This window comes from Gavia stellata, chromosome 14 (assembly GCF_030936135.1).
Source record: "Gavia stellata isolate bGavSte3 chromosome 14, bGavSte3.hap2, whole genome shotgun sequence".
In the NCBI taxonomy this organism is placed as follows: domain Eukaryota; kingdom Metazoa; phylum Chordata; class Aves; order Gaviiformes; family Gaviidae; genus Gavia; species Gavia stellata.
In genome coordinates, this window is record NC_082607.1 from 23,026,899 (window position 1) to 23,148,794 (window position 121,896).

Genomic DNA, 121,896 nt, shown 5'->3' on the forward strand with positions numbered 1-121,896 from the left:
CCTCGCCATGGGAAGTAAGGGGTGGAACTGGGTGCCCCAGCCTCCAAAAGACCGACAGCTGACCAGCTTTCTATGGCTTGTGGTTGCCAGAAGCCAGGACATCAGGGACCTGTCTTGCGGACAACCTGGCCATGGTCGACCTCCATGATCCAGCACTCGTGGGCCAGAATAAGATGCGGCATCCAGGAGAGGGCAGCAGAATCCCAGCATGCTCCATGCCTATTGCCACCATCGTGAACTGTGGCTTCTGAGAAACTATTCCTGACCCTTTCCTAAGCTGTAAACATGGCCTTCTACTTCCCACAGCAATAATCTTCACCGAGAGACTCTGGCAAAGTCTTTGTGGTCACCATCTGTCAGCGCGTCCGTAAAGGTTTCTAATTTATGCCCCAGAGTAGCTATTTTTGCACCCAGTCAAGCGGAGGGACTGTCTGCAGTCCCAAATTGAGATCTGGAGGAAGAATTCTGTACCAAATTCAATGCCACGGGGGCTCTTGCAAAGCCTTTTGGGAGCTGCGTGGGATGAAGAGGGCAGAGCTCAGCCACCCAGCAGTCGTGGTGAGGGATCTCCGTTGTTAGCAGTCCTGTCCCCTCTCTCCTGCGGTTACAGATGCCCTCGATCACAGGGCACAGGGAACAGCAGCCAGCCCCTCCATGTGCGACAAGGGAATGTGGTTTTGAATCGAGGTCCTGGCACACAAGTGGAGGAGGACAGAGTTTTTGATGGAGTAAGAACTGCAGCGCTGAGGCTCCATCACCGCATTTTAATGGCTGAGGTTCCCCAGGGACCTTCCAAACACCCGCCCAGCATCCAGCAGACCTTCAGCAAGGGCCAGGCCACTGGGTTTCTGCTTCCACATGCTGTCATGCAGCAGATGAGAGCGACTGTGCGAGCCAGTGCTTATTAAAGATTTAAAAGGCAAGCTGTCAGCACTGCTGCTAAAGATGGGCTTTTCCTCTTATAGCTCTATCCCTCTCTAATACTAATAGGATTGGAAGGAGAAGGAGAAACGGCAGCATGCCGACCGGCTGAGGGTGAGTGTTTTTCCCTTGCAGAGGCTTTGCACACCTTGGGGGATCTTTCTAGCACTTTGCTCATCTTCCAGCACCCCTCCTTGGTTCTCTGGGATTTTGGGTTAATCCCTCAGCTCTGCAAGGGGAGGCGGTGCAGCCTGGGAGCAGAGGCGCGGAGGAGAAACCGCTGTCTCCCTCCTGCCCCTCTTCCCGACACCTCCTCCGAGGGGAAATGAAATGCCCCCCCTCCCCACCTCCTCTGCGAGCTGGCAGAGGGGTCTGTGCTCTGCTCTGCAGCCTCCGCCAGAAGAACTGCATTAATCCCCATTTTGTTTAAAATTACAGCTGGGCAATGGCTGGAGTTTCCATTTTTGCAAGGGCTTTTTGGGATCGGAAGCCTGGATTTGGACCAGACTGGAACAAACATGGAGAGCTTCATCCTTCTCTGTAAAGGAAGATGCTAAAATCAAAATCCATGCCAGCATCACTTCTTGAGCTATTAAGCTTTCTTCTTTAGTGATGCATCTTATAAAAAAATTTTCAAAAAGCGTTTTGACATGATGTAAACTGCTTGAATGAGTGATTTCCTTCTAAATTTGAGCAAAATCAGACCAATTTCAGGATATAGTTAAGGTTAAATCCATGGCAATAGAGTCCTGTTCATCCCAGTTTTTCTTTCCAGTTCTACTTAATATTTCACTCTTTCGTTCTCCCCTTCAGTTAAAGTAATTAAGTTTGTGAATCACTCAGATCAATTGATGTTGAAAGATGTAGTATAAATAGTTTGCTTAATTGCCTGGAGCCAAAGGTGAGGTAGCAAACTCCACATCTTCTTCACAAATAGGATTGTTTGTTTTTTTTTTTTTTTTTGCAAGGAGTCAGCAGGGAGGATAACTGGCAAACCCTCCACCCCGTGTCCCTGGAATCAGCCTCTGTGTTCTTCAGGGGATTCCTCTGCTCTCCACATCCTCCTCCTGACTTGCAGGATTTCTCCCATTTCCACGGTGGCTCTGTACACCGCACGCACCTGGACCTGCTACAGCTGCCCATCAAGAGCCACCGAGATCACCCATGGTATCAGCTCAGCGGGGTGAAATTCCCTGCTGCGTTGGCCTGGATGAGGAATTACTGCTGAGAGCGCTGCCCAATTTTCAGCATCCAGGTTTTCACCCACTGATGGGAGGGGAGAACCAAATACCTGTAGTGCCCGTGGTCACACAGGGGTGCAGAAGCAGAGTCAGGGCTGAACTCAGATCTCATGATAGAAAAAAAAACCCCCAACCTCATAATGACACCATATAACACAGTGTCTTGGGAGTTTTTGTGCTGCAGAATGCTCCAGGCATACGAGGGATTGCATGTGTTCATAGCAATGACTTCAGCACCATTAGCTCATCTTGCTCTTTAATCGGTGCCATATGTGCAACGTATAGGCAGGCTGTATATCACACCCAGTTTATGGTTCAATTGGAAGTGACAGCCTTAAAACCATAAAATGTTGGTTAAAGTCATCGTAATTCTTTTTTCTCCTGAACTCAGGACATTGCAATTGGCTGGCACTCTTGGTTTTAGCCCTGGGTTAAATCCTTCTTTGGTGATGGGCAAAGCAAGACTGGAGAGGAGAGGAGAGGAGAGGAGAGGAGAGGAGAGGAGAGGAGAGGAGAGGAGAGGAGAGGAAAGGAGAGGAGAGGAGAGGAGAGGAGAGGAGAGGAGAGGAGAGGAGAGGAGAGGAGAGGAGAGGAGAGGAGAGGAGAGGAGAGGAGAGGAGAGGAGAGGAGAGGAGAGGAGAGGAGAGGAGAGGAGAGGAGAGGAGAAGGGATGGGGAGGAAAGCCAGGAAATGAACTCTCCATTGCAGTCAGCCAGAGCAGAGCTTGAGGAAATCCAGATCCTGGCTTGTTCATCTGGCAGGGCTGAATCATGAGGAGGCAGTTATTAAAGAAATACAGATTTTTGTTGGTCACCTGCCAATCTCTTTCCACAAGGAGGCAAACGACTCTAGCAAATGAAAGAGAAGCCCCCCCTGGTTTCACTGACACCATGTGAGGAGTGAGGCCACCAGAGCAGGGTCACCTGTACCTGCTGGTGCCAAAAGCCTTGGGTCTGTCCATCCCGCAGTGAGAGGGTCAATGCTTCCCCCACCTCACAAGCAGGGAACAGAGGTCAGGAGGCACCAAGACCTGTCCAGGTTTGAGAGGGATCCCCCTCTCCTGAGCTAAAACTTTATATCCTACCCTTCTGGGACCATACAGGCCCCTTCCCTGAGCTGTTTTCCCTCATCAGGGCACAGCTTCAGCCGTAATACCTGGAAAGTCTTTTTTGGCAATGAGGAGATGGCAGAAAGGACATCTTGGCTCAACATTTCCGCCTATCCAAGCTCCTTGCTATCTCTAGGGAAAACTGTTCAGCTTCTCTGACCTTGCTGTTTTCTGCTACAACTCAGCCATACTTTGCCCTTTTGTATGGAAGACAGCTCCCCACCCAAGGGCTTCTTGTTCTTTGGGCTCACCAGTTTACAAGAAACCAACTAATTCCTGCCCACAACCCCAGCGTGCAAAGTGGAAGGTTCCTTCAAGAGCATCAAGGCGGCACTTGTATGGGAGTCAATGAGGAAAGGTGGGGAAGGTGTTCCCCAGGTCACAATTTCCAGGAGGACTCTACATATGAACATGCTGTTCCCAGCGATCGCTCCTTGGCAGTGTCTGCTGCACAAAAATGGCTCCAGCTGTCTTTCTTTACAGAAGAATCTGCTTTTCTCTGAGTTTTCCAGGAGTCACTTTCAGAAAGCAGCCCCATCGGCCGTTTCCACATGGATGTAACTGCGCTCGCTTCCTATCTAGCTATTTGTGCCAAGCTGAAAATCCAAAAACTAATGGCCTCGCGGGGAGATCCCAGGCGGGGTTGGGACATTGCTCAGTTCGCTAGCCAAGCTGGGAGTGTCAGCGGCAGGAAGGCAAAAGGGAAAGGTGGGAATCATTGCAACTCTTAATATATTGGGGGAGAGAGCAAACTGGAATCCTTTTTTCATGCCAAACCAAATTTTTTGCTCAACACTAAACGGAAGAGTTGCATTTTGCATTTGGTTAAGAAAAGCAAAGGGCTCATATTCCCCAAAGCAAGAAGACTGCCCAGGAAGGGCAATGCTTGGCCATACAGAGCAGGGGGTGTCTGTACATGTAGTATGGACCCGCATTTCCTTCATCCAAGCAGAGTCTTAGCTTCTGGGTGAGAAGAAAGGGGGATACGCCCTCTCCTCTTTCTCCTCCTTCCAGAAATTCTTGTCCTATTTTGCAGTAACTCCATCCAGTTTGACCCAGATCTGTGAGTACTTTGGGGTAGACGAGACAGCAACGTGGCCTGACGTGCTCTGTGTGTTGGTGCTCCTGGTGAGCCTCTTCCTCTTGGAGACTCACACCAGACTTCATGGCTTTCCCTTCTCTTTGGGTGTCAGTTTGGGGAGCTAAAATCTGCTAAAATCGCTGCAGCTGCATCAATTGCATGAGCTGAAGCCTGTCCCAATACATAGAGATGCACTAGGTGGACCCTTGGGTCCAGCTGAGCCCCCCATCCTTATGGGGTCCAGCCCATATGTGCAAACAAATACTCCTTCTTCAGCCAGAGTAGACAGCAGAAGCGTCATTATCTCTTTCCAGCAGTGAGCCACAGAGAGATGAAGCAATTTGCAGAGAACTAAACCCACCTCACCCCAAAAAAGAGGCAAAACCTGCAGCCTGCAAAGCCTTCCTCCCACTTCACCTTTCTCCCACTCTTTGTGCCTTTTCCTGCTCAAAGAGAGTTTGAGGCCAAGATATCACTCATTGGAAAGTCTGCCAGACTCTAATCCAACCCTGGGACACCTCCCTTCCACGTTACAGCTGCAGTTTTCCCCTTTTCATTTCCTTTTTGGAGCGTTAAGTCCTTTGGGCAATGACTATTTGTGGTTCTGGACTATGGCCTTTCCCAAAAGCTGAGGAATGTGCAGAATAAAACCTCCCTCTGCAGCGCCGGGAGCCAAGCACAAGCTGAGCAGTGCAAGAGGGAGACTGTGCTTTCAAGTGAGATTTGGCGTCCTTCAAACCACCCTGTTGGCCAGCACCTCCATGCATGCAGATGCTCATGGAATGTCTTATTAAATGCTCAAACGTTAAAGGCTGGTATGAGAGGTGGCTGTCTGTCCTTCATGCCTCCTCTCCAGCTAACCCAGCTCTGATCACCTTTTGAAGAGATTAAAACCCAGGATTTGGGAAGATTTAAAAGTCCCCGCTGAAATGTGTTGGCTCAGCTCCACTTCTGATCTCCAACCCAGTTTGTCCAACAAACACAACAGCTTAGGCGATACCCTACAAGTGGGGTGAAGGGACTGAAGCCACCGAGGAGGCTCTCACGGCCAGTGAGACCAAGCACTGGGCCACCAGGGAATCACGAGTAGCACAAAGCCACTACCGAATCTCAAATCCTCTAGAGGCTCCTTGCCCAGACAGACCTGAACCCCCATCTTCACCGGCACCCTCACCCACTCCCAGGCTTGCCCTGGGACATCCCTTGCGGTGCTTTTACCTGGAAGGCTGCAGTGCCTGGACAGCTGCCGGGAGAGTTGGCCTCGCACAACAGGACCTAGAAACAAAGGAGAAGGTGTGGGTCTGGCTCTCCTCTCCGCCTTGACGGCTTTCTGGTGACCTCTCTTCACACAAGCACACCCGTTTGGGAGGGATACAAGGAAAGAAAAAGAGTGCCGCGGTCCCATCCCATGAAAAAATTATTTCCGGGGAATTTCCCTTGGATGTGCACCATGAACCCAGCCAGGTTTTACAGTGCATGACACATGACCTTCTTTTGAAATGTCTCTGGTAGGTACCCTGCCGCACCCCTCCGGAGCATTTCGTGCCTTTTTGAAGTAGAGAGCAAGCTGACACCCCCCTTAATCCAGGAAAAAGTTCACCAGCTCAAACCCATCTCACCGTTTCAGTTAAAGAGATGCCCTCGCACTAGCAGAAACCAGCAGTTTTTTGAAGGGACCGTTTTTTGCAGAGACGTCCTGTATCTGCAGGGACGAGGCAATGGGCTAGTGCAGCCCTTCCCCTGAGATGAGGGAGACTTCTCAGCAGACCAACCGAGTCCCCTTGGGCTTGAAGGTCTGCCGTGGTACTCTTGAGGGGGGTCACAAGCCTGGGCATCACAACAACCATGGCCCTACTCACGCCTTTTCCACCCGGAGGAGCGAAGGAGCTGCCCTCGTGCTCCTTGGAGGCCTGGAGGACAGCCCCTGCTTTTCATCCCTGAAAGCCTGAGCTGTAGGAAGGTATAAATAACCTGTTTTCGGCTTGCTGGGGAGGAGGGGAAGGTCTGGAGGACAGCCCCAAATGGTTTATTAGTTCATTTGGTTTCACTGGGGAAGAATAGCGGGCTGAAACAAGAGAGCTCTCCCTCTCTGGTTTTAGCCGGTTGCTATTGAAAAGAAATTTTCCCTAGAAACCCATTTAATACAATGCAGAGAGGCAGGTTAAAGTTACACTTAATCTTGAAATATTGTTTGAAAAGCAGAAATTTGAATATTTTGTTTAAAAGCTGCAGAAGGAAACACATTTTTCACATGCCAAAAAAGGGGTTTTCAGCACTATTTCCTGTACTTTTTGATGAATTTGCAACTCGTCTTAATTAACCCCAAACCTGCATTTTGCAGCAAATAAATGGTTCACCTGAGCATGTTTGCAAAGATTCATTTAGGAATTGTAACTGCTTCTGTACATAGCAAGCAAATGAAATAATAATTAAAGGCAGATTTAAAACCCGCCGGTGTGCTTCTAGTACACAGGGAAAAAAAATCCCTTCGTCTTATGTTAAGTCAACAAAATAGTGGATAATGGAGAAAGGTTAATACATTTTCCTGAGTGCTTTTTGATAAAGGCCATCAAAGAGGCTTTTAAGGAAACTGAATAGCCAAAGGGGGATTGTCTAACTTCCACAGTGTATTAAAAGCTTATTAAGGCAGAGAAAAGAAGAAATGGAATCAAGAGTTCATACTCAACATATAAATAATATAATAATAGGACATCCCCGAGAGTCCATCTTAGGATGAAAGTCTTTTATTAACGATGCAAGGGGAAAAGGTCAAACAGTCAAGTGGAAAAATTTTGCAGGGAATAGAAAATAATACCGGCTGGCCGAGGCTAGCATAAGCAGCAAGGGGACCTCGTGAAGGTACGCTAATGAAGAGCCTGCCAGCGGGTTAAATGAAATGTCAAGCAGTGAAAAGCAATGCCCATTAGAAAACGCCACCTGAACTTTTCACACACCTTGGTGGGTTTTAAATCAGCCTTAGTGACTCAGCAGAGAGAACAAAAAGAGAAGACCCCGGTGTAATGATGAGCAGATGAAGAAATGCTGGCTCAGCAGTCAGAGGCGACACAGACAGTAGGCTGCGTTGGGCAGGGGGATAAGAAACCGCAGAATATATAAAAAATACCTTTAGGGAATAGAGTAATGGTCTAAGTTGAGTCCTGGCCACTTGTCCTCAGGACAGGCAGACAGGATTAAAGTCTGTCCAAAGCCCTTCAGTAAAACTGTGAAAGGCATAAAGGGAGTTTTACAATGAAGAGGGTGAGATCAGGACAGTCAAGGCTGAAGAGGAAAGAAATAAGGTGAAAGCTGACAGGAGCATTGCCATCATCATAAAAACACATGTTTTTTTGTGGAAAGCTCCCTTGAAAGAAGTCCGCCTTCCAAAACTATTTTAGGTAAGATTGAACAGGGTAAGAGGCAGAAGCCATGATGCTGCAGGGTATTGGGCATCGCCCGCCAGCTGAGGTTGGGGAGAAATTCTCCTAGAGTGGGGGAGCAAACGAGACCAGGGGTTTCTTCCACCTTGGTCTGAAACCTCTCTGCCAGGCACTGTCAAAGGCAAGACACAGAGCCGGACATGCGCTCTGCCCGCTCCTGCCTGATAAATCCTCTCCTCCTGATCTTGTTTTCTAATGTCATAGTTTGCATTTTCAGTCTGCCCATGTATCATTTCTAGATGGGCCAGGGCACTTAATCCCCGTTGGTTTATTCATTATTAGAAAGCTTTTCAGTCTTCCTTTAACATCATTCAGGTCTGATTTGATTACAGAATACGTCCAGTGCTGAGTTCATATTTCTGAGAAAGGAGTGATAATTAGATGACGGTCATGCAGCCTGGAGGGAGACAGGCAGGAGGAGACGCTGGGGGAAGAGAAAGGGCAGGTGATGGGTGGAAAGGCTCCGGTGTCAGCATAACCGCGAGCAACCGAACCCCGCGGTCCTCCAGCCTCTCCTGCCTCTGCCCATCCTCAGAGGCGCACTCTCTGCAACATGTCTGTACCAGGAGCAGGGTCAAGGCCGGGATGTTTTTTACCCCTGTCGTTTGTGGAAGAATTAATCAGAAAATTGCAGCCCACCAGGCTTTAAGGTTGGAGCTAAATCCCTTTAAATCGGTGTCACTGAGCTCCCATCCACCGATTATTTAAATAATGGCTTGATTTTTTTTTATTTGGCTTGATTTTTTTTAATTTTATTTGATTCTAGTCTTCAGAAGAAAAAAAAAAAGCCCTGGATTTTGTTTCAGATCAGATGTAAAATGGCATGAAACAGAAAACAGAGTTTTTCTGGATTACATCTCCTTGCCGGCTATGCAGGTGGGTGAGGGCAGGCATTGCCCTGCACACTGGGAAAAGCCAGCCTGGCAAACACATGCGGGATCACCAGGAGGGAAGACAAGGGAGGGGGACAAGCCTCTCACTGTCTCTTCCCTGTTAAAATTCACATCAAGGCTGATTTCAGTCTTGTTGGGGTGGGTGAAGGGCAAAAAGATACTGCTGGCCGTAGAGGGGTACCTTCAGATGGTCCGTTTTTGGTGGCCCTATGGTGAGCCATAGCTTCTCCTTAGAAACAAGGGTCTAGGCAGGGAGAACCAGCAGTATGCTGTGAAGACATGAAGGAGAAAGCGCCTGGCTCAGAAGCGGGACTCCTCCTTAGCTGCTCTCCCCCCTGCATCCCATGGGCAGGAAAGGCTGTGGCTGCCCGGCAGCTGGGCATTGCAGAAGATGCTACATGGAGGGGACACCACCACTGTCACACGCGGTTGAGCGCTGGGACTCCTTGGAGAGCTCATGAGCAGAGACAACCCCGCAAGCTGAGTTGCATGAGTTCACTGACAGACACCAAGAGACTCATTTGGGCTCTTCCAGTTGCCTGCTGCTGGAGTCCTCCGCCCTCTGTTTATTATATGGCAAGGTGTTTAAACTTAGGTGCTGTGCATATGCCCCCCCCAGCTAATTTCCTGCAGGAAGCCAAAAGAGATGCCAGTTCAGATAGGGCTGTGGGCGGAGGTGCGGGCTAATGAGAAGACCTCCTAGGCGGCAGCAGCAGCGGGGTGTGCAGGTAGGCACTGGCAGAGAAGAGGAAGAGAAGGTGACGTAAAATGGCAAGACCAGAGATCAGGCTGAGGCGGAAATGAGAGCGCAGCATCCTCTCCTCGGTCACGCTCGCGGGGCTCCAAGGTGGTCTAACCCAGCAGGGTGGCGGATGCAGGCAAAGAGCATCCCTGTGTACACCCGTCAGCGCTGGGTTTGGTGAGAAAGCATTTGCATTTAAACTGCTGGACCTATTGCTTCTCCTCTGTCAGGGCTTACTCGTGGCAGGGTACTTATTCCAGGCTATGGCTGGATTCAGTGGCACTGTTTGTTAAAATATTGGTGATGCTTCTTGCCTTGGGACACAAAGATCTGGCCCTTAGTTTTGTAGCCGATAATTTCAGGGGCCTGCCTGGGCAAAGGGTGTGGATTCATGTATTAATCCTCCCTTTAGCAGCTCATAGGCACAGGATCCTAGGGGATCATCTCCGATGGATGTTTGTCTAACCTTAAATCTTCCAGGAAGGAGATACCAGTCCTCCCCCTGAGACATGCCTCACTGGTGCTGCACATGACTACTGTAGCTGATGGAAAGCTTTTAGTGATGTCCAACCCAAACCTTTGCCACAGTGAATTAAGTGGTTTTATTCTCATCCTTTCTCCAGTGACTTTACAGGGCAACTTATTGCCATCCGTTTTATAATTAAACTTTGCCTGATGATGGCTTGTTTGCACATCTTCTACTTCCCAGACTAAACAAACCCCACTTCTTTAACATTTCCTAATAAGCTATGGTTACTGAACCTCATCTTATTATTCGTGCTTCTCCTCTGGACTTCCTCCAGTTCATCAACATCTTTCTTAACGCGTCGGCCCAAAGCGGGCAGGGCGTTCCAGTCCCGGCATCAGGCTGAGAAGAACAACATACCCCGTGCCTCCCACGGCTCAGGCTCCTGCGAACACATCACTGTCTGACACCCATCTTTTAGCAAAGGCCCCCACCCTTTTGAACTCATGCCCTTAAGCGCTGGCAAGCCTTCCCCGTGTTTTACACGGGTGCTGCCTCTTCTATCAGCAGGGTTGTCAACGAAAATACCGACTACAGCCACTCTGCAGAGAGACTCCTGCAGCACCCGCTCACTGTGTTTTCCTGCTCCGATAGCGAACTGGTGATAACCGCTCCGAGAGTAATTTAAGAGCCGGCTGTGCGTTTGCTTTCTGCTGAATTCATCTAACCAATGTTCCTCAGCGTACCGCTGCAAAATCTTGCTTAGGAGAAGATCAGCGTGTTGTTCCTGTCCCGTTGCGGGAACTTCTTGCTGCCTGCCCAGCCCCGTTAGCTATAGCAGGGACTATTTTGGGCAGGAAACCTCAGAAGGGCAGCGAGACTGCTGGGGAGAAGTGGTGAAAAGTGAGCCGTCAGGGAATATTTGTGTGAATAAGGCTGCAGAGCTGGGGTCACGTTCTTGGGCTCGTGGGTTATCAGTTTGGGTTTTTATCCAGCTGTTTGCTGCGTGTGCTGCCGAGCTCAGCAGGTTCTCAGCTGGATGCTGGGATGCCTTGGCTGAAATGCCACCTGCGGGGCTGAAAACGATGTGTTTTCAGCTGGCACGCTTGGGAGGCTGATAAGCGTGGTGAGGAGGAGTATGGAGCAGCGCAGCGACAAGGCAAAACCCGTACCCCAGACGGAGAGAGAGCACAGCCTGCTCCAGAGCTGGACACGGCTTTTGGTAGCATCCTGGCACAGCCACGGGGGTTCTGGGAATTAAAAATCCCACCCAACACCAGGGAGAGGCTGAGGATGCTCTTACTTGCAGGGTGTTGCTCTTACCCGAGTTAAACCAGAGTCCCACAGGTCTCTGGTGAACAGAGAGTGAGGGGGTATTAACAAACACTTTTATTTTGCAGGAGCTGTATGTCAAGTCTCCTGTATCCGCTGCAGCTTGGGATGGCTGGACAAAGAGCCACTGGCTCTATTTTTACTAATAAAAGCTGCCCAAACCGGACGGCATGTCATGCACTTAGCTAGTGGCCGCAAGTTCTAAAATATCTCTGCCAAATAGTTTTGCGGGCATCTGCACAGCTCCAAGCCAACAGTTTTTAATTTGTATGTGCGGTTCAGGATGGCTCCAGGCTGCAGGGGCAGCGACGGGGAGGGGGTGGCGGCGACTCCTGGCAGATCATCCTGGGGAGACGGCCCCCTCTCCATGCGATTTTGTGTTTCGTGTATAAATTTAGCTCTGCTTTGCCTCTTGTGTAATTCAGTTTGGCTGGCAGCAGGCTGGCAGGCTGCCCAGGCGTTGCGAACCACGCATGTCGTGCGATGAGAAACACCTTGGGCAGATGGCAGGTCTGGAGCAGCCATTGTATCCCATCCCGTCCCGTCCCGTCCCGTTCCGTCCCGTCCCGTCCCATCCCATCCCGTCCTGGCCTCCTTGTTGATGGGCAGGAAAGAACTGGCAACGCTACGGCTCTGCGAGCTTGTTTCCTGAGGTGAGCACTGTGGGCTTCGGAAGGGCAGGCAAGGAAGCTCATGTGCTGGGGACATGGGGAAGCAAGACCCTGCTCCAGATGGGGTGGAGTGTCCGGGGGAGACCTCCTGCTCCCGTTCCTGCTTGCAACATGGCTGTGCCTCTCTGCTTTCCCCCCCTGTCCTGCTGCCCAAGCCCTTGGACATGTGAAAGGACATGGGGCAGTAGCACGTGGCAGAGGGACAGGATGGGGAGGTGGCCCTCTGCTCACCCTGCCCATGGAGGGAGAACAGGAAAGCATCTTCCCCAAGAGAAAAAGGGCTTCTGAGAGGCTCCAGGTCAGGAGAGGGCTGACCTTGAGTTGTGCAGGGGTTTGGGCTGCTTCCCACCCCCCCCAAGTGCTTGACACCCCATAGGGTATTGCCAGTCCCAAGTCTACAAGGGGCCATGGGGACTGACCTTCCCATGTGAGTAGCAGGGTTGGTGATGGGCACGGAGGAAACCCAGGGTGCTTCTGCTGTCCTCACAACAAAAAGAACTTAAGAAATCCATGAGGATGCACGAATCGCAGATACTTGTGTTTACAAACCAGATCTGAACCCCAGTACCCAAATCCTCGTAGCATCCAGCACAGCTGACCGGAGCCCATCGAGGGTCCAGCCCCTGGATGCTGCACGGGGCTACGTCAGGTGGACCCAGACCTGCCCACCCAGACCTCAGCTCAAAAGCATTAGTGCCAGCCCCAGCCATACAGAGATTAGAGCTGCAGGCCCAGACTGAAATCTAAAATCATTTATTCTGGATTATTTTTTGTTTTTCCTTCGTCCCTGTGTTTTCAAGGTTTGCTCCCCCACCAGCAAGGCTCAGATTCAGTCAGATGCAAGGTCCCTGCATCCTCCGCGGTGGGGATGGGCCCCACAAACTCATTTCACAAGTGGCTCACCCGCTGATCCGGAGTCTCCAGATTACCAAGGGCTGAGCTAATGCCGAAAGCTCCCAGACAAGCGGCTTTCTCAGGAAGTGCCGTCCTGGAAAACACAGCCCGAGAGAAAATAAACTCCCCCGAGCCACAGAAGAAGACCCAAGCCTGCAATTTCTTCCTTGCTGTCTGGAACGGGCTGGGGTGATGTTTTCCAAAAGGTTAAAACACAGGGTAGGGATGTTATTTTAGTGAACGGCTGAGCCCCTTCAAACCTCCCAACGAACGGATACGTCCCCGAGTCCTGTTTGTCCAGATGCAGTGCTGGGCTGGGCTCCAGGCCACGTCCTCCCCCCGCGGGGATGGCTTGGGGCTTTGGAAAAATTACGCACAGGGGGAGTGGAAAAGAAGCTGTTTTGCAGGTGGTGCTGAGTTATTCCAGACATGCGGTGCAAATATAATTGCAAATGAATGAAATTCCCTCCTCCTCCCCCCCCCAAAAAAAAAAAGCTGGTCTGCGCTGGTAATTAAGGCTGGGGATTACTGGTGGGGGGCAGCACAGCAGGAGGCTGTGGATTTTGGCTGTCTGCTCTGTGGAGGATGGGACCCTCCATCACAGTGGGCACCTTCACAGTGATGGAGCTGGGCTGTCTTCTGAAGCTCCACAGAGCCCCAGGAGCTGATTCAGGGCAACAACCCTGCCTGAGGCTGTGCTTCGTCCTTCGCTTGGCTTCCCACAGCTCAGCCTCCCCTTGCTCCAAGCCCCAGTCTTGGTCAGCATCAGCCTTTCCCCCCGCAGTCCATCCCCAGCTGCACCCCAGGGTCCCGGCATTCACCTATTTTTGACAAACTCCCTTTAAAAAAGATGTCCTCGGTGGCTGTGGCTGGACTTGCCCCATCAGCCACAGACCTGAGGGTACAACTGGTGGGTGCCAGCCCGGGCTGCCAAAAAAGGGAGGAAAGTCAAACGTGGGGTTTCTCTAGAAATGTACAGTGAGTAATTGCTAATGGCTCAGCCTTGTGAGAAACAGTTTTAAAAGTAAATAATTGCCTGCTCCGGGTACTAAGGCAGGATGAGACCTCACTGTTTGACACCGTCATTCAGCAACCGTATGCACGATGCATCAGGGCTCTGCTCGCTGCCTTGTCTTGTTCAGCGGCTGACAAAGGCATCCATCGGATCATTAACTCGAATTTCCCGATCAGTTTTGCTACCAGAAGGACCATCTATTATTATTATACAGAAAACCTTGCACACAGGTCCCTCCAGCACACCATTATTTTATTGTGTGTAATCAGCCCTCCCACGAGAGAGCTTCGCTCTCTTGGTTTGGTGCCTGGAGTGTGTGTTTGCTCAATGGCCCTCTTTCAATGCCAGGTCACTTTTCTGTTGTGTCTTCCCTGGCACAGGACTAACGATAATGGCTTTGTACGGTGTTACGTGAGAGCCACAACCTTTCTGGGTAACCCGGTGCTCGCTGGGGAGGTGTTGTCATTGCTGAGCACAAGTGGAGAACCTGAGATACACCCCAAAGAGCTTCCCCAACCCCACAGAGGGTCTTGGCACGGCATCTCAAAGGGGACCTTGACTCCAAGCTGGACTGTCGTCCTGGGTTGGCAGGTCCCTCCTGGGTCAGAGGAAGGTTTGTCAATGGTCTGTCACCCATCCTGACCCCTTCAATCTCTTTGTGGTCAATGCACAACGTGCTCATGGCTGATGCACCTCCCCAAGTCTATATTAAAATGCACACTGATAAAGAGAGGTCCCTTAGGCAAAGGAGGAGTTTAGGTGTCTCTGGGGGGTCTTGTTGGAGTCCACAGAGAGACATCTGCATCTCTAACGCCTGCGAATCCCTCCTGTGTTAGAGGTCTAGGTGTCACCTCCAGACGAGTGTCTGACCCTCCAGCGCTGCTCACTTCTCTTGCTGGACTATCAAAGGTGCTGGGGACAACCAGACTTTGACATCCAAATTGAAGATACTGAAGTTAGAGCAGATCACTCTACCCGATTACATGAACTGCCAGCTTCGGGCAAGTAAATAATCACTGTTGGCAACGGGTCCATTTTGAAGCTGCAACCTCAGCTGTAACCAGCCTCCCTACTGATGCTGCCCTCGCATCGACAGTCCCCTTCCCGCTGGAGCATTGATGTGAGGAGAAGGGGGTGACCGAGCTCCTGGGGGACACTGTCTCCTGCTGCTTTCCCACCTCTCCAGACCAGCTGCCGACTTCCAAGGATGTGGTCCATGCTTTGGCATCGCAGGACCAGAGCTCGACCTGAGCACGTGTGTTACGCTAAGCTGTTCTCAGCCCCCTCCAAGTTTTTCATCCAAGATCTTGATAATTATCTGAGAGTACACAGAGCTGCTGATCTTATCGTTGGTGGGACGTACATCTGTGCAGAAGGTCGCAGTGACCACTGCTAGCTGGGGGATGTCTGTAATTTTGGCCATGAGCACACGGGGAAGCCTCCTTTGCCCTGGGTGGGCTGGGCAGCCCATCTGCACATCTCTCCTCTAGGAAACCTGCAGCCCCTTCTCGGTGCCTTGCGCAAAAATCCTCCTTTCTTCATGCTGTAACGCTCCCTCCTGCCTTTTTATCAAAAGATAATTTGGGGGGAAATAATTGCTTTCGGTAGAATTTTTAGTGGATTTTTAAAACACAAAGAAACCCAAAGTTTCTGGAATAAAAAAGTGGGTAGGTTTGAAGATAGGGAAGGGAAGGGAAGGGAAGGGAAGGGAAGGGAAGGGAAGGGAAGGGAAGGGAAGGGAAGGGAAGGGAAGGGAAGGGAAGGGAAGGGAAGGGAAGGGAAGGGAAGGGAAGGGAAGGGAAGGGAAGGGAAGGGAAGGGAAGGGAAGGGAAGGGAAGGGAAGGGAAGGGAAGGGAAGGGAAGGGAAGGGAAGGGAAGGGAAGGGAAGGGAAGGGAAGGGAAGGGAAGGGAAGGGAAGGGAAGGGAAGGGAAGGGAAGGGAAGGGACAATCCTGGCTAGAGCTGCTGGCAAGTAGATCAAAGCTTTTTAGTTCATGGAGACTTCCAGTGTTCCTGCATCTCCTGCAAGCTCTACCTGTTTCCTTAGGTCTCCTGAAGCCTCCTTATAGCCCTGCTTCCAGCAAGACCCAGCATACAGGGGGGCAGGGCTGGGATTTCTGGACCCCAGTACTGACTGATTAACCTGTGAAACAGGACAGCAGATGTTGGTTAGAAATTGCACGTGCCCACACACCGCAGGAGCCTTCTGGGAACTTCTGGAGCAGCTTCAAAGGAGAAGAAGATGCTGCTGCAGGATTCAGCGACGGTGGGGAGCACGGCCAGAGGAGCAGGGGAGGTGCAGGTCAGCCCTCCCGGGCAGCGGCAGATCCCCGTGCGGGGAGGAGGGGATGCCCAGCCAGAAAACGGTGCTCCCCCAGGAGGAACCAGCACCACTGGGGTGTCTGCCAGTAAACCTAAGAGCAAGGGAAGGTTTCCTGACTCCTGCCAACCCTCTGCTTGACAGGAGACGGGACAGTTTGTCCTTCATGTCTGTGACACTGATGGATGACCTCAGCTCCCGCAGAGGGAGGGAGGAGAGCTGCCTGCGGGGAGGGTCCCTGGTGCCAAGACCTCACCACTCCTGGCAAATTCAAATATATCCCGTCACAGGGAAACATCTTTGCTTTCCACAGTCTGCAACAGCATGGTTTGCTGGGAGGTGGAGTTAGCAACAATGCTAAATTGGGCGGGGGGGACGGGACATGAGCATGGAGGTATTTGGCGTAAGGCAACAAGCCCTTATCGTAACCCCGATGTGCTTGGTACGCGTTCAGCTTTCCGGCGTGCTGAGAAGTACTTTCCTGATCTGTTTTGCTGGTGTGACTTCTAGAAGACTGGGAATCCTTCCAAACTAGGACCTGGGGACTTCAGTTCCCCTGGAGCAAAACGACAGTTAAAAGGCTGCAGCGTGGGGCGTCTTCTTGATTTTTTTGCTCCCCTGGGGTTTTGTGTTAAATCCTCTCCAGGCGTGCAAAGAACAATAATATTTTGGGAACGCCCACAGGGAAACATTGGCTGGACCCTCAGTTTCTGCAGGTTTGGAGTCGCTCCATTAAAATGACTGAAGTCAAAAGAGACGTTTCCACTTACACAGATGTACGTGTTGTACGTGAATTCAAAAAATGCAAGTTCTACAGAAAAAAAAGAAGTTACGAATGTCAGGGTGGCTCTGACTTTCTGCCTGCTCCAAAATCACTGGTAAACGCAGGAGCTCTTGGATCGCATGGGAAGACCTGGGCAGCTCCTCTTCCCATGCAAAGCCTGCTGTGAAATATCGGGGAGCAAGCTGGCTCCCACTCTGCAGAGTGCGGCCAGCCAAGGTATGGCCCTGATTTTTAGGGTGCCAGTCTCGCTGCCGCAAGGTCTGCATGAACAGCACATGCAAAACAGATCCCCGGTGACCGGAGGCAGCCCGGGAGCCAGGGGAGACACCCCATCCCTGGGATGGGGAGACTTTGGGACAGGCAGCGAGCTGGCAGAGGGCTGCGGAGCTGAGCCGAGAGCAGGGGGGAAGCTTTGGTGATGGGAGGGTTGCGAAACAGTTTCCTGTTTACTTGTCTCTTACTTTTTTCTCCTTTAACTGCGGACTCTACCTACTTAACTGTTGCTTTTACCAGCAGTGCAGGGGAAACCCCTCTCCCCTGCCACCCCGTTACCCCCATTCCTCCTTCCTCGACCAGCCCAGCCCCGAGAGGACACGGCTGCATGCACGTGCCCATCCTCAGCATCCCTGCACCCTCTGCTTGCAGCTGGAAAAGACTGTCCTCCTGGGTCCTTAATGGCATTTAATCTTTTGAGTTGATTAAAATAGTATATTAACCAGAAGACTCGGGCGTAATGGGAATAATAGATATATACAGGGCGTAATTGCATGGCGAGTGGGACTTCACTAAATGAGCTGTAATCCGTTGTTCTGCTGTAGAGGGGAAGGATTAGAGCATTATTCTTTTTTTTGTTTTGTTTGAAAGCCTCAGCTCTAAGGAAGTGATCCCCAGCTGGGGCAAAACAGTGTAACTCGGTGGGTTTCTTATTTATACTGCGGGGACTGGAGGCTATTTTAAAACAGGTTGGCTTACAAGCGTGAAGTGGCCCCTCCGTGCTTGCTAGCTTCAGATTGCTAAGTGGAGAGCAGACATGGCCAGGCTGTGCCCTGTGTTGCACTGGACCAGGCGTTTCGTGACGGCTCAGAGGGGAGGGAAGTGCTGGGTTATCCATTTCATCACCTCCAGCAGAGCTTGGCTCTGCAGAGCCTCCCCATAAGGACCAAAAAGGACCGGTTTGCTTTATGCAGGTTGGGGAAACTGAGGCAGGGTGAGCTGGGTGAGGCTGCAGCAGTGCAGGGTAGAGCTGAACCCAGGGCCAGTGCCCACCCCTGCAGCGTCCCTGTTCCACATCAGGATGAGACCCCAGCGCTCGCCATGCTGCTGCTCCCGGCACTGGAAGGGAACCATTGCCACCTCAGTGGGGTCCCTAAACCACAGGAGAAGCAGAGCCTGGTGTATCCAGCAAAGCACAGACCCACCTGGCTGCGCAGAGACGTGCAAAGAGGATCCTTGCTCTTTTGCCTTGCTCCTGTTGTTTTTTCCTCTGCAATATGCCCCATGGATCAGTGAAGAGCTGGCAGAAGCCCTGCCTTGGGTTTGCTAGACCTTGTCTCTTTGAGCCATGAAAGCCATCAGCTTCTCTGGCCACAAGTATCTGCTAATCTGGTACTGATAAACACTGTCTGTCTGGCCAACCCCAAAGCACAAGACCGGGTTAAAGAAAACTTGAGATTTTTTTTTTTTTACAGTTTCCTTTATTTACTTTTTTTTGCCTTTGAGCCTTAAACATTTATGCCTTTGTTTGGTTTTTGGTTCTGAGCCCTGCCTGTCATAGAAAAGGGCCCCGAACCAAAACCCAAACAAACTCAAAAACTGAACATCTAAGTGCAATCGCAGCTTCCAGCAAAGCCAGGAGGGCTGAGGCAGCCACGCAGCAGCTAGCAGAGGTCCACGAGCGTGGCCTCAAGGGTGGGCAGCACTCCGGCTCTAGCAGAGCAGCACATAGGTGCGTGCATTTTGGGGTCTGCTTGTACCAGTGCAGAGGAGTCCCGAGCTGGGGCACAGCAGCAGCGTTGTCTTTGCAGATGCACCCCAGGAGGCTGAGCTGCACCCCTGGGCACTGTCCCCTGTTTAAGGAGTCTCTGTCTTTTGGGACACTGGCAGGGAAAGAGGATCCCTAGTTTTGAGTGGGGATGGGGAAATTTTAAAATGCTGGGGAGGAAAGAGTGGTATGGCAGAGATGCCCACCAGCCCCTCCGGAGGAGGGCACCAGCCGTACCCCAGCCATGCTGAGCCCCCCGGGGTCCTGCTCCGGGGCATGGGCTGTAGCCAGGAGCTGATGCTGGGGAGTGCGGAGGGGGAATAGCAAAGCCTCAAGCCAGTTGTTTTTATTGCTTCTTTATATGGCAATGTTTCCTCGTCCTCTGCTGGGAGCTCCCAGGGCAGTTCCTGCCCATCCCTCCTTGTTGTCCTGCTCTGCTAGGAGCACCGGGATTTTACAGCCTCCTCTGCGGAGCAGGGAGGACGAGGGCCCCTCTGAAAGCCCTGGCTGGAGGGCAATCCCCGCTCCCAGGCTCTGGTGGCCCTCGTGGCCGGGCTGCCTGGTGGCTCCGCGGCTGCATGCCCTGGAGCTGACTCTTGGGATGGCTCCGCGGCAATAGGACGTGCAGAAATCCCCAAGGTTGCTCGCGAGACTCCCATGCACTCCCACTGAGCTTTACTCTGGACTTTATGTTCCCTTTCCTTAAATAAAGAAAAAGTTCTTGTTTTTAGAAACCCACTCATCTGTCCCAGTAATTCTCCTGCTGCCTCTCCATTAGGGACTTCTCCTGCCAAAGGTACCACTGCCTCCCTCCAGATCCAAGGGAAAGGCAGAGACTTGCTGCAGAGCTTTGTGGATGAAGCCACTCTTTTGCAGGTCTCTGGCTGGTTATCCTCCATTAGCAACACCGTGCGCTCACGTCTGCCAGACTTCTGCCTGTCTCAGGGTGCACCTCTGGCTCGGGTGCCTTGCCAAGCTCTGGGGATTGCCCTTAACCTCTCTAATCTCGGGGGCTGTTTGGCCACACGGCTTGGTCAAGCTATGCTGGGGTGAAGGGAGAGCTGGTACAGGCAAGCTGCCACCCAAGGCAGAGGTGCAATGAATGCTCTACAGGCTCAAAGCATAAGCCTTAAGCATCTGAGCATCCTTGATCTTCCAGCTCTGCTTGGTACCTCCATCTGACTCCATAAGGGACCTGTAAATTAAACACGAACATGACTCTAGTGCTCTCCAGGGCTCACCAGCTCGTGCACAGGTTCAGCAGGCTGCTTGCCTGTGGAGCTTGCAGAGGGCAGGGAGCCCACAAAGTCTGTTTTCTTGTGTGATTTTGTTTCTTAAAGGTTGAGCTCATGCTCTGGGCAGGGGGAGGGGGATTTGGGGAGGTCTGCTATACCCCAAAACATATTTTCACAAGACTGGCAGTCTCCTAAAAGTTGAAACACTGCCAGGTTGGAGTGAAACTAGCCCACAGATTCAGATCCTTTGAAAAAAGGGAAGGAACACACTGTGTGAGGTTACACAAACCTTTCTCCTTAAGAAATGGAGCTAAAACCATCTAGGCATTGGGGGGCAGCTTCCTTAACGTTGAAGGGACCTGCACTTCTAGAAAGGACTGAGCAGCCTCCAAACTGGGCTCACTGAAGGCTGGGAAACAGAGGATGTGCATCCCCAGTCGCATCTGAAACTCGGCTTCCACTTGTGAAATAGCCCCAAAATCTACAGCACCCTTCTGCGTGCTTGTGGTGGGAGGGGGCTGCTCTTCCCAGCCATGGTCCCTGGGGTGGGCACCAAGGTGTCCATCATCAAGCTCCCCAAAAGGCACAGGGGAGGGGATTGAGCTGAGCTGCCGTGGCCTGGGCAGGCTGCACCAGTCTCTATCCTCTGCTGTGGTGGCTTTGATATGGTTCCTCCCACCAGGCACTGGACTCAGCTGTGGCATCAACTGGGGAGAACGTGCCGAGGACCTGAGGTCTAGAGAAAGAGGATGCAATGTGCTCCTCTTCCCTGCCTTCCCACAGAGGTCCTCTAAACGGCGATGGGAGAGGACCACGACAAAGCCAGGCTCCATCTCACTCGCTCCAACAACCAGGAACATCAGATCATCCCTGCCTGCTAGCCCTGATCAGCCTTTGCCAGAGTTCCTAAATTAATCCAGGAAGGGTGGGCTTGTACAGCTCCTCCGGTAACACCAGCCAGGTGATTTGTGCTTTCCATACAAATGCTCTTCTTCAGGCTGCTCTCAGGAGAGGCTTTTTGTGTCCCTGGTTAGAATTGCAAGAGAGGATGGCACTTGACAGTATGCAGTAAAGAGCTGTGTTTATCCTCTATAATTGCTGCATGCTCCTCTGCCTCCTCCTGAACCACATCATCCAATTTCAGGCTGAGTCTAGGAAACCACGGGGCTGAGTTAAGTCTTCTACGCTCTAGAGTAGTCCATGAACAGGAAGAAAATTTATTTCTGATGGCAGATTTGTCCTGCTGCCCTGGGGTCTTGGGGCCTAACGTGCCCTTTAGGATCACTTTAAGGATGCTGTTGGCAAGGATGCAGACTCTGCATCACAGTGTATCTAGCCTGGAGGAGGGTAAGGAGGGAGAGGGAACAGACATCTGGGATGCAGGGGTTGTGCTGTGGACTCAAATGTGATTTAGATGTAATCTGGTTTAGTCTATTTGCAAGGACATATTTCAGTTAGATACTGTACAGCTCTCCCAGAGGAGGAGGGGTGATAATTCCCAGCCACCCGCCACCTAGAACTAAGCAAAACTTCTTTTAACTGCAAGAACCTTTTAAGAAAACCATCTGCACGTCACGAAGTCACAAAGTCTAACCTGCTTTAGCTCAGAACAAGCTGTCGGCACAGGTTGAACAAGCTTCATTTGGCAAAGTGCTCCCGCAGCTCTCCGCCAGCTGCCGGAACAGCTTACCTGACCCAAAGTGTCTTCTGGCTCTCATGACTTCCAGCAAACGCAAACATTGACTGCTCGGCTGCATTTCCTCTCCTGCTTCTTCCGTGGCCCCAGGAAGGAGTCCCAGAGGTCTCTCCATGGCTGGCCAGAGCAGAGCAATGCTCTGCATATTGTCTCACCTCCTGCACATTGCAGCCAACTGGCATCAGCTGCTAAACTGAGCCTAAAAGATATGTTTTGTTAAACGCCTTCCTACAGAAGAGCATCCAGGCTGCAGTTTCTGCACCAAGAACTGGAGAATCCCCCATCTCTCCAACAGTTTTTCTCAGTGGCGAATACCCATGCTGTTGAAGGTAGTTTTTTGGGGTTTATTTTTCAGATTAGAAGATGTTGGTTGCCGCTTCCAGCTACTGCTGCTTCTACCCTTTCTGTGCTTCCTGATCAACAAGTCCTTCGCTATTTCAACTCTGCAATCGAGTCAGTCTCGATCTTTGTGGTGTGCTGAGCAGCCCGGGCTTCTCAGGTCGGGATTTCTAGCCTGGGGACAGGGTTTTCTGCATCTCCCCTCCAGCCCCTCTAAACTTCTGGACCCCACAGGACCCTCTTTGTCCTCTTCCCAGTCCCCCAGTTTTGATCTGCTCCATCCTCATTGCCTCCCAGCTGCTAGCGGGATGGGGAGAGCTCAGCTTCTGGGCAGGGCAGGACTTCTCTGCCACCAAAGGGGGTCCCCTTGGAGAGAGGCTGAAGACAGACCTCGGAGATAAAACATTTTCAGATGTACTCTCGGGGTGGCAGAAGTGTCTGACGGAGGCAGATGGGATTTGGCTTTTCCTTATGGGGAAAGCTCAGTTTCTGCAGTTTTTGTGCAGAACGAGACGCCAAGTGAGTAACCAGCAATTTGCGGGCAGGGTGCTCGCCTGGGAACGCAGACCCAGCCCGAGTTCATGTTCTGCCTCGTTTGAATGAGGGGTATTATTTTGGGATGGATGGTTTTCTGGGGATCTCTAAATGAAAGGGTGAGTTACATTATGCCTCAGAGGGAAAACAAGCTTTGAAAGCTTAAACCCCTTTATGAAAACATTCCTTGGTTTCTGGTGAGCTCAGCAGCTGCTGACCTTTGCAGCGGGACCAGATGCCTTCCCGAAGGACACTCTCCCCCACTGCGGTCCATGCTCTTCCACAAGGGACCTGCTCCACATGGAGACCCCCTTGGGAGGCTGTGGGCTTCTTGTGCTACCCTAAAAACCATCCTCAAGGCCAAGGTGGTAGGTGGTCTGGCATCTGGGGATGGACCAGCTCTAGCTTAGACACAGTCCCCACCTCTCATTCACAGCAGGACTTCCTTCAGAAAAGCTGATGACTGCTCAGTGCAGGCCAGATTAAAATAATCACAAGGATCCCTCCTGGCCCTGGGCTTCCGCAGACAACATGACTAATCCCTCAACGCACATGCAACCCATTCGTACTACGGGTGTGCGCTGCAGTCCGCCTGCACACGCACAGCCCACGTGCCCTTCCTCAGAGGTGCCAGCCGGAGCAAAGATACCCACGGCCGAGCTGGGGGCAGCCGGCTCCTCTCCAAAGCCCTGGACCTGCCGTGCACATGGAGGATCTTCACTTACAGCTCCTAGATAGGAGCAGGCTGCTGCTGCCAGTGCCTCTAACAGGACCTGGTGCTATGCTTCAGTGCTAGCTGGGGGGAATTGACTTAATCCAGTTGTGCACTGGCAGAAATCAGTGGCTGAAGAGCAGGGTCATGCCACCTTCTTGGGAAGAAGAAGATCACCTCCGGGTCCAACAGCCAGGAAGGAAGGAAACTGGACGAGACTTGATTTTTCCCTTGAGTCCCTATGGACATCCTGGGTGGTAGGAGATGCTGAGGGGAGATCACAAGCTCAAGGACAGCTAAATAGGTCTGGGCGCTTTGAACAAGCCCAACCCAGAGACAGAGCACCGTGGTCCAGCAGGCAGCTCGAGATCTGGAAACACACAGAAATGCAGGCACGTTCCCAGGAAAAGCCAGCAAAACAGGCATCATCAGGAAAGTGCCTTCTGCACTGTCTCCTTGAAGCCCTGGAGACTGGGAGAGCTTCCCAACTCACTTCAGCCATCCCCTGATTTTTTTTTTTTGGCCAGCTCAAGTGACTTTCCATGATTGTTCAGAGGATGAGAACCTCAAGTAGATGTTTTTCCATGCCACCATTTCTCTGCAAATGGTCTCTCCTAAGGTTCAAATGAACCAGGTTCTCCTCCCAGCCATGGGCAGCAGAAAAAGGACACTCCTTCTATTACTAGATACATGCAAAGAAAAGAAAAAACCCAAATTTGTTGTATTTTTGTTGAGATAGATCTCAACAAAAGTATTTTTTCACAAAGTATCGGTTTTCATGAAAACCGTTAGACTCTAAAATGACTCAGAAGTAAACTCTTCTGCTCCGACTGTATTTCACTCGGGGTATTGGGTTTAACAGCCCAGATCACATAACCTGGCAGATCAAAACCTCCTAAATGTTGACTTTGCCCTTATGGTCTCTCCCTCAGGAAAAATGCTTCCTCCCGTGAGATCAATTTTTCAGTCCAGTTCCAGAGGGGAAAAGCAAACTTCAAAACACCAGCGTTTCTCACAAGGCAGCAATTTCTTTTGCCAATCAGTCCTAATTAATAATGATCAGAAAAATCTTCAGTTAAAAAAAAAAATACAAGCAAACAAGGAGTGCGTGTCCCCTCCCCCTTTACTTAAAAGGTTTTAATTCTGTCCTTCAGCCTCTCTCTCTCTCCACACAGAGCTCAAGTTCCTTTTTCTTTTCTTTTTTTAAAGCTGGTTGCCATTTCCTCTTCAAAACGCTGTTGCAATGAGGAACGGGCCCTTATAAAAATACCATTTTCGCCTTCCCCTTCTTCAGGAGAGAGGGACTGCCTCGCTGTAAAGTTTTTGCTCGCCCTGCGTGCCAGAAGATCGCAGCCCTCCCGCCTCTTCGGAAACCAGCTGCAAACCTTCCTCCCAAACGAACCCCAAAAAAGAAACGCCCCTTTGGCCGGCATCCAGCCGGCGAGGCGATCCTTTAGCTCCCTGCACCAAGAGCTTCACAGGGGCTGCTCGAGAAGCAGCCAGAGGTGGAGGACCAGGGATGGATGGTGGGTGTAAGGGAGCCGAGACCCGGCGGAGCAAGAGAGGGAGCAGGCAGGCACAGCCGGCGGTCGGGGACATCGGGGTAGCGGGACCACCTGCGACGGCTCCGGCAGGCTTTGGCACCGAGATCTGCGGGCTGACCTCGTGCCAGAGCTTGCAAGGCCCTGCTTGAGTGATGGGGATGAATGCATCACCCAGGGCTGGTCTGCAGACAGGCGGGTAGCTCTGGACCCGACCGCCTGCATCAGCATCCCTGCAGGGATGCGCTGCTCTGCAACTCAGCCCAGCTGGGATGGGAGTGAGGGTTCAGAGAGGAGGAGGGGGGTCAGAGCAGGGCAAGAGGCCTCCAGTAAGTTTGTCCTCCTTCCTTCTCCTCTTCATTTGAATCCATATACTAAAGCACATTGCTCCCTGCACATGTGCCAGCGCTGTTGTCCTGCTTGAGCAACACCCCTGGGTGCGCACAGCACGCGACCATCACTACCTCCTCTGCACCTCAGCACACGAAGACGGAGGCAAGTCGGTTTTGTTCCTTTATTACACATTGCCCAGGCGTAGTAAAGCAGCAGCAGCCAGCCCCAGGCCCGCAAGCAGGCTGTGGAGAGCTGTGATTGGAGACACCTTCGCAAGAGATTGTCAAAATGGCAAGGATTTTCATGGTGGGCAAAGATTCCCTTTAATCTGTGAAGCTCTGGCTGCGGCGGAGCCAGACTGCCGCTCACCGGAGCAACCCAACCCCATCCCTCTGAAGCACACGTCGCTATCGTACTCCGAAGCAAAGATGAAGGTACTTTTTTCTGACAGACCTCCAACTAGTTTGAGAGATGTATAAACATTTTACACCCTACAGCATGTAAAGCCTTCCCCGCTCCCCCCCACCTCCCTCCATGTATGCACGAACAGAGCATCTGTCTATCCGCCCCCTCCCACCCCCCCAAAAAAAGAAACCCAAGGCATCCCAGAGCAGCAGTGATGCTTCGAATCAGAACTGCGAACACAGGGTGCGTCTTTATCTAACCTTCCCAAGCACTGACAGTCTAAACGCTAAGCTGCTTACATGGGCTAATGGCAACATATCCGTGCTGCGAGGCTTCATCTTTCCACCCCCTCCACCCGCCCACCCTCCTCTCCGCTTCCCACCTTTCTCCATGTCCTTAAACCAACGCTTTCTCGCTCAAACCCCTTGGCAGATCTAATACAGCGTATGCAGCACGTTCCCGGGGAGCTGCACGGCGTACAGCGCGCGACAGCAGAGTTCAGTGTCCAACAGGGACAAGTTCATCCAGCTGCAGGAATTCCAGCCCAAAGCACAGTCCAGCGTTATCCCCCCCCAAAAAAACCCCAAAAAACATGTACACGACAGTGTCCAAGTCCACACATCCAGGGAGGGCTGGGAGCTACAGGCGGCTACTGCGGAAGTCAGAGAGAGGGAAGAAGGTTGGTGGTCAGCAGCTGCTACAAGGAAGAGACGAACAGGTTCAACGTGGAGGAAGGAGGGGGGAAAAAAAGCCCAAGAACAAACTCAAAAGGAGGCAAAGGGGAGATGCTGGGATTCGGGGGTCGGATGTCTACTTTCTAGGCAACAGCCAGCACAGGAAAGGAAAGGGAGAGTTGGTGTTTGGTGTCTGGTTTGTGGGGTTTTTTTTTTGGTGTCACTCACGATAGAAAACATATTCGGTGTAAGAGGTCCAGATCCTGTCATCTGTCTGGTCATGGGCGAAGGCACAGGTGCCTGTGGAGTTGCAAGCCACCATGTGGAAGCCAGCATCAGCCAGTTTATCAAAGGCTTGCTCCAGGAAGGTGAATTTGAGGTAGTACCTGGAGGTGTACCTCTCCGGGGGCCTGTCTGGGTCCCTGCTCTCATTCAAGGTATCCCCAAAGACCTCCTTGGCCAGTGATGTCTTGCCACACACCATGATCCGTGCCACCCTGCGGAACTTGGCATCCGTCTGGCTGTCCCTGCCCAGGGTGTAGGAGCCCCGGTAGCCGATGGTGATGAAACCTGCCCTGCGGATGTCGGTGCCAGCAGCACCCGTGCCGGTGGTGACGGCACCCCCGGGGCCACCAGCCGCGGCGCTGGGGAGCGTGGCACTGGCAGAGGTCAGGTTGCGGGTGGCATCCGCGTTGGGGGAGAGCTCCTCTGGGTCGCTTTGGCATGGATCGTCTCCCAGCGAGTTCTGCTTGCTGAGCTTGGGGGCCAGCATCTTCACAAGCTCCGGCAGCATGAAGTACTCGGCCTCTCGCTGCAGCCGACTCCTCTCCGGGAAGTGGTCGGGCAGCACCAGCTGCTGGTCCCTCATGTAATCCAAGATGTAGCGGAAGAGGAAGCCGTCCCGATCCACAAAGAATCGTCCCTTGCTGTCGCGGGCCAGGGAGCGGACGTTCTTCTGGGTGAACATCTCCCAGAGGAGCGAGCCAGGCACACTGACCAGGGTGGGGTGGCGGGTGATGTAGACTTGTCCACCCACATTGAGTTCAATGATCTCAGGGAAAGGGAAGTCCTCGCTGGGTTTGGCACAGCCTGCGTTGTCTGCCAGGGCCATAGTGAGCTACCGCTGCCTTCCCACCTGCAACAAAAAGCAGCAATGTGCCAATGTTAAGCCTGCCAGCCAGCGCAGCTCATCATCCCACCGGTCCCAAGCCAGATCGCGCTTGCTTTGGGTCAGCAAGCAGTGCAGGATCAGGCCCCTGTCTCTCCCAGAGTCTGGAAGTCAGCTCTGTTCCCTAATCCCTGGCTCTTGGAATAAGCAGCATTAGCTAACGCCGCCTTCCCTTCCATGCCACAAGAAGAAAAGAGCATTGCCCGTGGTCTGAACACTCCGTCTCCACCTGCAGCCCTCCCGACAGTCAGCCCCCGTGCGTGGGGCTCAGCACCTTTGCCGAGGAAGGTGCACCGATGCCGTACTGATGTTCACAACAGGAAAGCCAGGACCGTCACACCCTGGGTCTGACCGGCGACCCGCCTGGCCCAGCATCCTGCCAGTCAGGAGGAGCTGCTGAGCGTGCTGAGGGATGCCCGCATTACGGTGCGGCGTCTCCTGCCGAGCCGGTGAGCTGGAGGGGAGTTTATGGTCCCATGCAAGGAGCACCCACGGGTCTGCCAGAAAAGCAACGCTAGCTACCACTATAAAGGACAGAGTGACAGTGCCTTTTGGCACTCCTGCTCGGTCCTTGCTCCTGGAAAGTACTCGATAGAGACTGGAGGCCAAGCTGAGAGCAGGTGAGAGATGGCAGAATCTCTCCAAGGGTCTGGGACCAAGACAAGTACTGGGCTGCTGGTACAGTCTCGGGCCAGATGCCATGTATTCATACACTTTCCAAAGGCAAGCTGATTCTTAGGCATCGCTCGACACTGCAAATCAGCGCTTACATAAACCTGGCTCAGCAGACGGACTCCGGATCCAGCCTGGCCAAGCTGTGCTCTGTGCAGGGATTTGGGAGACCACGGAGAGAAGGGGTTTCCCTGCGCCGTCCCTAACTCCTGGCAGGGTTGGCTTGAAGCTCTGCCCGCTCCCCTGCGTGATGTTAGTGCAGCCCTGGGACTGCTTTGAAGTTGGCAGTAGCTGCCTGCACCCCCCCTCCCCTCCCCGGGGACTGGTCCCGCAGCCAAGGAACAGCACTAAAGGATCAGCAGCAGAAAAGGATCCTAAGGCAAATTTCAGAGAAACCAAAGGGCAAAGGTAAAAAAAAAACCTCTGTGGGCACTTTTGGGGGGTGGGGAGAGCTGAGCCTGCCTTTCTTGGCCGGACGCCTCCTCCCAGCTCGTAGGGATGTTCAGGGAGAATCAGTTTTGGACAAGGAGCGACTCGGGCAAGCCTCTGCCAGGGAAGAGGCTGCGAAGATCGGAAAGAGGATCAGCGCGGTCCACCTCGGCTTCCAGCCTCCCCGATCCTCTCCCGCCGCGGGCTTTCGGTCCCCCTCTCCCGCGACATGCCCACGCCGCCGTGCCCCTGCCACAGCAGCCCGGGCCGGAGCCCGCCCCTGCCTGCAGCCCGATCCCTTTGTCCCGGCTGGCCGAGGCTGCGGGCTGCAGCGGCGCTGCCCACCGCAGGGCTCGGACCCGGCGGGGGTTCGCGCCAGGAGCAGCCGCCCCCCGCCTGCCCCCTGCCCCGAGCGCGTTTGCCGGCGGGCTGCAACCCCCCCCCCGCCCCGCGGCCGGCTGAAAGCCAGCGGGGCACCGGCGGGGACACGCCGGCTCCGGAGCCCGCCCCGGCCCCCCCGCACTGCGCCGGTCAGGGCGCCCTCCTCCCCGGCAGCTGCCCCATCCCAGCGGGGCTGGGACCCCGCCGCCCCCGTTACCTCCGCAGGGCGGCCCGGCCGGTGAGTGCCGCTCCGCTCCGTGCCGCTCCGTGCCGCTCCGTGCCGCTCCGCGCCGCTCCGTGCCGCCGCTCCCCGCTGCCCGCCCGGCCCCGGCCCTGCCGTTTTATGGTGGGGAAGGCGGCGAGCGCCATCCCCCGCCGGCCCCGGGCCCGCCTCGCCCCCGCCCTCCCTCCCCGCCTCCCCCGCCGCCGACTCGGTCCCCCCCATCCCTGCACCCCCCCATGGGGAAGCTCCGTGCCGGGGCCAGGCGAGGCCAGGGGATCCCGGGGGGGGGGCCTTTCCATCCCCCGGCAAAGCAGGATTTGGCTGTGATGCCGTTACCCAGCCGGGAGAAAGCGTTACAGCACCCCGGCAGGTCCCGGGGGGTTCCGGGGGGGCTGCCTGCACCGCACCCCCAGCCCCAGGCTGGGCATGGGAAGGGGGTGGTAGCCCTGAAGGTGCTGCGCTGCGGTGCACGAAGTGCTTTGCAGGCGGGTGGTGCGGAGCTGGGAGAAGGCGCTGGCCCGCTTTGCCCCGGCTGCAGGCAGGAGCGGGTGTTTGGCAGGGGAGCGTGGCCAGCCGGCAACCCCAGCACGGCCAAACTGGCCCAGCCGGGCCCATCGCCCAGGGCCTGGCACCAATTCAGTCGGGGGAGCAGCTGTGGGGCTCAGCACGACCCGCAGACCCGAGGGGCTCGGTGTGCTCGGGGAACCAGGGGCAGAGAAAAGACCCTGGGAGAGAGGTGGAAGCTGTCCCCCAAACCAGCCGGTTGCTGGGGTATCCCTCATCCCTCTAGCCTGGCCTGGCTGTAGCCATCCTCCCGCTGTCCCAGCTCATGCCCCAAACCCCATGTCTCCATTGCCATGGGGAGGTGCACCTCCACGGTGCTCGGAGGGGAGAGTGCAGCTCCGATGAGCACGTATCATCTCTCACTTGGCCGGCTCAGGTACCCAGGGTGGTAATGACGCAGGGCAGGATGCTCAAGGACGCAGATCCTCGTCCAAAGGGCCCCTGCTTATTGGAGTCCTTTCTCCTCTATCTACACCGGTATTAGCATCTATGTCAGGGCTGGCTCAGGGACACCTCGAGATCCACGTGGCAATGTGTAGCCACAGAACCCCACATCTGGCCACAGCTGTGCAGAGACAGGGAATTCGGGATGGAAACAAGGTCACTTTTCTGCCCCAGACAACTTGTTCAGGGTCTGTTGAAAACTTCTGCTTGTTTGGTCCACATCGCTGTTCCTGGGATAATTTTATGTTCTTGAGCCGTAGGGACTGAAGTCCCCTTTCCCAAGGTACGAATAACACCCGGTGGGATCGTAAAGAGCTTCGCCGTTTGTGATAGCCTGTTTGTTGGTGCTAGTAAAGCCAGGCATGAGAAGGCATTGCAAAGAGAGAATTAATCTCTTCTTGTTTGTTTAAAAAGGCCAGTTCTCTGTAAAGATGGGAAAATACAATGACTCCAAACAACATCTCAATATTTGCTCGTTTCCTAAAAGTCTGATGAAGGCAGCCTAAAGTCCAACTTTCTGTGCCAGCGCAGCTGACCTGAGTTTATCTGTGAGCTAATTTACACGTACCTGTCAAATTCTGTACAGGCAGAAGATGTAATTTTTACCCTACCTAAAGATCCGATCCCACACTGAGTCTGGGAACTCAAGTCCAAGGAATTTTTCTATTTGGGTTTCTCATTGCTGTGTTCTTGTATCCCAGCTGTATCATTGCACAGATGTGTGATACGGTCACCAAAAGTACAGTGAGAGATGGGATGTCTCTCTGAATAAACAAGCCAGGATGCTGTTCCCTGGGTCTGTCAGTATTTTGAAAGAATAAAGCCGTAGGTATCAGCCTTGCTATGGCGAGTCAAAGGTTACCTGAAGAATGCCCGGACATGGAAAAGCAAACACGGCATGGCTGTGCAAAGAGCAACCGGTGGAGGGGACAGCCTCGGCATTAAAATGAGCTCATGGATCAGCTTTTGCATATGTCCCGTCAGAGCCGTTTGCTTATTTTTCTATAAATCGCAGGGCTACCCGCCAGCAGCTCTCTTTGCAGGTAAGCAGGTGAGAGCAGACCGTGAAAAATCCCACGTTAGTGGAGGTGTCTCGAATTCAGCAGCAGCCTGTGAATTCAGGGTTTGTGATTATTAGCGATGTGGATCAGGGCTGCGAAGGCTAGCTTTTCACACATTAAAACAGGAACTTTCCCGTGTCCATATTTTGTGGAATATCTTTATAGATGGGGAAAAGTTAAAAATGGGATAAAGTGTTTTGAGATTATAGAAATGAACAACAAAAAATGCCCCAAACTAAAAAACAGGAAAAAAAAAAAGGAAGGGGAAATAGGGAATGTTTTTAACATCGTAACTGTTTTTACATCAAGATTTTGTTTCACCTGCAAATGGTATAACTTTAAAAGAAAAAGGCATTGAAAACTTGGAGAGCCAAATTCCTCCTCACCAGACTGTTGGGTAAAATGGTTACAGCTGGGTATTGGACCTAACCAAAATTCTGGCTGGGAAGGATGGATGGATGGATGGATGGATGGATGGATGGATGGATGGAGATTGCTTTGGTCACAGGTAGGTGAAGCATCTTCTTTGGAAATGGCCTGTGGGCAAATTTAGTCACCGTGAGCTTGTTTGGTAGGGTTGGGTCAGGATGAAATCCAGTGTATTTCTGTCTCACTCTTCTGGAGGCCTGATCCAGCATGACTGCAAGTTCATTGAAAAATTCTCAGTGAATTTTCAGCTCTGTTGGGCTGCAGTGCTCTACCTCTGGAAGGTGCCGTGACCCCATCCATAATCAAAGCTAATGGTTCAGCACGTCAGACCATCCTCCCTCTCTCCCATCCTGGCCCACTGGGGACTTGCAGAGGAGCAGAGGACACAGAAAAAACTCTCTCTACCAATTTCTGTGCTTTTCCCTGGCCAAAATCCTGTTGGCAATCTTACAAAACCTTACCTGACGCCAGCACAGGCAGATTTGGAATACAGATGCCCATTAAAAAGGGTTTTGTCATAAGCAAATGTGAGCAGCCAGATGCAAATACCAGGCAGGCTGTGTGCAGGCAGTTGTACTTTGCATTAAAAGCTCCACCGTGGGCTGTAAGGCCATAAAACCCCCTGGTGAGCCTAGTGGGAGGGGTTGCCCACTCAACATCCCTCAAGCCACAAGAGCTGCAGGGCTGTGGGTTTTGTCTGAAGGAGTCCCTGTGGCTTGCGTTTCCCTCCCAGCACCGGTGCGACAAGGGCAAAGGCTGTGAATGTGCGGGAAGGGCAGGCTGGAGGGGGACGGTCTGGTGAGTGTATTAGCCTTTTTTTGCTGGAAGTACTTACATTAAGTTTCTCCTCTGTCCAGTCCACTATTTTCCCCAACTCGGTCAGAAAGTGATCTCTTTGAGACCTTATAGTGCTCCATCAAACTTAGTTGAAATTGCCCAAAGAATTCAAAATATATGGGGGAGGGCAGACGCAGAGCCGCACTGTCTCACACGCAGCACTCACGCATGCGTGCCTGCGCTGCGATCGTATTAATCTTGTTTCCTTAGGAAACGAGCCTAAAAATAACCTGAATTTGATAATGCATTTGGAAGGCTACAAAAGCAAGGCTGCCCCGGGGGAATTAGTTGGAGGCTCCTCACAGAGAATGCTCTGCCCGGTGCCCTTGGTAAGGTGGCATCCTTGCCTGGAGCAGGAGCTGTGAGGATGGAGGGATGGGGACCTTATTTTGGGGTCAGTGGAGTTATCCTGGAGGCTGTGCACCATCGTGCTGAGAGGGTCGGGGTGGCAGCCCAGGAGAGGCATGGTGAAAGGAGGACAGCAGGGAGGATGCTGGTGCTGAGGTCTTGGGAAGCTGGGGAGAAAACGTCGTTTGCCCCAGCTGCTCAGTGCGCAGTGCTCCAGGCACATAGCAAATACGTCACGGTGTATATTTACTCCATGTCTCTGCCACTACGTCCTGGAAGACCAAGTTCAGTTGCTCTTCTCCATCCTCCCTTTGGACTGGAGCGATGAATATTAGACAGCACTTTCCTCTCCTGTTGGTGTTCAGATGGATTAGACTCATTCTTCCTGCAAATTCCTGTCCACCATCATCTGAGGAAGAGTTCAGCTCTCTGCAATTCTCACGCCAATCCCCGCGCTTGTCCTGTGCGACCCAACATTGTTGCCTTCAACAGACCTTCCCAAGTGAAAATGCACTGTGCTGCTTTAGTGCTTTGTCCTCCACATTACCGAGACTCAAATTGGTGCAAATATTTTCATGAGCTGAAATGGAAAGCATCCAGGCCACTGCTGACATGTCTTGAGGCAACTTGAAGCATGATCTCCAGAGAAGGGGGAAGATGTTTGGCACCATAGAAGCAATGAGGGGGTCTGGAAACTCAGAAGAAGTTGCCAAGAGGTTTTATAAACCAGCCTTTACAGTTCTTCCAAAAAAGAATGGAACAAGAATTTGGGTCCCTCTCTGACTTCTGAAGACTTTTATCAACCGCAACAGTGGAACATGATTCATCCACGTCCCGAGAGAAGGAAGGAATGGGCTTAATGTGTGTTTGTGTCCACTCTGTTATTACACAGAATGCGGTCTGGTGATTGCAAGGAAGGCGCTGGCATAGCTTCCTGGCTGCTATTTCCAGCTCTTCTTGTGTTCTGAGCTTGGACACAATTCATTTCATCTCACGGTCCCTCGACCTCCTCATCCGCAGACTGGGGGGTCCTGCCTGTTCTCCAGTCACCGTGAGCATTGCTAAAAGCCCCATAGTGCTGCTCCAAAACTCCCTAAAATGTCTTTAAATATGTATTTTAAGGGCTGAAAGGACTATAAACTGAAAGAAGGACACACATTTTTCCATTGCCTGAATTTTTTCTCAGCTAAAAAAGAAAAAAAAAATCAGTTATGCACCCTGCTCTGATGATGATCTTGTGATACATCACGTTGCAAGGATGTTGTCGCAGAAAACCGATGCTGCTACATCTGCTTGATCAGTTTCTTATCTAGAGATAACAAGGAGAAATGCACGTTGAGGGAGGAATATTTATTAGAGGAAAAATCCCATTTTTCATGTATGTCAGAAGGGTCCAGCACACAGAGGTTCAAATTCCACTGTGCCACTGTTATGATTCACAAATGAGGGATAAATGCAGGAATCTTTCATCCCTAAACAAAGTGGAGCTAGTCCTAAAAAGGCAGCAGAAGCCCTGAGTGCAAGACTCTTACGGGGCACTGCATTATTTTTAATATGCTCAGGGTCTTAGGGCTGTATCACCCTCAGTCAGTGGGAAAATTACCCTTTCAGCACCTCTGTTCCTCCCCAGAATTCCATCTCTGTCTCCCTCTTCCCCATCCGCATTTCTCCCCTCTTCTTCCTCTGTGCAGCGTTTCTTCCAGCTTTCCTCTTGCCATTCCCTCTCCCTGTGCTAATTAAAATCCCACCCTGGGGTTTTCGAGCATCGGTGGGAATAGCGGAGGGTCAAAGGGGCTCTCGCCCCTGAGTCACTCATCCCGTGCAGGCTCCTAGATGCCCATAAATCAGCAGCAAACCCCCACTGGCATCACTGAGACATATCCTTGGCTCTCTTCCTTCACCTCCCTTCCCCAGGAGCCGTACAGGTCTGCTGGTAGGCACAGACCACATGCACACGTGAAGTTAAATAGAAGTGACGATCCTTTCGTGGCTCTGCCTGTAGGACTCCTCTGCTCTCCCCGCTGAGGACTTGCTGTGCCTGAATGAGTAGCCTGGAAACTTCAGCCACTGCCAGCTTCTATAAAAAGTGGTTAATCTGCTTCTGCGTGGCGAGGAGTTTAGGTGGCTTTGCAGCGCTGGGAACGGAGGGGGTAAGCGGCCACGTACATCTGACCCCAGCTGTCGTGGGCCTGTTTGAGACTTCAGGCTGGCATTTCAATAATTTACTTATACATCTTATCTTTCCCTTTTTTAGCAGCATCTGCCAACTTGCACTACAATTGTTGACTCCCTTCCGCGACAGATAGGTTTGGACAAGGAAGGAAAAAGGCTGCGCTTAATGGTGCGCTTTAATTGGCTTTTCATTATGAAAGCTTAGATGTCTCTGCAGCAAAGCGCAGTTAGGAATCAGCAGCAGGATGAGGACTAGGCTGCAAACTCCTCCCAAAATGTGGGAGTTGCTGAGGATCAAGGTTTTGGTTCAGTGTCATCACTACAGGAGGATTTTCTAGGATCCTCTCGGGCAGTGATGAAACCGGCATCATCACCACTGACTTCAGGGATGAAGGAAACGCTGTATCGGAGTTCCGTTTCCATCCTGTGCAATATTTGCTAACAGTAACAAGCACATGCGTATCCACTGATCTCATTTCACCATCTGGAGTCAGGAACTGGATGGCCACTTTGAAACTACTCATCCCCAAAGCAGAGATCTCTCACACAGCCTTTTCTTCATGACCTCTTTCAAGCTGGTAAATTAAAATCGTGACGTAGGACCGCCAACGCCACTGCATTTCAGGCAAGCACTGTCAGAGCAAGACCCAGCGGGGAAGGATGCTGGAGCAGGTTTGGAAATATTTCACCACGTCTTTAGCACTCAGAGGGATGGGGGGTTAGGAGTGGCCCCGCCATAGCAGAAGCATCTTCTGAAAAGCAGCGGAGCACCTCTGAGCAAGCCGGAGGTCGGTACACTAAGCACTCCCAATGTTTCTCCGCCTTGCACTCGCTGCGATCATTCTGGAGGACTTTTCACCCCCGAGTGAATTCTCCAGATCAAATTCCCAGTACAAACCGGTAACCCAGTCAGTTCGACCTTTTGCTGGAGCAGCTACCATGGCCTTTGCCTTATCACAATACCACTCTCATATAGGTACTTAAGTACTCTCTGCAAAAGCAAACATCCTGCCTGCTGTGTTTCTAGGATGTGGATCATTTAGACAGTGAGCTGGAAACAACCTGGGCTATAAAACTTTCCATGTAAACTTGTATTTTCATACACAGAGGATATATTTAGGTGCTATCCAGTAAGACCCAAGCTTGCATCATACAACAGAGAGATGTGATAAGTAGAAGAGGAAGACCCAAAGTCTAAACCGAGGTAGGTGGCAGGCAGGTTGCGGGAGGAACCTATGTCAGCCTCGTTGCAGACAGTCTGTTCCATGGGCTCTGCCAACGCGGTGCCCCAGGGTGAAGGTGCCATCTGGTTCGGCAGAGCAGCCAGCCTGAGGACGGTGCTGGTGCAAGCAGAGGGGGATAGAAGGATCTGCTTCAGCAAATGCTTGTTTTAAAGCCAGCATTTCTGCAAACCTGACTGGCAGACCGCTCATTGCATCCCAGCTTGGGGCTGCGGCTGAATCAGGGTGGGGGAACATGGCGTAAAGCAGAAATGCCAGCCCATCCACTCTCTGAAACCTTGGATCTGGAAACACCCCAGTGTTGCGCTCGAAGGGAGTGAGCTGTCGTGAACCTCTCTGGACTATCAGAGAAGCCTGCTGGCCCCGGGCGCTGAGCAAGTCATAGCAATAAATTCAAGGTGCCCCAAAGCAAGCTCTTGTGTCTGCCCTCCCCATACTCTCCTGCAAATGGGAGGGCTTTTGACCTCATAGATTTCCATGTCTCCCAGTTTAGACAAGTTTCTAGCACTGTATTAATGCCACAGAAGAGAAAAAAATCCTATATGCTCAACATGATATGAAGACACCCTGCAAATCACAAAAGGACACAAGGAGCATTTTCAGCAGACCAGAAAGCTTGCTTTCAACCTGAGGTGCCAAGGAAATGGCTCAAGCCCTCCTGACTCAGGAGAAGGGAGGACCAAGCTGTTTCTGAGATATGCATGGGAGTGCCTCAAAAACTCTTTGTCTACGTGCTACAGCCCCTTGGAGACTGGGCTGTAGCATCAAACTCCATAGCTTTGGTCTGTCTCTACTAGAAACACCGTCTCTCACATGCTAACAGCAATGCAGTGTTGTAGATCTGCCAGGAATGTAGGCTAGAAGAGTCCTCCAAGGTCATCTAGTCCCAGCCTGTGCTATCACACCAGCCTCACCATACAATCTCCTGAGTGTATCAAATTCCACCTAGAAAGTGGCCAGGATTTTTACCACCAAAACTCTTACTAAAAGAGATCATGTTGACAGCCTTCTCATCTCCAGCCTAAATGGGTGCCTGGCTTGTTCTTTCCACTTCTTCTCATGCCACCATTATCCTTTAGCTCAGACAGGTCTTGTCCCTTCTGCCCCTTCACAAGTAGCCTGAAACACAGAGAAGGAGAGAGACTTGCCTGATTTACCACTGTCATAGCAGGTCAAAGACAAGGCAGGATTGAGACCCAAAGCAACCTACCAGCCAAGGGCTGGCACAAGCAAGAACTGGCAGTGTGTTAGAAACAACAAGGGGCTTAGTTCCAGCCCTCTTGGCAGTGCAGAGGGGATTTACTGCCCCCATTTTGCAGATGGGGAGACCGAGGCACAAGAGCATCGACGTGACTTTGCCAACCGTGGGAGCCAAGGATCAGTTCTGGAAAGCACGGTCTTATTCAGGCACTATGCTGAGGAAACTTGTTGGCCGATTTTTCTGGCGACGTGCCCTGCGTGCCTCATGACTTTGAGTACACCGGTAGTGCCAACGCTCAGCTGAGACAGACAGGCTCGGAAGAGAGGTTTCCTCGTGCTTAACAGGGTGTTTGCAGCACAGCACTGACTCCTCCAGCTCAGCTGCTCAGATCTGACTCTGGTTGAGGAAAGCTCTTCCCGTGAGGCGGGTTTTGAAGACCGGAGCCCTGCTGGGGACTTGGAGGCTGCCACGCAGGACTCCCAAGCGCTCTTCAAGGGACTGCAGTGTGGCATGGAGACAGAGCTATGGAACAGGGGAGCTTTCTGAATAGTCAATTTAGCCTTTGAAAGCTGCCAAGACAGAGGAAGGATACGTAGGTGACAGTGAACGCCACGCAGTGCTCGAGTAGTTCAAAACCCAGTGCCAGGAGAAGCCCGCGCATTCAGACCCTATCCTGAGTGATGAAATGGCATTTTACATGCGCTTGACATTTCCAAGCGTGTTTATCTACTGCCGATCGATTGTAAGGGACGGGAACTGATTAGAGTCTCTCAAGGAGCTGCTTTTAAACAGAAAATCTGCCTCCAGCTGATTCCCTTCCACCTTCTTCCAAGTTCAGCCTGGCCTTCAGATGTCTGAGTCGAACCTGCCTAGCTCCCCCCATCTCCCATCAGGAGGCTTTGAAAGTGGGGAAAGGTGTCGTTTTCTTGGGGGAATGCCTTGCAACTTCACTCCCTGCTGTTTTCTCCTGGCCCAGGAGGAGTCTTGGACTGCTGCAGCACAGGGAGCATGGGTTTGGGCAGTCTTCTTGGCCATAATGGACACTAAGACCCTGTGGCTCTCATTCTCCAACAGGCATGAGCTTGGGCTTGTCTCTGGATGAGTCTTGTCTGGAGGAACTGCAGCATCTCCCCCAGGCAGGTTGTGCTCACTTCGTGCCTCCAGTGATACCTGGCTCTGCTGTTTGTTCTGGTCTCACAGTGTAGGGGGTTTGTCCTACAGCCCACGGGGTGATGGGGAACAGGCAGGAGGAGTTCCCGGGGGGCTGCCTCGCAGCTGGGATCAGACATCAGCAATGGCAGTGGGCACTGGTAACCTAAGGAATTTGCTGCCGACAGCTCCTAAAGCAGTAGTCACGGAGGAGAGTTGGTAAATGGATCCACGTGTCATGAATGGAGATGAAACCACTTCATCCCAAAAGCAGGAGCGAAGCAGAAGTCCTAATCATTTTTTTTCCAGAGTAATTTCTCTTTTCTGTCCCATTACAGTAATCTCGTAAAAGACACCTATTTCCCAAGCAGCCAAAGAGAGACTGCATTCACGTGGGGCCGTATTTCCCACTGCTCAGCAACAACAAATGGAGTCAGATTTTCAGCCTGGCTCTTACTTAGGTCCCAGAAGAGGAGCCTCATTCCCCAAAGTTTCCACAAATCAACATTTCCCGTGATGGCCCAGCCAGCCAGATGAAGATCGCTACACTTGGTGAGAACCCAGATCCCTGTATGTTGGGCATTTTAGACTCTGGTTATTTGTAGGAGTTAATGCTAGTCCCCTCTGATTTAAAAATATGCTAATCTCAGTCTCTGCACACCACGGGTATGTATTCAGAGGTATAGAGGCAGCTGTGCGCTGGCACAGATGTGCTCACGTCAGTATGGCGAGTCTCAGCTCTTTGTGGTGGTCCCATGGGATATCTCAGGGAGATTAGAAGAATGACCCCCATTTTATAAATCAGAAAACTGAGGCATGCAACAGTGACATGACTTGTAACTGGAACAGAGCACACAACAGAACAGGCTGCTTGTAGCTTGTGTGACCCGTTAGACCACACAACCTTAAATACAAAAGTCTATAATAAGGAACCTTTTCAACAGTATAATTACAGCAGGGTATATCACGTATTCACAGAAGTAGTTTGATTTTTAAGGTAGTCAGTGTGGCACAAAGAGTGGATATTCTGCTCTTTTTCCAGAAGCTTTTACTGGATGTGATGCTGGGTTTGCTGGGGGAGGCTCTCTTGGACATGCAGCACAGCTCAGTGATCTTCCACTTCTTCTGAACCAACTATCTCTAGATGTACATGTCCAAGTGGCAGCTGAGTTTTTTGGTGTTATTTGCAGCTGATGAAGTCTTTGAAAAAATCATAGCCCTGGGTTTCCCGCAGTGGCTTGTTTTAAGCGAGGTTTACGTCAGCTGTGCATTTCAGGAACACATGCGCAAGCTTTTCTTAAGCTGGCCCAAGACTGACTTACCACTGCTTTAGTTACCCCTGGGCTTCCAGGAGGATGCACAGGAAGAGGATAACGGAGGACCGGTTCCAACTCCTGCAGGCTGAGGCTGCTGGAGCAGTCATACCAGTCTACATACAGTGGCAGGGAGCAAAACCAGCTGAATTAAAGTGGGCCAGTTCCTCTGTGGTTCCCAGCAGACAGTAAAACTCAATTCTTATGTTCCCAGTTTAGCCTATGCCGCAAATCTCTCTCTCTCTCCCCCTCCTAGATACCATTTAATCTAATTAATCTGATTACCAGTACAATCTATCAGAAAAAGAAATCTTAATAGCTAGCTAAATGTGCTGAATTAATAGATATTTATTAGCATTCATTATATTCATCACCATCTCGCTGTGTTAGAACTGTGAAAACATAGGGAAAAAGAGTGACAACCCTCCTCCCAGTTTATAACTCATGTCGGAGCAAACCCTTATCTCATCTCTGCATGTATCATACAAAGGTCCAACCGCTATGAAACCCCGGTGGGGACACACACACACAAAAAGCCATAAACGGCTTGAGAGAAGCTTTTAGACTGGTGTTCTGTGAGCACCAGAGCCAGCTGGGACCACAACCGCCCAACCTGTTTGCACCATGCAGGCTCTTCAGCAGAAGCATTAAAAGGAAGAGCTTTTACAGACATGTTTTGTTGTTGTTTTTGACTTTGACTTTGACGGGGTTCCTATATCTGAGGTCACTTGTTATGCGCTAAACACTGAATTGCAGGACAAGGCACATCAGGTGGGAATCTGGTTGGGTTTTTTTCTTTATTTTCTTCTTTAGGCCCCTTTTAAAATTATTCTCCCAGTACCATACAGCCAAAGACGGAAGAAACCCCCAAATGTCCCAGCCCTTCCACTCCTGTGCTTCAACCCCTGGACAATGCTTCCTCCTATAGGCTGTTGTGTTAATTTTCAGCATTAAAGATGCGGTGCTGCTTTCAGCACAGCATGGCACAGGCTACCGCAGCCGTAGCCTATTTATATAATGCCCTAAAGGTCAAGAAAAAGGATAAACTCAATGCAACTTTGACACCACAGTCCATCACAGCACAGTTACACTAGTGCTGTGGCTATGAGGAAATAAATGATGATGGACAGGGTTTGGCTAAATACTCCCTGATGTGGCCTCAGCAGTGGCTGACCCCCTGCCCTGCGCTCTCCAGGCTTTAAAGCCAGGCTAGAGGGTAACTGTATTGCCTGGGAGCAGCTTCTCATTTTGCAGCGTTTCGCCTTTAGGCAGCTCGTGGTTTTGGGAGCTGGGGGTGGGCAGGGGACAGGGTCTGGGTGTGATGGGAGTAATTCATTCGCTGTCCTCTTTGGGAGAGTTTGTCATCTCTGGAGTGACTGTCTACTGAAAGATCCCAAGAGTGAGCTGGGGATTATTCTCTTTCTTAGTTTAGTGGCAGCTCTTTTTAATTGACTAGTGTCTCTCTAACTGCGATGGGTGTCCAAGACAGCAGGACTCACCCACAGGACTCTCCTGCGTCCCCGCTGACGGCTGATGTTTTATCCACCAGCCCACGCACACAGGCTCTGCCGTCAGAGCGAGATGTGCTGTCCCCTGTGAATCCTCCAGACATGCAGTTCACCACCGATAAAGCTCCAAAGGGAGCCAGGATGGGGCCAAAACATCAGCTTCCCTCCCCTGTGGAGCTGAACCATGGAGGAGCTGTGGTTGCTCTCCTGCCTTTCCACCCTGAGCACAAGCAGAGAGCGAATGGGGATGAGAGGGTCGCAGCTCTGACCCAAAGGTGGTTTCCACCCTGAAACCTCATTGCATGCTTCGGTGGATGAATCTAGGTGCCTTGTTTTCCATAGCACAAATCCTCTGGGCAAGCCTGGGTACGGGAGATGATAAAGAACATAGAGCCTCGCTTCACCCAAGCCCAATCTCTGTTTTAATTCACCTTTTTCCCATCCAAACATTAGCTTACCCCCCTTAGCAAAATGCCACTTAAAAGCTGTTTTACAAGTGGATTTAACTAGAACTGAAAAAAAAACAAAGCGATCCATTGAAAACATTTGTTCGCTGGCATCTCCTGACTACTTGCCCTTGTGTTTCCATAGAGAGCACCGTGACAGCAATGGTCATGCTGCCGCTAGAATAGGTGACTCAGACTTTGCCCTCACATTACCTGCTTGAAATGCTCAGCTGTCAGCCCTGCCGTGTGTTTAGCTTAAATTATTGCCAGAAATGATGCCATGGCAATGCTAGGCAACCTGCACACTAACAGTGCTGGAAAAATCTGCTACAAATAATGACGATGTTTAACATTTTCCATCAAAAAAATGTCAAAGTGTTTTCCAAACACAGGTCAGAGACCTCTTTTGCCCTCGCAGACAAGAAAGTGGGGTCACCGTTTACAGAACAAGCAACTTCTCAAAGATCCCACAGGCAGTCTGCAGGACAGATGAGAAAGGACTCAGGAGATGGACACCAAAGCTACCAGCATCTCTCCTGCATCTGCAACATGCCCACTCCACAGTTCTGGCCGGAAATAATATTTTGTCTTTTTCTTACGACTCCCCTCCTTCTGAGTAGCAAAAGCGTCATTCAGGCAGAAGCAAGCTGACACTCTCAATATTTAAGGGAGTTTGAGAAGAAACACACTTGATGGCATCCCCTCCAGAGGAATGCATCAGGCACTGGGCCAAAAGCACCACAGCTGTTAAGGCCGCAAAACCGTGGCTTAAGGAAGCATGAAAAAATGCTGAGTGGACATAAAATCGGGGGCAGGAATTTAAAGACGCTCACTGTAATTACCCTGCAACACATCTGGTTGTATCATACGGCTTTACCCTCCATCATCACTTTGCTAGTGGTCTATCTCCTGACATACCCTTGCTCTGTCCCCGTTCTGTGAACTCTTGTCTCCTCTCCCCCGTCTCAAGGCGATGCTCACCTCTCTCATAAGCATTAATCTCTGCTACAGAGTGACCACAACCTAAACGGACAATCAGGATCACTGTCCTCATACTACAAATGAGGACCCGGGTCACAGAGGGGTGAGCGCTTTCCCCACGGTCACACAAGGAGTGGCAATGACGAGGAAGGAAATGTCTTGCAAAGGACGTCACTGAGGATTCAGAAATGTTGCATTTCGGCACTGGGCGGAAGCCAAGATGTTTTCAAGTTTTTCCATGCACAAAATATGAGACGTCCCCAGCCTGCATGTTTCAGTCCTTGATGTGAACCAGGCCTGGTAAGGACCTGGGCCTGTCTCTTCTACAGGTACGTGAGTCTTTGTCGCATCCAAACTGCCAAGGGACCAGCGGCGTAAGGGTGGGAGGTGCTGATTTTGAGCAGTTCACAGAATCACAGAATCACTAAGGTTGGAAAATACCTGTAAGATCATCAAGTCCGACCATCACCCCAACCCCACCATGCCCACTAAACCACGTCCCGCTGTGCCACGTCCACACGTTCCTTGAACACCTCCGGTGACGGTGACTCCACCACCTCCCTGGGCAGCCTCTTCCAGTGCTTCACCACTCTCCCAGTGAAGAAATTTTTCCTAATATCCAGCCCGAACCTCCCCTGGTGCAACCTGAGGCCATTTCCTCTTGTTCTATCGCTAGTTACATGGGAGAAGAGACCAGCACCCACCTCACCACAACCCCCTTTCAGGTAGTTGTAGAGAGCGATGAGGTCTCCCCTCAGCCTCCTCTTCTCCAGACTGAACAACCCCAGCTCCCTCAGCTGCTCCTCATCAGACTGTGCTCCAGACCCCTCACCAGCTCCGTCGCCCTTCTCTGGACACGCTCCAGCACCTCAATGTCCTTCTTGTAGTGAGGGGCCCAAAACTGAACACAGCATTCGAGGTGCGGCCTCGCCAGTGCCGAATACAGGGGGACAATCACCAACTGTTCTTCCACTTAGAGCCCAAGACAGCTGTACCAGGGAGATGTCCCTCAAAACTGCTGCTCTGGCAGAAGTTTTGGTGTCCATGACTCAGTATTTCCATTTTCTTGGAAAACTCCCAGCCACCTCAGAAATGGACCAGGGCCACCACCTGAGCCACAGGACTCTCCTCCTCCCCTCATCCTTTACCCTTCATTACCTCATCTCTCATAAAGCTTGTCCCTTGCTGCCAATAAAGGCTTGGCATCATACACGACCCACAGCAATGCCGATGGCAGCAACTGGATTTAGAAAGCAGGGACAGAGGGGCCACCGCACTGCAGAGTGACACAGTTTATTGCCCTCTGGCATTGCATGGACCTACTGTCAGCAAATGGCAAACCAGCTTCTGTCAAAGTTTAACGCCGGCTTAATGAGCAGAAGAAAAACTCTACGGATGAAATGTTGAATATTTAATGTAAACTGTAAGCTATAAAACTCATTTTCCCATTAAGTAGTTTTAAGGTAGATGTTATCTTTTAGTGCAGCTGCTGTGCAAAAGGAGTGATTGCTTAGCTGTGAAACACCTTGGGTCACAGCTGGAGTATTTGCATCAACCGCCGCGCATCCATGCTCTCATCTGGCCACGTGAAGAAGAGAAAAATGCAGCAGGAATATGAAGGGGTTTTGCAAAAAGGAGCCAGCAGTGAAGGACATGTGTTAGGACATGTAGGTCCTGCAGGTCCAGAGCAGTCCCTGGGATCCCACAACTCATCCCTGTGCTGCTGTTGTCATTAACGTGGCGTCAGGCTGGAGCAGGCAGCCCTCAGCGTGGCATAGCTCCTGGGTCCCCGGGCAGCTGAGCGCAGGATCTGCCTCATATACTCTACAAGCATCCGATTAAAAACTGCCAGTGGCCAACAGCTGGACTCAGTATTTATTCCAGTGATAACTACAGGGAGGAGGAGAGCAGTTGCAATATGGCAAAGGAGGGAACAATGCAAGCCTGCATGGGAGGGATGTCCACATGGAGTTGGGAAGTTGGATGGTTGGTGGGACTGGTGTCCTCCATCATGCAGAGATGGTCCTGAAGGCACCACCGAGCTGAAGGCATTGCAGAATACTTGACCGGCATGGGTTAGAAGTGGGGTTTTAATTGCTGGAAAACACTCAGATACTGTCGTGGTCCTTTAAAGCACAGCTGTGTGATGGAGCAGAGATTGGCAATGTGGCCTCCTGGCACAGCTTTGGCCCAACCTGCTGTCACCAAAAGCCCTGGAGAAGCCTGGGTGTGTGGTCTCCAACATGTCCAGCACTTCCCAGCAAGGGTAAGGATAAAAACTCGGTCTCTAGAGGAAACTTGGCAGGGGGCAGCTTCGAGCCGAACAAAACAAGTTAAATATTGAGACCGTGTCTTCAGACTGTGGGACCCTTGCTAGAGGGTAGTGTGGAGGCTGAAAATGCATTTGGTTTCAGAGAGCGACATGAGGAGCTCATGGGAGAAGGATCCATCGCAGCTACAACACAAGAAGAGGCTGTCACCTGCTTAGGAAACCCTTAAACTGGAGCCCACCAGGGGTTTTCTTTGGGTGGACAGGGGAAATCACTATGTACTTGCCCTGTTCTTTTGCCTTTCCTTGGACAAATAGACCTGGCCAGTGTTGGAGACAGGCTACTGGGCTGGATATTTTGAGACTCCTTCAGAGCTGAGGTCTCTGCCTTTTGAGGGAAAGAGGGTCCCCTCTGCTGGGATAGGGCGACTGGCAGCCCTGATCTGTTCTGGCTCCAGTTTAAACACCTGCGGTGCAATGTATCTGCCGCTGTTCTGGCAGTAGCCTGATATGTGTGTCCTCATTGCTCTCCCAATCTGTTTCAGGGCTGAATAAAATACTCAGGGTCGGTACAGGCTCCGAGCACCCAGGCAGCCTGTGTCTTAGCTGTAAGGGGCACCAGCTTCCAGAATAGCTGGGGAAAGGAGCTCTCGAGGAGCAGTTACACCTCCACATTGCTTGCACTGGCTCTCAGGAGTGTATTTGGCTCCATTGGCGTTACAGTAATGACAGGTTAAGAACTGGAATTTTTTTCCTGCAGAAAACAGCTGCTGCTATGTGGGTAAGATGATGTGTGCTCGCAGACCACTGACGAAAGCATCCTCGAGGCAGAAGCTGCCTGGAGAAATAGAAAGTTCGGCTTTAAATCCAGCTGTTTGTAACTGCGGTTTGAAAGGGCGTTCCTGTCAAAGGACTAGTATATATGTTTCACTCTCCGTTGCTGCAGGTTTTGCAGATGGGAATTTAGTGCCGAAGCACAGTTTATCCTCCAAAGACATATCGCGCAAGTAGGGTGTCGGCATCTCACTCTGTGTGCAACCCTGGACTCTGGCTGGCCGTGCACCCAGGCACCCATTCAGGGCATCATTTGCCATGAAGGGTGCCCGGTGCTGCCTCAGGGAAGAGGAGAAAAGTGCTGACAGTTGGGAGGAAGACAGACACGAAGCAGACTCCCCCCTGCTCCCCCTGAGGACATCCATGTAGCTCTTGCAGATCATGGGAGACATTTAGGACCTATAAGTCTGTCTTCTAAGATGGTCCAGAGATGGGTAAATGCGTTCCTGTTGCTATTTGGTACTGTTATAGGTCACTGAGGTGGGGAAGAAACCTCTCGCTGTCAGCTGTGCTACTGGCTCTCATTTTGCTGGATGCAAAGTGAGTTGAGCACGTGGCTGCTCTGTAATCTCCGCTCCCTGCTTGGACTCACTCAGTTTATTGTTTGTGTTTACTCGAGGGAAAGAAAAAAAGAAAAAGTGGGTCCATAAACTAAAGACGGGCTTATTTGTCCTGCTGCCAGTAGCAATCTATAGCAGCGATACAGCGCTCACCATGCTGGAGATAAATCAGGAGGAAAGGGAAGACAGCGAGGGCTGGCAGGGAAATAAGGCAGCAAGAGTTCACAGGGATGTTTGGAGGCCCAGGAGTATGCAGGGACTTTCGGTGTTTCCCAGCAGAGCTGGGCAGCACCCTCTAGTGGGATCTCCACTGTGGCCGGCTCTCCGCAAGCATCCCCTAAAAACACACATGCCGAGGGAGGATGAGGATGTGCAGCCCTTTCACCCACTAGTGACTTGAGAGTCCACCCAAGAACTCACCAAGGTCTGCTCACACAGAATTGTGACGGTCCCTTCGGCGCCAGGACCTTGTCCAGAGAGTTGAGGGACAGTGATGGAGATGCCAGATGGGTTGGTCTATGAATCACAGAGCAAAAATAAGTTCCCCACACTGTCCCAGACGCGTCCCTCAGCCCTCCTGTGCCTCTGCTCTGCATGAGGTGGGAAACAGAGTGTGAGACCAGATCAGAGCACCCTGGGACTGCTCTGGGGCTGAAAGAGCCCCCCGAGCACCTGGGATGGGGCCAGGGCTAATCCTCCGGGCAGAGCAGGGGATCCACAGAATCACAGAATCACTACGGTTGGAAAAGACCTGTAAGATCATCAAGTCCAACCACCAACCCAACCCCACCATGCCCACTAAACCATGTCCCACAATGCCTCGTCCACACGTTCCTTGAACACCTCCAGTGATGGTGACTCCAGCACTTCCCTGGGCAGCTTATTCCAGTGTCTCACCACTCTCTCAGTAAAGAAATTTTTCCTAATATCCAGTCTAAACATCCCCTGGCGCAACTTGAGGCCTTTTCCTCTTGTCCTGATTGGCCACATTGCCTCCAGAATAGAAGTTCCCAAATTCTGCAGCTTCCCCGCATCCCCATGCGTGTTTCCTTTCTGGCTGCAAAGCAAGAAACCTGGAGGAGTCAAAAATCATCCTACAGGAATTCGCCATTAAAGAACGCGGGGCAAAATCCCTCCCCACTCCTCGCCGTAATAAACCAGTGCCTTGCTTGGCCTGATTTATTGTCTCCATCAGCAGCAGGTGCTGGGTGCTGAACTACCACCATGGTTCTCTGTTTTCCTGCGCTAGACCAGTATGTACATCGATGTGATCTTCCAGAGAAGAAGCTGCCCACGGCCACCGATTCCAGCCCTCCTGGGTCATCTTTAGGTACACTTAGATCGGTTTTTGTAAACTGTGGAGCCATTTGTCTGACTCGAATCCTGAGGCGGAGAGTTCCCCAGGGCAATTACATGTGGCCTAAAAAGATGTTGCTTTGTGTCTTTCAATGCTTTGCCTCTTCATTTGCAGAGTGGCCTTTTGTTCCCGAGCTGCGGTGCTGAGTGTTGTTGCCACATCGACCGACAAATAACTTCTGGAAATTTTATGGGATATAGAACAGAACAAATGGTCTCTCCTAAAATATTTTCTTCCTTTCATAAATCTTTATGATTATGCTGTTATATCCTTTCCCGACATATGAAACTGCTCTGAACCCAGCTAACACCACCGATTTGGTGTTCTCTTTTTCTTTAACCCCACAAGTAATTCCTCTGTGGGAAAGATAATAGGACGAAGCTGCACCAGGCGCATGGCGTGTCTGCAGGGCCAGCCCTGGGCAGAGCAGCTGGCTGTGCAGAGACCTGCTTTTCTGGGTCTGGACACCCATATCCCACCCGGACACTGGTACCTGCATCCAACTCCATCATCTCAGGCAGCAGAGACAGAATAGGAGGGAGACGCGGCCATGCCTCATTCCTTGTCTCTTCCGATGCTGGACTGAGAGGGAAGCTGGTTCACGACCTGATTTCCTATTTCTAGCAGGCTGCAGGTTGTTACTCCACAGCGTGGTGTTGGGTTGATGGTTGGACTTGATGATCTTACAGGTCTTTTCCAACCTTAGTGATTCTGTGATTCTGCGATTCTGTGTTGCAGTCTGCGAGAAAGCCACCACGAGTGTGGGCCTTTTTACAATTCTGGTCCTAATCCAGTGTCTGGAGAGATCAGCAGAAAGAGGTGGAAAAATTTAGAGAGTTCATAAATCTGAAAACATCAGATGAAGTTAGTGGGAACCTTTGCACTGACCCCAGTTTGGGCTCTTGGAGTAACATATCTCAGAGCTTTCTGCGGTGTGGTTTCATCCAGCAGAGCCTGGGAGAGGTCATTTCTCAGTCTTTCCATTTCCAGAAAATGGAGAGGCAGCGTTCTTAGATTCCAAACGCAGCTCATTGCCAGTTGTGCACAACTGTGAATGGGGAGGGAAGAGGGGAGAAATCAGCTTTCTTATTGATCCAGCTCCAGCACAGTGCCTAGATTTATCTTCATGTTCAGGAAGGCAAATAGAGAGCTAAAGACAAACAGCCACCTTGATTTACCAGTGAGATTAAGAGCATGTTAGCAGAGCAAGAAAGAGTCTTCATAAAAAATGAAAGAAGAGCAGGCGGGTGGAAAAAGCAGTGAAGATGAAACTCAATGAGTTATCTAGGGCATGTAAGAAAACCATCAGCCCAGCAAAAATGCGAGAAGAGAGCACAGGAGGTGAAAAGAGTGGGGAAAAACAAGGCATTATGTTTTATTAATCATACTATTTTATGTTTAAATAGCATCGTCTTACTAAGAAGAGGGATAGACACACGCACGCCTGTCTGTACAATGTAGTCACCGAAGTCACCGCAGTCCGGCAGGTCAGGAGTGAAGGCCAGCGGGCAGGTGACAGACAGTTCGTCTCAGGCCGTGGAGATTACCACGTGCTAGCTCTTCACCATACACCTAAAAACTGCACGCACACATGCGTGCACCATCCCCAGCAGCTTGCAGCTTCATGGCTCAAGGAAGCAATGAAAAATCTTGTCCAAATTCACTTGGGAGGTCCAGGGCACGTTAAATTCAAAGTTGAGCGTCCTGTGCATTGGGGCAGGTCCCCTGGGCTAAGCAATGAGAGCCAGGGATGCTGAAGCTTCAAACTCTTGCAAGGGACCCTTTAGCTCATTTGTTCCTCCCATCTTCTCCCTCTCACTTCCAAATCTGGAGAGAAGCAAGACAGCTACTGAGTTTACAAAGCAGAGCACTGCAAAGCTAAGGAAATCCAGCTCTGCAACTGCTTCTGCAGTTTTAATTCCTCCTACCCCATGCATGTGTTTTGACAGAGGCTTTGAGAATATCTCTGCTCGCTGCTTCACCATTGACATCTGGTACCTTGCAGAGGCTCAGCCAGACATGGCCCGGGGCACGTTCACAATGGAGCACTGGTCGGAGGCAGGAGCAGCGTTACACTGCTGGTCATCTGAAACTGCAAAAGACTTACTGAAGAAATTAAGGATGTGAATCTCTTGAAATGCTTATGGTTTGGTCCTGGGGAGAGGAAAGGAAAAAGATGGAAGTCATCAAGTAAATTGTTTGTTCTGCTCTCATTTTTCCTCTACATCATAAGCCAGCTCTCATCATTCGTCATAACATCAAAGACCATGTTGTAGCATGCTGTGCTTCCAACTGCTTTCCCTGGGAAGGAGGAAGATGGGCCAAACCAGATGGGATTTGACACTGGGGTGGGTGAAATTTTTGATATTCCTACTGGGTTCCCAAACTGCTGAGCAACAATGGTGCAAGAGTGAGGGCAGAGTGCATGAGAGAGAGGTCCTGTCGCTGAAGAGCTTTGGAAAACCGAAGCAGAAGAGCTGATGGGGACATGAGGCTCGCTGGGAAGCTAGGTAAGGACTCTGGGAAGTCCCCACAGGAGGTCAAGGCAAGAGTCTGCCCGTGCTGGCAACACGACAAGCCAACAGGCTGTATCCCCAGCCAGACCTCAGCAGAAAGGTGAGCTTCAGCAGAGCTGTTACTTGGCTCAGGTAATCCACCCTGTTAGAGACTGACCACCGGGCATATGCTGCATGGCTTATTCTGGTTTTACACCATTGGTACCAGCCTAAAAATGGGACCACCCTGTGGAGGAGTGGACACAACTGGCTTGCAAAGCTGTAGCAGTAACTGTGGACAAGTGATGTCTCCATGACTGGTGCCTATAATATTAAGAGAACTGTGAAGGAGGAGATACTAATTTTTGGACCCGATCACTGCACCATATTTCTTCATCTCTCATTGAGTTTAAGAAGTGGCAACAAAAGAAGACCGGAAGATGTGAGACACAGGTAGGAGGGAGATGACCTTGGCCTCATGCCCATCTTGTTCATTTTCAGGAAGCGGTTGCTGCTCTTGATGAAAGCCACATCCGAGCACGTGGCAGCATGGGGCCACCTTTCTCAGCATCAAAGGTGCTTTCAGAGGGTTGCTCAGCCCGCTGCTGTCTGACTCCACCAGAAGAAGGTGTGAGGCAGATATTCTGCTGCAACTGGGATAATTTCGGTCCCAGGGAGCAGAGACTTTCCATGCACCGGCTGATGGGACAGGACAAAGAGAAATGCTTGACAAGAGGAAGGCAGGAGACTTTAACCAGAAGTAAACAATGCCAATCCAGTCTGTCCTATTCCCCTTGAAGAGGTCGGAGAAGGAACTGAAAAGGAAAATCCATACCGAAAATTCTAGACACTTGACTTGTGCAAAGCTTTTAACAAATCATTACGTAACCACCGGGCTCCATCTGCTTTGCAGCATGTCATCATTGCAAAGCTGCTGGGCAGTGTGAAAGGGAAGAGCAGCCGAGGTTTTCACCTGACAAGGAAAATGGGGTGACGGCAGGTGGGGGTCTCCTCCTTGGTCCCCTCCTGCCCAATGTCTCTGTTTAAGAAGGAAGAAAAAGGATCAGCCATAAGTTGAGGCAGGAAAGCTGAGGGCAAGAGGAGGAAGAGACCTGGGGAAGGAGAGGGAGGTTAAAGATTTCCCCTTCGGTGTGTGCAGAGCTCACTGTGGGATTTCTACGGCTCACATAATTTGCAGCAGCCTTTAGGATGCTCTGAGGCATGGCATTTTTTCCCTTCCCTCCCTCCTTGGTTTGCACACAGCCTGGCATCGGAGGAATGAGAAACCGCAACCCGAACTACCAGTTCTCTGCTGCCTGGAAAGTTGTGTTTGTGGAGGGGAGGATCCAGCCTTCCATCGCCAGCAGGATCAGCAGGATCAGGCAGACCCTGTGCTGGGGCCAAGGCAGGAGCAGCACAGCCGTGCTGAGCACAGAGGAGGAGCTCCCCCGCTGGAAGGGTTTTCTGGGAAAAGGAGAGGGCAGAAAACTGGGTCCAGCGTGCACTAGCATTGCTGCTTGCCCTTCAACACGAGCCACAACCGCCTCCAGACATTAAACACGGGGAGTCACGATAAGGACAAGCACAAGGCAACTCCTTCTTTCTTGCATTTGCCTTGCCCTAATCTGTCACTGTTATCTCAGTCTTGAGTTACTGGGAAAATTTCCAGTTTGCCCATACTAAACCATTCCCCATTCTTCTGTGCTGTAACTGGGCTCCAGCTGCACCTCCTGGTATGGGGCATCAGCCGTGTGCCCAGTGGGTATATCCCACACTGCTGCTGGTGCAAGGCAAAGGGGATTTTCTTCTTCATGCACAGCAAGGAGGCTGAAGAAAATCCACGGTAGGAGCAAGGAGAAGGATTGGGACCCTCTGTTCATTTTCAGAGCAGCACTGGCCATGCGTATCTGGCCATCTAATGGTCCAGAGCAAGTCCTCCTGGAGAAGTCCTGTTTGCCACCTCTTTTTTAGGGGCAATGGCAGGAGCCGTCCATTAAACATTGAAATGGTTGGGTATGCTGGGAATGCAGGCTGTGTAGGCACCAAAAATAAGATTCGACATCAAATGATGACTACAAGTCCCCGCAGCAGAAAATTAAATAGCTTAAATTCTCTGCTGTGCCCTGAGGCAAAAACAGCTTTTTGTTCCCTGTTTTGGGAAGGAAGAGAGAAGCAAACTACTGCAGATCGCTAATCTCGGTCAGGGAGCGGCAATCAGACACTCCAAAATGTCTATGGTTTTGATTCTTTCAGCCTGAATGTTAAAATAATCGAGTTAATACTGCATTTGGAATTGGGTGGAAAAATTAATGCAAGGCACACTGTATTTCCCCTTTCTTTATTAGCTCATTTGTACATGCAATTTCCTAATTTCTCTTTGCATGAAAACTGTTAAAAACACTGCTGTATTTTTAAAAGTAATTCATTAGGATTATGAGTCTGCAGCAATTGAGATTAATTGGTCGTTTGCATCGCTCTTGCAGCTGCCTCATCCTGTTTGCAGATGCGGGCAATGAAACGCATGCCAGCAACGTCTGGCTTTTTCAAGGTTTGTTTGGTTTTTTTCCTTCCCCAGCCTTCAGAAGGCTAGACGTACCCTCTGCTTAAAATAAGAGCTTTGATTCCTCAGTGTCTACACCAGCCATGAGACTCAAGGGAAATAATCCAAGGGAATGATCCGTCTGGGCGCTGGTGCTGAGACTGCAGTGCTACAGAGCAGCTTTCTGCGAGCTCCTGGGACTGCCTGAGTAAAGCCAGAAATCCTAGAGTAACACCTCCTTTCCTGTTTTATTCCCGAATTTTTCTTTTAGCCAAGCAGGATGGTCTTAAAAGACCCTCCCTGCTCCCAGTGGAATCGGGGCTCATGTGCCAGGCTGGCATCTGGACGAGTTATTCTCCTCAACTGTGTTCGTGCAAGGGAGGCATTTCCCCCCTTGCGCTCCCTGTAACGCCCATGAATGACAATGAAGGCATGCGCAGCCGGCTGGAAGAGAAGAAAATCCGCTCCGTGAACGAGAAGAGGTTAAGATGACCCAGTTTATGGAAATAATATGAAATCATGAATGGAAGCCCTGGCATAGCATCTTTACTGTCTTGCAGTAAATGATACTGTGTTAATGCAGTCCTGCTCTGTGGCGCGATCGTATTTTTCTCTCTTCCATAGTGCTTGCCCCACCTAATTTACCCTCCAGAGTGCACATAATAGCCTTGAAGCTCGCAAATTAAATAAATTGGTTTTTTTCAAGGCACCAAACACAGCAGGCAGGTAGATACAGCTTTACTCGGCCACATTTGGCACCCAGACATGACACCAGGGCGTTAACTTGGAGTCTACACAACCTCACGGACCTAACCAGTGTTCAGTCGTGGTCCCACTGTAACATGCCAGAGAAGGAGAAATGACCACAGTTCACTGCGGGCTGTGGCTCGCAGTGTCCCCTGTACCCATCAACACCTGGTAAATGAATAGCTCAATTAAACCATCGCCACTTCCCAGTGACTCTTGCTTTTTAAGCCGTTGTTCTGGCAGTTTAGATTCATGCTGAGGCAGAGAAGTATGGCATAGGTATACATCAATGACATGAAAACACATAAGCTGGTGCAGAGGTTTGGGATAGAGCTTCTTGGTGAATGACCGGGATTGCTCAAAGGGAACAGGGCACATTCAGGGCTGCAAAACCTGACTCTGAAGCTAAATATGAAGGCAATACACAGGCTGCACCAGAGATGGGTCTGTCTGCCTTCTTCCTGGCTAAGGTCACCCTGCGCAATTCAACTCCAGGCCCATGGTTCCCAGGCAGTTCCTGGCACCAGCTGAAAGCCGGATTATCTTTGTTACCCTTCAAAAGTGCCAATGGTTCAAGCCCCAGATACATTCAAGACCGAGGTTTCTGTACTGGCACAGTTCCTGAAGCTAAGGCTCCTTGGGTTATGGCCATGACACTTCCAGGCATTAGGCAAACATAGAGCTCTCATTTTCCCTAAAATATTTCCACTGAAAGAGTATATCAGGCTTGCTCCCCAGCTAAGAACCACAAAGGATGGATGGAAGAACCAACCCTTCCACCTGGGCCATGAGAATGATCCTTAAGGCATCATTCACAGCTACTGCCCTGCTGCCCCACAGCTAGACCTTGAGACTGCTTCTCCACGCCACTCTCCAAATCCTCGTTCCTAGCTCCTGACTCTGGCTCCTCTCTGGATTATTGCTTTTGGCTCCAACACAGACCTCAGTTATTTGTGGGGTAGCACTCGCACCAACGCCTGTCCCCAAATGCCTACGGTCCTTTGGCTTCAGCAGGACCTGGCTTTTGGTTAATACTAAAGCGTATCCCAAGGTGTTACAAGGAAACAGCACGAGGCTTCCTTTATGCTTAAAGCTAAATTACGCATCATGATTATGCATCTTGCTTAACGCGGGCACGTACTGCGCTATTAGCACCCTGTCCAACTCCTAAATCTCTTGTAGGTTTCTGAGACCTTTTGTTAATGGAGGAGGATTAGGAGACAGCATCTGATTAGAGGTTGAACCACAGTTGTTCTCCGTTCAGCACTTCGACTCTCTTTAACGAAACAAAGAGGAAATGGAGGGCAAGTTTACCTTGCTTTGCTTTTGGTCAAAACCCACTTCATCTCCAGCTGCTCAACGCTCTGCTCGCTCTCAGCTGCACCTGGTCTCGGCAGCATTTGCAGGAGGGATTTCCTGCCCTGACCTCAAGCCGGCGGCTCACGGGCTTCACTCAGGTTCTTCAGGCTTCCTGTTTTTCTCTTAAAGCTTTCATTTTACCAGCAAACTCTTTCCTGTTCTAAGGCTTCTTGCGACTGAAATCCCGCAATCTATCCTCAGCAAGACGTGGCTGGTAAAGTCTTTGAACGCTCTTCCTTTCACTAACGCTCTCTTCCTTGCTGTCAGCTGGCTGGATGGGTGATGTGCACCTCTGCGAAAATTTCAGGAAGGTTTCACTGAGATCTTTAAGTCTTACAGGTTGTGTCTAGAAAATGGGGGGGGGTGTGTTAACTGACTCCGCTACAGAGAGCTTTTCAATTATATTCGTGGAAAGTATTGTGCTTTCTGCATTAACTTACCAGGGCGCAGTGAGCCCTCTATTACTTTGCCTTTCAATCATTTTCCTGTAGCTGTTGCTCAAGTGCTATTATAAACGTATTAGTGAGTTCGAAAGCAGTAGCAGGTATAGACGGTCGGGTCTCCGGGCTGCCGTCCTGCCTGCCTCTGGAGGTGAATGCCATTAGAGAGGCTGAAAACCTGACAGGGATGGAGAAAGCAAGATAACCTGGTGAGGGACTGCATTCACAGAGATGCTATGGTGACAGAATAATTTCAGCAGTAAATTTCTTTTTTTTTTTTTTTTTTCTTGGTCACAGCCATGGTAGAAAAAGTTTAAATGATTGCGGATGTGCCTTCAAGCTCGTGACCTATGTGGCTGAGCTGAAAGCCCCATCACTGTGGGGAGGGAGCTGCTGAAGGTTTCATTTGTTTCAGTTCATTGCAGAGCAATCAGTAAATTTCAATAACAATGAGTTTCTGCTAGAAAACATTCAAACTGCCTGTTCTAAATATTATTATTTTCTTACCATCTATATTTTTATTCATCCCTAATTCTTACTAAAATATTTGCATTAAATGCAACCTTTTAGTTGTAGCCACTTTGCTTATTCCCTCACCACCGAGATCAAAGGCTGTAATGTAACTGCTGGTTGTTTCTGAGCATTTACACATGACATACAGGACATGAGCTGCCATCTCCTCCCTGACGGTGCTGGGTTTGACTTACAGTGGAAATAGATCTCCATGAGTCTTAGGTCTGACTAGGAACTTGTGCGAGAACTTTCCATTAAGAATATTGTGGATTAAAAAAAGCAGTTTGTGAAGAAGCAATGCATTCTTGCTAAAAACACTGCTTCTGCTAAGGTGATTTAAACAAACCCCTTTCCTTCTTGTGGTGGGTTGACCTGAATCAGTGTATTTTAATGCCTCGAACGGAATCAAGTCGTGTCGTTCCAGCCTAGCACTGAGCTGAGTTTGCCTGAGTTTTCAAGGGGTTGCAGTTGGCCGTCTCTCGTGCTCTCTGCGGGCTGGACTCGGAGGCAAGATGCTCCTGCGGCACCTGTGTCTGAGACCCCGTGGTGCTTTGAGCATTGCTTTTGAGGAGGCAGCCAGGAAAGATCCTCTTGATTAGGTTGCTTTCTTACTGCGCTTTCCTTGTCTGTAAAGCGGTGGTCATGTTACTCTTGCAAAATGGCATGAGATGCTGCGATGGATGCTGCGATTTCCTTGGATGACTTTTAGTCATGCACATCACAGCCGTTCTCAGGCTGTGGAGAAGCACGTTCAGCGACATAAGCAAAATGAGGGGGAGAAGAAGTTGGGGTTTGTTTCCTCTTAGGCTATGAAACAAAAAAATTTGCACTTGTTCAGCTGGCTGGAGAACTCAGACGTGGGTGCATGCACGTTTCCATGAGGTGCTTGCTCGCAGCACATTGCCAGGGAACACAAGCGTGGCAGTCTGCAGGAGGGGCTCAGCTCTGATAACTGGGACTGCACCTGGGCTTCCCATTCCCCCTCTGTTACCCGCTTCTCCTTTCAGGTTAATTAGCTGATTAGCTTGGAGCCAGGGAAGCTCGGAAGAGCGAGAGTGTGGGGGTCTTCTTGGGAGCTTAGGAGCTGCTGGCTCTTAATATTCATCTGCTGATGAATCAGCAAGCATGTGAAACCTGCGAGCGCTTTCATGCTCTGCATAGGGTACTTTCCCTCTGCGGCTCGTGGGTCCGAGCCCCAGGGACCGAGGCGGGGGGCTCGGGAAGGCAAGCTGTTTTGGGGAAGCATCTGCCCTGGTCTGCGTGGCTGTGGGAGACCAGAGGGGCACCCATGGGAGGGGAACTGGGGACAGAAAGGGAGGGGGAAGCAGTGGTGGTCTGAGGCCCCTCTCCCCCTGCTATTTCTCCAAAACCGAGTCTTTTAGGGGACCGAGGAGGGAGCGGGGAATCCCAGAGCTGTCAGCCAAGGAAGGAAGAGAGAGCAGCTGGAGGTCCGCAGTGGTGAGAGCTGCTGAGCAGAGCACAGCCCAGGGCAATAGAGCAGAGATTTGGGGAGCACAAGGGCACAGCAAGATGGGTGCAGGCGGTGGTGGCAGGATGTGGCCAGGGAGGTGGCAGAGGCTGTGGATTTCCAGCCCCACATGTTCTTGGCATGGGAGAGACAGCACAACATCTCCTGCAAGGCAGATGGCCAAGCAAGTTGCCCGCCTTCTCCTCCATGCCCACACTGCCACTGTGTGAGCGACTCTGAGCCCCCTCCCCAGACAGGGCTCTGCTTTCACTCTTGCGAGGCTCTGGCATCACCCCGGGTTCAGTGAGTTGTGTCTCAGCACACTCGGGCTGCTCAGCGTGGCGGGAGGGTGGCAAGGCAGCTGGACTGGCAAGTTAATCTGCCCTCGGAGGGTTGCTGTGCACTTCTGCTAAGCTAAAGCCCCAGGGATCTCCGAGGGGCAGGATCACAGAAACACAGAATCACTAAGGTTGGAAAAGACCTGTAAGATCATCAAGTCCAACCACCAACCCAACCCCACCATGCCCACTAAACCATGTCCTGCAGTGCCACGTCCACACGTTCCTTGAACACCTCCAGTGATGGTGACTCCACCACCTCCCTGGGCAGCCTCTGCCAGTGCTTCACCACTCTCTCAGGAAAGAAATTTTTCCTAATATCCAGTCCAAACCTCCCCTGGCACAACTTTAGGCCATTTCCTCTCGTTCCCCAGAGCTGAGCTCCCAAAGCAGACTTGGGCTTCTTTTTTTGCAGCGCTGTCAGGTATGTCCATCCCATGCTGATTGCAGGGCACGCCAGCTCAACCGGAGCATTGTGTTGTGTGACCCAGGAGGGTGATTTCTTGAGCTGCAAGTGCTGAAACAATATGGGCCAACAAAAATAATTAGGCAGTGGATTGCTTGTAGCTGCTAACCTGTTTTGCCTGCCCATGGACATGGTTGTGTTTCTCAAGACGCTACACTGAGTTGGAACCAAAAAGGATGTTGTTTTTGAAGAAATTAGGAAAGTTTTCTTGTGGCCTTATTGGGCTGGATGCACTGGCGTGTTCTGCTTGCACTGGGCAGGAATTCAGACCAGCTGATTATAAAAGGCCCTTCTGGCCTCAAGTCTGCAACAATTACTTAACACTCATGTTGTCTGCAAGACAACAGAGACGAAATCAGTGTGGCGGTAATGTATTTTACCGGTGTGCCAGGAGCTTGTGTGTGGATCATCTCTCTAGCCTGTTTGTGTTTCACAGGAGCATCAGCGGGAGGCACAGGCAGCTACCATTTACCATCGTGTTTGGGTTGCACCATGGCTTCTCTTTGGAGCTCGCTGGAAAAAGATGTGTTCAACCCGCAGAAAAAGAGGCTGCTGGAAACCGTTCGTGTCTGGAAGACAGGGAAGAAGAAGAAGATATCCATTCTCTGTGTTGTGGGTGAGAACCCCGGGGGGCCGGGAGACAGGTTGAGTTGCAAACCCAGGGAGGTTTCTTGCAGCTCTAGTCAGAGAGTTTGGTCTCTGATGGCTCTTTTCCTAATCTGGGAGAAGTGATATGACCACTACTGGGAATGCTGCATTTTAAAATTAAATGAAGGAAATCTTAATCCAAAGATAGGAGCTGTGCCATGTCAGTATAGTATGTCAAGAACTGGCAACAAATGCACACGTCCCCTCCTGAATGTTGGATGATCTCTAGCTGGTTAGAGAGAGCTGGGGTCTGCAGGATTGCTCCCTCCACCAACGTAAGATTTTTTTTTTGCCATTTGCATCAAATCTGTCATTAGAGGTCAGCAACAAACCATTCTAACACGACACAGCATTACAGCCTCATTCTGTCTCTCCATAGTTTTAACAGTACCCAGACGTTTCGGGAGTACGTAGCTATTTGATTAGGACCCAAAGGTGCAAGTTCTTCGGGAAATTTTCCATCTCCTCTGGTCTATGCTTTTCTAGTTGCTCCATCACTCCTGAGGAGTTGTTAGTGTAGATTTTTTTGACAAACTTACAGGGGAGAGACTTTCCTGTCAGTGAGCTTCTAGACAGCATAGTCACCTACTATGGGATTAATTTCTGACAGCCTTAGCCATAGAGTTTGACCCAAATGATGTGCTTCAACTCCCTCTGTAGTCAATGGAAGGCAGGAGGAATATCTCCGAGGGATGAAGTAGCCACCCTATAAGTAGCATCTAAAATACATGTGTTACCCCTGGAACTGTCCATGACAGTTTTCTGGAGATATCTAGCTCATATGGGAGATTTAAATTATAAAAGCCAGAATGAAGTACAGTGGGCGCCTCCCAGATGAACCAAGAGGTGACTATAAGCTAATTGGAATTGGAATTGGTCTTTGATGGGATATGTTAGTGTGGGTATCAGACAAACAATGCAGTGCTTTTGGACCCTGTTGTAGGGTCAGCAATATGGTATGTAACTATCATAAATCTTATTGCACTAGGGCACCCTGTTTCCTTCACATTTTGGTCTTGCTGAAATGTTACTTGTGTCTTGTGTAGACCTGGAGAGCACTTCCCGTATGTAAATACTCAATTGAGAGAAAAATTGGAGGAAACCCTGTAGAATCTCTCCAAACAGCCACAATGCAAAATCAGTGTCTGTGTGTCTGTCTGTACCTGTCCACTCACACTGAACTGTTGTGTACTGGGCTAACAATAACATTGTGGGTTGTTTTTTTTTTTTTCTCCTATGCCTCGTCTTCAGTGGACACCTTTCAGCCAATGCAGCCGTTTCTGGTGAAGGTCAAGGTAGACCGAGGAGAGCAGTACAAGATAGCCTACAGGTGGCCTTTAGCAGAGCTGAAGTTGGTAGATGGCAAGACTCTCCATCAGGTAGGATTGATTTGCCTTCTGTGGCAAAGGGCAGAACTGATCATGGGGGAGAGATATGAATATGAAGCTAGAGAGACGTGGGCAAGGATCCACAGGGGGATTCGGGTCCTCTGGAGCTCAGCCCATATGTTTAGATGGTGGGAAGAGCAGCGCATGTGTGTGTGTGCGCGCGCGTGATGTGTAATATAGGACTGAACCAGCCTGAGTGATGTTAATTTTGAGGAAAAAAACACCAACAAAAAAATTTAAAAGCCCTCTGCCTTCCCTCAGAGCTGTTTCCTAGTGTATGGTGAACTGAGGTCTCTCCCTGGATGGTTCCTCCATCAGTGCTTTTGGACTTCTCGTTTCCCTCACCTCTTCCAGGGAGATGCCTGTGCCCAGGATGCTGAGGCTGGAGTGATTTCCTCCCTCCTGAGTCATCCCTCTTCAAGTTAGGAAATGTCAGGCTGGCCAAGTACCTGACCAGGGTGAGCAGTGAGTGGGTGACCGCTGCATGGACACAGCTTCCATCAAAATCAGTGGGCAAACCCTCCTTATCCCTCATGCAGAGGACCTCCTGAAGTTCTTTGCAGCAACCCTCAGAAGCTGGAGAGATGGGCTGCAAAGCGCTGCTCTTGTCAGGTCTCCAGCATTTGCAGAACACATCATCAGGCCCATCTGTCGATCCATGTTGACAAAGCTTCTTGACAGACATTTGCATAGGGTATTTAAAGATTAAATGGAGGCATTTACTGAAAGAAGGATTATAGAGAGCTGGAGTCAGCGTGAGTCTGTGCTTTAGGGTGACATTAAGGGTTTTGGGAAAGAAAGCATGGATGAGACATTCCCTTTCTGCTGCTGGGGCTGGCAGAGTGTTGTTAAAGTTGTTGTAATTAGTCTTTTTATTAATGTGAACGTTCCAGGGGTTTTGGCAAGATGCCTGGGTTTTCACAAGCAGAGAAATAAATGAGAAAAAGAACAGCTTTCCAGTTCTATATCCAGGACAAATAAAGTACATCTGCACAGCATGTCTGAAAGGCAAATCACAGTTGCAGGTTTGCAGGGCATCTTGATCCTGTGGGTAGAACTGAACTGATATCTCATTGTCTTATGTTTTCGTGTACACAAGGAAATAGATGCTTTCATCCTGCCTGAGCTTTCTTCTAGCAGATGAGCCTGGCTCCACCAAGTCTTCTGAACTTTGGCTTCTGAGGAGTTAGGATTAGAAGATACCTCCAGGATTTTCAGTTCTTTCCCCCTGATTTGCCATCCCAATGAGATAAACTGATCATACTCTATCTTGAAGTGTTGGTGTATTTTTGAACTCCCTCCTACTGGGTGGCAAATACAGAATTTAGTTGTCCTGATAGCTAAAGCCTTCTTACAACTCCCAGCCTGTATTCCTACCCACATCATCCCTGTTTGCACTTGTGCTGTGGCTGTCCTTTAGGTTAGACAGCTCTTCTCCTTTGCAGATGTATTTTTAGATTGCAGTCACCTCCCCTATTAACCTTCCTTCTGGCAGGCTAAGCAGACTGACCTCTTAGTCTCCTCTTCTGTGTTCTGTGTTCTGTGTTCTGTCTCTCTTCCCTTCATCAGACCTGGAGTCCTCTTCCTTGCCTCTTCCAGGCTGAATTTATCTTTCTTGAATGCAGGCAGCCAGAATTGTCCATGTCATCTGTAAAACGGCATCTACCAGCTGAAAGCTACTGCACAAGGTCCTGAGGTAGGGGAGAGGCTGAAGCAGCAACCTTCAGCCAGGACATGTTGACATCCCTCAGGGTCCCACCACGGAGACCCCAGCACGAGGCAAACTCCCCAGTGCAGCCCAGTGCTCAAGTCAGCACAGTTCCTCCCTCTTGCATGGCTTGGCAGGTCCATGGAAATCAAAACAAGAGCTCTCCTCCGTTGCTTAGCAGATCATATCAACTACAGCCAAACCTCAGCTCGTGGGTTGATATTCAGGACACACAGCAAGGGCTTTGTCGTCAGGTCTGCTCTGGTGCGCCGGGAAGCCCTCTGTTCCCTGGCACCAGTGAAGTCCTGACACAGCAAGTCCAGCAGTGCTTAAAGCTACAGCTCCCTTGACCAAAACAGTATTAATATTTATGAAGCGATTAACGGGTGCCTCCCTGCTTTAATAGCTCCTCATAAGGCGTGCTATAAACTACGCGCACTGTAAATCCCTCCCCAGACATCACTGCTCTGCGCCGTTGCAGGCGCTGCTACCGAGACTGCAAAACAATGCAGGGGTGTGATGTATTGCTTCAACCAACCCTTAAAGCATAGTAGGACTGCATCAATCCTCATAAACTCTGTCTGTTATGATGATTAGTATCAATAATGAAAAGTGCGGCTTCCAAGTTCTCCAGAAGATGAGATCAGGCTGTGCTGCAGAGCCAATGAGATGGTGCAGGAAGGAGTTTCTTTCTGTGGAGTGTTCCTAGTTCAGCAACCTCCCTTATTCTCTCCACCTATATACCTCTTAGCGGCAAATAGGAAGTCTCCTGTGGCTGGAGTTCCCCCTCCATGAGGCTACATCCTTTGGGCACAGATAGATGGGGAGATATCGACACTTACACGGATGAAAACAACATGGGGAAATGCCAAGGGTGCTCTTTTTCCAGTCCATGCTCCCGTTATCTCAGGTGACCTTTCTGGCTTTTCTCTGGGTGTTCCCAGTTCTTGAGTGAAGAGAGGTTTGGGATTTCAGGTTGGATGAGGATTGCAGAGGGGAATATCTGCAGTGGGAGACAGGGTGGGTGCTGGGCTTACCCAGAATGCTTAACTCCAGTTGATTTGAGCTTTCTCATTCAGCACATCATTACACTGCAGAGCTTATTGCCACAGGATGCTGTAGATGCCAATGCTATGAATAAGTTCAAAAAACCATTAGAGGAAATCAGGGACGGTAGGTCCTTCAAGGGCTGTTAAACACAGTGCTGTGGATACAACCTCTGGCTCAGCGAGCTGCTAGGTCACGGGCTGCTGGAGGCTGGCAGGGAATCCTGAAGGCAATAGAACTCTGGACATGCCCTTTGAATGCTTTTTCTCCCAAGCATCTGCCACGGGCCACTGTCAAAATTCATCAGCGTTCGTCTCCCAAAACCTGCAGAAAAAGGTGAGGGTTTTATACAATCTGAAAAGAAATCAGCGTGCTGGATCAGGACACTGGGACTGGTTGATTCCTTGGTCTGACCCACTGTGGGTGTCCTTGTGTCTGCTTCTACGGTCAGAATTGCTGTGCGTCCTTTTATTTTCAGTGCTTTTATCGTGCCTATGATTATTTTCCAAGTGCCATGAACATACCTCTCAAATCCTACCCGGTTGCTCTGGGATAGCAGCAGAAGTCCAGGGAAAGATGTCTGTATCTGCAGGAAAGAACCTCGAAGAAGGATTTGCTGTTAACTAGAGGAATTGCCTGCTGTCAGCTTGGAAATACAGAGTTTGTCAGGGAATTCATTGATTGAAAGACTGTAAATCAAACTTCTGACAACAGTTACCCTGGGCGTGGTACAGTCGGTGTCCATCACATCAGGTGTGGTGGGGAAGTTGGGCGCGATAGCCCATTTTAGCCCTTCATCAGATCCGAGTGTGACTGTACCTGTGCAGCTCCACCAAAACCGCTCTAGTCACCGGCATGATGTGGCTGGCAGCACTGGCCTCCCCGGGGTCACCTTCCCAGTATGTCCAGCCTGGCTTTTTGCTGGGTGGCCTCAGGGAGCTGCCAGGATCATCCCCCCGGTTGAAGGGGCTGAGCTGCCCGTGCAGGCAGAGCTCCCTCCTCTAACGTCTAAGCCCTGTGCCAGTCTCCATTCCCAATGTGGCTTCCCAGGGCCACTGAAAACCCCAAAGCTTGGAACTGCAGCGTGGAGGTGTGTCTCCCTCCCTCCTTCAACCAGGAGGTGTTTTTCCTCCCGGCGCACAAGGTGTTTTCACAACGTTCAGCGCCTGCCGTTAAAATGTGTATGTGTGCAGCAAGCGGCGTCTAATTGATGTGGTAATTAACTGTTGACATCTAGGCAAGCCTGGATTTTGAGCTGCAGTTCGATAAGGTTTACAAGTGGACCGCTAGCAGCTTTGACGAGAAGAAAACCTTTATCAGATGCTTGTGGAAGCTGAACCACCGATTCCTCGCCAGCTCTATCACATTTGTGAATGTCCCGTCCTGTGCAGCGGAAGGTAATCAGTTTCCTTGTCACGCTCAGAGTGGTTTGGGTTTTTTGCATCATCACTATCATCGCTTTAGGAACGGGAGGTGAACACATTTCAAACAGTGAATGCGGATGATGGGAGAGGCTGAGGGGGGTACCAGTGAGCAGGAAGCAGGAGGATCCATGTTTTGTGTATCTGGAGGCACAGCCCTGATTTAGCTGCTGACCCTTGCGATGGAGACACAGTGCTAGGCAGGGAAGAAAAGTAGGTGGACAGTTTATCTTATCTGCAGAGATGCCACCTGCACACTGGTTTGGGGAAGGCGAGCAGTAAAGTGTTGGTAATGTCAGGCCAGGGGGAGGCTGGCTGGCTGCCTGGTAACATTCCCCAGCAGTATATCAAGAAATACAGATATATATGGATATAAAAATACATTTTACTCTACAACACATGACTATCAGTATATTTGATTAGAAGAAGCCTGTTCATCTTTGAAACTTTTCTCAGCTTTGTATAACAAACACACCAACATGCTCCAACGCACAATCCTAGAGAGGTGAGCAGGTAAAAGCACAACCAGAGCTCAAATTAAATTTCAGATGTCAGTTTTGTCCCTCTTACAAAGCTGACCCTTTATCCCATCCACATCTTTCTTCGCTCCATGCCGTGATCTTATTCTAACTGACCAGCAGACTGAGGCCACTGGACTCATGTCACTTGGACTCAATGGGACTCCTGGGGCTAATATTAGCAGGGCTAATAAAATGACATAACTAGAAGGCTTTGGCCATCTCCACATGCCCTCCTGTCCATGCAGGGAGGCAACGGCCCCAAGAAGACAGGAAGGACACTGCGGAGACTGAGAGCCAGGAGGAGCTCAGTGCGTACCAGGAGATGACACCAAAGGAAGCTGCCGATGTGTTGAAGCTGATGGAGGAGTACGAGCCCCTTGTGAACAACTCTGTGGCCTTTGCAGAGCAGCTAAGCAACGATCTCCACGTGCTGGATGAGGTAAGGGGGCCGAGGGCTGTGACTCAACCGAAAAGGAGGAGCCTGGCATGTAGGGGCACTCGACTGAGTCTCTGGGTATCGGCAGCTCTTTCGTTTGCTGTGAGCACTTGATCTGAGAGAAAGTCATCTCGGTGGTGTGCTACTTCAGCTCAAAAGGCATCTCACGTGCAAGTCAGGAGGACACTGCTGCTCCCCTCTCGACGGTGGGTGTTTGTCCCACTGTGCAATATAGTGGGGCTGCCTGCGCCTTGCAGGGGCTAAACAAGTAGCTGCAGCCTGGCAGCCAGGCACCAAATGTTCGTCTATGCTGAGCTTAACCCCCCTCAGACATTGGCTTGAGTAGTGTCTCTGTGATGAACACGGTGACTGACCAACTCGGGGCAGACGAAGCCCGCTGTCTGTTTTGCAAAGGAGTAAACCAAATTAGTGGCACAGACCCAGCTGCAGGGAAGGATACGGAGCCCAGCTGCATGTGGACATGTAGCTGTGAGGGATTATCATTTCTGGGGGCAGCGCAGGGATGCGTAAGGGTGTAACTAACTAACTAACTAATTGCGGGGCAAAATGAAGTGGGGTGCTCTGGAGCTGGCTGAGGGAGGTGGATGAGACTGGGGAGCTCTGGGATCTCCTTCGTATTGCGCAGAAGGTTTCTGTGTCCCACGCAGTGTGAATTAGGACCATCATTTCTGTAGTCACCAGTGCAGAAGAAATTTGTCTTAGGGCGTTGCCTCTGGCCCTTACTGCTAGGTCTACAAGCTGTGCTTCCAGCCAGGTCAGTGGTCAGCAGCGACCTTGAGCAATCCCACAGCCTTAGCCACGTCTGGAAATGATTTACAGGAACTGTCCCAAGGAGAAAATGCGGTGACAATACCCACGCTGTGTGTCTTCCCCTCCCTGTCTGCACAGGGCTGGGTGTCCCACGGGGAAGGTTAGCCTGCCAGACACCTCCGGGCACCGAGAGCTCCCCATGTTCCTACCGAATCCACAGCCAGGTCTGGAGCTCACCGCGTGCCTGGTCCAGCGTGGCCATCCGCAAGCAGGACATGCAGAAGCAGTGGGGACGGGTCCTGCCACGCTGTCATGAGGGCTATCACAAATACATCAAAAATTCCTGTTATTTCAGCATTTTTTTTTTTTTTAACTTGAGCACAAGCATATCAGTTACCTCGGGAAGGGGAGAACAGAGAAAAGCTGGGTGGGAAGGCTAAAGGCTGCTGAGCAGCCAGGGAGGGGATGAATGTGCATGTGAAAAGTGGGGGGTGATGAAGGCCAGAAAGGGTGGTTTAACAGGCAGGGATGCCTGGAAGAAAAGGAAAGGGACAACAACAATCCCTACAGAAGGAAAAGCAGCAGCTAGGGAGAAAGAAAAGAGGAAAAAATGAAACTGAGCTGGAAGGAGATAAAAAGTAAAAGATAAACTGTAGTAGAAAGGGCCAATGGAGAAGGCACACATTCTTTTCAGACTAGTGAGTTTTAGTTATTTTGTTAGAGTTGTTGTATTTTATTGCATTTCTGCAGAGGATAACTTATTTCTTTGAGTCCTGGAGCAAAACAATGCGATAGCTGCTTCGAGCATTTATCTTATGATAATATATCTGGTGCTAGGATTTCATGGGTAGGTAACTGAAGAACAAAGGGAAAAAAATAAGCCAAAGGAAATATCCTAAAGCATACGAGAAACCACAAACCCTAAATCCAACCTCCTTTAGCTCCAGTATTTGCTGTATTCCCCTTTTGTGTTTATATATGACTTATTATACTTGGAAACTTAGTGGTTAATCTGGAAGACCAAACTCCTGAGGTCTGCTCCTGCTCGGTCTCAGCAAGTCGTACAGGCACTTTGCGACTCTGTTTCCCAGCTGTAAAATACGCTGTGAGAGTAACTAATAAATCTCTGTTAAGTTCTTTGAGATGAAAGGTGCTGTCGAATACATTATTTTAATGCCCTCTAATGAATAAATGTCACTTATTGCTAATACAAATTAATTAATGAGATGTTTCTATTTCTAAGGTTTAATCTATGATATTAAGCGCTATTAATACCAGCAAGTTAGACTAGCACATGCATATATTTAAATGTTTTTCCCCACATCGCAGTGATAACACCTTGTCCTCCCCTTACAATACTAATCACCCTCGGCTAACCCATCTCTTCTGGGGATCGCAAAACATTGCACCAACAGCAAGAAAGCGCTTGTCTCCTTCGGAGGGAAGGAAAGCATGGCCAGGGCACCTGGGAGGCCATGAGCTCTGATTTTTACATTGGTATTCCTAGGTACTTGCAGCATCCTAGCACCCGCTGAAACGCAGGCAGCTCCCGGCAGCTTTGTGCCACCTCCAGCAGCAGAGTTATTACCCTTACCCGAGCGGCCATTCTCCCGAGAGCCCTTTCTGCCAGCAGTTGCCCTGCCAGTGTCACCGGTGATGCTTTGCTCTAGGCAAACCCCCGTGGGTCTGTTAAGCCCTAATAAGACAATCTGAAGGCGCGGCGATGACAGGCTCGCGGGAGGTTTATGGCTGTAATTTAGGAACATTTAATAAAATGTGAAGCTCCGGGCAGAGCCCGCGGCTGCGGAACAGGGTCCCTGGTGTGCAGGTGGAAAGCAGCAGTCCGGGAGCGGGGCTGTGTGCCTGTATAGGCTGGTTGGGCTCCAGGAAAAAGGAGCATTCGCTTAGCGTCGTCAGTGCTTTTGGAGATGAGTATCTGCGCGCATTAGCAAGACCCACTTCAAATCCGAGTGCTGAGCCTGCTGGCAAGTGAAACCTCCGCCTTCCCTGCCGTCACTGGGCTCCCTGTGGGAAAGCTGCATCGCTTTGCAGCGTGGTAGTTGCATCTCTACCCTTTGGTAGAGATGCTTTGCTGTGCTTGCTATGATATCAGGCTTTTCTTTTCTACAGAGTTCCTCTGACCTTTCCAGATCCTTTGTGGATCTGCCTACATCTGAAGCCATTCCCCACAGCCCTTTCTCCCACACTTTCCCAAAACAGCACTACATTTGTCACAGGAGAGTGTAATCCATTCTTTGCCAGCGAGACCGGAGCCGCCCAGTCCAGATGTGTGCTGCAGAGTGGCTCTCACACATTTCAGGAGCACCTCCGCGCCGCTCCAGCGTCTTGTCCTGCATGTACCACCTCTAGAGCTGGAGCTGCCAGCTCGTCTTTATCCCAACAGCAATGCAGGTGGAGCTTGAAGAAGAGAAAGTCCTTAACACAGAGATTGTAGATGCCCAGCATCTACTGTGCTTTCAGATGCATTCCTAATTTGGAGCACAGGGTAGGTCCAACCCACAGGAACCTGACGTGGTTTGACAAGACTTTGCTCCCGTCATTTCCCACCGGCGAGCCGAGCGCAGGGCGTACTGGGGGGTGCAGATACTTCTGTTCTTCTTCATGTAATGAAAAAGACATCAGATAATTGAAATATCAAAAAAGACAAACTTCTTTAAAAGATTTAGTAATGTAGAGAAAAATAGCAGTCTGGAAGCCTCATGCCTCCCAGGCCCGTGGGCCCATGTCTATTGATTGTTTTCTTTGATATTCCGCATGGTACATAGGCCCTGAAAATGATACAATTAACATTTGGAAGCAGTTAATCTCTAGCGGAGCTTGTCAGCAGCAATTAACACGCCGTCATATCTCTACCACCCGTCAAAACAAATGCCTGAGACCTCCCTAGGCAAATAGTGCCTTCAGTTTCCATATTAGAGAGATATATATATGCATGTCTCATTCATGATTTAACTGTTTATTAATTCCACTGCCAGAGCAGCTCAGCTGAGAAACACCCTGGCAGCAGTGGCAATGCCCGGAGTTGTGCTAAACGTGCTGTGACGGGCACTTGGCATGGCCATGGTCTGCACAAATGCATTACAGCCAGACAGAAATAGCCAGTGCCTCAAAGCCGGCACGTTTCCTTACAAATATTGTGGGATGGACACCCAGGTCCTCAGCGGACTTCACCAGTTGCGGGGATTGAGGGTTGGAGACTCCATACAGTGTCCTCTTGGGACTTTCCTAGTGCACAGAGGGAAAAGTGGGGTGCAGAAGCCAGCAGAGCTTGGTACCCTCTCCAAACCTACAAAGACTGTATTTTGCTCATGGTCGGATTTGCCCGGCGCCTCCGCAGTAACCTCTTTGCTGCAGCAGATGAGTCCTCTGAGCGCACACCTTGCTCAGGGAAGGGTTTTGTTCTGCCCTGGCCTTGGGACTTGCAGGTGGTTGCTGATATAGAGTTTAGCCAAGTGCAAAGATAAGACATTGACCTTGTGCAGGTAGTGATGCAGGACAGCTGCAATTACAACAGCATCTTGCACTTTATAATGACATGTTCTCTGCTTTGGCTTGGGAGGGTGAAGGTCAGCATATTTGACTCTGAGATGGTGGTGATCAGTCCCTGCTACAGTGCTGAAACCCTCTGTTTCTCCATTTCACAGGCCAACCTTAGAGCCATTATCTCTTCTGAGAAGCAGGTGACACAGCTGATGAGCTCCATTGACGAGGCCCTGGCAGAGGTAGCCAGAGTGGAGGAGACCTTGCAGATCTGCGACGAGTTACTGGGGAGTGTGAAGCAGCAGATGGACCACATCTACCGGGAAAACTCCTTGCTACATCGCATCGTTTCCAACAAGACCAGGCTGATGGATGAGATCCTCTTCCTCACGGTACGTGGATTTGCAAAGACATAAATCTTCATCCTGTTGAATCTATTAGAAAAAACTTTCAGTGAGCCTCAAACACTGAAAACTGTTATCTGTCTGCAAAGGCTACAGAGCTGCTATGGCCTAGAAATGAGGGATTTTGTTGTCTTGATAATATAAGGACGGCCACACAGCTGGGATAGACTACAGGTAGACCAGCAGCAGACGTGATGTGCAATACCCTCACTAGGGTCCAGGGCTGTAAGAGGGGTCCCTGAAAGTCCTTTTCACAGGCGAGATGAGCCTCAAATGATATAACACCAAGGACCTTGGAAATGCAGCTCTGCAGCCTTTCACTTGGGATGCTGTGGTCTGCCTTTCGCTATCAGCTTTGGGACCTTCTTCTTACTCGCTTGGAGGCTGCTGGGGCGGTGCTTTTACCCTTGCGCCCAAAGCACTGAGATCCTCCCAGCCTTGTGCCTTCAAATTCCAGGCATCCCAATGTCTGGTTTGTGGGGTTTCTTGTGGGAAGCAATTGCCACTGAGGGTATTTGCATTCTTCCTCCCTTCACTTGGTAGCTTTCAGTTTATATCTTTGTACTAGGGAAAAACAGCTCTCATTAGTAGATAATAGTAATTTCAATAGCCAATAATCATTACCCAGGAATATGCAAGCACAGTACTTAACGAGCAATTAGAGCCATCCCTGGTCAAAGCAACCATCAGCACTGATAACCTCACATGCAGAGAAATCACTGGGGACTTTGAGTAGGTCCTGAGGCAAACTGTACATTTACCATGGGAAAAGCATTCTGGTGACTCCCTGTTGCTCTGCAGAGGAGCCCTGGAGAGGCTGTTTGTCCAGGGACCCTGTTGCTTCTCTTCCCACTTCCCACTGATGGGAGTTTCCCCATTGCTTTTCTCTCCTTTGCTTTTTTTTTCTTTTTTTTTTTTTTTTCCACCCTTGAAGGTAACTTAACTGTTAAGTCAATGTCTGCCATCAGCTGCAGACTTTGCACGCATCAGCCTGTCTCAGCATCCGTTGCGGAATAAGGAGCTTTTCTCTGCAGTACCTCACAACCACAGAGACACCAGCACAGGAGACAGCACAGCCAGTGGAAAGACTCTTCGTGAGCTCTGGGAATACGGGAAAGCAAGTTATTTACAAACATAACATACCATAAATGCAAGAACTGTGCTGTAATAGCACAGCTAATCCTCACTTCCTCTGCTTACGGTGACCTCTATGCCATTGACTTCTCATTTCTGAGTAACTCAAGCTGCAGTTTCCTTAGCTTTTTCTTTCTCCTTCCCACCACTTTTCTGCCAGTAGTGATCCCAGAGGTGATGGCCCTTTGGAAAGTCATGCTGAGGTTTGTCAGGGCTTCCTCTGGGACTGCGGCAATTGTTACTGTGTGGACCTTTGGTTTTGGTGGGGATAGATGGTCTTCTTGATGGACACGTGCAGCCTGGCAGCTGAAGGTAGCACTTGGCCATTTCAAGCCAGCAGCTTTCTGGGTGGGATGAGAAGGGATGAGAAGCTGGATGTGCTTGTACCTGTTCTTTTCTCGCTTTGTTTTTAGACCCACCTTGATCTCAGCAGGGAACACTGTGATGCCTTGAGCCAGGCAGATCTCTCCAGCCCCAGCCGAATGAAAGCCTGCATTGCTGCTGCAGAGGCTTTATCTGGCTGCATGAGCATCCAGATACAGCCCGGTGAGTAGAGAGCAGAGATTTACGTCTGCAAACAGCAGAGCCACCAGCTCATCCACAACCCGTGCTGCACAGTCTCTGCAGGTGCCCCTGCACCGCTGAAGCTGGGAGGGATGTTCCCAGGAATTAGCTCACACGCTTGCTGGGCAACCTAGCAGGCTGCCTGGACAAAGTAGAAAAGAAATAGAAGGCAGGCATGTATTTGGGAAGCTAAGCAGCAGCACTGACCTGGGGGTACGTGGGGTATACGATGCAGAGCACCCTGCAGCACACCTGGAGCTGCGAGCTGGGGGAACAGGCTTGCAGGGTGGGCTTTCTTCTGAAGATACTGCTGAAGCTTTCCAAGTCTTCAGCAGCTTCACCTGTAAGCACAGTCAAGCAGAGCTGGGAAAGCCAATGTAATATTACCCCCGAACATCCGTGGAGAAAAGTAGCTGGGGGAGGATTGGCTCCATTCCTAGAGAAATCCAATTCATGCTGCAAACGGCGGAGCTGGGGCATCCACGCACCACAGGTCTGCAGGCACCTCCCTCGGGACTCAGGCACCAGCTGGTCCAGTTTACATTAAAATTGAGGCAAACTTATGGCAAGCATCTACACAATCCTCTAAATACCTGGACATAAGGCATCGTTGTCTGCCACTTGTGTACAACACCTCTTAGAGTTCAGAAAGGAACTGGTAGAAAGACATGTTTAGAAATTGTGGTCTCTTGGGGCAACCCAGTTGTCAGTTCTTGAGCATGGAAAAATAATAATTCCTTGTAGCAGCATCCACTGTGGGTATTGTGGGAGATCTGCCGATGTACAAGGACTTGATCCTGACATGAAACCCCATGCTTTCCTTGTGAGGAGACTGGGCGTTTGTCCTTGACTGTGGTCAGACTGATGGATGCTTTGCTCCCTCTCTGTATTTGCATGGTACCACGGCAAATCTTTTTCCCTTTGTTGGCTTTTGGCTGGCAGTATTTATCCCAGAACTTACTCCTTGAAGACCTGTTTTATTTGCCGGTGTGCCGAGCGATGTTGGCCTGCAGCCACGATAGCCTGCACCGCTCCCTACCTCCATACCCTCTCCTTTTTTTTCCTCAAGGTTACCGGAAACTGCAGTCTGTGGCTGAGCAGCTGATCATGTTTGAAACGCTCAAGCAGAACTTCGAAAGCTCTTTCATCAGTCACATTACGAGCATCTTCGAGCTGCAGGTGGGCTTCGCTCTTCAACTGGCAGCTCAAAATCCTGGGAGATTTGAATATACTGGTAAAATAGTACTAGCGGTATAGGGAATGCCGCCGTAAGAGGATTCTCCAGAATTATCTCCCCAAAGAGGTCTTTTCACATACCTTCACCCTGCCCTTGGCCCCCTGCCCTCTGGTTAGTTTTGCAGGCATGCAGAAGAAATCCACCCCAACTCTGTGTCTATCAGGCTCTCAGGTTCCATCCTGTGACAGTCATTAAGCCTCTGGTCATGTTAAAAAGTGCTTAGGTCTGAAGATTTTAGCGTTACATTTTCTTGTTTTACTTCAGGGGTGGTGGTCGTTGTTCATCTCTTTGTAACATAAGATCCCGGAATAAAAGCCAATTCCTTGATCCTTTGATTAACATTTTCAAGTGCTCATCTTGCGATTTAAAAGATACAGTGGAAATATCTCTGTGGGGAGAAATCTGAAAGGAAAACGGTATTCTTCCAGATTTTATTTCATGAAGAGAAAAGGAGCTGCCCCCAAATCCTTAGCATTATTTCCTTAAATATTTAGCACTTACTTTCAAGCATTGACTCTGGGAAGGGATGTGACTGGCAGGGAACTGTGAGATCTCCATCCTTGGAGATTTTCAGACCTTGATTAGACGCATCCCTAAGCAAGCTGCTCTACCTGGACCTGCTTTGAACCTGCCGAGCTCCCATCCCACCTCCATGACTCTGTGGGTGCGGTGTCCCAGCACTGCCGGGCCCTGGCAGATGGGCTGCATCGACTGCGCAGCATCCTTCCTCACCATTGCATCCCCCCAGAGGCATACCCAACTCCCAGTGCTTGGAGGGACAGTTTCCAGCATGGTCCTGAACAATGAGCTCTTCTCCTCTGTCTTCTCCTGACCATTTGGCTTAGCTGGAGTATCCCATATATTCCTGATGGGCCAGCTCATTCCTCTGGGCTCAGATTTGTTCCCACGACATGGGATTAAAACTGGAGTTCAAAGTGATCACGCATGCTCCGCTTCACCCTTTAAATTTGCTTCTCAAACCTATTCAGAACTGGAAATTCAAGGGCGCTTATGAAGCAATTATTTTACAGAGCTTTTCAAGGCTGTGTTTTATTTCACTCTTTCTGCTGTTTCTGTTGCTTTAGGGTAATGCTCAGGTCCCTGCTCTTGGTCAGCCCATTGACAAGCTATCTGCAGCAAGCCATGGACTCCACCACGAGGAACTGGTGCCCTACGCCCCGCTCATGGCCTGGCTGAGGAACGCCAACCCAGTTCTGTTCTGTGACATGCCCAAGGTACGGTTGAAATCCTGAACAAATATTGTAAACCATCCACCAGGAACAGATTAGTCAAACTGGTTAATTCATGATGAGAGCCTGGCTTCACCAAACCCATAACACCCATGAGCTTCCAGTATTTGGCCCTTCTAGAAGAGCGTCTGGCCAACTTGGCCACATGATGTTGGATCTCTGTGCTTGACAGAAAGCAGTCCAGGACTTGGTGGCAGACATTGTGTTGAAGGAAAATGTCCGAAATGCTAAAATTTGGTCTTTTTGCTTTCATCTGGCCATTTCTCTACTGAATGAGAATGATAAGCACTAAACGAATGTGGTTAATCTTGGATTTTATTCAATGCTGATTCATTTAAAGGGTTCTAGGGAAGGGGCATCTTAAATTCTTTGGCCTCTTCTGTTAATAGGGACGTTGTTAAGTAACTGGGATGGTTCTTTTTATATCACTGAGGCTTGGTTTCTATTTTTCATGCTGGTTTTTGCCTTTCCCAAGGTCTTACACACCAAAACCAATAGGTCCGTTTCAGTTGCCATCTACTGACTTTTCTTTTAAGTGGGCAGCTAAAGAAAAAGCTGTGAAATGGGCACTGTTCGTAGAGAGATGAGATACAGCAGGAATGTCTGTGCCTGTCTTGTCTTTCCAGGTCTATGCCCAGAACCTCAGCAGACTCTATGACCGGGAAATCAAAGCCTTTTTTGAACAAGCCAAAACCTTCTTGTTAGGGAGAAGAAAAGGAAGTGAGTGATTTGCAAATACGCCTTTTGTGCTGCTGAGCAGTGATTTATTCGCAAGTAGGGAACACGGCAATCATCCTCTATAACAGGTGCCTTCCCCAGATTTTGTGCCATGAATTTACTTTCTCCTCCATGGAGTGGGTCTGCAGCTGGCAGCACGTGACAAAGCTGACTCTGCTTTACACCAGGCAGTTTTTGTGTGAGCCTTGGCTCCGTGCATTATCCAGTTTTGTTTAGCTGCTTCTCAAGAGCTGTAGCTTTTGTGGACCTTCCCTTTGCAGGACTCGCAAATGGTGCATGGGTGGCTGAGATGGGGTCCCAAAGAGCCATAAGAGAGCAGGATGTGGGACTGCCTGGCTAATGGCTGGTCCATATTTCACGCAAGCAGAGCTGGTCACAGACTCCTCAGACACTCTGTTCCCTGTAAAGAGATGTCACCAAACCTGTCCCTGAAGACACGAGTGTATTCATAGCAATACTTGTGAGAGCAGAATGATTTCATAGTGGGCTGACTGTGGGGCTGTGTTGTCCCAAGGTGATCATTTCAACAGAAATCGCTGCATCTGACTCAAAATATTCCAGTCAGGTGTTTCTGAAGATAAAAAGAGAAACTGATCTGTCTCCTCTGGAAGTTTTTGATTGCGAAGTCACATTTTTCTTCAGCAAAACAAAGCACTGTAATGGAAAGTTCCATGCCAGCTTGGCCCCGCTTGAATGTCAAAAACCACTCTGCATGGTGTGTTTAGTCTATCAGAATGCTAACTCGACTTCTTCCAGCTCTGCACCTACTTTATCACTTGTGTCCAGATCCCGGAGCCAAAGAACAAAGCCTAGGGAAAGAAACGGGGCTGGTGGCTGAAGGATCCTGGCGAAGGGCTCTGCCTCCCTGCAGTTGCTGTGCTGGTCCCACAGCAGTGATCATACCAATAGCCTCTCTCCAGCTGACCCAACTGCCCTGATATTTGCCCATCCTTTGTCTTCTGGGCTGAAGTCCATGACATTCTTGTGGAGTATAAGGGACAGTCAGGAAGCCTGGGCCATGGGCAGCTGCAGGGAGCCACCCTGACGCGCACCGGGCTGCAGGATCAGACCATTGCACATGATATCCTCTTCTGTAGCCTTCCAGCTTTTCCCATGCTGGGGTAACAGAAGCTTTCTCTGCATCCTGAGTTTTGTGGCTGTCGACCGGCCCTGCATCCCTCCGGGTGGGAGCACGCGGCAGCGCTTTGTTCTGCATCACAGCAGCTGAGCAACTCCCACCTCGCAGAGGCGAAGGGGCACGGCACCCAGAATCATGAGTGGACATGGGTGCTGCGTCTGCTCACCCCCTTGGTGCACTCCCAGTACCGCCCCAGTCAGTCCCAGTCCAGGGTGGGCCAACAGCAGCAGACCGCAACGCCCAGATGCCAGCAGCTGTGTCTGAAGAGAGGGACACAGGAGCACTTCTCTGCTGCCGTTTTTGGGTGTGCATCACAGCCGTACCTCAGCATACCCCCCTCACCCCTTCCAGCTCCTCCCTGCCCCGTGCCAGCTCCCCTGGGAAAGTCACTCAGCCACACATACCAGGAAAACAGCGGACCTCAAGACCACGGACCAAACCGGGATGGGCAGTGCTGGCAGCGTACATGTACCTGGAACGGAACACACAAGTCCTGAAAGAAAGAAGGAAAATTTCACCTAAATACTCTTTTGCCACTGGAAGAAGAGGAGGGGAAAAGGAAAAACGCTTGGGCTTTTTCTCCCCACTACTTGTCATTTTCAAAATTTTATCCCCTTTGAAGGAAGAAAGAGACAGTAGAAGCTCAGATACTAATCCTTAACTAAAATGTTCCTTTTTGAAATTTTGCTAGAAATGGAGAAAGCGAACACCTCCAGGAAATATTTTTATAGTCACCAGAAGCCTGTTTTTCCATGCCAGAATGATTTGCCAAACTATGGAGCCAAGCGAGGGAAAAACGGGGATCAAAATCTCTCTGCCAGTTCTAGCAGAAAAATAGTGACATGATAAAAAGGATCATAAGTAAGTTGTGTAGGGAAAGTCAACAGGACGTTATTACTCTCCTTGTAAATTTAAAATTAAATCAAAGGGACATGCTGAAAAGTGGTGATAGGAAATTATTTGTGCGCAATGCCGTTAACCTGCTGTACTTGTTGCTACAAGCTGTCACTGATGCTGGAGGACTCAGGACAGCCTACAGCAAGCAGATAACAGGAAAATAAAATGAGGCTGTAATAATAATCCCAGGATAATACCGAGATACGGACTTTCTGGAAAAGGATAGCATTTCCTAAGAACTGTAAAGGAAGACACGTCTCCCGCGGGGCTGTTATGACACACGCTGTCACCCTGAATGTCCTCCTCCCTCCTCAGAGGTGCCAGGGACCCAGCAGCACTGGAGCACCCAACGCATCACCCGTTGGATCTGGGATAGCCACCCTTCGAACGCTTTGGCAGTCCCCGCTGCTGCTATCTGGACACGAGGGAGGACACCTACGTTCAAGCAGACAGCGATGGGCTGGCGATGACACCTCGTGAGGATGCGTTGGCTCAGGTGGAGGGCCCCGAGCAGAACAAAGCACTGTTCCTGGGCTTCCTTCCCAGCTCGTCAGAGATGCAGTGCTTGGGGAACGCTCTCCCCGGGGCGGCTGTCAGAGCTGGCACTAACACATTTGGACAGGACACGGCCAGCTTGTGTGGCTCTCGAGGGCTCGCTTGCTTTTGCCGTCCCCGCGCTGCCACACAGCCGGTGCTGGGTCTTGTCCTTACGGATGTCCAGCGCTGCCCATCCTACCTGGAAGAAGGGGTGTGCGCACCAATAAAGCAGTTGTCGTAATGAGATATTCTAGTCAGGACCAATTTGTTTCCAGCTGTTTTATGCCTCAGTCACACGGGGACCGGCTCCTGCACTCAGCCCAGTAGAGAGGGGCATATGGTTTGCCTCACCTGCCACATCAGGTAAAACAAATAGTTAAAAAAGATAATGTTCCTCTCACACACCCCTCTCCTCCATGCCTGGATGCAGCGTTTCCTGGGGAAACATGGTCTTTGTCGCTTAAAAATAGGAATTCCTGACAAGAGGTAATGAACCTACTGGCAGCAAGCAACCCTGGGGAATTAGCAGTGAGGAAACAAACTCCGATCTGTGGTTTATAAGATAATGTGATCAAGCACTATTTCCTGAAAAAGAGTGATTGCTTTTATTTAAACAGAAGGAAATAACAAAGATTGCGTATAGGATAAAGAAGCCCTGGTTCCTATTTGCAAAGTGATTGATAGGCTCTGAGCAAGGGACTTTAATTGTGCTGGGCAATAGAAAATGAAAACACCCAAGTTTGTCTCCTCTCAGAGCACAGCTGCGTCTGCTCAGAAAGCCATTAAAATGGGGGACATTGCAGGGGCGGAGATGGCTATTAAAGAGGCCCTTTATGAAAATGGACTTGTTAAATTAAAAAAAAAGATAGTGTAGGGCATGTGTTGCAGTCGGTCTGGCTGATCCCCTTTTGGTAAATGTTAAAGCAGTGATTTCCTTTCAGTACTTTGTCTCTCTTTAATGCCTATGTGATCCCATAAAATGGGAGAAATTAAAATCCCAGGAGAAAATCCAGCGTCTGTGAAACCCATTGCAGCGACAGGACACCTTGATGGCCACAAGCCCGTTACTGCACTGTTATAAATCACCCAAAAGCGTCTGCCTGTTGCTGGTGTTGCTCCCGTCACCAGGATGAGATGCGATGACCTTTGCCGGTGCTGGGGTGTGCTGGCACCGTGCTTTGCTCCCTGGGGTGAGAAGAGGGACAGGTAGGAAGCCCCGGGCTTGGTTGGGGACGCTCAGCCCATCGTTAATGTGAGCAGCACATTGGAAGGGCAGCCACCACATCATTGTAGAGTGCAATCAGTAACAGTGGGAATTTTTAGAAAATTGTATCCACGGAGCTTCTGCCAGCTGCAGAATGGCACCTTCCCTGGGGCTTGCGGTGCTGCCCACTGAGATTCACCCGCCTGCCCCTGGAGACCCTGCGGACAAGGCAGGAGGGAGAGCATCACCTCCCTCGGGAGGTGGAGTTGACCTCTGCTTGGCTCAGCAGCACCCGGGCAATGCATGCACGTGTCCTTCTGCTGAAGGATCTTGGCAGCAGTGGATGCTGAATGCGAGGAGCATGGCCTCTCCAGCTCCCGGGGACTTTCGGAGACTCCTGCTGAAATATTTTCTGCAAAATTGGTTGGTCTCAGGCTGTTTTGCAGGGAAAGTTTGGCTTTGATGAAGTTCTGCAGGAACCTCATCCAAGGTCTTTCCTGACGTTTCACCTGCTCAGCAGCTCCTTGGGGTGAGCCGCTGCGTGGATGAAAGCCCAGGCTGCAAGGACACTTGCCTGATAACATCCCTCATCCCTGCTTTAAAATATCCCAGGCTCGCTCTAGCTCTCTGTGCCTCTTTCTTTCTACTGATTACCGCGGCAGTGAATTTTTAGGGTTGATTCCCTGCCCTCATAAAGGATTACTTATGCCGCTCACTTCTAAATATACCACCTGATGATTTATTGCCTTGTTTCAGTATTATGGGAGAGTTTAGAAGGCAAACCCCAAGCTGTTTATAATTAATTGTGAGCCAATAATTAAGTCTTTTCTCCTCACTTTCCCATTCCCTTTTCCACACTAAAATTTACAGGCTCATAAAATTCTTTCCTGTTTGCTGTGGGGGGATATTTTTTTCCTGGTGTCGCCACTTCCCCGCAAGCGAAATTATCATCATCCATTGTGTAAGGGTGGGAAAAAGTTTACGACGCAGCTCATTTATTTTCTCCATAGTTTTAGCAAGGCTGAGGTTGCGAGCAGGGCTGTCTGCCATCTCTCATCCCTGCTCAGTGTGCAGGACATCTGACAAATCCTTTCCAAAGGTAAAAGCCCTGCAGGTAGTGGCTCAAATAAGGATATTTTGGATGTTATGAGAAATGGAGAGCTGGCCTGACTCACCTGGGACCTCTGGGATTAGTGGAATGATACCAATTTTTAGAATCAATTAGAAAATAATAGGGCTGTTTCCCTGCTAATTTCTTTCAGTGAGTATAATAGTATGTTTTAATGCACATTTCAAAGAAATTTTTCAACTTTTCCACTTAAGCCAGGCACCCAGTGAAAACAATGTGGTAAAACCTGATAATGTTTGAAAAGTATATTAATTTCCAGGTGAATGTTTATAATTTTTAAAGACTGGTTTTTGAGAAAAGCCCTGCCTGGATATTGTTTTATGGTAATTTGCCATCAAAACTAAGCAACAAACATTTTTCCTGATACTCTTGCAGGCATTTCTGCTGATTTATGCTCTTATCACCTAGGATTTTTCACTCCCCAGTCCTCGAGAGTTAGTATTAACCACTAAACAGCAAAGGGGTAAGGATCACAGAGAGTGAAATAAAAAGAGAGTAATGAAAAAGAGTAACAGATGAGAAGGCAGATAAAAGATGAGAGCAAAACCTGCATCCCCCATACATCTGAATCCAACAGGAAAAGGCCAATTCACACATAAGATCAGACATAAAAAGAGACGTTTAAATCCGTTAAAATGATCAGAGGAGCTGGAGAGGCCAAGAGGGATGGAGATGTCTAACCGCCTACCAACATACCGTGCAGGTCTTCAGGAAAGCTTAGAGAAGCCAATGGCGATGGGGAGCAGGCAGCAGTCTCGATGGAGTTTCCCTGGGAGCAGAGAAGGCCAGGAGGACACGCCGGACAAAGGCAACGTCATCAAGGTAAGGAGCTGAGGTTTTCTGAAGGGTTCACGTGTCCCAGAGGGGCTGTGCCAGTGCTGCAGCCCAGCTCATGGTCCTCTCTCCAGTGCTGTGTACCTGGAGCAGAAGCAGAGAAGTTCTGTACTGCTGACCTGGCTTAGATGTCACTTCAGGTGGACATGGACATCTACTCCCGTGTCCTCAGTGTCTGCTAGAAAGGTTTTCTAACATGTCCAATGGTTTCTAAGCAGATGTTGGAGCAGGTGCTGAGAGAGCTGCAACCCATTTGCACTGCGGAGCAGCAGTTCATTGAGAAATTCTTCCAGCTAAGCCAGGACTCTGGAGACCTGCAGGTGCCCGAGGTAAGTGTGAGGACTATGTCATCTCCAGTACCATTAGCCAGTCCCGCCTCCAGCTTGATGCAAGCCTCAGCAGGCACAGTGGGTGGCTGCTTACAGCCCTCAGATACCTGAGCTCTCCTGGGCTCTTGTCCTCTAGCAACTGTCAGTAGCGGGGAAGCTTCAGACCTCCTGATGATAGAGGAGAATTGAACTGAACTTAATTGACAGCTCCAGCAAAATCACAGGATCTCTAAGTATTAACCACAGGACTCCAATATGAGGCAGCAGAAATGAAACCCAGATCTCAAGTTTTCCTCTCTGAGGGCAGGCAGGCAAATCATAATTCCCATCCCATTCTTTCTTTCAGGCATCTGCCACTAAGGGAAGAGAGAGCACAGCATCTCCAGAGGACCCTCCTTGCACCAAGCCTCGGAGCCAGTACGTGGGTGATGAGATACAGCCGGCTGCTCTGACAGGGGCATGGTCTGGAGCATCCTACAGGAACTGCCTGAGGAACTGATGGAGGGATCTTTTTTTCCACTCTTCACCATCCTGATGTCAACTAAGTGGTCTCAGGTTTGCGCCCTGGATAGCAAAAAAACCAGGAGGCATCGTAGCTGGGCATGCAGAGAGGCTGAGCGGAGCCGACTGGTTCTGCCTCTCCCCAGCACAGTGGCTCTGCTTCAGGGTGGATCAGAAAGGGAGGTTTAGGTTTCATGGAAAACCCTATGTTTTGATCAGTTTTATTTCCTTATTAGCAATGTCATAAAGCGAAAATATACTATGGAACAGAATCTTATAAAAAAAAGTCAGCATAAAAACACTGAAATTTTTCATTTGGCTGGCAAAAGAGGACATTTCAACATCCTCCCACAAGCAGAGATGGTGAAGAGTTGAAGGATGACCCAAGCATAAACAGGCTCCACTGCAATACAGAAGGCTTTGAGTCTTTATCTTTGCCCTTGTCTCTGCAGCTGGCCACAGGGCCAGTGCCCCTCCCCATTTAATTGCTTACCTTTTGGTTTTTTTAAGACTAGAAGAACCTACAGCCCAGCTGCTGAGTGAGATCTTCAGTTGCCTGGAGCCAGAGCTGAGAGGATTTCTAGATGTCTGCAATAAGGTCCACCCATTCGGCTGCTTGCAGGTCCTGGTTACTTTGAACGACTCCGTCTTTGAGATGTGGGGCTCTTCCTCAGCTCTCTCCTCCTCCTTCCTCAACACTGTCCTGGGCAACATGCTGCTCCTGGCCAAGAGCAGCTTCAACAAATGCATTGTGAGTGTCAGTAGGAGTAAGCCCCAAGTAGACCTGAGTGATGTTTGACGTCCTCCAGAATCTTCTAAACTTCTAACACGATCTTCATAGAAGGCAGTACTGGTTTAGATCAGGCAGGGATCTGGCTCTTTGGTTTTGGGAGGACTAGACCCTCATTGCATCAACGATTGCATCTGTGTGAGGGAGGTGGGACACACTAAACCTAAGTGCCATCTGTGCTTCCTCTTACCAGGATGGTCAAACCAAAGGGGTTTCCCCCATATAGAGTACTGGGAGGCTGGGAAAGCAACCGCAGCACATCGGACAGCTGGAGCCAAGCTCTCCCATTCTCCTGCTGGCACAGCAGGACATAGTCCAGGACCAAGCAGCAGGGAGGGGAGGGGGGAGGGTTGAGAGCCCTTCAGCACTGGCCAAGGAACCTGGCCCTGAGTCCACTGAGGTCGAGTGAAACTACCTGTTGACACCAACTGTGTTTGTGCCAAGACCTAGAGCAGCAAGTCTGCTCATAAAGCAGCCTGAGAAGTGCAAGAAGTGGCAGTGGTGAACACCTCCACCCCAGGAGGTCCGGGTGTCTGTGTGGGGAGATTGCAGCACTGTGTCTGAGCGAAGAACCACATAGCCTGGAGACAGGTACGTCAACTCCAGGAGAGCAGCTAGTGCAGCTTCACGTCCAGCCTCAAACAAGGAAGCTCACATATCTTCCCACGGAAGATACAGTTAATGGAGAAAGTGGTACACACATCTGATTACTTTGCTTCTTTTCTGGCCTATGCCTTACTGCACTGCAAAATGAGGCTGGGGCCATGTCAGATCTGAGTGCCACATCTTGTGTGTTGTTGCCAGGGGAGCATGTGCAAAGAGATTGAGGAGGCAAAGATGCCCAGCAAGATGAAAGGCGGGATCCTGCCCTCCGTGAGCCGCTTTGAGGAGTTTGTGAACTTCTCGGAGAAGGTGTTCAGGACAGCTCGGCGGAGAGGGGAGTTGGACAAAGCACATCTCCGGCTGGCCAGCAGCGTCTTCAGCAGCAGTGAGTACAAAGGCTGATGGCTGGATGCATCAGTCAGGCAAATGTATACTGCAGCTTGAGGAGTCACTAGCAGTCAGCTGAGCCACCAGAGCAGGGCACATGCAGGCTGCCTGCCTCCTGGGCACTGCCTGGGGCTGAAACTGCCTTCGCTGAGCAAGAGCTTGGGAGCATCAGACAAATTCAGAGAGTGTGGCATGCCAGGTGCATGGTGCCTGCCACACCGGGATGGTCCCAGTTGTGACAGGGCTGAGCCTGGGGTCACCCACAGAATAGCAGCTCAAAAATCCGTGAACACAGCCCCTTCCAGGCTCCAACAATATTTACTGTTAAGCAGGTGAGATAGGGAATCAAGCTAATGAACAGGGATCAGTATTTGCGTTACAGATAGTCACTCCCTCCGGTACTGGAAGAAGTCAGACAGTTCAGATGAGACAGCCTAATGACATGTTTACTGCCGGGAGTGAGAAGGGCCCCCTCTGTTCTGCACGCACAATGAGCTACTCACGCTCTCGTCCTCTCCAGGCCAGCTGGCAAGCGGCTGGCAGCGTGGCGAGCCATGCCTCTGCTCGGCAGACTGAGTGTGCGCCGTGCTGACATGCTGCTCTGGCACCCAGGTCAGAAACAGATTTGGACAGGACTGGACTTGGATGTCTCTGCACCCTTTTGGGTAAACAGTTATTAAATGTCATGACCCCAAAGCTCTGCAAGGCAAGGTGGTTGAAGAGCTGAACAACCTGTGATGATGCTCACCTCAGCTCTTGGTTAAACTCTCCACTGGTGACCAAAGCCTGACAGCGTCTGCATCTCATGTCCCTCCTGACCCAGCCTGCAGGGTCTTCTCTCCATATCTGATTTGTTCCTTTCTTTTAAGTCAATAGCCTGTCCTCAGCAAACCTGAAGGTGAACACAGATATGGTCATGATGGAAAATTTCCACCACTTTCACTGCTTCCTGTGCCAAAAGATGATCCACTCCCTGGAGGGCAAGAAGAGAGAAGCCAAGCAAAGGTATAGTGAGCACATGGAGAAATACGTCATCAAGTACCTGGGCCAGCCACTGGAGAAGCTCAATGTGAGTACAGGACAAACTGACCCTTGCCTGGGTCTCAAAGGGCAACTGCACTTCCCAAAATTATGAATTAACTGGTGTTCAAACCACCCCTCCCCAAATCCAGACTGGGATTATATTAGCGTGTTGTCACATCCCCAATGTTCCCACACCTCCTCTGAGCACTTGCTGCTGGGTTTCACCACGCAGCCCGGCCCCAGCAAGAGGAGGGCTCAGCAGCATCAGATGCTGGTACCAGCTCTGCAACTCAGCCTCCGTGCAGCAGCGTGAGGACCTGTTCAGGCCCCCGCTCCGGGTTGCGTGCCTGCGTCTGGCAGATGCTAATTTCTTCTTGCACGGCTGCCTGGGCTAATAAACCTAACACAACTTCACGCTTCCCAAGCGGCTGCTTTGTTAACCGAGTAAGAGCATCTGGCTTTGCTAACTCAAACAGGCATCCCCCTTCCTCCCAAAGACGATGGCTGCTCCCAAGACCCCTCCTCGCTCCGCTCCTCCTCTCTCCTCACTGGCCTAAAATGTCTCACAGACTGAGCTCAGCTTGAATTATTTATAGCGCCTGTTACTTCCAATTTGTTTCCAGTCTTTGCTGCCAAACGTCTTGTATGTTAGACTGGAAGATCAGCTCGGTGTCTCATGCTACCTGCAGCCCTGCTACGTTAATGGCTTCAAATCCTTCCTCTGTGAGGGAAAGTATAATTTCACTGCTCACAACAAAGCAAAGTAACATATGAGGGTACTTGGATTGCATTCTGCTCAGGGATTTCTGCAGTCCTGACACGGCCTTCTCTAGCAGACCACACAGCTCTTCAGGCTTGAGCACAATTCACTAACATCAAGAGAAGCTGCAAAGGGGCCTGAGTAATGTAGGAGCCCTTCTCCGTTTTTGAAAGCAGCTTATACACTTAGGAACCTCTTTCCCTCTGAAAATCCTTAGGATTTAGGGTATTTCTCCACAGCGAAATTGCAGTGGAAATACCCAAGACCAGGATTATTGGGCTGTATGAACAGGATGGTAGAGAGTAGGGTGAAGGAATGATTATTCCCTTTTCTCAGCCTTCATCAGACCAGCTGTGGAATACCATGTCCAGCTGTGGAAGAGATAGAGATGTAAGTCACATGCACCTGTGACAAGAGGTGTCACTAAACTGGAGCAAGGCCAGTGGAAGGCCACCAACATGGTGAGGAGAGGCTGAAGGAGCTGGTCTTGGTCAGCCTGGAGAAGAAACAATTTCAGGGGTACCTAGTAGCCACCTTCCCTAGAAGTTACTGAGGTGCACAGCAGGATGATGAGAGGCAATAGGCAGAAAATGTAAAAAGGAAGGTTCCAGCTGGATAGAAGGAAAAAATGACTATAAGGATAAAAAAGCATTGCAACAGTCTGTCCAGAGAGGGTGCAGTCTCTATCCTTGAAGGTTTTCAAGACCTACCTCGAGAAATGCCTCAGGTACCCTCATTTGAATTCAGTGTTGAACCTGCTTTGAGCAGGAGGTTGAACTAGAACCCTCCTGAGGTCCCTTCCAGCCTGAGAGATTCTGTGTCTGAAAAGCTCATGCAGAAAAAATATTTGTCAGCACTGAGCTTTTTGTGGAGCTACACTGCTCCTGGTACTTTTCTGAAAGCTAGCTGAGGTCTGTATCCCTTGGGGTTGGCATCGCTCTGGGCTGCCAAGCCACAGCCATGCATGGGGTGGGACATGTGCTCCTTTTGAAACTCATCCCTACAGAACAGCCTTTCCTGCTTTCATACAATATCCTAGAAGAACTCAGAAAACTTCAGTTTTGCTTTACACTTCTGCAGATTCTGGGATCCCCCAACCCAACCTCTGGCTCCAAACCCTCTGTAGTGAGCAAAGCTGTACAAAGCACCAAGGAACATGAGTGATTTTTCCAGCAGTCCCATTGCTCCATGGTACTGCAACCCTTAGAGATGGGCTTGCTGAGCAGGAAGGGAAAGAGAACTGATGAAATTCCCTATGCCCTGCTTTCCTGGAGGATGAACAATCTCCAATACTTCATTTCCACTTAATTAGACATGGGAAAGGAACTAAGAACAGCAGTCAGGTTTCAGCCCTGACGCAGGAGTCCGCCTTAGGGCAGCTCATCAGTGAATGTCTCCTTGCCTTTCCAGCACTTCTTTGAAGGAGTGAAAGCCCGTGTGGCTCAAGGGGTGAAAGAAGAAGAGGTCAGCTTTCAGCTGGCCTACAGCAAGCAAGAGCTGAGGAAGGTCATTGAAAAATACCCTGGCAAGGAAGTAAAAAAAGCCCTTGAGACCCTCTACAGGAAAATCCACAAGTATCTCTCCCCAGAGGAAAATCTTTTGCCGGTAACTGGAGTGTGATCTGAGTGTAACACTGTGATGTTTGGGGGGGTTCAGGACTTCATGTATAGCGGTCACAGGCTGATGAAGGGAGCTGATGGGCTGTTTTTCCCTAGGTGGTGTGGCACGCTATGGAGCAGGAGTTCATACGTCAGTACAGAGAGTTTGAGGATCTGATCCAACGCTGTTATGCAGGGTCAGGGATTGCCATGGACTTCACCATGGAGGACTTACTGAGCTACTTCAACTCCATCACTCTGTCCAACATGTAGAAGCAACTCTCTCTGGATGTCTGTTGGGAGCAGCTCAGGAACCCTTGTCTGCAGCTACACCTTTAAGGAGCTAAACTCAAAACCCTTCCCAAGCTGAAGTTTGATACGCAGAGGTCCCATCCTGAACTTAATGCCAAACTGCCTCTGACTTGTCGGTCTTAAGCCAGACCTCCCTTGGGGAAGTGGAATTCTCAGACCCAAACCACAGCTTCCTGGCTCCAAGAAACCATTATGCAGCTAGTAAAAAAACCTCCCAAACCTCAAATTTCTGCCAAAGTGAGTGCTGGTGCTGTACCTCTTCAGCAGGCCACTTCCCAGTACAGCTGAACTGTGAAAGGCATCTTTTCTCCAGGAACTCTCTCCTTTTCAATCTACTCACAGATTTCACAGTGAACCTGTGCTAAAACAAGAGGGTTACAACATGCTGAGACACCCAAATGTTTGTACTGTTACGGTATTGAGGTATCAGAACATGCAACATTACTCTACCAGCTCTTCAGTAGAGACAAATGAAAGTTCAGAGTTAAAATAAAAAGTTTTATTGCTTTTAGCTAAGAAAGGATTTACTTACATGTAAACTGGAGTGGAGCAAATGCTACAGTTCTACAGATCCAAACTGGTCTCTCAGGGAATTGCCTGTTCTTACCCTCTTTTCTTATGAAGCATCCTACAGCAACACCACAACTCACCAAAATATTTTTGTTGTTGAAAATATGGCCTCTGCATCTCATGATGATAACCACAGGGCTAACATGCTGTCCATTATAATCTTCACTCTAAAAAAACCTGAAGATCCTGACGTCTTCGGTTCAGTACAAAATAACAATCAGGTCCATGGTGATGACACAGGATCAAAGAGCAGGATATCAGTCTATAAGCTGAAGTCCAGATCAGTAGGGTCATTGGCCAGGTAGAAGCACATCTGGAGCCAGGCTGAAGACCAGCACCCCTACACCAAAACTCAAGCATGGAGTGAAGGCCCTGGGAAGAGCTTAAATATGCTCCAGGGACATGGATGTGGGTGGAAGCCCCCAGCTGAGGCTGGTCAGGGCTATTAAGGCCAGTTAGTGCTCTCAAAGCCCTCTCAGGCATCACCGTCAACCGTCCTGTTACTAGCACCTGTGGGAACAACTTTGGGAGTTTTAGTAAGGAAAAGGTATTTGGGTTTTTCCCAAGAAAATGAGGTTTGGGAGGTCCACCTGCTGCTTGTCCCTCTGTCTGCCAGCCCCACTGTGTACCTATTGAACCTCTTGATCTGGAGTGGACAGGACAGAAGAAATCACGCAGTCAGTCAGCTCCTGCATGTGTCGACAGCCTCCTTGAAGCAAGGCTGCAGCGCCAGCCGAGCGGCTCTCTGTCCTGCTTGCCCCACTCTGGGCCAGGTGGCACAAGGCTGCTGCAGAGCCCACAGGAATGGGCTGTCACCTGTGTTTCAAAAATAAATGTGGTCTGTTTTTCGTAATTACCCTCAGGGCAGATTTATGAGCCTCTTTCCCCATTCAGAGCATTGACATCCTCTTTTTTTCTGTTGTTTTGTGTTGAGACCGGTGGCAGTCCCCGCACTGAAGGACTGTTAAGGGACACCACAGTGCTGGGGAGGAACAGCCTTTCGCTGAGCTCCAGCTGTGGGATTTCCACCCCAGCTCTGCCATCTCCGGTGTGAGTAAACCCACAGTGACCTTCAAGACAAGGAAGGCGCAAGGGTGGTGTTTTGTGTCCAGGAATTAGCTTGTCTAACCTAGTCACCCTCCCCATTGCTAGTTGACGGTGGGTGACAACCCATGAAGTAGCTTTGGGGGAAATTCTGTGGGCCAACTTGGACAATTGGGGGAGAAAAATCCAAAAAGGATGTGCAAAAAGGATACAGGCACTTTGGCTGCTCCCTCCCACAGCAACACACAGATGTCCTGTCCCTTGACCTGAGGCAAAAAAACATTTTCAGCTATTTCCAGATATCACAAATCCTGGCTTTCTTTAGCATATTGCTGTGCACAGTGAAGCGTGGGCAGCTTGGGTGGAGAAGGTCTACGCAGAATGATTTTAACACAGAACGTCCTGTGCCTTGAACCACTTGCCCAGCAGCTTTTCCACAGCCTGAACTACTCACTCCTTTGGAGCCAACTGCCCAGAGATCTTCAGACCTTTCAAAACTCCATTTTCTTTTTGACAGATTTGGGTTTTGTAGGGGAAGAAAAAGAAAATCTCTAACTCTGCCTCAGGCCACAGAGAACGCCCTTGGACATGTCTGTTTGCAGGAGGGGGTGTCCAAAAAGGTGCCCAAAGCTGTGGACATCACCCTGAGACTCCTTTGCTATTGCTCCTTGATACATATTGGCTGTTAGCATGGCACCTACAGCTCACGCATCTTTTAATAGTGGGAGCCTGCAGTGCTCCCAGGGACAGCAAGTGCCTCACATGTTGCATGGTAGAAAATAATCTTGGAGGCAAAGAGGTGAACAGGCACGTAGCCCGCTGCCGGGGAGGTGGGGAGCTTGCTGCAGCTGCTTGCCACAGCTCCTGTTCTCCAGGGATATCCTTGCTGCTTCTTAACAGTAAATCACACCAGCCTGAGCACCAAGCTCAACTGTGTGCTTTAATATAGCACACTAATGCATCTTTCCCTTGCAAAGGAAAAGATATGTGATTAAAATAGGCAGACTCTTTTTCCGGGATTTTCAAGCAACTCTATGTAGTTGGACTTTCAGGTCCTTCGGGTCAAGGTACACCTCTGCAGGGAGCCGTGCTCAGAGCTCCTTTTTCTAATCTTGTTGCTTTCCGCCCCTCATTCTCCTGCAACGTTGCTGCTCACACAGCTCAGCTCCGGGCAGCAGGAAGAGGACGGTCATAAGGGACCCGTCCGGCACCGCCTTGCCCAGCTCTTCGTCCTCTCTCACAGGTACTCAGCCTATTTTTGTAGTCCGATTTCCTTGCAGTTGTTTGCTGAGGTGCTCACGTGGGAGGAGAGGGTTGTATCGGTGAGGTTTGCTAGACAGGAGGTGGGAGCTGCAGGCTGTGACATGAGGGCCCTGCGACTGGGGAGCACCCAGGAGAACTTCCTGGGTGGAAAGGACTTTGCAGAGGGACGGAGCCTGGGTTGCTCAGAAGTGAGGTTGTTAAACACCAAATGCCATCCGCAGCAAGGAGGAGCAGTGACTTTCCGCTGCCTCTGTTAACAGCTTCCCCCTGTAACTGGCACAATCACTGGGCACAGTCCAGACCACGCCGGAGTCCCAGCTTGGGCTTGGGGACAACGGGGTCCAGCTCCAAGCAAGCTTCTCTGACTGCAGTGAGCAGATGTCCTGGAGAAACTGTGCCTGGTTTTATAGCTACATGATATAGGCACCAGAAGGGATTCTGTCCCCTTCCTGTAATGTAATGACACAGCCCCTTTCCATGGGAACATCAAGCAGCTGCTTCAGCCCCGGTGCCCTCTTCTTCCAGGAATATTCTTTCCCCAGAGACATTTCCTACTGCACTGCCAGGGCCCAGCTTGTCTTCACTCTCTGTCTTTGCTCCACCTGGATGAGTGTCCGCACCTGGACATGAAGGAGGTCGGCAGGACACCAGAGGGGGTTGGAGGAAAGGATGACACACATGGCCTATCCTTGGTGCACACAGGTTTTAGTGCACTGGGACCTCAACATCTTGGTGACATCAGCCCTCAGTGAGGTCACCCAGCTGGTCCTCCAGATCTGGCCCTAGGCAGGGGCTTTGGCATGCTTAGGTCCCACCAGAGCAAAGTGGGGGTCTGAGGCCCTGCCAGGGAGGAGAATTTATTGCTTCTGTACTTGTGCCACCTGCAGGCCAAAAGAAAACCTGTTCGATCTCCATTCACAGTTCCGTCCGCAGCTGCCTGGACCATTTCCCTGAGCAGCTGGATGCTCCTAACCTTCATCTTCTGTGGTTTTGCATGCTGATTCCCAGCCCTGAGATGATGTCCTGGAAGGAGGAGTGTATGAGTCCACCCTCATGTTTCATCCAGTGCCTGGACCACCTTGTGTTAACTGTGAAGAGCATTGAGGACACTGTGGCCTTTTATTCCAAAGTCCTGGGCATGGAGGTGGTGACTTTCAAGGTAACATGTGGCACAGGCTCGGCTCAGGTCTAGGGACCTGGAGCTGCAGTTCTAGGCCAGTGGCTGGCTGGTCCTTGTAGGACCTGATAGGGTCTCTGGGGCACCTTCTTGGGGTGGGGATGGTAGGACCAGCACAAGCTGAAGGCCATCAAGCTCTGAGTTTCAACAGAGTCGAGCTGAGTCAGAGGCAAGTTCAAACCATGCTGCAGAAGGAGTCAAAGTGACAAAAAAAGAAAGGTTATTTAAAAAACAATTTCTAGGACTGAAAGAGGAGAACCCTCAAACCCACATGTCCTCTAAAGATGTCTGACAGGCTCTTGTTTTGATATTTCCATTGGCAAAGAGAGGAAAAGATGGTTAACATTTTCAGAACAACTCATCTCTTGCCCAAGCTTCAGGCCACTTGACCTGTTTTGGATGTACACACTGCACCTTTTTAACTTGTAAGCTTACTTCCTTCTCTCCTGCCCCATCATGTCTCTTAAAAGCAGTTGCGCTCACATCCCAAGGCTACAGTGAGCCTCAGTTTGTTCTTTAGGCGGGCACAGATGGCAGGTCAGTGTCCTGTGTATCCGTGGGGTCTCAGGACTCAGCTGCCACATGAGCCTGCAGAAATCTCCTTGAGAGTCTGCAAAGACAAGAGATGCCAAAACCTCCCTCCTCCCACTGCCTCATCTTTGTTCCTACTGCAGTGTCAGCCTGTGCATTATTTGTGTGGCTGCCCCACAGGCAGGATGGAGAGTGCCCCAAACTGAAACCATGCATCATTATGGTGTGGAAGTAGCTGCATGTGGCTGTAGGACTTTCTCAGGTCACTCCACATTTCCAGGGATGTCATGGGAGCCTTGCAGTGGCCAGTTCTTGTCTTGCATTGCCACAGCAAGAGCCCAGAGTTAGCAGGACTACAGCCAGGTCCCCGGGACTTTTAGGACTACACAGGTGAGTGGATGCTGAAGGCTTCCAGGCCAGTAAATCTCATTGCGCTTTGATTCTTTTCTCTGGGGACAGGGAAATCGCAAAGCTTTACATTTTGGCAACCAGAAGTTTAACCTGCATGAGGCTGGGAAGGAGTTTGAACCCAAGGCTCGGTGCCCAGTCCCCGGCTCTGCAGATATCTGCCTTATCACACAGGTGCCCCTGGACCAGCTGCTGGATCATCTGAAGGTGAGGAAGGCGTAGAGTGTGCACAGGGCAGTGTGACCCCGGAAGGCATGAAGCCAGAGCCTCCCAAGTGACACTTTCAGGGTCTTTGTTTTGGGGAATGTCAGAATTGTCTCATCCAACAGTTCATGTTTTCAAGGCTGAGGGGGGAAGAATGCACAATGCCCTGATAAGACTACCTTAAGCATTAAACCCCTGCTCCCATGTCTCCTCCCAGGCCTGTGGGGTGATTATTGAAGAAGGTCCTGTGGCCAGAACTGCTGCCCTGGGTCCAATAACATCCATCTACTTCCGAGACCCCGATGAGAACCTGATTGAGGTTTCCAGGTACTGCACAGATGCAACTGCAGTCAACGGAGGGGAACCCTAACCACAATGATACTCTGCCTGTGTCCCAGCAGGAGACAGGATGCAGAGGCCAGGCTTTTGATGGCCAGTTTACAGGTTCAAGCTTTTATTTTGCAAACCTAGGACAAGTCTCAAATCCCAACCATAAAAGTAGGGCTGCATGAAACTTGACAGTTTCCCCAAGGCAGCCTGCTCAGCTCTCACCCCTGGGTGTGAATCCTACTTTTATAAATCACCATCAGTGAGACTTCATGACCTTCTTGGAAGATCTGTCCTGCTGCTGCTGTACTACTCTTGTTGGGACATTTTTCCCAATGTCTGACACCCCTTTTGCTGCCTTTGAAGCCCCTCATTTCTACACTGTCCACCAGGAACAGAAGGAACCTGTCATTCCTCTCCTCTTCATAGTTACTTTGACACAGCTGAAGATTTGTCTCCCTCTCCATCCGCCTGCTTGGCTTGACTCAGGCTGGCTGGCACTGGTGGCTCTCACACCAAGCCGGTGGTTTATATCCAGCTGTGACTGTTGAAACCCACTTTCTGCCTGGAAACTGGGAACTTGGCCTCTGTGTCTGACACACAAAGCGCTCCTGAGCCTGAAGCTTTGTGCTCCCTACTCAGCCTTGCCTAAATAGTTATAAGGTTCCTGCAACCCAGGATGGGTAAGTGCAGAGATGAGATGGCTGCATGGAGGGGAGAGCATCTAAAGTCAGTGAGTTCACCTAGATTTATGCAGGGATAAGGGGGAAATAAGGCGCTAAGAAGATGCTGGCATCAGGAAGAAAACATTGGCTCCCCCTTGCAGCCCAGCCTTGCTGCAAGGCAGCAAGAGGGCTTTGCTCTGGCCCTTGAACCAGCTGCATATGTCTGGCCTGCACATCCCAGCTGCCAAGGGAGGGATGCAACCTTGCAACACAGCTGGGAGGGATTTGCTCCTCCTTTCCATCCCTGTGCAGGACAGATTCCTGTGGGCTGTTTGTCTCAGTCATTCATTTTTGGAACAGCAGCCTCCTTGCAAAACTTGACCCCCCTTGTGGCAACATGTCCAGGGCTTGGGAGAGCCTCTGGACCAGGGAGAGGAAGGCCAATACTCTTGCCTTCCTCTGTCCAGAAGAAACATCCAGAGTCACTCCAGGAGCTCTGGCATGGAGCTGCCTGCGTGGCATGGAGGGAGGCAAGGCTCATTCCTGTGAGGAAGGTGTGTTAGCAGAGCTGGAGTGGGGGTCTACCATGGCAGAGTCCACTCTGACTGACTGATGGCACTCAATTACTTGTGGGACTGTCCTAAGTTTTCTTCTTCCTTTAATTACTTAAAAAGCAATTCTTCAGTTATTTAAAAAGCATAAAACAATACAGAAGGACTTGGGGTTTTTCAAGGAGAGCAGTTCCCCAGCTGGCCACACTGCGGTAGCAATGCTATCATCACGGAAATAGTGCTGGAAGGCAGAGAGGACTTTTCTGACCTCTACAGTCAAAATCCTCTCTAAAATTGAAATAATCCGTGAAATGTACTAATTTTTTTTCTGTGACATTTCGTGGGAAATCCAGAATTCTCCATGGCGCGAAAAAATGCAAAGCCCTACAAAATTCCGTTCTTCAGATTATCAAAAGCTTGTGCCGGTGGTGGACGTAGGGATGAACGCCGCGTTCAGCTCGAGTTGAACCATTGCGGGAACTAAAGACAAGAGCTGCCACGGGAGAAAGTCACAGGCACCTCATAACCTTCACCTTGTGAACAGAGGCCCCGGAAGGGGACCCCCAGGGAGGGATCCCCGAGGAGGGACCCCCCGGGGAGCGGAGTCCCCGGTCCTGGAGCCCGACCGGCGGCTGCTCTCCAGGGTGCTGATGGCCGCGGCCGTCTCCGGCCCTCCCGCGGGGCCCCACGGGTGGGTCCTGCCCACGGGAGAGGGCTGACGGCGGCATCCTGCTCCCGCCAGCCCTGCCTCAGCTTTCCCCCGCTCTCTGATGGCCAGGGCTTCTTCATCCCTGGCCAAGCGCTTGTGCCAGCAGAGCCCTATTAATTTCTGGCGCAGGACTGTAGTTATTGATTGATTGCTAACACAGATCCTGCCTGGCTCTGCACTGCGAAGTGTCCTTTCATTCACTGAGCTTGCTGCCATAAATATGTTTGTGGAGAAAGGTTTCCTTTTCTTAATTTTAAGTGTCATTTATCTTGGAACAGCAGTAGAAAGAAGGACAATGGCTCTTTTCTTATTAAGCCTAAGAGGAAAAGTTAGGGACTTTGGTGGCACCATATTAATCGCTGGATACCCTCAGTGTCACATGAGCTGGTCTATAATTTTCACAGGCCATTTTTTAACTTGGCTCTTTTAAGGGCTTGCTTCCCTTGCCAGGGGTTTGGACCTCCTAATTAGTTAAGGATATGAAACATTTGCTGTTTGAAACTGGAAATAATGAGTGAGACACTTTCCTGGCCTGGGATACTGGAGGCGTTTTCAGGGTCCTAGGCTTTTAGAGGAAATGCCATAAATGAAAAAAATCTCAGGTATGCTTTTAGCTCCTAGATGCTCTGGAAATGCTTCAGCTGATAAGGGGCCCAATAAAAGGAAAGTTGAACCCTACTAGCCTTCCTGTGCCTTCCCTTCCTAATTTTACACATCGTCTGCTGAAAGGTGTCAGGATTGCATCTGATGGGATAGCCAAGATATGAATGAGGTTTGGAAGGGTTTCTGGATCCGAGGGACAAAATGTAGCCTGCAACCCAACTGAAAAGCTCTTTTTTCTGCTCCAACATCAACATGTAAAAGGTGCTAGTTCCCTCCTCTCCTGCTCAGCTTCACTGCTACGTGGTGCAGAAGGCATGGAAATGAGAACATTGGAACAAGTGTTAGGACACTGAAACCACTGATAATCCACTGAGATGCATTGTTCCCTCCACTGAAGGCCATCTCAGTTCTGTCACACGCATTGCTTCCCTTGACAAATGTTGAGCTAACAGCTGACTTGGAAGGCACTGGCTCTGTGGGTTTCCAGTTCATTGGGCTGTGAAACATGGAATGACATTTTTGGTGATCTCACACCTGACTTGAACCAAGAGAAACTAGGAGCTTGTCATGGAAATTTAGCAACTATTTGAAATCTGTTGCTTAATGGAGAAACACTGGGTAACTTCTCTTTGTTGACAGATCTTGTTTAACCACAGCCAGGCTTTGCTGGCTAATATCTATTGTTCTCACCAGGAAAAACAGCCTGCAGGGCTCAATGTAAATATATGACTCTGGAGAAATCACTGGCCACAGGCCAGCCTTCTAGCTGGCCCTGTCCTAGCCTCTGCTGGGTTCCCCATCAGTTGGAAAAGCCTCTGTATTGCTTATGTTCAGATTAATCCTGAAAAACTGATAGTCTACATAATGTAGCATTAAATCTTTATGCAGAAAATGAACTTACTTCAGTTCTTTATTCAGAAAGATTCAGTGTGAATATGCTAGACAGTATGAGAGAGTGGATTAACAGGTGGGCAAACAGTTTTACTCTGGCTGGGAAGTTCTCTGCATAGACCACTACCAGCAAGCTAAAAAGGAATTGGCCCACATTCCTTCTTGCCTGTCTAGTCCCACCTCAGTCCCCCTTGCAGAAGGCACCCCGCACTTCTGCAACAGATTCTGTACCTATATCATGATCATATTGGAAACAAGTTCTTTGGATCAGCAATCACAGTAGTTGTTTAATGTACAGAGGAATATTGCATCATTCTCCATCTCACTGTTCAGAAAGGATGCAGGGTAAGAAAGCCTTTCAGTGAATGGCTACTCAGGAGCACAAGTACTGATTTCACCCCAGCTGGAAAGATGAGTTAAGGACCGAGTCTCAATGAGCTTTCCCTCCTCTCAGGGGAGAGAAACAGGAATTTCCCAATGCGAGTCACAGCGTGTATGTGCCCAAGTCTCCATCTGGAGGTGCCCATCTCTGCACGGACTGTAGAGACCACCTCTGGTGAGCCAGCTCTGAATAGGCACCTGGGCGACCTGCGCAAAGCCAGGAGGGACGATGTGGCACAGCCCTAGGATCAGCAGGGATCACCTCACCGGAGGCGTAGGATGTAGGTATGGGACTGATGTAGGGTTCCTCACCTACCAACTGCCTTTCATTCAGAAAAGACATACAGGTTTTAAGGGTCCTTATACCATCCCTTGTACAGCGACAAAGTGACAAACACTTCCCAAGTGCTGGAGAAATGGGAGGCTTTTACTGGAAAAGGAAAAAACAATCCCTCTCTGCCTGGGAGTTTTGCAGGCAGGGCTGTTTACAGTAACTGATAGATTTTTCATCTGGCCAGCATGACTAACTAACCATGATCTGAAAAGTGCCTGGAAGAGCCCTAAGAAAAGCACACATTTTGCAGCTGAACTTCCTCTTCTTCCCAGACTCAGCAGTTAGGCATTCTGCACAGAAAAAACTTTGAATGCAGCTTTAAAAAATATCTAGACACAGTTCCTCCTGGGGAACTGGCTTCCAGATGATACCCCAGGATTCTCATAGATTTCCTTGGGATTTTTTTTTTGTACTTGTGGTGGCATTTCAGCTACTCAGACAGCATCAACCATGAGTTGAAATTTAATCTGTGTACTAATTACTGACACAGACCCACCTCCTGCCTTCATGAGCTCTTTTGGTATTAAAGCGTGTACTTTGACTTCAAGGGGTGGGAACTTTCCTGACACTGGAAATCAATAGTAAAGCACCAATGAAGAAAGGAATCAGAGTTTCACCAGGACAAATCCCTTATCAAAAACCCACTTGCTGTTCCCTCACAGGTTGCAGGCCAGCTGGGAACTATCTGACAGATTCTCGAGGTTGTCCACCATAGTGATGATGGTTTCTATTTTTTCTTCTGGAAGCACATGAGAGGCGTTGGCTCGAAACTTCTTCAGGAGCGATTCTTTGCTCAGTGGCTTCCTCCAGTGCCCATAGAAAGTGTCACATTTGCCTGTGAGGACATCCCCGCTGTGCAGGAGCAGTGCCACCTCTCCGTACATCTTGTCAAAGTTGGCCACATTATCTTCAGGGTGCTCCACCACCACTTTGTCCAGCAGCTCCCTCAGCTCCTGCCGCTGGATGCTGCTCTCTGTGAAGGAGCTGAGGCCCACTTCACCATCCAACAGGGCAGCACAGGCATTGAACTGGAAGGAGTGTCTAGCCTGGTGTTCAGAGCTGGGGAAAGGCCGATTGATGTACTTTGACACTGGGATCTTCAGCACAATGGTGCGGATCAAAGAGGGACAGAAGGACCCTGCATAGTTGATGAAAAGGTTCCGGACAGACAAGGCAGCATCCACCACCCAGTGCATCCCCAGGTGGGCTGGGAATCGCTTGAAAGCAATATCTTGCTTCTCCAAGAGGAACTCATGATGGTCACTTGGTGTGGACAGTGGTTTGGGTTGATAGACACTGTAGAAAACACTGAATCCAGAGCAACCAGGGATATCATCCAGAATTAAGGGGTTAGCCTCCATCCCTCGGGCAGCCAGCAGTGCTGCTTCGAAGCCCAGGCGGGTAGCATTCCCGATATGCAATGGCTTGGCTTGGGTGGCAGCGTTTGCCATGGGTGCCCCTGCAAGCGACGCAGCAATACCCAAAGCGTGTGCGCACTGGGCTGTGCTGAGAGAGAGCAGTTTTGCAGTGGCCGCAGCACTGCCCATGGTACCGACCACCGAGGGAGGGTGGAACCTAAAGGGGAAATCGCAGATATGAGCATCCCTGCCTGTTTGTCACAGGGAGCACCCAAGCACCTCACCTACCAGACCTGCCTATGGGACTGGAAATGAACCGCCAAGTCAGCCAGTGGAAATCCCTCATGGCTCTGGTGCGGGTGGGATTCACCTAACTCAAAATATAGCCATCTAAGAACCAAGTGTCTACTTGAAACTTCATTGGAGACAACAGAGTAGCTCAGCATCTACAGAAAGCAATTTTTAATCTTCCCTAAGAGTAGGCACCATTGCTTGTGTCCATACAGCCAAACGTTCTCCCCCCAGACAAATAAGGTGGCCTCATCCAACATGCCCCAGGCTAACAGTTCCTGGTCAATGCTGTCCCTTGGACCACACCAGGGCACTGCCTGGTGAATGGCAGTCGGCACAGGCAGAAATTTTGCCAGGCACTGGGCCCACAATTAAGCTGTCTGCATGGCTGTGGGCCACTGCCTGTCCTCTGCTCTTGCCCTGGTTACTTTAGATGACGACACTGCAGACCCAGTGGTAGTCCTCTTGATGGTTATTTTCAAGGCAAGATCACCGCATGTCACCAAATGAATATAAAATAAGTGGTGCCTCATCAGCTCTGGCGGAACTGGCATTTGGCTCTCAGTAGGGCTTTACCCTGATCCTGGGTTCAGCTGGACTTTAACGTTTTGAAACCCTGAGTAGGCCTGTCAATGGACTCACCAACCCTCTTCCTACTCGGTGAAGAAAAGGAGGTTTACCTTTTGGGAATGTCATGAGCCTCAGTGGAGAAATGCATGAGCCTCCCTTGCACTTCCAGGCCCACGTTAAATGCCAGCAGGAAATCCATGCCGTTGGGTTTGGTGCTTGGAGGTAGCATCTGGGAAGCTGCCAGAAGAGCTGGCAGAACAGCCCCTGACGGGTGAGTAGCAGGGTGCCAGGTATCATCGAAGTCCATGGAGTGAGTCTGCCAGAGAAACGGAGATGAGGACATGGTGGTGTGGGGGGCTGGGAGCTGAGGGAGCTAGGGGTCCTTGCTGATATTGCTGAGGCTACATCTGCAACGACATCCACCCAGTCACCTCCTGGTCCCCACGGTGGCTGTTTGGTCCCTCTGAAAGCAGTGTGCAAGACTGCAGAGGAGCCCCTGACTTCTTGTCCCCTATTACCCCTCCCAGTCACCAGTCTGCTTCCTGTAACACTAATTAGTGTCTTTGGAGGCACCACAGAGCTGCTCCTGGAAGAGCCTGCCTTACCGCAACTCCATTAGTAAATGCAGCCAGCGTTGGGGAGAGCTTTATGCCTGGCTTGCCGTAGACAGAGCTCACAGCACCTGAAGAGTACAGCTCCTGTGAAAGGGAGAGAAATTCAGGTGAGGACCTTGAGTAAAGCAGCGATTGCGTGACACCAGAACATCCCTCTACTGCAAGGGTGAAGTCCCACGTCAGCCACGAAATAAGGCCTTGGTTATGGTGGTGATGTCAGGCTGGGGATCACGTAACTATGTGTTAATATGGGGCTGTTCCTACCCGACAGTACTGCAGAGCGATATCGAACACATGCGTCGTGCTGCCCACGAGGCCAACCCCAATGCTGTCGAGGATCATCCTCTTGCTCCTGTGACGGACGGTCTTGGACAAGTGCTCGGGTCGAACTGCGTGGATGAAGGAGGCAAAGCTGCTGGTCACGGTCTCCTCCGGAGCGCTCCTGGCCACCACTGCAGCACCGAGAGAGAGGGAAGGGGGTAAAAACACAGGCGGGACATGTGCTGACAGCTCACAGATCTTCACCCTCTGGTCTCACTGAATTTACTGAAGGGCAAAGGCAGCTGGAAAGTGTAGGATCTGCCCAGCATGTCCCTTGGGTCACATGGCTGCATACAGCCCTACAGATTTGGGAGGCGACGCACAGCTTCCTTGTGCTGTGAGCCTCTCCCTGAGAATGGCATTTGGCCCCAGAGTCACCTCCTGTGGCTTCAGACACTTGGCAGAGACTAGGAGAGGAGCACCATTGCTCCACGCTCCCTCTATAGACAGTGGAGAGATGCTCCTGGAGAGGGGACTGGCATCTTCTCTGAGGGCAGGTGCCATTTCTCCCTCATTGCCAGCCCAAGGAGCGCAAGGCGAGGAGGCTGGTGTGAATCCTGTCCCTCTCCGTGGGTTTCCAAGGGTTCACAGCACATCCTGGCTCCTACTGCCTTCACACGCTGCAAGGACTGCTCTGCACGCCTCATGAGTGGCTTCAAGAAGGTTCAAGTGAAGCAGTTTCAGGGCTCAGCCACATCCCCCCACCCTGGGTTTCAAGTGACCATCTTTTGGGGGGTCAATACAAATTATGTCCCTTTATCTGGAGAAAAGGCAGAGCAGGTGCCCTGCTGCATTACCAGTTGTGCCCTGTGGGGAGTGGATCACATAAAACCAAAACTTCCTATAGCTTCTGTTATTTTTTGGCAAGCAGGACTAGACCCAAAGCCTGGATTTATCCAGGAGTTTGGTCCTACAAGGCACTGAGGTGTCTTGACTCAGCCGGCAAAGCTCTTAAGCCCTATGCACTCAAAAGGATGCTAGTGCTTAAAAAAAAAAGGCTTTATGTGTTCTCTCATAGTTGAGCTCAGTGTGCCAGAAGATTCAGCCTACGCTTCAGAAGGGGATTAAACCAGAAAATCCCCAGAGCTTAATGTTTGAAGGAAAGTTTTTCCTGTCTCTGAAAACGCCTTTGCTGGTAGACAAGAAGCAACACATCGAGCTTCCCAAGGCAAAATCAGTGCCTGTATTTATGACCTGTAAGGTAGAGCTGGGCAGACAGCACAAACTACTGGCACTTTTGGATTTGGAAGTCACCATTTCCAAATCTTTGGAGGTGTTAAAATTGGTCTTTTCCAGCCTTAATGATTCTGTGATTCTGCGGAAAATATCCAGTTCGGGACCATTGTACTTTTTAATTTCAGTGTCAGATATTGCTTTGTTTTGATGAATTTGTAATTCATAGAATTATAATTATTATGACCCATTATAATTTACAATATCATTTTGAGAGTGCACATGAGAGTAGAAAAACTATAAAATTCAGTATAGCTAACAGCTGTAGGATTGCAAATCGATGTATATATACATACACATGTATAGATGTATGTGGGGAGTACAGGCACACATGCACACAGATGAAAGATGGCATTAATGTCCAAATGAAACTAATCACATGAAAAAGTCAAGATGAGTGAAGCAAGAAAATAAAAATACTTTGCTTGCTTCAACATCTTACAGGAAACCTCATCAAAATCAGCAGGTACGTATGACACTTTATTTTTTAAACAGAAAATATCCCAATTTAAAAAAATGACCATTCCCTAATTTCACTAGCGTGTATTCATTCTTAAATGTCATGCCTACTGACTCACAGTTTGCTTGCAAATGTATTTGGACTCACCTAGAGCTTAGGAGTCTAAAAACCACTTGTAAACACAGCTGAGAATGTCATCGCTGCTGTGACTCACTGAAATAAAATCCACTCCTTGCAGCGGCTCTGTGAAATATATTGCTATAGGAATCTGTAACACTCAGCAGTTTGGAAACCTTCTGCTGACAAAAATCTGTGTCCTCTCTGCGTCCTCTGAGAGCATCTTCAGTATACCACGGCCGAAAGCACCAACACCCTCAGCAGAAGGGAACAGTGAAGTCAAACTAGATTGGAGAGGCCGGAGGAAAATCTGCTCGAATCACACACGAAATTTTGATTGCTTCCTTCCCGTCATCAAATGCTCTTTGCCCCTTCAGTAGGCAGCGATATTTTTTAACCCTTCAGTTAAAAGCATTTAATGACTCCAGTGTTTTTGTCCTGGCACGGCAGCTGTGCTGCAGAACTTAATAAAATCAAGTACTCTGTCCAAGAGCAAATAGATCTGCGTGGATTATTATTATTTCTCTTGTTGTCAAGTGTTCGTTAAGTAACATGCATTGCATTTATTGTATTAATAACACATTTTAAAATAAGCTAATAGACAAACTTATAATAGACCGAGTGGCTACACGGCAAAGTTCTGCTTAATTTGTCTGAAGCAGGGAGGCTGCGGATGTGCAGCGCTGGAGAAGACAGCACGCCGGCTGCGAGACACGGAGAATGATCCGTGAATCACTGCAAGCAATGCTAATAGCAAGATCAGATGTAACAAAGAAGTAAGGACAAACAGAGGAGTTAAGGAGCTGAGCAATCCGATGACAGCTACAACTTAAATATCTTACATTTGTGGGCAAAGAGTAAGAATTTGGAAAGTCTGGTTCTAAATCAGTTAAAGTTTCTGGTTTAGCGCAGGACTAGCAATCAGCATTTTTACCGCTTGTTACTTTTCTCCTTGTTCGTTAGCAACCGAGGGCAATAATCGCCACCAGACCCCCCAGGCATGCTTTGTCTTCCAAGAATCGGAGCGGTTTATCTCAGCGTGCTTAGCCCAGCACTTCTTTTTTATTTTTAAAAGTAATGACATGATTATTTTGGGATGCTCTTTAAAAAAAGGATGGGGAATGCTGTTCTGCAGAGAGATACAAACCGTGAGCAGCAGTTTTGTGAACTTGCCGGGAGCTTGCCAAGAACTTCTGGGATTTCTAGAGGAAAGACAGAGAAAGAGCGTTTGTCACCTAAGCCGCTTGAACTTTTTCAGGGCTGTTTTACTGGTTGTGCCTCTAACACGGCATTGTAAGACACTCACAGATCAAACGAGCGGATAAAACTAACTACATATTTAAAGGAGAAAAAAAATATTTTCCAAAGCTCAGCCCAGCAGGGGTGCCAAGAACAGCCAGGGAAATAAAGCAGTACAGCAGAAGGGGCAGCACAGCCTTTTCAGACCTACCATGAAATCCTCTTACGGCTGCGAGCGGGACCAGCTCAGAGTGGACAGGAGGAGAAAAAAACCACACAGCACGTCCCAACAACAACAACCCCCCCGCCGTGGCACCATACAAAACACGTTTGGGACACATAAAAGGAACAGGCATGGAAGGAACAGGTTAGTAACTGTGAATAAAGTGCCTGTGAAAACCATCTGATTTTGTTAGTATTGGGGCAGGTTCCCACATAATGTCACGACAATTTTGACCAGTTGAGAACCGCCCAGAAAATGACATTACCTCCTTAAAGCGGAAAAGGAAAGATCAGAGACGGATAGGTTTTGTACACGAATAATAGTTACCTGTAAGGTTAAGTAGACCATGCTGGTGGCTGCTACCACTGCTTAATCCCCAGCTCTGCACTGCTCTATTCGAGGGATGGGAGAGGTGTCTGTCTGAAAGGTGCTTTGGTGTCAGGGTTTATATATGCTTCTGAAAGGCAATTTGCTTTTTGTTTTTTTGCAACTGAATTTCAAGTGTGATGACATCAGCCTCTGGGGACTGAGAGGGTGGGGGGAATACATGAGGAGGGGTGGTTTTTCTCTGCTGAACAGAAGGGAACCCCCCCTGGTTTCAGGAAATAAAAAAAGATTTAGGACAATAACTGACAAAGTTCAAGGAAATTCCTGTCTCCAAAATGCCAGAGGTGCCAATGTGTGAAGCAACTGGCCCCAGGCTCCTCCTACAGAGGAGGACTATAAAACTGGTACTTACCAGGAAATGAGAGGGACAAGAGCATCCTCCCATTGAGCTGAAGTGTCACCAAACCAGGTAATCCAAGCTGCAGAGGGAGAAGCGTGGCATTGGTGGTTTTCTTTGATGCTTTTCTTGAATACATTCAGTGTTTTGTCATTTGGCTGAATCTTTTCATAGCGCTCCTTCTTCTAAATACTCAGCTCTGCAATGTTGCCTGCCATGTGCTGCTGGTTCATTGAAAAGTTAGTGCAGACGTGAACTCTGTAGCTTCCAGGAGACATTGGGACCCTTCGTTCCCAAATGAATGTTCGGACTTTGGAGGAATGCCATGGCTCTTTGCTTTGTCCTGTAGTGAAACCTGGGGACATTTAACATGCTGCATATTTTTTTGTACAGAATAACAGCCTGGTGTGATACACCTTGCATTTAAAACCAGCCTAAATTTTCTACTCAGTACTAGGCAGACCCTTGATCACTGTGAACATAGAAATACTTCTCTGGCAACTCCGTGCCGTTTGTCACCAGAGGAGAGCCAGGGTGGTGATACTTATTCCAGCTGTGTAGTGTTGTTGTGCACTGTTAATCTTGCTGTGTGCTTATCCAAAAAGAATTGCATTTCATTCTCTTCACATGTTTACCTTGAGAGACGCAGTGTTTTCTCAGAGCTATATAAACATTTGTTATCATTAATAAGGTGGGATGGAAAACTAATTGCAAAATGCCATGGGGGAGTAAGTGCCTGAAAACTTAATGTTTTGGTATCTATATAGGTGACCCATGGCACGCTAAGCCTTGCTCCAACCTCCGGTGGAGACAATGTCCATAGACCAGCATATTCCCATTAATATTAGTCAAGGTCAAGTAGCACGGGCAGCAGATGTCAGTGCAAAGCAGATGCACACAGTGATGTCTGCAAAGCCCAGGTATAACAGCAAGCTGGAAAAGGGGTGCAGAGGGGAATGACCTCTTCTGGAGGGGGTGAAGGGAGTTGTCGAGGGCAAGGCGGCAAGTAAAGGAAAAGGTGCTCAAGAGGCTGCAGCCCAGCCGGCACGCTGGCCACGTGGGCATGGCTCAGAGGTCATGCTGAGGGGAGAAGAGCTAGGTGGGAGGGAGGAACTCACAAGCCATTTCTGCAAACGCCAGGCTGAAGAATGTCAGGGGCAAGCAGGAAAAGGAAAGAAGGCGGAGGAGGTTGGATGAGTGAGGGGATGGCTTCCCGTTTGCTCTTCTGCCTCCACACCGCCCTGCGTTGCCTGCGTAATCTCTACCCAAAGAGCTACTTTGCATCAGTCCCAGCTGAGGCCGCCCAGCTTGCAGACTTCAGCGCAAAGGAAAGACTTGGTGGGAGATCCCTTCTCGCTGTGTGGCACGGAGTGGGGGGCAGACGTGTCACCTTATCAGTTTTCTGTAGCGCATGCGGAGAAGCGGGTCCTTATAGAGTGCCAGAGGCAGCAGCCGTACAAAACGGATAGCGACAGCAGCAATGAGTGGTTTTATCCTAGGGACAAACAAGGCTTGGGCATACTTTGAACACAAAACACCTCTGAGTGTTTCCACGCAGACCCTCGTTTCTCCAGGTCTTGGTGCAGCCCACAGCATTGCTACTGCTGCTACCCCTGAGACAACAACGGGAGGGGATTATTTGATGCATCCTTATGTTGCATGAAATAGAGGAGGGGAGGCAACGCACAAAGGCTGAAATGGTCTTAGGACAGGGAGCACAAGTCTGTGTTTGCAGTGCAGGGGGGATGCTGTGGGTAGGTGTGAGCAGTGGGTAGGTCTGCAGCTGTTTCCAACCCCAAAACCTTCTCCTCCCAAGGGAAGCTCCATCCTCCTCCTTTTCCGTATCTTGGTCTAAATCCTCTCCCATCCTTTCCCTTTACACCTCCGTAGCCCGCTACGCCATATTCTGGTATTTCTTTTCCCCCCTTCTCAGATGTCCTGTGAAGGATTGCACTGCAAGCAGAGGGAACCAGCCCTATTAGTTGTGTCTCTACATCCTTCACAAAACCAAGCTGTATGTTGCAGGCTCTAAAACCGCTAGCACGTCTAGTTATGCAGGAACCGCCAACAAAGTGAGCCTTGGCAAATTGAAAACCACTTCTGCGAGCCAAGCAGTCACCCGGCCAGCCCATCTTCCTCCAGAAAACCCATCTCATTCTCCTCCAGAGACCAACTCAAAACAGGGGCTTGTTGCAGCATGCCTAGAAAGCCACTGTCTGAGCTATTTCAGAGCGAAACATCTGGAGGAACTTAATATTGTGGCCCTCCTCCAAGTGTAACCACTTAAACGAAACTGCTTATTTATATCTGAATGTCATTAAAAAAAAAGACATCATCATGGACTCCACAGGTAGCTGCTCAGCTCTTCCTAAGGGTGCATCATTTCTTAGGGCCTCCTTCAAGTCAGTAGTTTATGCAGATGCTTGATGTTAAAAGAGAGCGTTCCTCCTGCAGAACTGTGATTTGATGCATCTCTCTTTTCGAACCAAGAAATCTAACCTTTAGCACAACCAAATAATTGAATTAATTCATTGTCCCACAAGGTTCACTTGAAAGTTTTTACTGTTTCCACATTTCATGTTGCTGAATCAGTTCAGAGCTCATAGGAATCAATTTATCCTTCATTCTTGTGAAAAATACATCCTTTAGAATAAATGGAGAGAAGGAAAATATGGGTTTTTTTAATGGAACAAGAGTCCAGAGGCCATAGATGTTTGCAAAATGTATATGTCTGCCCAGGAACACTGTGTTTAAGAGCAGACACTGGGATTTAGGTTCATTAATATTCACAAAACTATTTCTTCTTTGGGTGGTGCTCCTTCACTCCTCCTCCCTTCCCATATCAATAGTAGTGCCGCATGCTTTCCTGTCTTTCCAAAAGGCTTTTTGGAATGGCTGAGAACAGAATACATCACTTTCTCCTTTTCCAGCTCCTTTAGGTCATAAAATGTTCTAAAAATACCAAAATAACAAGAACATTGCTGTTTTATTTTCATCTTTGTTTCCTAACAAAAACCTCCAGAGAGCAAACTCCAGCTCATGGTACCCAGGAGTGCAGAGGAATGGAAATGTGGGGGCTGCCTGCAAATAGACGAGTTAATGGTAGAAATATGAAGGGTTTGAAAATAGACTATTTAGTCACTAGGGTTTCAAGAAAGGGATGGAGCTGGAAAATTCCATCTGGAAGGGAGACTGTGTATGTGTGCGTCGTGCCTGCCTGTTTGTCTGTAACAGTGGATAAGAAATGTCCTGGAATGGCTCAAAAATACCTTGTGGGTTTCATCTGAATGTTTGTTCATTTGTGTTAGGCTATTCATTCCTCTCCATCTCCAGCAGCCTGCAGAAGAGGGGGCAGGAACCATCACCACCACCTGCAGCGCTTTGGGGCACCTAAACATGTTTTTGCCAGAAATCCTCGTAGCCTAAATAGGTTGTGTGTGTTTTTTCTGGATAGGACTCCGGAAAGTAGGCACCTAAAGTTCTGCTTTGAATCGAGCCTTTGTCTGGAGCAACGAGTGGGGAGGCACTATGGAAACACCTGAGCCTGTCACCAGTTTCTCCCTCCTTGGAGCAGGCGCATGGCTCTGAAGGTTGGCTGAGCGCCCGAGCCAAAGCAGCGCTGGTCTAGACGCCGACGACGGTGAGGTTGTGGGGGCGACCGCCGACACTCTTGTTTTGTCTGGAAGTGCCATGGCGAGCACGGCGGGTTTCGCGGCCGTCTTTTACAGCGAGCCGGCGGTGCTGGGGCTCCTCGCGAACGTGGTCAGCGCCTTCCTCCTCTGCCTGCAGAACTTTGCCGTGGCACACACCGGCCTCAGGCCACAGGGAGTGGAGGACATCCTTGCAGGTGGGTGATGCTGCTCATGGGGGACACGGGGGCTGCTGGTCGGAGGTGATCTTTCCCTGAGAGCGCCGGGCAGGATGGACTCTTTGAGAGTCATGCCCATGGCCAATGGACAGCATTGGTGGGACAGGTGGGGAAATGTGGGCTTTCTCCAATGTGCAGAAGGTCTGTGCACTCCGGAGGACCTGACCTCTTCATATGTCTTTCAGGTGTCCACCTCATCCTGGTCGGAGGCTTTGTCCAGCTCCTGGCAGGATTTCTTGCCTTCCGGAAGTATGACCACCTTGGAGGCGCAGCCTTTCTCACCTTCTCCGCTCTGTGGAGTAGCTACGGGGCTACACACATCATTGCGGCCGCTTACCCGTCCTTGCAGAACATAACGCTACCCCCAGGGAACGCCAGCCACCTCCTGCCCGCTGGCACGGCCCACCTCTCTGCCAGCCAAAGTGCGGTGGCTGGGCTGGTGGCCTACATTTCCATTTCCTTTATCCTCTCCTTCTGCTCAGCCACAGTGAACTACATCATGCCCTTCATATTCGGGGCCATCGCGCTTGCCCTGGTGTTTGAAGCAGTTGCACTGTTTGGGCAGTGGGCCCTGGTAGTGTCAGGTGTCATTGAGCTTGTCATTGTCACGTGCGGGTTGTACGGAGCGGTGGCTCTCCTGTTCAAGGGCATCACACAACGGTACGTCCTTCCAGGCTTTGGGCATCCTCTCTTCAATGTCTTGCTACTGGGGTCAGCACAGAAGAGCTCTTCCAAGGCCATTGGGGAAGAAAAGAAAAAGAACACAAAGTACGCAGAGCCAATGGCCCTAGGCAACATCTGTGATACTGTCTCTCCCTTTTTATTTGCCTTTTACTTCTTTGGGTACATGAAGAACTTCTGCGTTGGAGCAGCATGGATATCCATCATCTCCAGCTGCCAGCTGCTGTCCAGCTTCTACAGTTATCTGAGAGGTGATGTCTACTACACTACCAAGTTTGGTGCCCACAGCCTCTACTGGCTGGTGATGTCTTGGGAAGAGTTTACACTCACCACCTTCCTTGGGCTGTCCAAGGCTCAGGAAAGCAGGCTGGGAATGTTTGGAGGGTGGTTCTTCCTGGCCATTGCCTGCATGCTTTTTCTGATGTCAACCCACAAAGATACCCTGGAGATGCTGCAAAATGCCTCATTCATCATCCTCACAACCGCCTCCATCCACCAGATCCCGATGCCAGGTGCTTACCTCTTCCTGGGGGCTGCCTGCAGCCTTTGCACTGCTCTCTCAATGTACGCCACTTTTGCCAGCCTGATCAACTCCATCGGGGAGAAGGCTTTGATTCCAGTTGGTGTCCAGGCTATGTCCAGCTCAGCTCTTCAAACCACACTGATGGCTGCCAAAATCTTCTTCACAAGGTCCAAGAATTTCCCAAGCAGCACCAGTGCTGAAGTGCCAGATGCCTTGTTCTACATCTGCAATGGCCTGGCTGCAGCCTCTGCCATCCAGGGTAGTTTCAGTGACCCCAGCAGACAGCAGCTCTCCATACCCTCTGTGCTCATCCCAGGAGCCATAATGCAGCTGTATGTCTGCAGGATCCAGCTTCAAGGAGGGAGAAGGTTTGGTTGCATTCTTCCATTCTGCTATGCTGCCTTCTGGGGAGCATGGACCTGGCTTCGGTTTGCAGGTAACGCAAGGACAGGATTACTATTTTGCTTACTCAAAAATAAAAAAGGGATGTTTCTAGGAAGTTTCAGATTGCTTTCTCCAACATAATTCCTTCTCCTAGGATATTCAATGACACCAGCTTTACCAATATTCCTCCTTGTAAAAAGATAATGACCAAACATCCCAGCTTGTACTCACGTGACTGATTTCCATTGCTGTAGTCACTTGGTACTCTCACAGCTACAGGAGTCTAAGCTGTGTCTTCGACTCCAACAGAAGTCAAGATTTCCCAGCTAAACTATTGAGAGACAGCACTCAGACTTGTCTCCGGGCTGTTACCTGAGAATAACAGTTCAGGAGACACTTTTTAGGCAGTGGAAGCCTCCAGGTTCTGGATTTATCCTTCAGAAGCCTGGAGCAATTCATCTCAGTTGGTTATAGCCATGAAAGAAGATCTCAGGATGATGAGCCTGGGCTTTAAAAAGCCTTATTTAGCTCCAGGTGGGCAGCATGTTCATACAGCCTCCATGCCAGGTCCTATTAAAAAGAGCACCTGTGGCCCTTAAGTTAAAGTTAAAGCTATTGCTTAAGAGGTATGGCAAGAAGCTATTAATGTTTTCAGCCAGATCCTGTTTATTACAAGCTGGAGGTAAAATCATCAGCTTTTTTGGATAACCATCACCAATTCTTCAGTTAATACCTCTAATGCTTTGCATGGCAGAAGCAATGGCTTTCAGTCTGGTAGATCTTCTCTGTAGTGGCCACCATCAATTAGTTTGAATTGTCGTCATTCCAGATCTGTCATTCTTCCGTCACACTGCATTTAACGGTTTGCTCACAACCAAATCTGCTGGTCCTATTTCAGGCCACTTGGTGAACATCAGTGCGGGGAACAGTGAAGGATTCACTGCTGGTTCTATTGCCTTTTTGGTGCTCAATGCTCTTTTAATTATTTTAGGTAAGTCTCAGTACCATATGTGATTGCTTATCGCGGGGTATTTGGGGTCAGATCATTAATTGCATCTGTGGTCACCCTGTGGTGGAGGTGCACAAGTGAGGGAGTCTCAGCTCTCTCTGTCAAGATTAAGCAAGGACTGAAATATTTTGCCCACAGCCAGTAACAGAAGCTGAGTCGGGCTTAGAAGAAACAGTCATAAGGGAACGGAAGAACATTTCAAAGAAAATAAAAGGTTCAAATAAGGTGAAAGTGTTAGACGGACTGGGCCACTGGCATATATCCACAGTCACCCTCCAGCCCAGCTGCTGTAAATCAGAATCTTCTTGGCTGCCCGAGAAGTGTTTTCCATGTGAGCACAGTGTACTGGCAGATTAAGGGTTTGGCAGCTTGTCTCTTGAAAGCTGAGGGCTGAACAAACCATAGCCGTACCTCTCTGCTCCTCCCTGAAGAGGGAAGTCAGATCACGGACTGCTCAGTTTAATCAAATAAGATTGAGTTGATTTAGGAACTCTTCTGCTGTTTCACATACATTTTTATGGGCCATTCTCTGACGTGCGTCCCTCTTGTTTCTATCTCTTTTTACAGCTTCCTCTTTTAATGTGGTGCTTCTCTGCACGTCCCTTGCAATGGAGCTCTTGACCATTTGTTTTCTGCTCTTCACGTTGGAGAACCTCCCTTTGCCGTTTGAAAGTGAGTTTCAGATGAACTTGGTCCTCAAACCTTCACTCATAGAGTGCAGTGGGTCCCTGGTTGGGGAGCAATGTTCTGCACAAGCTCAATATGGAAAAAAGCAAGCAGAAGAGTGTGTCATCCTTCCCTAGAAGACCAGTGTGTGTGCAAGCTACAGACACTGAGGATTTTGGCTCCACGGCTGGAGACAGAAACCTTTCCTCGTATCATCCCCAGGTCCTTGAGCTTTCTAATAAACATTTAGGTGTGGCTGACACTGCTGAATCAAGACAACCTCCTGAGGTTCTGTACAGTCCTACTTTCTAGTAGTTGTTCAGTGAGCTAAGATCTGGGATGAACTAAACATGCCACCGGTGTGAATGGCTGTACCTCTGTTGAAGATTTGCCTTTGCAGCAAGTGAGAATTTTATTTGTAGTTACATAGAGTGTTTTAGCAAGATGGTCTGTAGAAGCTTTTCCACCAGGGGAAAAAAAAAAAAAAAGCCATATGGCAAAAGATGCACAGGTAGGCAAGCCTGGAAATGCCTTGAAATTTTAGACCCATAAATATGCTGCACTGTAAATGTTGCATGTCAGGAAAAACTGAAGTAAGTTTGCAATGCTGGGAAGTCATGAGACATAGAATAAAATAAAACTTTGTCATCACCTTTCCTGCCTTTGACTCTCTGGGGCTTTTTTTCCAGTTGTGATGCTAAGCATCTTCAGCATCATCTGCTTCTACGGAGCGACAGCATCGCTTGCGAACAGCATGTTTGGGAAGGACCTCATGATGATGGGACCCCCTCTGTTCACAGTAAGAGGTTTTCTGCATGATGGTGTAGCTTCCCTGGTCAGGAGGGATATCCTGGGGTCTTTGGTCTTACCTAGGGGAGTTCAAATTTCCATTGAACCTCCTTCCTTTGAATCCCTTAGCGCCATTTGAAATCCCAGTCACAGCATTTCTGTAGGGAGCTATGAGCTGAAAACAAGCTCTCTTCCATTATGAATAACTTGTATGGAAGCTTGGAGAAAGGGCAGGGACATTTACAAAACTCCTACCTCACTCCATGGTCCTGTGGAATTAGCCATCTCCAATCCAAGAATTGTTGACTGAAGTTTTAAAGGCTGTAACCTTGGGGGCAGGGAAGTAGGGAGTTAAAGGTTTCCCAAAGTGGACAGCAAGAGCTCCCACTCTTTAAACTTCTTCTACTGTCTTGTATGTCTAACTAAGGCAGTTCTGCCTAACTGGGCTGATTGATCTGACAGCTCTAATTCCTGCTGCAGAGAAACATTTTCATTAAATCAGTGTTTCTAGCCATGGAGACTCATGAGAAAGCACTTGAAACTTGATCTTACTCAAGTTCCTCTGGATTTAAGATTCCCTAGCAGCTTCCTTAGGTCATTTTGGGGAGCAGTGATTTCTCCAGGCAGCAGTCACTGTGCTGTGTGGGATTCATCTCCTGTAATTTTAGGCATCAGCAGTTGAAATGTCCACAGCTGAGCTAGTCTCTTTGACTTTTGTTATCACTTCTGCCTTGTAATTCATCTCACCTGCTTTAGGTGAAGCATCCCTAGAAGTGCTGCCTCTGCCCTTTGACTATCAAGGGAGCATGGCACAGTGAGATACCTGCATTTGGGTGGACTGAATCCTACCCTGTGTTTCATGTGTTTGCTTATTCCCTCTGTAATGGATTTGTTGCCTCCTGATTATTGCCAGGCTGAGAGCTCTAAGAAGGACACCGAAGATCCTCCGCCCTGCATCTGCCCCAAGTCCCACTGTACGAGTGGCTTGAGGACCATTGCTGACTTGCTGAACACAGGGGCGGTGTGTGGGGTCCCGACAGACACTGTGTATGCTTTGGCAGCCTCCTGCAAACACCCTCAAGCCATCGAGAAGGTCTACAGAATCAAGGTGTGAATACAAGGCTGTCGTCTTGTTGCTTGGATCCTGCTTATGTCCTATAGATGAGTTATGTACAGAAGCAGAAATGGGAGCCCCTTGTTTCAAGTTGTCCTAAGACTCAGAATTTGACCGTGGATAGAGTTTATCAGCAGCCACACCAAAACGTCACGGACCGTTTTCTGAGCTGAGCAACCTGGGGTAAAGCACCCTCTGCTCTGGGTATCAGGCACTGGGAATTAGACAGCTACGTCCTGCTTCACTGGGGGGGCAAAGCACAAACCCAAATGAACAGCCCCAACTCCTGTCACAAGTGGGTCCAAACCCGTATTTGTCCTCTCTGTCTTACGAAGTGCTGAATCAGAATCCCAGGTCTAAATTTCCCCAGACTTTTGGAGACATTCAGTGCTGGAATCAGACCCAAAGTTTGCACCTTCAATACAACTTTTGCAGCCTGGCCCTGTCTTTTCTCCATGAGGCAATTTCCTGGCTAGCCTGGAGAAATAAGCATAACAGACTATCTCAGCTGGCACTTGGTGTGAACATCAGCAACAAAGGCAGTCTTTTCTGTCCTGCTTTGGTGCCAATGCTAACCTTCCCTGTCGATGAGATAATATAAACAGAATGTAAATACATGCCCAGTTCCTTAGTCATTTGGCCCCATTGAAACTGATGTCAGTTGAGGACTGAAATGACACCGCTTTGTGAGCTCCTTTTATTTTCCCTCCATATCACTGTTCATTTTACAGCAAGCTTATTCAAAGGACTGAAGAAGTGGTCACATAGATGTTGGTTTCCAGGGGTTTAGGCTCTCCTTCCATTATCCTGTCATGAATTGGTGGGTTTGAGCTTGATTTATACCAGCGTTAGGAGAAAGTCAAGCCGCTGGTGTATAAGATGTTAAAAGCCCTGATAATGAGCAGAGCATCGCCGTCCCTCCATTGGTTGTGTCTAAAGCAGGGGATTTGGATGCATCTCGCCAAGATCCCAAGAGCAGACCGCTCTTCTCTCTCTTCTTCAATTTGCACATGCAGATCTGAGCTGTGGCATCCTTCACAGCATGCGGTCCCCTCCTCTGCTCAGCATTTTGTGCAGAGATAGCATCTTGCTTGCTTGGAGCTCCTGGTCCCTGGGAAGCACACAAACTAGGATTCCAGTAGGCTTCAATCTTCTCAACACAAACTTTCTCTCTTCATCTATTTTCTCCCTTCCTCTCTTCCCGTTTTTGCAGGACAGGCCTCAAGAGAAGCCCATCTGCATCTTTATTTCAAACCTGGACCAGTTGCGAGCAGCTGCTCCCCCCATCAGCCCGCTGCTTTGGGAATTCATGGAAAATGTTTACCCTGGTGGCATCGGCTGCATTATCAAGAAAGGAGAATGGCTGAAGAAGTTAGGTGAGATGAACAGGACAGCCATTCTCTCCCTCTTTCATGTTTTCAACACAGAAGATCTGCAATCCACACACCCTTTTGGATGTCAATGGGGAGAGATTCTGTTAATTTTACCCTGAGAAATCATCTCTGGAGCTCTTACACGCCTTAGTAAATGTTTAGCAGAGGGTGTTAATGAGCTGGAATGACTCATTAACAGTGTGAGCCAGCATGATGATCTCTTTAACTCAGTCAGACTCGAAGGAAGGGAGGTTCACCAGCCTGGGAGGGTCACCTCTTCCAAGCCCATAGCTCTTAGCTAGAAGTGAGCAACCCCTGGGTGGAGCACCAAAGAGAGATGAGAGGTCCTGGGGGGGACGGGGTTCCTATGGGCATCCCTTCTCATCTCCTCTTCCTTCCTACCATATGGACGAAGTCAAAACACTGTGAGCAGCAGTATGATTCACACTCAAACCTGGCTTCTGGGAATCAATGAAAATATTAAAGATGGAAGAAACAGTATGAGTTACATGTGCTTAACAGGCAGAGGTGTGTGACAGAAGGTGGGAGGGTAGGCAATGATCACAACGAGTTAGACTCTGTGATATAGGTAGATCCTATGCCTGTGAAGGCAGCTATGCTTATCTTCAGCCATTAATCTTTTCTTTTTGCAGTTAGTCCCCAAATCTTACAGCTGGTCTGGTGGATTTCTGATCAAGAAACTTTTCTGAAACTATACAAAGAGACTCGCAATTTTGTTTGGGGTGCGGAACAGGGTCACTTGCAAAGAAAGCAGAAGGACTCCCTCTGATGCCATGCCAGGTATTGTGCCAGTCTTGCCTCTGCCAACGTCCTCTGTCTGTCTTTCAAGGGGTTGGAGCAGGCTACAGCAGAGTGGGAACTCAAGACAGTATCATGATCAGAGTGCCTGACCTGACTGTCCTGGTGCACCTCATTGACATGACGGGACCCTTGGCAATCACATCTGCTAATCCTAGTGGAGAGGTTGACAGCACACACCACGACATGGTCATCTCGTGAGTACCCTGTTCACTGGCATTTCTATCGCAGCACAAACCGCCCATCAGGTGGGTGGCCAGCAGGTTTAGAAGTGGTGTATAGATCGCAATTCGATGCCCCGTGTTGAGGGGAGCTTCAGCACAATGTAATACGAAGTACTGTGTAATTTTGTTGCTTTTTTTTCCCCTACAGGCGTCTTGGCCATAAGCTGGAGGGTGTTCTCTGTGATGGAGAATCTGATGAGGTGGTGGCATCAACTGTGGTCAACTGCACGAAGATTGACGAAAGTGAGTGTAAGAACCACCCTTTCTATGTCAGCAATTGCATTTTCCTGGGATGTTTCCATTCCTTTCAATAGTATCAATCTGGCAGCACAGTCTGCCCCAAGAGTAACAGTTCTTGAGTGCCTGGACATTTGCAAACATGTTGATGAAGAGGAACAAACAAAAGATGTCCTTGGAGGGCCTCCGTGTTGACAGAGAACAAGGCAGTGAGGAGAAACACGGTTGTGCAAGCAAAACCTGCCTTCTAAGAGCAAAAATGCTTCAAGTGGGAGGGTGGATGCTTCTGAAAGGAAGGGTGTATGCTCCTCGTAGACCACCAGAATGAAGGTGTTACAGGAGCTCATCCACAATGATGTAATAGCACAACCTGAGGTGTCGTTAGCTGGATCTGGGTTGTCATTTGAGTGGGATTCTCTAGTGGAAAACTAAACTCTTGAGCAAAGTGCAGGGTCAGTGTTGGTGGGTGGTTTTGCTTTCTGACAAAGTTTCTGGTCCTCTTGCTACGCAACTTTATTATTCGGGTGTCCCGAGCATTTGGATGGCTTCACTGGTCCAAGGTGTTCCTTTATATCCCCATCCCTTTCTTTCACCCTTTGGGGATTATCCTAACTTTCTCATTCTTCCTCCCGGAAGGTGGCATCACCATTGTCAGAGAAGGCTGCATACCAGCAGGCAAGGTGATGCAGATATTCGAAAGCGTGAAGAACAGAGCAGTCTGAAACAGAAGGAAACTTTCCATGAGCAAAGGAACAGCATCTGGTCTCACTAAAAGACATGAGGCATCCCGTGCCTTGCTGGAGCACACGGCCTTGTGAAAGCCATACCTTCTCTAATCAAGCACTTAACCTCCTTGGGAAACAGCAGCACTTCCCCACCCAGCGTCTCTCCTGGGAGCTTTCTGTGGCTATTTATTGTTTATCTCCAGTAAGTGCCTGAAACCGCCGGGAGACCTGCCCACAGAGTGCCAGCGGGATCGGGAGCTGATGCTTTATTGCAGGAATTCCCAGAGCACTTGTGTTTCCTAAATACCTTGAACTGTGAACGTCACGCCCGCTTGTATATCCCCTTCGACAACACTCAGATCTGTGTACTTTAAAGTGCTAGAATTCACTAAATAAATCCTCTGTTTGGAACATAAGGAAAAGGCTTTGAGTTTTGTTTGATTTCCACTGAGCTATTTGTCTTCCAAAACTTGCAAGGCTCCATGGCTAAACACTAGAGGAAGGAATAAATATTGGAAGTGCAATTCTGACGGAGGGCTTGCAGCAAGTAACTCACCCCCTGTCCTCCTCTGGCATCTTCACAGCCATTCCCTGCTTGGCCCAGGCGAGTCCCCAGCTGGTCTCGGGGCACTCAGCTCCTCGCAACATGCAGAGGCTGAGGAGGGTCCGTGGCCAAGCTGGGGGCTGCAGGGGGTCGGGTGGCCCCGGGCTGTGCTGCCTTGGGAGCCGTCCCCACGCTGGTCCCCAAACGCACGGACCTGCATTATGCGGCGGGGAGGGGAGGGAGTTTTCTGCCAGGAGCAGAAAACAGAACTTTCCTTTCCCCCAGAGCAAGTGAGAGCCGGGGGAGTCAGGGACGAGGGGAATTCACTCTTAATAAAGACAAACCTCAACCAAGGAAACAATGAGTTAGGGCGCAAAGGCAAGGGACTGGCTTCAAAACACCGAGATGTGCCTTACAGATTTGGAGGTTTTCTGTAATGTTTTTTCCTGTACTGGAGGCAGTGTCCAAGCGGCAGATCTCTGCCAGTTCCCTACAGTTGTTCCTTCTCCTCCCTCCTGCGCTGGGCAGGGAGATTGCTCCCTTGGCACAGCCACAGTACCACCTCCCACCACCCAAGGGACAAGCCCCTTCCCCTCTCTTATTCCTTATCATCGTTTCAGACCACCTTTCTGTCTTGCTCGTGGACTTCTCCCTCAAGCCACATCCCCCCTCTACATCTCCGGGCAGGAGCTGGCTCCCTCCCTGCTCACCCGACACTGGTCTAGGACCTGAGCAGCCAAACCTGGGAGCTTTTGGGGCTGGATTCCTCCCACGCTTCATTACTAACATGTAAACAGTAACTCCAGTTTTAACCGTGCTCAGCTTGCTTTGGCGCTGGGGTTGTTGTCCATCTGATCCTCCGCGAGGTGCAGCCTGCTATTTAGTTTGCACTCAGAAGTCACCATAAATAGCAGCTTTTGCTCTGGCTCCAGGTGACGGATGTTGTTTCATTCAAGCAGCTCCCCAAACTTGCGATTAAAAATCCCTGGCAGCCGTTCATCGGGTCTGAACACAGGCTCCCCTTCACCCTGCAGCCTTCTGACCCTGCAAACCCACTTGCACCCTCCGCTCCCGGGCTGAGGGCAGCCGCTGTTCGCTCCACTCGGGCACAGCCGGGTATTCCCAGCCTCCTGTGGTTTCCCAGCCTGTGCCAGCATCTGTAAGTGGAATTAAGTCATGCTCTCCTCCCTGCACATACCTTACGACAGCTAAACAAGCCTCCGCACACACTGGGCCCTTCTCTTGCACACAGGCGTGTATTCTGCCTCACCAAGCCATCGGCCAGGGCGGCACCTATATGACCAGTCTATGTGTCAAGAGCCCCTGTTCCTCCCCGGAGGTTAAAATCGCCTCCCTCCTCTTGCTGTAAGCGAACAGCACGTCCCGGTAACCTCCGCAAAGTGCCATCCCTCCTCCCTTGCTGCCTGCGCCGTGCCGGCCGGGCACCGCAGGGGCCAGAGCAGAGCAAACATCTGCTGGGCTTTGCCAGCTCCAGAGGCTGCCCAGGGCACTCCCGAGATAAAAAGTGAGCCGGGAGGGCTCTGGCTTGCTGCTCTTGCGCTCAGCCTTCGGCAAGGAGCAGAACCTCTCTGCCACCCCTTCTTCCCAGGGCGGAGGTCTCCCTGATTTTTGGACCAGGCATCCCCCTTCTCGTCCTGTCCCTTGTCCCCTCGGGGATGCTATGCACCTCCCGGCACGGATCAGACTGACCAGCCGTAGCTGGCATAAGGGGAAAGTCAGCAGCACCACGTTGCCGGGGTGGGGTGACCAGCTGAGAGGGGAGCAGGAAACCACAGGAGACTGTGCAGATTACTGTGGGGATTTCTGTGGAAGTTTTAAAATACCAACATCCTCTCTGGCCCGGACCCAAAAAGGCACAGAACAAAGTCATCAATAAGTCCGTGCTTCACTGGGACAGAGTTACCCGTGCTTCTTGTGCTCCCAGTATATCTGCATCCCAGCTGCAGATGTTGCCACAGAATATTTAGTTTAAATGTACAGAGAAATGATTTAGGTAACTAGATTAGACAAACAAGGAGAGGAGGCCACCGCTTACACCGGCTTATTAGTGTAGTGCAAAGAGTTGTTAACCTTCTGCAAGCCCCAGTACGATAAAGCACTTATTCAATAAATGCATTTAAATGCCAGCTGAGGTCCACCACCATCCAGGAAAGTCTTAACTTTAAGCATGTGGTGAAGTCCCACAACATGGGACTTCTCTCATGTTTTAATACTTGAAAAACTACTTGACCTTTCCAAGCAAATGAGGTTTTTTAATATTGGCCATAAACTGCTGGAATAAAAAAAAAAGCAGAAGGTCACAGAATCACAGAATCACAGAATCACTACGGTTGGAACAGACCTGTAAGATCATCAAGTCCAACCTGAAAGAAAAAAAAAACCCAAAAAAACAAAAAAACCAAAACCCACCACACAACAACAATAAGCCACAACCCACCCAACACCACACAGCACCATGTCCATCAAGCTACATGCCACAATGCCACATCCACACGCTCCTTGAATACCTCCAGGGAGGGTGACTCTACCACCTCCCTGGGCAGCCTATTCCAATGTTTCACTACTCTCTCAGTAAAGAAAGGTCCCTTCTTGACTTGCCACCTCTGCGATGTGGGTCCATGTTAGGCCGTCTCCATGGCGGTGGCAAGGACATTTCAGCTCAAGGGAAGGTTGTGGAGTTCCCCATCTGCCGTGATCAGCGCACACGCTGGACGGCCCAGGATTTGGTAAATCAAGGCAAGTTTTGGCCCAGCTGGAAAAGTTACCCGTGGGGGCTGTGGGCTCCTGGGACGTTGCACAGGGAGCGTTTTGGTAGCAGTAGCAGCTCTCGCCTTGCACTGCTGCTATCTGGCAGGTAAATCAAGACTGGGATGTCTCAGCCCTTGAGGAAAGCACTTGAGAGCATTGTGGTGGTCAGAAAATCAGGGGTTAAAATAGAAACTATTTTGCAACTTCAGAGCTATGGACAAATCTATAATTTACGTTATAAATGGAGCAAGATAAGAAAATTACAGGAGCCTCTTGGCTTCAGACGACAGCTTTGTTTCAGGGAGAACCATGAATGGTATTTCCTTTGACAACACACTTATGCAAAGAATTACCTACTGGCAAAGCACAATGAAATCAATAAACAGTCTGCACTTATGGGCAGGGTGGAAGCCAGAGAATATGGCTTTTATATGCATTAATTGAGTCTTTATGGTTTAATGAATGAGAAAGCAAACAAATGATGTTACAGAAAAAAAATTCACCATAGTTCAGGCTTCTTACCTTGACACTGTCTCATAAGTATTCTGCTGACTCATGAGAAATTATGGGAGAGAGGTGCTTGCACTGTACCTGTTTTTCAACATCAGCTATGGCACGATAAAAAGGAAATAGATGGTTTTATTTAACAGAACAAACAGCACAATCATTTTCATCTTCCCCCAGTTTGTGCTGGGAACAAGCACGCATCTCTCTTTGCTGCAAAAAACAAGGAAATAAATTAGATTTCTCAGTGTTGTCTTAGTGCTGCTAAACAGAGTGGAATGCTTCCTTTACAAAACATATTTGGGGAAATCTCTATTATATTCTTATCATGACAAAGCCTTTTTGTTAAATGCTGCGAATGACAGTATTTTACAATAACATTAATTTTTTGCTGTTTTAGCTGAGATTTATCATGATTCTCCTCTTGACAAGCAAACCTGTTGTTCCATAACCTCCAGTGATGTTGGTCAGAAATGCCCAATTGCGTATGCAAGACGACGGGAATACAGGAACTGTAAAACTTAAACCAATTGAAGATGTCTCTGACTTGGGAGCTCATGCCCAGCAGATATCTTCAACAAATGCCAAAGAAGAGTCCAGATTTTCCCAAGGTGGTCACCCATGTCTGCCTCCAAGAGGGTGTAATTTAACTGTACTCCCAACAGCAACAAGTCTAAATCCTGAGCATGTGTGATGAGATCCTGCCCAATGCATTAGCGTTAGCTGTCAGATCACAGAATCACTGAGGTTGGAAAAGACCTGTAAGATCATCAAGTCCAACCAGAGACCCTTCCTGATTTTGGTCTGTACATCAGGTTGTCAATTCTGCCACTTTAGCCACATATAAGACAGGATTCGTCACCGGGCTCTGAACGGTTATCATGACAAGCTAACCTGGAAAATGGCTTAGTCACCAACCCCCACGTGAGTGCGCAGCACCACGTCCAGACTCCGCGAACTCCCCTAAACTCAGCACAAGAAGGTTGGCAGCTGGAGCAACGCCTGCATGGTCACGTACCCACAATTCTTCCCAGGGACTCAAAGCAAACTCCCCAGGTCTGGACCACCCCTGCCAGCATTTCTGCAAGGTTAGAGGGAAACAAACACACCTCCCTTAGATCAACAATGGGAGCCTTCAGTTCCTTTATTCAAGCTCTCTAAACACAGGGTCCTTTCATTAGGGCTATTGCTAATATTCAATGCCTCTTGCTGTGTTTTCCCTTAGGAGACGCTATGTATTGCTGAAGGCTCATTTCCAAATGGGAACCAGCAATGAGCAACCAGGCCTTTGGTTGCTAACAGAGCTAGAGGTAAAAGATGTAAACCATGTCATATTTGTCCCTAAAACTCTCCTGCAGATGGGCTTCTTCATTTCACCCCACTTCTCATCCTAGCGTTTGCTCAGAGCTGAGCTCTAATGAAATCGTTTTCAAGGATGGGGCACCAGGTCTGGCAGAGTTGAGTACCCCACTTGTGTGTGCAATCAGATGGGACAGGGAAAGAGGTGTAGAGGTGGGGATGGGAGAGGTAATTTTAGGCAAGGGGACAGAAAGTCATTATTTTATTAAAAGACACATTGGTGCAAAATGTTGTTGCAAAACTGAATGTCTGCTCACATCATCAAGGAAGTAAATTGCACTAAATGTCACTGATGGTGAAGGGCATCACATCGCTGTTCAGGAGAGATGCTAGAGCCTGGCAAAAGGAACATCAGGGCATGACCATCTGGCCCTCCATGGACAG

At 49.9% G+C, this 121,896-nt stretch overlaps 4 protein-coding genes across 4 annotated transcripts; 2 read left to right on the top strand and 2 right to left on the bottom strand.

The window, feature by feature from the left end:
* Positions 1 to 5,600: 5,600 nt before the first annotated feature.
* LOC104260408 (BTB/POZ domain-containing protein KCTD12) lies at positions 5,601 to 27,469 on the bottom strand. The gene is made up of 2 exons (XM_059824404.1): positions 26,063 to 27,469; positions 5,601 to 5,626 (listed from the first exon to the last, which is right to left on the bottom strand). The coding sequence occupies exon 1, from the start codon at positions 27,463 to 27,465 to the stop codon at positions 26,575 to 26,577; it is 891 nt and encodes a 296-aa protein (XP_059680387.1). The 5' UTR covers positions 27,466 to 27,469; the 3' UTR covers positions 5,601 to 5,626; positions 26,063 to 26,574.
* A 31,329-nt stretch (positions 27,470 to 58,798) lies between these two features.
* Positions 58,799 to 87,077, top strand: LOC104257835 (exocyst complex component 1). Its single transcript, XM_059824589.1, has 17 exons — positions 58,799 to 58,922; positions 60,206 to 60,333; positions 64,335 to 64,494; positions 65,285 to 65,478; positions 69,912 to 70,139; positions 71,699 to 71,831; positions 72,919 to 73,028; positions 74,172 to 74,321; positions 74,963 to 75,056; positions 80,683 to 80,801; positions 81,029 to 81,142; positions 81,504 to 81,559; positions 82,154 to 82,394; positions 83,238 to 83,421; positions 84,293 to 84,492; positions 86,617 to 86,811; positions 86,922 to 87,077. Exons 1-17 carry the CDS (start codon positions 58,799 to 58,801, stop codon positions 87,075 to 87,077), a joined length of 2,586 nt encoding a protein of 861 aa, XP_059680572.1.
* A 3,910-nt stretch (positions 87,078 to 90,987) lies between these two features.
* GLOD5 (glyoxalase domain containing 5) lies at positions 90,988 to 92,683 on the top strand. Its single transcript, XM_009812744.2, has 3 exons — positions 90,988 to 91,152; positions 92,161 to 92,316; positions 92,531 to 92,683. Exons 1-3 carry the CDS (start codon positions 90,988 to 90,990, stop codon positions 92,681 to 92,683), a joined length of 474 nt encoding a protein of 157 aa, XP_009811046.2.
* A 4,747-nt stretch (positions 92,684 to 97,430) lies between these two features.
* On the bottom strand, positions 97,431 to 103,548 carry LOC104258749 (cis-aconitate decarboxylase). The gene is given in 8 exon segments (XM_059824591.1): positions 97,431 to 98,349; positions 99,104 to 99,309; positions 99,599 to 99,691; positions 99,872 to 100,059; positions 101,769 to 101,847; positions 101,849 to 101,961; positions 102,886 to 102,940; positions 103,528 to 103,548. Coding segments are annotated over 8 exon segments (1,674 nt in total).
* Positions 103,549 to 121,896: the final 18,348 nt, after the last annotated feature.

What these genes read in the sequence shown, in the direction of transcription:
- GLOD5 (XM_009812744.2), top strand. Translation starts at nt 90,988, where the DNA reads ATGCTGATTCCCAGCCCTGAGATGATGTCCTGGAAGGAGGAGTGTATG. An exon ending in TGGAGGTGGTGACTTTCAAG is followed by an intron (nt 91,153 to 92,160) that starts GTAACATGTGGC and finishes CTCTGGGGACAG; the next exon opens with GGAAATCGCAAAGCTTTACA. An exon ending in AGCTGCTGGATCATCTGAAG is followed by an intron (nt 92,317 to 92,530) that starts GTGAGGAAGGCG and finishes GTCTCCTCCCAG; the next exon opens with GCCTGTGGGGTGATTATTGA.
- LOC104257835 (XM_059824589.1), top strand. Translation starts at nt 58,799, where the DNA reads ATGGCTTCTCTTTGGAGCTCGCTGGAAAAAGATGTGTTCAACCCGCAG. An exon ending in ATCCATTCTCTGTGTTGTGG is followed by an intron (nt 58,923 to 60,205) that starts GTGAGAACCCCG and finishes CCTCGTCTTCAG; the next exon opens with TGGACACCTTTCAGCCAATG. An exon ending in GTTAGGGAGAAGAAAAGGAA is followed by an intron (nt 75,057 to 80,682) that starts GTGAGTGATTTG and finishes CATACCGTGCAG; the next exon opens with GTCTTCAGGAAAGCTTAGAG.
- LOC104260408 (XM_059824404.1), bottom strand. Translation starts at nt 27,465, where the DNA reads ATGGCCCTGGCAGACAACGCAGGCTGTGCCAAACCCAGCGAGGACTTC.